Here is a 144,179-nt window from a genome sequence, read left to right on the forward strand (position 1 = left end):
ATTTAACCCTGCTGTGTCAGGCTTTTAAGGTATGATTTTTATAAATCGCAGAAACAACCTTGCTCTTATTGTATGTCCTATTCCGTATGAAGACACGCATTCTTTTGGGGAATTCTCTTCAAATGTAAATCTGGGGTGATAGAGGCTTAGGTAAGGAAGGGAAGGAGAAGTGAATAGGCATTTGTATAGCACTCAATATGTGCCAGACACTGTGCTAAATGCTTTACAAATATCTCACAGTGCTTGGCACATAGTAGACAATCGATAAGTGTTTTCCCTTTCATTCACTTATTCTTTCATTTATTTGTCTATCCACCTAGTGTAACTCTTTGGAAAGTCTCCATGTTTTACAGTTGAAAGGGCAAGAGTCACAGATGGTGTCAGTCACTTTCCTAGGGTCACATGACAAACCACAGTAGAGATTTCCTCAAGCCCTGAGGCTCTTCAGTGCCTGGCTGGTTGGCCGGAGCTCCAGCCATCAGCTGTCCCACAGTGGGAATATTTGGGGAAGCTCTGGTTCCTCTTGGAATAGTTTTAGATTACATTCTGGCAGCCATTAGATAAATTCTATCTGTCTTCTGAACCATGGGCCCTTTGAGATATTTAGTTTATAATTGAAGAAAGAACAGAAACCAAACTTGGGTAGTTTGGGTTTATGTGCATTGTCAATTTACCTGGGTGAGTCCTTAGAGAAATGAATGGATAGAGTTACCTAGGAATGAAAAACAAGGAGTTGAGGTATTTACAGCACAGGTCCCATTTTGCACTAGATAAAAGCAGCCATCTAACTTTTACACAAGTGTTTTTGTTCACAGGAGTCCAAGAAAGATGACTTCGGGACTGTGGATAAATTATTATGCAAGCATTTGCATTGTGAATGAGACCCTTATTATGATTGTAAAGCACAAGATCTATGGAAGATTAGAATATAGAATCTAGTATTATATAGGGACAGGGTTTTATATTTCTTTTGTACTTAGCAATGCTAGCCATGGTCTTATACACACACTAGGCACTAAAATAAATACTTGTTGACAGTACAGTGGTATAGTAGAGTGGAAGCAGTCTTGGATTTAGGGTCAGAAAACTTAGATTTAAATCTTGGGTCTTCTACTTGCCACATGTGTGACTTGGGCAAATCACTTCACACTCTGTGGGCCTCAGTTTCCTTACCTGTAAAATGAATGGGTTGGGCTAGGCCATTCATTCCTAAAGTGTAGTCTGGGGTCCTGTATACTCTGCATGTACTTACTACCCTCTCTGATGATGAATTCCCTCTTCAGTGCTGGGTATCCAGTTATCTTTTGCTCATATGCTACTCTCCTATACTGAACTTTCGGATTCAATATAATTTCCCCTTATCTCTTTGTTACTGACAAATGTATGGTATCAACTTAACTTTAACATGTATCAAGCTGGATTCATTCTGTACATTTCTCCCCCAAACTAGTTTTCCCTTCATACTCCCTACTTTCTGGTGATATTATCTTCCAATCATTTTCCCAGTTAGCCTCAAAATCTTCAATGACTTGATATTTTATATCGTCAATATTTCAATGAATCCACGTTATCACCTGTGAAAGTATTCCCACCAACAGTATAGGTTATAGCCACCCATGTTTTCACCATACTAGGTGATTCTTATCCATATCCTTCCATAAATCTACCCTAAATGATCTACCAAAAACAGGGGAGGCCTTTCTCTAGGTCTTCTAATGTTCTGCAACCAAGTGCAATCTGTGGGCTTTCTGTCTGTTAGCTTCTGCTAGATGTTCACTCCTCATTTCCACTTTTGATCATGTATTTCCTGGGCTTTTTTTTGGTAATAATCTAATCCATGATTTTTTCGAAATAATTTGGCATTTTGGATTTAATTTTTCTCTTTTTTGAGGTATCTTAAAAATGATCCCTTAGTGGTTCCTAAATTGTGTTGCCTTTAGCATGAATCTCTTCTATCCCTATTACTGGGCAACATGATCCTCCTAGTCCCTGAGGATCAAAATGAAGGTATCACCCTTGATTCCTTACTATCTCTCACTGCTTCTTCCTCCCATATCCAATCTGTTGCCAAGTGTTGTTGATTTTACCTTTGCAACATCTCTCAAATATGCCCCCTTCTCTTCTCTGACAGTATCATCACTCTGGTGCAGGCACTCATCATCTGACTCTCAGACTATCGCAATAGCACACTGGTGGGTCTGTCTGCCTCAAATCTCTCCACCCTTCAATCTCCTTCATTTAGTCATCAAAATGATTTTCCTAATCCGCAGGTCCAGCTGTATTCAATAAGCTCCAGTGGCTCCCTATTACTTCCAGGATCAAATAAAAAATGCTGTCTGGCATTCAAAGCCCCTCATATAACCTAGCTCCCTCCTACCTTCTCTTCATAACTTAGATCCTTCCTACCTTTCCAGTCTTCTTGCACCTTATTCCCTGTGACACACTCTTCAATCCAGTAACACTGTCCTCCTTGTAACATTCCACCTCTCAGTTCCAGGCATTTTCTCTGGATGTCCCCTATGATTGAAATATTCTCCCTCCTCATTTCTACCTTTTGGATTCCCTGGCTTCATTTGAGTCTTAGCTAAAACCTCATTTTCTGCAGGAAGCTTTTACTAAACTCTCTTAATTCTAGTGCCTTCCCTTTCTTAATTTTTTTCCTATCTTGTGTGTGCGTGTGTGTATGTATGTGTATATGTGTCTCCTTCTCTTTGTCTCTTTGTCTCTGTTTCTCAGTCTCTGTCTCCATATCTATATCTGTATCTGTATCTCTATATCTGTAGCTGTATCTATATTTATATCTGTATCTATAACTATATCTACAGCTATATCTATAGCTACATCTACATATCTACATATCTCTATCTCTATATCTATATCTAGTTTGTATGTATTTGTTTTCTTGTCTCCCCCATTACATTGTGAGCTTCTTGAGGTCAGGGACTGTCTTTTGCGTCTTTTTGTATTCCCAGCACTTAGCACCGTGCCTGGCACATAGTAAGCACTTACTAAATGTTTCTTGACTAAAAACTGGACTGGATTCTTGGTCTGGCCCAGATGCTCTTTCCCACTGCCAATTCCCTATATAGCATATCATTCACCAGATGTTAGAGTCCTAATCTGGTTGTTCCACTGTCAGCAACTTTTTAAAATAATCGATACAGAAAAGCTGACAAATCTGTTCTATTTTCTATCTGTTTACGGTGCTCCTTCCTGCTTCATCTGTAAATGTTATTGAGATGCTACAACTTAATTATCGCACCAAGTTTTCTGCAAACTAATTTTCCTTTGACTATTTTTATCACTTTGGGGAAACAATATGCTTATCATCTTCTGCCATTTCCCTATATAATAATTTCAACAGGAATCTGTATCCTAAACTAGTGTTGCTATAGGCTTTCCTTATCTCTGATTAACAAAGGCTGAGACAATTCCTCTACTCTTTTGACCTCCTTCATGCAGTGATTGCTTACGTTGGCTAAATTTCCATAGGAAGTGATGATAATTAATGTCAGTGTTTTGTTCTTTACTCGTGTTCTATTATCTGGCACCTGTAGCATGTTTGAATAGGTAAAGTGGGATCTTTTATAATTGCACATGGTGTCTTCTTGCCATCTCTGTCTTCTCTATTAATTCAGTGCTGATTTTGACCTTTGCTCTAAAGAATCAATGTTCTGACCAGTCACAGACAACTAATTTGGAAGTAACTCCTACATCAGTAACTAGGGTCAATCTCACTTTTTGTGAAATTGTGTGATGTTTTCCAAATCATTTCATAAAAAAATTATAACATATATGCGTAAGTCTTCTGTATTGTCTATGGGCATTGACCTCTTATTCATAAATTCTAAACCATACTTTCTAACACATCTATTTTTGAGCATTTATCTCTTTGACCACCTTCCTACTTACATCACCAAGATTTCTGGCTTGTCAAGTCTAATGCCTCTGCTTACTCTCCTCCTCCAACCTTCTTTCTCACTCTTTTGTTATAATACTCCAATCAGGCTGTCCTTGTTTATGACCCATTTCTTTGTTTATGTAATTTCTGATAGGCATATGATTGTGATGTGCTATAAGAAAAGATAAGCTTGTTGATCTTAGAAAAACATGGATAATGCCTGAAATAATGAAGAGCAAAATGAGCAGAACCAAGAGAACACTGTACACAGTTAACGGCAATATTGTTTTAAGAACAACTTTGAGCAAATAAGTCATTTTAACTATTATAAATACCCAAACTAACTGCAAAGGACCTATGAAGGAAGATACTATCTGTATCTAGAGGAAAAAAACTGATAAATAGAAGTACGTATAGAATGATTTTACATCTATATACATATTTGTGTCTAACGGTAGCCCTCTCTAGGGTGGGGAGGGGAGGGGAGGAAAAAAAGAAAAACAAAGAAATTTACATGATAACTTTATTATATATTTAAAAGAAATAGCAATTTGTACATAATAGATTTGCAGTTTCAAGTGTCATCATCTTTTTATTATACTATGGTATGGAAATGCTTGTTTTATTACATAAATTAAAAATAAAATAAATTTTAAATAATTTCTGGTAGGAGAGACAACATAAGAACAACTATGTACAAACCAAATGTAAACCAGATAAAGGAAAAGCTTTTTGTACAAGGTGAGATTTTAGCTGAGACTTAAAGGAAACTGGGGAAGCCAGGAGGTGAGAATGAGGAGGGAGAAAATTTAGGCATGGAGGACAACCAATGAAAATGCCTGGAGTCAGGAGAGATGGAGTCTTGTTTGAGGCACAAGGTGGCCAATGTCCCTGGATTTCAGAGTAAGGTATAAGACTAGAAAGGTAGGAGGGAGCCAGGGCAGTTAAGACTTTAAAAGCTAAAAGTTTTCATATTTGATCCTGTAGGCAATAGGGAGGCACTGGAGCTTATTGAGTAGAGGAGATGACATGGTCAGACCTGTGTTTCACGGAGATTGACAGCACTCTAAGGTTTTAAAAATACTTTATACATATTATCTTGTTTGATTATTATAACAACCCCACGAAATAGATAGGTGTTATTATTCCCATTTTATGGATGAAGAAACTGACGCTGGGTGATTAGGTGATTTGCTCAGCCTCACAGAACTAGTAAGGGACTGTGGCAAAATTTGAATTCAAGTCTTCCTCCACTCCAGCCCTGACTATCTGCATTAATCTTGGGCAAATGGTGAAGTCATTTTACTGGCCTCAGTTGGGAATAATAGTCTTGGTTGCTTTATTTATAAAATGAGGATAATAATTTCTTATTTAAGAGAAGGGCTTGCTTTGTTTATGCTCCTTATTTCACTTGGAATGCCTAACCTCCCTGGTCCCCAAACTATAAAACTCCCATTCATATTTCTAAGTCTCACTCAAATGTTACTTCCTCCATTTAATCTTCCCTGATCTTCCCAGGCACAAGCAATCACTCTCTGTGCTGAATTCCTGGAGTCCTTTTAACCACTCATATGACACTTAGTATATGCCTATACTGCTTTGTATTTCAGTACAAGTCTCCTTCCATTCTATAGGAAATTCTCAAAGGGTAAAACCTGTGTTTTGCAAGCAATCAATCAACAAACATTTGTTAGGTACTTACCATGTGCCAGGCATTGTGACTTGCCCAAAATCGGGCAGGTCGCTAGTGGCTGAGCTGGAAGCTGGAACCGGTCCAGTGTCCTTCCCAGTATATCATGCTTTCTTTCTGGTTTGGAGTATAATGGGTTGATTTACTTGGACATCTCTGAGTTCTGGGATCCTAGAAGAGAGATTGCTTTTGAAATTCTTCTTCTTCTTATATTTATTAGTTACCATTATGAATAGCAACCAATGTCTAATGATACCAGCTATATTACCAGTGACCTAATTGTAGTGAAATGGGTGAATTGGATGGCATTTTAGTTTTCAGGAGGCTTAGAAAAGCAAATCTAAAAATATTGCTGCTTTTTATCTTTACACCAGGGAAGGAAGAGTGGTATCCTCTTTTGGAAAATAAACTTTCAGGTAAAGTCTCTTGCTTGGGATAGGGGAAAAAATGCATCACCAAAGAAGGTTTTTTAAATTTGATGCATATCATTGAACTTTGAGAAGAAGCCTTGTGGGAAATAGGGTATTGTAAAAACTAATTTGGAAAATGTTGAAATCCCACTTGAGGCACCACTTCTTCGGGTAAGAGATTGATCCAGGTCTGGGAGAATTTTGAATTTAAGACCATAGAATGAATTTTGATTTCTTTCTTCCTATTTTTCTCTTTTCCATTTCCCTTTTCTTCTGCTCTCTCCTTTCTTTCTTTTTTATCTTTCCTTTCCTTCTTTCCCCTTTTCTTTCCCCTTTTTTTCTTTCCATCTCTTGCCCTGCCCCTCCCCCTTCCCCTTCTCCTTCCTACAATCCTTCCCTTTCCCCTTCCCTGTTTGGCTTCCAAAGCCCCTCATAACCTAGTCCCCCCCCTTTTCTGTCTTCTTACACTTTATTCCCTGACATATACTGTTCTGTGCAGTAACACTGGCATCCTGGCTGTTCCATGAACAAGTCACACATACTCTCTCTCTCTCAGCTCTGGGCATTTTTCTTTGGCTGTTTCCTATACCTGGAATTTTCGCTTTTCTCCTCTTTGCCTCCCGGCTTCTCTAGTTTCCTTCGAGTTTCAGCTAAAATCTTACCTTCTACAAGAAGCTTTTCCCAATCTCCTCCAATTCTAGTACATCCTCTCTTTTGATTATCTCCAATTCATCCTGTGAATACCTTGTTTGTAAATAGTTGTTCACATGTTGTCTCACCTATATGATGATAAACTACTTGAGATGAGGGTGGTCTTTTTGTCTTTCCCGATATCCCCAGCTATTAGCATAATGCCTGGTACATAGGTATCTTGGGCATGGATTAAAGATGGGCTTAGAATAGAGTAGGAGAAGATCTTTATTTCCTTCCCGATTGACTTTTGGGAAACTGAGTAGGGTTATCAATTACCCCAAAATACTTGTTACCACAAAAGATCATTTCTTTAGTATCATTATCTTAAAATTGATGCTATATGTTTGTGAACGCTGTCTTTTCAGTGATTCTATATGTTAATTGGATTGATTATTTATAAATAATGAACATCAGACACAATAATGAACACCACGATCTTACAAGAACTGTTATATATGCCTATTTATGTCTAATGGTAGTCATCTCTGGGGCTGGGGGGGAAGACAGAAAGAAAAAAAAGAAATCTACATGATAATTTTGTTGTATATTTGAAAGGAACAACAAATTGTGCGTAGTAGATTTGCAGTCTCATGTATAATCATCTTTTTTATTGTACTATGTTATGGAAATGCTTGTTTTATTCCATAAATTAAAAATAAAATAAAATTAAAAAAATTAAATAAGAACTATAATTACCAACAAACCCAAATCAATGGAAACACTCACGGTGGTCAAAAGTAAAACATGTAAGAAATGGTGTAAAAAATTATGAAGTAAAGATGTGACTAGAAAAGTACGTAGAATGGCTTTGTAGCAAAAAAAAGAGAGATAATAGAGCAATAAGAGAAAGTAGGCCTTAGCTGTGGCAGAGGGGATCATAGGCCCTTTGGGCAAAAGCATCTCAGAGTTGAGGACTCAGACTAGTGCCATCGGTTACACACACCTCCTCAAGAACCAAAGGAAGTTCCAAGAAAAATTTCTGTTCTTTCCCCAACTTCCCTTTACAGACATTCTGATATAGTCCAGTGCTTCTTTACCCAACCATTTCTAGTAACCTGAATTTTACTTCGACCACAAAAGGATTATCCAGAGATAAATGTAACTTTAAATTAAGGCAGAGAGCCAAACCTCTTCCTAAACATTAGAAATTTTCCTGAGGGCTTTTAGCAATCATCATTTTACACCTAACTTTTACTTTGATAGAAGGTAAGAACCATATGGACCTGAGGGGCTATTATATTATATGTCCCTAGACTTCAAAAAGCTAATTATTGTAACATGGTCTTATATAGCTAAATCCAACAAAGGAAGGACATGGAATTTCAAATCCAAGTAATAACTTGACAAGAAGGAAAAAATAATACCACCCTACAAAACAACTGAATTTAAATAAATGAAGTTGATTAAAAAACAATTACAGCTGAATTTAAAAATCCATGAACTAAGATGTTTGTAGGTTATAGGAAATGAGTGGATTGCCTGTGAATGTGGGGTTTGCTTCCTATCCCTACTCATTGTTTTAGTAACCAAATAGTCAGAATTTCCTAATGACCCAGAATGACAGAACTAGAGAAGGAAAGGAGGCAAGCATTGTAGAATTCAGTGAGTTGGCAAATTAAATTCAGTAATATTAGCTTATTCATCCCCCACTCTAGTCCTTCAGCTCCCTTGTTTTTCATACTACAGTTTCATTAAAAGTCCTAAAATCAAATGTGCTCTTTTTGTTACTATCATACTTTGATTCATATTGAGCTGGTAGCCTGCAAAAATTTTAGATCTTATTAGTATGGACAGATTGTTAGTGTAGATCTCAATTCAGTACTTGACTAGTGCATTTTCTGAAGCTAAATGCAGGAAGTTACAACTACCTTATTTGAATTTCATCTTTATTAACTTTTTATTCTACTATTCTAACTTGTCCCACGAAATATTTTAGATACTAAACCTATCTTCCAACATTTTAACCACCTCTCTCAGCTTCATGTCATTTGGTAAGCCTGGAATCTAGGCCTTCATCTAAGTCATTGATAAAAATATTTGTAGCATCAAGAAGTAACTCAGCTGAGTCCATAGGAGCTTCATTACTATATGTAACCATTCAAGTTTGTAGATTGGATTTACTTTTAGAGAAGCCTAATTCTTAATGAAAGGTGTTCCCTCCCTTTTTTTTCCATACTCATTGGCTCATTGGCAAAATCCAACCCTTTTATCTAGCAGATGATGTTACTTATGGCTCACAAAATCTAGGGATTCCCCAAAAGAAGGAAAGTAACAAAGGTACTCAAGTTACAATATATTTGAGCTGTAGGACAAATAATTTAACAGCAACAAAAAAGGAATGCTAAAGCGTAAAGAATCATAGCATCGATCAATCAATTAGCATTTATTAAGTGCCTACTAAGTGCCTAGCACAGTGCCAGATCCTGGGAATATAAATACTATGAATAAAATGTTTTCTACTCACATGGAATTTACATTTTCATATGGGAAATCGATTGCTATAGACATGTTGTCAGACATATTCAATTTTTCATCCTCTCTAAGCTCCACTTCTCACTTTTTGGGCTTTCTCTACCATGTTACAACATGGGTTCCTTCTTTCCCCTTTCCACAACCCTTTTCAGCTTCCTTTTATGTGCTACATCCCCCACCACACCACATTAGGATGCAAATTCCTGCTTCTGATTCAGTGGCTCCCAAAGCATGCTTCTCCCTGAGTTTTTATATGCTTTGCTTGCACTTAGGTGACCATCTCCACTCATTCTGGTCTATATCTTGCCACTGAATTAAGATGGCTCTGGAGGAGAGAGTGCAGCTGGTGACTTTGCACAGTTCTCCCTCACTTAAATCCAATTTACTTGCAAGTCATAGAATCACCTTCCTGATGTCATGGTCCTCCTTGAGAACAAAGGATAAACAACAAGAAGAAGGACATGGAGTGTATCTTTTTACTTGTATTTGTGTTCCCAGTGCTTGGCAAAGTGCCTGGCAAACAGTAAGTGCTTAATAAATGCTGTGGTTCTGACTAACAACAAAATTCATTTGTAGACTTGGTCAATAATCAAGGGGAATAATGAAAAAAAATAGCAAGCATTACTGGAGCTTAAAGTTTGCTGCAATGCAGTAATCACCAAAACTTTTTGGTACTGGTTAAAAAGTAATGAGGTTGATCAGTGGAACAGAAGAGGTTTACAAAATAGAAGAAAATTAGACTAGTAGCTTAGTTTTTGATAATTCCAAAGACCCCAGCTACTGGGCTAAGGACTCATTAATCAACAGAAACTTCTAGGAAAACTAGAAAGCAGTCTTGCAGAAATCAGGTGTAGATCAATATCTTTTACCATATATGAAACTTAGATTTAAAAGGCCACGTCATTTTCAGACTTGAAGAACAAGGACAAACTTGCATTTTGCAAACTTGGTTAAGGGAAGAGTACATGAACAAACAAAGGTAGGAAATGGACAATTTTGATTATATAATTTTTTTTTCAAAATCAATGTAGTTAACATTAGAAGGGAAACTGTTAAGTGGGGAGAAATGGTTGCAGCAAGCTTCATTAGTAAAGGCATCATTTTCAAGTTATATAAGGAACTGATTCAAATTTATGAGAACAAGAGCCATTTCCCAACCCATTGGGGATAAGCAGTCAAAGGATACAAATACTCAATTTTCGAGGAAGAAATCCAAGTTATCAGCAACCATTTGAAAAAAAATTTCCATATCAATAATAGAGAAATGCAGATTGAAGCAACTTAGACTCCTTAGTTTACCAAAGATGACAAAAAAGAATATGACAATTGTTTGAAGAGCTGCAGGGTATGCTAGTGCACTGTTGTAGTAGAAGCTTTGAATTGATTCAGGCATTCTGGAAAGTAATATTGAATTATGCCCTCAAAAATCAACAAACTAGAAATATTCTTTGATCCAGAAATACCATAATTAAGCCAATACCCAAAAGAGAAAAAAAAAGAGGAAAAGGAAACAGATGTACAAAAGATACTTAAGGCAGTTCCTTTTGTTATAGAAAACAACTGGAAATTAAGGAGGTAGCTATCGATTGAAGAGTGGAGGAACCAATTATAGTATATGAATATAATCATGTCATAAGAAATGGTAAGTGGGATGGGTCTTAGAGAAATCTGGGAAGACTTGTACTAACTGATATAGTGTGAAGTTAGCAGAACTTTATACAATAATCACAACACCATAAACACAAACAACTCTGAAAAACATTTAACTCTGATCAATGCATTGACCAACAAGGATTCCAGGGGACTGAGGCTGCAGCATGCTACCCACTTCTTGATAAAAAGATGATGTTCTCAAGATGTAGAATAGTATGTACAGTTGCAGACATGGCTAATGTGGAAATTTTTATGTCCTCTTGCTCTGGCTTCAAAGTTATATATTAAATTTATTATATATTTAAAAATAAAAGCAAATTGAATATAATAGAGATGTCGGTTGAGGAGAGAAGTTTTGAAGCAGATGCTGAGTAGAGTTGCATAGAGAGTACATAAGTACATAAGTAATAGGATTAGTTTACTGCAGTGAGACCCAGTTGAGATAATATAGCATAAATTTACAATGGGGCCATTTGGTAGGTTTATAGCAAAGAAAGATAGTGGGAGTGATCTACGATTAGAGTTTGAAATGTGATGAGTGGCAACAGGACAGGGGGACAAGGGACCAAAGGATGTAGCATTGCACTGGTTAACCACAGGATCAAGATTTTGAAGAAAGAAAAATGAAGCCAGAGCAAGAGTGATGATGGCCTGGGAAAGCAGGGAGGAATGGAGACTTTGGAGGTTGCAGGGAGGATGGAAACTAAGTTTAGGAGAGAGGAGGCATGGGGAAACATGGATGGATAAAAGGTTTTGGTCAGATGGAGGAATACCACAATTAATGGATAGTGGAGGTGAAATATTTCTATGTGATGATATGGCTATCCTTTTGAGTGGTTCATGGCAGCTGAAGAGGTTATTGAACTGGGAAGCAAGGGCATTGGAGAAAGCATTGTGTAAATCAAAGTCCCAAAGTATAAGGGCAGGGATTGGAGAGGAAAAGAATGCTGTGAATCAGGTATTGATCTCCTTAAGAAAGGAAGGAGAATGACCTGGGGTCTGCTGGGGAATATCCGGCAGGATCTTGATAGGGTGTGATATGTGGAAAGAGTGAACCATAAAGGAAGAGGTTGATAGTGGTAGGGGGAGAATTTCAATGTCACAGATGGGAGTAAGAAACATGTCTATTGCTCATGGCCTACTGTGTATATTGGGAGTGGGACGGGCAGTGTGATACATGGGTATATCCAATTCTGTAGAGGGTAGTCTGGAATGCAGTGTCTTCTGGAGTTTGGGGTAGGGGGCAAGTTTCTATGATTGCAAGCAAATGGAAGGAACCTGAGAGAAATATGTTAAACTTGTTGTTAAAAGACTAGAATAGAGGTTCCATAGGACACAATGAAATGATAGATAGGATCAAGTCAACAAACATTTACTAACAAGCTGCTATGGTCCAGAAACAGAGTAGAGCAGAAAAGGGACAACAAGGTAGAGTGGAATAGGGACAGCTGTTGAAACTAACATTAATAGGTATGAGAGGGTAGTTCGTGAAGGCCAAGGAAAGGAGCTTTGGCTCAGGCCACTCAAAGCTCAGTCAATCAGAAAAATTTTCAGTAGATCCACAGGGCAGTAGAATGTCAAACCTTCATAATAGCAATGGCACAGATAACCTGATTATGAACTCCTGAACAGGAGGTGGAGGGATAGGTTGATACAGTAGTCAGTGAGTACCTGGTCCTGCTGAATGGTCAAGGTGTCCTAGAGGCCAGATGATTATAGATGGGTGAGATATGTTTGCAGTATTCCCTGTCCAATCCTTAGGTCAGCTCTGCCTCAAGGTTCGTTTTGCAGAGGAGGAAAATAAAGCGCAGTTAAATGACTTATCCGGGGTCACATAGTTAGTAAGTGTCAGAGGCAGGATTTGAACCAAGGTCCTCCTGACTGTAGTCTGTACTCTATGACACCATGGTGCCACTTATGCTTATCTGCCTGAAAGAATGGAGTCAACCATGTTCCCATCTCTGTCCTTACAGCTACTAATCGCTCATATCTTAGAGCTCATCTATTCCTCCCTATATTATTTACCTCTCTGAATTATCTTTCTGGTGGAAAAGGAGAGGATTGAATAAATCCATTCAGAGAGATAAAGATGATGACAGAGGTAGACCAGCATCCTTTCCCTAGGACCCAGGCAAGAATCCCACAGTTAGGGATAAATGCTAATAGTCCATGTTTCTAACTAAAGGGGGCCCCCTATATATTCCCCAATTCCTCATAAATGTTGTTGGCTGCTCCCAAAGCAGCTAGGGATGGTTAATAGGAAGAGAAGGTCAGACAAAAGTTAATGTTTATATCCTGAACAATTGAGATGAAAAACCCTATTCCATCTCTTTCTCAAGATCAAATGGTTTTGGGAAGTGAGAGGGTTTTTTGCCTTTCTTATAAATGGGATATTTTATTTTATTTTACTTTATTATTATTTTATTTTATTTCACTTTATTATTATTATTTGTGGAGAGGGTTGCAAAGACCTGGGAGGTCTAGTGAGAAGACTTTGCCACATTGAAACTGTCACAATCTCTTCCTTTATGGCTGAGATGGAAAGCAAAGGCTGTATTTAAGGAGTTGGTGTTATATATGTGTTTAAAAATTACTTAAAACAAGGGAAATGTATATTTCATGCATGAAGCATTTTAAGACTCTAGCATATGCACTTCACAAACGTTCCTGTTCAGAAAAGAACACTGGTCAGCATTCATAACTTACTGTAAAAGTCAACTTTAGGATCTGGATTCCTGGGGAGTGTGCTTTTGCTTCAGTTCTCTCTGCCAGCTTTTATTTTTCATAGCTTCCATATATCACTATTTCAGACTCTGGGAAAAAGCAGAGAGGACCTGAGCCATTGCTTAAAAGACATAGCCCCGGAGTCTTACGCACAATCCTCAGTGAAATTTGCTGGGAAAGACCCTTAAGCTGAACCAATCAGCTTTATCCTTTCCCTTCTTTTGGAAGGGAGAAATTGCAGATTTTCCACATCAATCAATCAATTCATCATTATGTGTTCCTAGAGTATCTACCATGTGTCCCAGACTGTAAAAGGGAGTGTGGTGGAGGAGAAGAGGTCTGGCTCTGGAATCAGAGAACCTGGTTCTAAATCCTGGTACTATTACTATCTGCATGAACTTAGGCAAGTCGTTTTCATCTCATTGAGCCTACTTTTCCTCTGGAAAGGGAATGCCATAAGATGACTGGTTGACAAAATGGGAGGGTTTAGCCTGAAGAATAGGAGACGAGAAGATGATAGCTGTCTTCAAGAGTACAGTATAGGGGAAGGAATGCTGGATTTATAGAGGGCCTGTTTTCCAATCCCGGTCCTTTCATTGACTACCTGTAGGACATTAGACAAGTCACTTAACCTTTCTATCCTTTGATATATGGCCCTTTCTATTTTGGGGGAGGGGGTACTTTCCTTACCAATTTTTCTGTAGGGATGTGTGTGTGGTTATAAGCATACCAAGATTGGGAATACATCCCAGCTGGAGTAAGGTATAGGCATACAACTGTAACAACAATGTTACTTGCAGCTACTATGGCTGTGTAAGGCCAATAACACCAGCACACAGGAGGGCTGCTAGCACAGATTCTTTCTTCTGATTTTCTAAGGAAAGCAACCTTAAGGGGTTTACAATCTTACTTTAATTAAATATACATATATCATTCATTTAGTTAAGGAGAAAAAGTCAGCATCCTGAACTTCAGAGAAAACACAAGCAGAAATTATATAAATGGAGCAAATAACACAAATCAGCAGATAGGGCTTCTGTCTGTCCGTAGCAATACATACATAGTTACCAGAAAGAGAAGCACCAACATCTGGATTTTCAAAGCGGGAGGAGGGCAGGGTGTTCCTTAATAACTACCCAGAATCTCACCTGGCAAAATCACACTAACAACTCTCAATGAGTGAGCACCCAAAGCAAAATGCTCAAAAACCTCTGAGTATTTATACACTTCTTCAGGGTCAGAGGGTGTCACAACTATGTGACTCAAACTCATGTGACTTAGGCTTTCTTGTGATTTACACAGGTCATCAAAGAATTTTGATTCAATCAAAGACTCTTGATTGAAAGAAAGGCAAGCCTTAATCAAAGGCACTTGATTACCTTAATACTGAGAAGAACTAGAATTCCAAAAGGAAAAAGAGCAAAACAAAAAGTCCCACTTTGCTTGCCATTACAACAAGACAACTGATGATGCTGGCTCAGCATGGCCTTGTATTGGATTGATTGTTTAAGGAGTAGCTATAATGCAAAATGAAGGATTGTGAAGGATGATAATGATGATGATGAAGAAGGAAGAGGGGGAGGAGGAGGAGGATGAGAAATGGTGGCAGAGGCTACCAAAGAGCCATGGTTGTTCCCAGCTGCTTGCTGGTATTAAGCTTATTACAATAGGATTACACTCCATGGACAATTAGCCTATTGGATATTTAAGTAATCTCATTTCTATGCTGAGGCTTCAAGGATATGCAGGTGCCTCCACCAGACTGATGGACTACAGAAAATTTGTGACCCTGGAGTTGATGATCTCACTATCCTGTTTGTCTATATAGCTATGACCAGAGAATCAATAAACGTTCTTACAGTATTTCCTGAGCCTTATATAGCAATTGAATTAAACTGCCCATGTCCAACTTCTATTTAGTTGGGATAAGATGCTGAATTTGTGAGTTGGTCTCCTTTTACGCAGATGATTGGAGAAAGTGAAAAGGAAATTCAACCTAAATTTGCTTGGGGTGGGTAGGATTGAAGCTGAAAGTAATTGGAACTTTGCATTCTATGAAATATGAGTCTAATCTACCATAATTTTACTAAGCTAATTGAACTATATATGTGGCTATGAACTTGAAGTCTTAGTGAATAATATAATCCTGCTTCTAGCAGCAGTTGCTTTCAGTAAGTAAGGACAAGATTAGTCAATGTTTTATGGGTTACTTTAGATTTAGAGTATGATATATAAGTGACTTAATCAACAAACATTTTTTAAAGTGCCTATTATGTATAAAAGTGCTATGTTAAGTGATGAGGATGCAATGACACATACACAAAAAATGAAGCAGCTCCTGTTCACAAAGAGCTCACATTCAACTGAGAGAGGCAACATGTACTTAAATAAGTATAATCAAAATGTATACAAAATAATGGGGCAGCTATGAGGTACAGAAGATAGAGTACCACCCCTGGAGTCAGGAGGACTTGAGTTCAAATCTGGCCTCAGACACTTACTACCTGTGTTAACTCTGGGCAACTCACTTAACCTTGTTTGCCTCAGTTTCACCTCTGTAAAATGATCTGGAGAAGGAAATGGCAAACCACTATAGTATATTTGCCAAGAAAATCCCAAATGGGGTCATGAAGAGGCAGAAACAACAACAACAACATACAAAATAATATCTTATTTGAAAATAAGGAGGGTGGGGGGCAGAACCAAGATGGAAGCTGGAAAACAGGGACTCTCTTAAGCTCTCCCCCAAATCCCTCCAAATACCTATAAAAATGGCTCTGAACAAATTCTAGAGCTACAGAACCCACGAAATAACAGGGAAACAAGTCTCCATCCCAAGAAGGCCTGGATGGTTGCTGGGATGGGTCTATCGTACCATGCTGGGAGTGGAGTGCAGCCCATGATGGGCCGTGCCAGGATGTTCCAGACTGCTAGTCAGATGGAGCAGGACTTAGAGCCTTGAATCACTGAGCTATGGCAGTTACCAGACTCCTCAACCCACAAACATCAAAGACAATAGAGCAGGTTAGTGGGAAAACTGCTGGATCTAGGTGAGAGAAGTGGGCAGTCTGGCCCCAGCCCTGGGGGCAGTGGACATGGCACAGTAGCAGTAGCAGAAAGCTCCTGCAGCTGTTTCCAGAGTTCCAGTGACCGCTTCTGGCCCCAGGCTCACAAGGTGGGAGAAATCAAGCAGCCAATCAGAGTGGGAGTGCAGGGATTACTTTGCTGGTGAAGAGGCAGAGTTCTCTTGCTGTGCCCTGCTTGGATCTGTGTCACGGTCCTGGTTGGTGGTTCTTGGGGGAGGAGGAGCTCTGGTGTGGCAGAGCTGGTGGTGATTGGAGTAGAAGTAGCTCTGAAAACAGTAGTGCTTGGACCCTAAAGCTTGGGACAAAGTATTCTCCACGCTAAAGGCAGTCATACCCTAACAAAAAGCTCAAGGGTCAAGTAGTTGACTGGGAACATGAGCAGACAGCACAAAAGGACTCACACTCAGATATAGAATCTTTTTTTGGTGACAAAGAAGATCAAAACATACAGCCAGAAGAAGTCAACAAAGTCAAAGAGCCTACATCAAAAGCATCTAAAAAAATATGAATTGGTCTCAGGCCATGGAAGAGCTCAAAAAGGATTTGGAAAACCATGTAAGAGGAGTAGAGGAAACATTGGGAAGGGAAATGAGAGTGATGCAAGAAAATCATGAAAAACAAGTTAATGCCTTGCTAAAGGAGACCCAAAAACTACTGAAGAAAATAACACATTAAAAAACAGACTAACCCAAATGGCAAAAGAGCTCCAAAAAGCCAATGAGGAGAAAAATGCCTTAAAAGCAAGAATTAGCCAAATGGAAAAGGAGGTCCAAAAGACCACTGAAGAAAATACTACCTTAAAAAATAGAATGGATCAAGTAGAAGCTAGTGACTTTATGAGAAATCAAGAAATTTTAAAACACAACCAAAAGAATGAAAAAATGGAAGACAATGTGAAATATCTCATTGGAAAAACCATTGACTTGGAGAATAGATCCAGGAGAGATAATTTAAAAATTATTGAACTACCTGAAAGCCATGATAAAACAAAAGGGCCTAGAAATCATCTTTCAAAAAGTTATCAAGGAGAACTGCCCTGATATTCTAGAGCCAGAGGATAAAATAGAAATTGAAAGAATCCACTGATCACCTCTTGAAAAACATCCCCAAAAGAAAACTCCTTAGGAATATTGTAGCCAAATTCCAGAGGTCCCAGGTCAAGAAGAAAATATTGCAAGCAGCCAGAAAGAAACAATTTGAGTATTGTGGAAACACAATCAGGATAACACAAAGTCTAGCAGCTTCTACATTAAGGGACTGAAGGGTTTGGAATATGATATTCTGGAGGTCAAAGGAGCTAGGATTAAAACTAAGTATACCCAGCAAAACTGAGTATAATACTTCAGGGCAAAATATGGATTTTCAATGAAATAGAGAACTTTCAAGCATTCTTGAAAAAGAAAAGACCAGAGCTGAATAGAAAATTTGATTTTCAAATACAAGAATCAAGAGAAGCATGAAAAGGTAAACAGGAAAGAAAAATCATAAGGGACTTACTAAAGTTGAACCATTTTGTTTAGATTCCTACATGGAAAGATAATATCCCCTTTTCCACTCAGTAAGAAAGTAAAAAAATGTAAGCTATTATTCATATGTAGTCATACAAAACATATTTTTGCATTAACCATGTTCCAAAATAAAAATAAAGAGAAGAAACATGCTTTAATTTGAACTCTCATTCCATCAGTTCTCTATCTGAAGGTGGATAGAATTTTTTATTATGAGTCCTTTGGAATTACTGTGGATAATATTTGTAACTCATGAGACCTTTCTCAGTATTAGGGTAGTTGAAAAGAATTTACATACATACAGACAGAGGGCACAGGGTGAGTTGAATATAAAGAGATGATATCTAAAAAAAATAATAAAATTAAAGGGTGAGAGAGGAATATATTGGGAGGAGGAGAAGGGGAGAGATAGAACGGGGTAAATTATCTTACATGAAAGTGGCAAGAAAAAGCAGTTCTATTGGAAGGGAAGAGGGGGCAGGTGAAAGGGAATGAGTGAATCTTGCTCCCATTGGATTTGACTTAAGGAAGGAATGAAATATATACTCAGTTGGGTACCTTACCCTGCTGGAAAGTACAGGGCAAGTGGATAAAGGTGGGAGGGGATGATAGAAGGGAGGGCAGATTGGGGGAGGAGGTAACCAAAAGCAGGTTTTTTTTTTGTTTTTGGTGGTTGTCACTTCCAGGCACAAAGTTAGCATTGCTACCTTAGGTTTGTTATGTAGGAGTTAGGACTGATACTGCCTCCCCACCAATTTCTGTGTTCTTTTTCTTCCACCAAAGTACCATTTTCCCTGTCCTAGGAATCTAATGCCCTGCAACCTCTCACCTACCTTCCTCTTCATCCCAAACAAATTTCAAGAAAGGCTCTGCTATCTGTCATTCACCCTGTAGTGTTCATGTAAGTTATTGTAATCAGTCAGTCTCTCAAAGGATTTACATTTGAAGCCTCAGCTTTCATTGTTGGAATGAAAGTCTTTACATCCAAAGAAGAACTTTTAGTATCAGTAAGAACATGGAGATGGTTCACAGGATCGTAGGTATTTAAGATAGAATGAGACCTTAGAGATTGTGGCACTAACGCCTTCCTTTTATAGAAGAGGAAACTGAGGCATGGAAATAATAACCAATCAAATATTTACCTACTATGTCTCTGCTCTGGAGGAGCTCACCACCTAATGGAGGAGACAGCATGTAAATACCAATGGAGCTATTTGACTATGCCTTTGAAACCAAATCACTCTGGTTCTCACTGATCGGCCAACAACAGGTCCCAGCCCTAGCCTCATTTGCTTGTTGTTTGGGTTTTGATGGCTTAGGGTGAGTATAAACAGCAATTGTTTCTGTTCTGGCCAGAAACTCTGAAGATCTCCCCCTCCCAGTCTGATTCTTTTGTGAAGGCAAACTAGGCTCTCTTTTGCCCCAGTTCTTATCTAACCTTTAACTACTGAGTGGGTGTTGCCTCCAACAAATTGAGACCTGGAAAAGACCTTAGCTTAAAAAGGCCAAGGTCTCCCACAGCATCCAGGACCATTGCCATTCATCCTGACTTATGTCTTGCTACTAGATTCTGATGACTCTGGAGGAGAGAGCGAGGCTGATGACTTTGCACAACCCTGCCTCACTCAAATCCAATCAAATGCTGATATCATTGGTTCTCTTCAAGAACGAGGTACAAACACCTATGCTATGTAGATATAGGTGTAGGTATACAATGTATATAGATATACCTCTATAATCTATATTCTGGAAACAATCACGAGAGAAGGTGCTAGAATTAAGGGGGATCAAGAAGTAAAAAATAAATAGTACCTGTTCCAAAAGAGCTTCTATTCTATATGGGAAGCCAACATGTGCACAAAAACATTCATAGATTGTAAACAAAATAAGCGTAAAGTGATTTGGGGAGAAAGGATGCTCAGAGGTAGGGGGATCAGGAAGGGCTTCATGTAAAAGGTGGTACTTCCAGTTGCCATCTTGAAGGAAATAAAAGGATTTGAAGAGATGGTAGTGAGGAGGGAATACATTCTAGGCATGGAAGACAGCCAATGAAAAGATCCAGAAATGGAGATGGAGTAAGGAACAGCAAGAAGGTTAGGCTCTTTACATATTTAATTCCCAACTGCTCATTTCACTCCTATATAGCCCTAGTCCCATTGTACCTTTCACTCTTCCTTGCCTGGTTTATGACACAAAGAAATCCACTTTTCCCGTCCGTTTTCTCATTTGAGCCTCATGTCCTCTCCTCCCCTTCCTGTCCCCATGAGGTAGGTAGGGTCAGATATTTGCTTATTTTACAGAGAGGGAAGCTGAAGCCCAGATCAAACTAATCCATCAAGTGGTTTATTAGGTGCCTGTTATGTGCCAAAGACTGCTAGGTGCTACATGGAATACAAAAACAAAAATGAAAACATTGTTCTGAATAGAGGGAGGGGTACATAGACATGGTTAGATCAGTATGTAAGGGGTCCTGAAGGAAGCTTATAACAGCTTGACCTCCTTGGACACCCCACCAGAGACGAAAAAAGGGTGAGAGTTTCTCGCAGAAAGTCTCTTGTATATCCTCCCAGTTCCAGCTCTGCAGCCTACCAAAAGTCTCCTTGCCGCCTAGTTAGCTGACAAGAAAAATGATCATAGCTGTGCATTCTAAATCAGGCAAGCATTCTGTCCACACTCATGAGGGCTGGGTGTGGCCACTCCCCCATGACAAACACAAAATATAGGAGTCTATTGAGAATATATGAGTAATTGGGGTGGGCAGTAATAACTGGGGGAGTGTCAGGAAAGGCCTCCTGTAGGAAAGAGCATCTGTGCTGGCATCTGAGCTGTAAATCACTAGCATTGATATAGAGCTCTAAGGTTTGCAAAGTATTTTAGAAATATTGTCTCATTTGATTCTCACAACAACCCTTGGAGGGAGGTGCTATTATTATCCCCGTTTTACAGATGAGGAAACTGAGTCAGGCAGCAGTTAAATGTCTTGCTCAGGTTCATATAGCTAGTAAGTGTCTTGATACTGGATTTGAACTCAGGTCTTCCTGATCAAGTCTGGGCACTAACCACTGTGTCACCTGGATGCCACTATGGGTTCCTGGTGACAGAGATGAGGAGGGAGAGCATCCCATGTGGCATGAGGTCAGCTTGTACAAACCCACAAAGCAGCAAAGACTGAATGTCCTGTGTCAAGGGACAGAAAGGAAGCCAATTTGGCTGGAATGTTGGGAACACCAGGGTGCAGAATTTGAAATGTCGGGAAAACATAGATTGGGAAGTAAAATTGTGAAGTGACATATGACATGTCTATAGTCACAAAGCAAGCTAATGGCAGAATTAGCATTTGAACTTGAGGCTCCCAACTCTCAGACCAGTGCTTTTTCCACCAAATAGGTGCCCTGACTGCCTCAGAACCAGAAAGGAAGCTCAATCCTCCTGGCTCAGTTCCTCTTGACTCACAATGGCTTGGCTGTCATGGCAGCACCATTCCACATCCAAGGTTAGTCACAGAAGGTCATTTTGTCCCAAATGCACTCTTCCTAATCTCCTCTGGCAGTCCTGGGTGAAGTGAGTCCCTGTGCCTGAGAGGCAGCCAAGAGATGGTAATCTTCTATAACACCAAGCTGGGCCCCACGCAAATGCCTGCTCCAGGGAAGCTTTTCCCCTATTCCTGTTGGTTACTTAAAACAAAACAAAACAAAACGCCACACACTTTAGGGAAATAAGACTTGTATGTGGAATTTAAGCCCTTTGCCAACTAATTCCAAGTCCAAATTGACCTTTCTGTAGTCTCTATTTACTGTTTATTCAATTTTCTTTATCTGGGGTCTCCAGAGTGCCAGCATTACTGATACCTGCCAAGAGAGATAGGCTGTTGAGCTTATGGTGAGGTGGGGCTTGAGGGAGGAGTGGGAGGAGGGAAGGGGTGATGACTGACTTCTGTCTCTTAGGTCTCATTGGGGCACCTGTGGGTGTGAGGCTGTGAGACTGGTAGAGCTTTTCCACTTAGGACAAAGTCAATTATTCTCCTGCTGTTCAGAGGGGAGACTATCAGCTTCCCTGCCTGCCCAGGTGGTATCAGAAAATTTACTGCAATCTGTGGGAGAATGTAAACCTTTCAGAGATAGCAACAGATCATCCCATCATACTTCTACATCTTGAAGGGACCATAAGGGCCATGATCCCTTCATTCTATAGATAAGCAAACTGAATCAAGAGTGGGGAAGCCACCGGTCCCAGGTCACACTGATTTTGAATCCTCTGTTCTTTCCACTGCACCACACTGCCCCAGCAGTGATTCGAGGATAAAAAACGAACATTAATGAAGTCCGTGTTTTGTATGGAAAGGGATATAAAAAGGTAGAAAACGTGGTCTAGGCCCTTTCTACATTCCGTTGGTCACAGACTCAGTCCAGACCCAGAGCTGACAGCAAGATATTCCCTTCACAAAACTGTGAGGTCAGTATGATCGGTGCTTCCTCTCTCTCTAAATTACCAGCTCCCACACCTCATGCTCTTCCTAAATCCTCAAACTAATCAGTCTTTGTCTTAAAGGAGTCATCTAATAAGCCAATTCATATAAAACTTCATTCTTCCTAAGAATATTTTTATTTTAAAAGAGAAACGCAGGGATATGCTTGTGAATGTTTAACAAGGGAGGAAAGGTATGTACTCAAGAAATATTTTTAAGTTTAGTCTGCATTATTAATGCTTTCTTTAATTTCAACAATCAACAAAACAACAAATCAAGTCCTGATTTGTAGTGATTTCCAAGGTAGTGATAGTGTAACAACTGGCTCTCCAGGTTTGGTATAGCTGGCTCCAGCACGCTCCTGGAAATGGCAGTGCTTATTATGACAGAATTAATGACTAATGGTGGAATCTCAGGGATGAGTGGAGGAAGATTGGGGTGGGGTGGGGGGATGAAAAGTTTAGTGCAAAGAACTCTGGTCTAGGAACTAAATCCTTTCTCTGGAATTTAATAGCCATGGACAGATCACTTCATCCTTCCAATCCTCAGGTTCCTTATCTCTAAAATAAGGAAAAGAGAACTTCTTCTGTCTACTGGAGATCTTAGACTGAGAGCTGAAAGAAGCCATAGGAGTCATCTAGACTAACCCCCTCCTTCTATAGATGTGGAAACTGAGACCCAGAGAGGGAAGTTACTTGCTCATTGTCACACAGGGAGTAGGTGGCAGAGTTGGAATTTGAATTCAGAATCTGTGACTCCAAGTTCAGTGCTCTTTCTATGATACCTAACGGGGCTGTTTCCAGGATAGAAAGAGAGAATAGATGTCAATATGTTTCTCATGTCATACACCACTATATAACCCACCTCATACGTATATATCTAAGCCTGAGTATTATAAAAATCAAATGAGACATCACTTGTGAGAGCATTTTTAAAATTGAAAGTCTAAGTGTAGAGCATTATTATTAACAGCACACCTGTATATAGTACTTTAGACAATTTTCAAAGCTCGTCAACCTTATGAAGTAATTAGCATAGTTCTTGCAATCCCCATTTTACAGACGAGGAAACTGAAGCTCAGGCACAATAAATCCCCCCAGCCAACTAATGTTAGTGTCAGGGATCAAACCTGGGTCTTCTGACTCTGAGTCCTGTGCTCTGTCCACCCTGCCATACTGCTTTTTGTCTTTTATCTGTCTTCTTCCTTTATATTCTCCTTGTTGATAACAAATAATATTAATTGGGCTGATAAGAATGAATCAGATCTCATTATCTTCACCAAACTCACATGGATCATTATCATAATGATTATAATAATAATGATACCTTACGGGAGTGAATTCTTTTTAATGACTTGTCAAAATCCCCACAACAACGACCTGACATTTGTATTCATTTTGGGGGAATTGTTATGATTTTCTATCGTACAGTTAAACTTGAGGATTCCTGGACCTGTTAACTAGATTCAACTAATACGGCATCATAAAAAAAAACAACAAAACAACCAATAGGTATACACATATACAAAAACATGCAACCAAGACACAGCTTTATAATGTTGTCCTAAGGGCGGCAGCAGAGTACATGAAAGGGGAAAAATCTACCACCCTCACATAGAGTCGTGATTGATTAGATGTTGGCTTACCTGCAGCCTTATTAAACAGAACTCATTTGAACATAATCTTAGCATAACGAGACAAATGGGAATACCAGCACAGTTTGAAGAGAAGTAAAAAAACACACACCACCACAACTTAGGATAGGAGCCAGAATGCTGTTATACCTTGATTTTAAATACAGACACAGGAAGGGGAGGTAGACAAAGCTGGTGGCCTTCCGTGCAACAGATTTTAGGTAAACCTCAATCTAGTGAAGGCTTGCTAAACAGCCAGCCTAATCAGAAAACTTTTATTCCAACACCATGATGAGCGGTGACACGCTAATTGAAATGTACTTTCCCCAGTGAACCACTTAACAATTTATATAAATATCAAAGCTCTTGGCTTTACTGTCAGTCTTTGTTTCTGAATGAGAAATTTATAAAAAACATATGTTTCTGACTGTCATTGACAGAGCGTTTTGAAAATACGGCCACTGAATCACATCCTACTTGTCTCTGAGAAAGGACCAAACCAATCAGAGTACATTTTTCTGTTAATAATGTCTCTTTTCAGGAGATACTCACCCCAGAGTTCTATTGTGGAATTCTGGGTATTCGTTGAGAATGGGGTGGTAGAGGGGAGGAGGCAAGGCCAGGACTGGAAGGAGTGAATGAATCTGACTAGTCAAACTGAGGGGTGGGGTCTAGGAAGTGGAAGCATTCAAAATAGGACTCTATTGGTCTTTGGGTCTTGCTTCTGGTCCTACAATCAGGTTAGCTAAAATCATTCCAAGTTCACAACAACATTCTGTATTACTTTTGTGGGCAAAAGTTTTGTGGACTTAGATGGAAATTGTCCCAAAAATAGGGCCTGTTTTTATTTTAGTTGGACTGGGGACAAGTAGGTTGCTATCAGGAGTTTGGCCTGCAAAAAGACTTGGGAGTTTAGCCCCTGGAAGTGTGAAATCCTGTAATAACAGCCTCAATTGTCCCAGACAGTGCTGCTTTTGTCTTTTTAAAAATATCTGGTTTACCCTTAGGATTTCTAGGGGGGAAGGGTGGGGGACCCTGAATCAAGTGGTTTTGTGTAACTAAAAATGTTGGGTAGGAGTTTGTATGAAATAAGTGAAACTGACCACCAAAGAATATGAGTGGTGGTCATTCTAGTAATTTATGTCACTGGGACCTGGAGGGGGGAGCTGAGCAATCTTAGCCACATGCCAGGAAAAGAATAACAGAATGATTCCAAAAGGACTTCCTGACATTTAGGGGGGCAATGCTAACTGGCAATAATATGAAAGTTTATCCACTCTGGAAGCCTCCCCAGTCCACCTCAGTAATTCCAGGGCTCTCCAAACTCACTAAATTGTTTTGCTAATAGCACATGTATAAATCTTTTAATTGTAAGCCTTAAGCCCCGAGACACTTGTGCTGAACTGTTTTGCAAAACCTTCTGGTCACAGCCAAGTGATCTGCATTTCATTTCAATTTAGATAGTTTTGCTAAAAAAAAAAATTTCCCAAGGTTTCCTGGTTTTCAATAATATATCTTTCAGCACCGTATCACCAAAAGAAGTGGTTGAGTTGAATTGTCCCTAGGGATTTTGAGTGGATATCAAGGATTACTTTATAACTGGGAACTTATGAATTGTATTGGGTTTACAAATGACTTGTTTTTCTCAGTTTAATGGTCAAACCATGAAACCGATAACTTACTTTGGGAAGGGTATGTGGATGATATTTTAACAGAGTTTTGTGTAAGAGAATGGATTTTTTTTCCTCTCTGAAAGGGTCACAGGCAACTTGGTTTTAAATAAGACATTTACTGAGTAAATGAGCTTTGACTGACCACAAATCTTATGCATTAAAACCTCAGGTTTAATATATTTCTGCACAAATGCACCCTACCCCAACCTACCCACTCACCCTAGGCCCCTAACTCCACTAAGAGCTTTTGGATTGCAATCCTCATTGTCGGCAGTCGCCATCTGACACGACAACACAAGTAACATATTGTTCGTTCAAGTTCAGTCACGGCAGGGACAGGCAGGATCCCATGTTGAAAAATTCTGAGATCTGGTCCTTGCCTCTACTTGCATCTGTGGGAGTTGCTAGGCTGGCAATGGGTATTAGGGAAGTGGGCAATTGAGAAGTACTGCAATTTGGAGCACATCTGTTTTATTTCACATTATGGCTTATGGCTATAATGGCAGTAGCTGGGGCTATGTGTGAAGGTAAGGATTTCTGCAAAGGACATGTTTTTATTTCCATTTTTATAGGGATGAAAGAACTGAGTTTGCCAAACGGTAAGCCCATAGTAACATACTGGGCCCTGAACAGGGGATTAAACCTGGGTTCTATGGGTGCAGTTGGTTTATAGTTGGCAGAAGGAAATATCCTGGTACTCAGATAGGGAAAACAAGGTGGGGGAAGGGGCAGTGTTGGAGACAGGATAACAAAAAAAAACAAAAGGCTTGGAATTTTCCTCTGTCCCCCAACAGCTTCTTCCAGAATAGTGTTTTGATAAGTTAGGTGTAAATGAATCAGAAACATATGGATTAAATTTCCCTCAATATATACTGCACCCTCAAATTGTGGGAAACAATGGCTGTCAAACAGGGTTTGGGGTGTTGCCATCGTGAAACCAGTTGAAAAATAGTTCAGCTGACTGACAAGTGAAAAATTTGCCCACATTGGCCCCTCTGATTTTTTCTAGGGCTACATCTGAAAGCTGATAGTCAAAAATACTTTTATTATTCCTAAGTGGAGGTTCTTGGATTCATTTTTCTCTCTCTAGAAAACTGAGCAGCCTCCACCTTTTATCTCGAAATCTGTATGGTTTGGATCATGCTTGATTTGAACAATTTTGAGTAATTTTGTGTGTGTGTGTGTGTGTGTGTGTGAGCGTGTGAGAGAGAGACAGACAGACAGAGAGACAGACAGACAGAGACATAGGGACAGAGACATAGAGACAGAAAGGGAGAGATATAGGGGAAGTGCAGAGTCAGCTTTTTACAAAGTTGGGTGGGCAATTGTGGTTTAATAACAGTAACACTGACTCTTAAAAGTCGTGGAAACCTATTATTGTTGGTTTAGTTTTCTATCATCTCCTCCACATACACAGTAGTGGGGGCAGAAGGGAGGAAAGGGGAGGTTAACGAAAAGAAATTCAATCCCATTTTGAAATTTTTAACTTATTTTTATTTTAGTTTTTTTGGAATTTAACGCTGTTCATTGGACATTCTTGAGATGTAGTAAATCTAGGCCTAGGAAACTATTGTGGTCCATGTCAAGTCTGGAAAGTTTAATCTGAGGACATATTTCACTTTCTGTAATGATCATTCACATACCCCTTGTTATAGTGTCATGAAACTGTAATTTCAAAAAAGGCATCAACTCTGATTCATTGTTGGGAGGTCATGTGGTATAGTGCGTAGTCCATGGCACTCGGAGTCAAGAAGAGCTGATTCAAATCCCACCTTCAAAATTTACTAGCTGTTGGATTATGCGAAGTCACTTAACATCTCTCTGAGCCTCAGCTTCCCCATCTGTAAAATGGGAATGATACTTTTTAGTGTTGTTGAGTTGGAAATGAGGTCATGTAGGCAAAATGTTTTGCAGCCTTTAACAGTGATATATAAATATTACTGCACTGTGTAGGTGAAACTGATGGATTTTTCATTCATAGCCTCTCAGAGAAAGTCATCTAGTAAGACACAGTGAGTCATGGCCTATCATTTGTGGAGGACCCACACTGACAAAATCATAGCTCTTTGAATATTGAAGTATAAATGTTACTGGGGTAGGATGACAAGTAGAGGCCTCAGAGGCCTGTGGAAGGACGGAGTCAAAGAAATAAGATGTTACTGTTAAGTTCAGTTCAGTCCTGTCCCACTCTTCGTGACCCCATTTTGGGGTTTTCTTGACAAATATACTGGAGCGATTTGCATTTCCTTCTCCAGCTCATTTTATAGATGAGGAAACTGATGCAAACAGGGTTAAGTGACTTGCCCAGGGTCACATGGCTGGTAAGTGTCTGAGGCCAGATTTGAATTTAGGAAGATGAGTCCTCCTGGTTCCCAGCCCAATGTTCTATCTACTGTGCCACCTAGCACAAGAAATAAGAAAGGCAAGAAATAAGAGGGCATATCAGGTAGGCTCTAACTGGTAGAGGGAGGACAGAAGAGAAGATACCACAGTAAGAAAGGACCATCGTCAAGACATAAGATGTACTTGCTATTTAGTACTTGTTTCATTCAATAAACATTTGTTAACTGCTTTCTTGGCCTGAAAGCATCCAAAGATAAGTAAGACACAGCCATTGGCCTCAGAGAACTTATAGCAACAACAACTATTAGAAAAAGAAAACAGATGTGAAAGAGATGCAAACATAGCTGCTATGAGAATTCTGGAGGTAGTGAGAGAATTTACCACTTACAGAATCAAAGGAAAGCTTCATTGTTTACATTAAAAATATGTAAGATGCCCTCTAGGAGGTGATGTACGAAACTGGATAGACATAACAGATGAGGTTATATGTAAAACTGTCACACAGACATGGCACCATTTTTATGGGGAATTAATGCATTCATTCAACAAATATTTATTGAGCATTCATTCTATGCAAGTTACTGCACTAGGTATCCTGAGGGTATATGAAGTTGTACAAGTGCTGGGGTCTGCTCTCAGGAGAACATAAAACCTAGTAAGAGATTAACCATGGTGTCGTGGAAGGAATATTGACTCTAAAGTCAGAGAGAGGGCCTGTGTTTAAATCCCATCCCTGATACTTAACAAGCTCTGTGAATTTGGGCAAGTGCTTTTATTTCTCTGGCCCCCAGTTTTCCTGTGTATAAAATGAAAGTGTTGATCTAGATGAACTCTGAGATCCCTTCCTGTTCTGTGATCCTTTCTGTACAGTTATCCTCAATAGAAAGAGTGTTGGGTGGGCCGACTAAATGTTAGAAGAGTTCACAGAAACAAAAGATACATCAGTTTGGGGGACTCAGGGAAAGTTTGACGAAGAAGGTGGCATTTTAAACAGACCTTCCAGGATTGGCAAGGCTGATGGGCAAAATATGGGGAGGGCATATCAGATAGACTCTAACAGATGTAGGACAGAATCAAAGATACCACAACAGGAAAGGACCTTTGTCAACTCAAATAGGCCACAGGTTGATTTATCTATGCTGTACTGTATTTTTATGTATTTTATGAAACATTTCCCAATTATATTTCAATATGGTTTGGGCCTTTGCAACCACTGGCCTTGAGTTTGACACCCCTGTGGGGTTAACCCTGCATGGGGTTAATGCAGGAGAACAGCAAAAAATAAGTCTGGAAAGGAAGATGTGGGGCAGATTGGTATGGGCATTGAATAGGAACTGATACTTAAATAGGAACTGATACTCTTGGAAACAGGGAGCTATGAAAAGTTTTTGAGCAGGGGAGTAACATGATTAAAGTGATATTTTCAGGTTTCAGTGAAGGAGGCAAAATGATAGGGAGTGAGGAGAATCTGGGATAAGAGAAACATTGCACCCTTCTCCCTTCTCCCCATCCCTCAATTAAGATTCCATCATTTGGTGGCATTTGGTATGAGGAAAATGGTTCAGTATAGAGTACAATTCAGAGTAAATTATTTAATAAGTTTTTTCATTCAAAAACATTTATTGAGTGTCTATTTATGTCACTATTCAATGTTCTGTGGGGGAGAGAAAGATGAATTGGACACTGTCTTTGCTTTTAAAGGGTATCTCCCTGGATGTGAACTCTTATTTCCTTAGACTTTTCCTATCTTTCTGCTCCTCCATGCCTTCCCTGATGGTCCTAGAATTGACCACTTGCCTAACCAGAGTTGTGGTATCTGTCAGACATCCATTTATCTGGACTATAAGTTAAGGACCTTGGTCTGGATTCAATCTTTAAAGCTAGGTAAGGTAGCTGATCTAAGCAACAGACTGATCAGCCAATCTAATAGTTACATGCATTTATTAAGTGCAAACTACATGCCAGACTCTGTGCTAGACACTGAAGAAACAAATACAAAAGTAATAAAGTCTCTACCCTCAAGGAGCTTATTATATTATACTAGGGGAGATGATGTGGGCATATATAATTATATGTAGAATAGGTACAAAATTCATATAGAATGATTGAGGGAGGGCACTAGCAATTTGGGGCATCAGGAAAGACCTCATGGAAAAGGAGTTGAGTTGATTTTTTTAAGGACACTAGAGAGTATAAGAGTGGGAAGTGAGAAGGAAATACATCAACGATTATGGGGGACAGCGAATGCAAAGGGAACAAAATGGGATGAAGGCTTGTAGAGTGTGTAGAGGGGAGTTATGTATGATAAGACTAGAAAGGTAAGTTGGAGAAAAGTGGTGAAGAGATTTAAATGCAAAATATAGGAATTTATCTTTTATTTTAGAGGAGAGAGAAAGTCATTGGAGTTTAATGAACATCAGAAGGACACAGTCAGACATGTGCTTTAGGAAAATCTCTTTTTTTTTCTTCTGAGGTTGAAGGATAAACTGGAGGGGAGAGAGACTTAAGGAAGAGAGGCCAATTGGAAGGTATTGTGAAAGTCTAGGCCAGGTGTGATGAAGGCTTGGACTAAGCTGATGGCTGCATGGTTGGAGAAAGAGATGCTGTGAATGTAGAATTGACAAGATTTGGCAACTGAATGAATATGTGGATGAAACAATAGTGAAGAGCTGAGAACAACACCGAGATTGTGAATTTGGCTAAACAAAAAGATTGATCTTGGAAAAGTTCTTTACTTGATTCTTTGAGGAGAGAAGAAGTAAGAAGTTTGAAAGATGGTAGGGTTTGGAGGAAAAGGGAATTCTTTTTCAGACATAATGAGTTTGAGTTGCCTGTGGAAAATCTGATTTGAAATGTCCACTAGACAGTTCAAGCTTCCAGACTGAAGCTCAGAAGAGAGACTAGGGCTGGTTATAAAGACCCTGGAGTTGTCTGCATAGGACAGAAGCTCACAGAAGCTGATGAGGTCACTGAGAGAGAATGCAGAAGGGAAAGAGAAGGGGGCTCAAGACAGAGCCTACAGTCAAGGGGCACACTATGGATGATGATCTAACAATGGAGTCTAAGATGAAGTAGTTAGATAGGTAGGAGAAGAACCAGGAAAAAGCAATGTCACAAAAGACCAGAGAGGGAGAGGTTTCTAGAAAGACAGGTTGGTCAGTGGTATCAAGTGCTGAAGAGGGGACAAGAAGTATGAGCATTAAGAAAAGGCCAGCAGATGTTGTCAGAGCAAAAATAATAACTATGATAATAACTCACCTTACATAGCACTTTAAGGTTTGCTAAGTGCTTTCCCTATAACGTAGGTTGTAGGTTATCTCTATTTTATAGTGAGGAAACTTAGGTTGAGAGAAATTCCGTGACTTGCCCTTCTTGATTCTTGGGGACAAAGAGGTTAGCTTCTTCCTGACTGCCTCACATGAAGAAAGTCATCATTCCAACCTTCTCTCACTGCCTGTATCCTGGACTGGCCTGTTCCTGCCTCTCTGTATGGAAAGAAAGTCCATTCCTTACTGTTATCTCTGCTGGTCTTCTAGCCCACCCTAGCCTGCCAGGAAAGGAGAGAAATATCCCATCAGCTTCCTCCAACTGGTCTCCTTGATTAAATTAACAACCCGTGAGAACTCCACTCTGTAGGAATGTTGATAACCTATGAGAACTCATCCCTCAGTGATTAACAAACCTCCACCTGGTCACATCCTCCTCATCCCAGGGATTCTGAACCCCCAGCTCTCATTGTTCAAAACCCCTTCTCCATCTCCCACTATTCTCTCCCTTATTTCTATTCCCCTCAACTCAGCCCTTCTAAATGTCTTGCTCTAAAGACACCCACCTCTGGTATGCTTGCTCCGTAAGTAATAAACTTGCTTTCATCTTAAATCTTGTCCTTCCAGCCTTATCTTTGGATTACTTCCACCATCAGCTGCCCTTGTTCCTACACAGGTATTGCTGGAAGAAGCTGGAGAGAACCATGAAACCACACTGGATCTACTACAGATTTATGCCACATGAGCTTAAAGTGGCTCTCGCTGCATCTAGGCAATCCATTTGGTCCTTCCTAATTGACTCACTCTCCCACTCACCACAGTAGCTTTTAAATCCTTTTCATCTATTTTTAAGTCTACCATAACTACCCTCCCCTCATCTTCTCAGCTGAGAACTTTGTCTCATATTTCACTGAAAAAAGAGGCTGTTTGCTGAGAGCTTTCTCTTCCTCATCTCCTATCACTCAGATGCCTTTTGCCACTATTTCTTCTGTCATCCTTGCCTCACATTCTTCTTTTTTCTAAGGCAAACCTGCCTACTCACACAAGTGGTCCTACTCCCCCTCATCTTCTCCAGCAGATTGTCCCCTCTAACATCCCACCTCTTATGTTTATTTTCTCTGTGTCTACTGCCCATACAGACATTCATCTCTCCCCATTCTCAAAAATCCCCCACTTGATCCATCCATCTCCGCTATCTTCTCATATTTCTCCTCCCTTTTGTTGCTAAACAACTTGAAAAGGTCATCTGCGTTTGATGCCTTCACTTCCTTCCCTCTCACTGTCTTCTTAACTCTCTACACTCTGGTTTCTGACATCGTTAACTTCCCAATCTTCATCTTTCTTGATCTCTCTGCAGCCTTTGATACTGTCAATCACCTTCTTCTCCTTGATCTTCTCTTCTCTCTAGGTTTTTTCATAACACTACTGTATCTTGGTTGATTTTCTGTCTATCTGACCACTCCTCAGTTTCCTCTGCTGGATCTTCATCCATGTTATGCCTGGTAATGGTGAGTATCCTCCAGGGCTCTTTCCTGTGATCTCTTTTCTTCTCCCTATGTGCTGTTTTACTTGGTGATCTCATCAGCTCCCATGGGTTCAATGATAATTTCCATGCTGATGATTCTCAGATATACTTATCCAATCCCAACATGTCTTCTGAACTCCAGTCGTCCATTTTCAACTGTCTATTGGACATCTCAAATAGGAAGTTCCACAGGCATCTTAAGTTCAACATGTGAATAACTGAACAAATTATCTTTTCCCCAAAACTCTCCCCTCTTCCAAACCACCATCCTCTATCATCCTGGCCCCCCAACTTGGGTGTCATTCTTGACTCTCTCTCGTCTCCCATATCTAAACTGTAACCCAATCTTATTGATTTTACCTTCTTAACATATCTTGTCCATACCTCCTTCTCTTCTCTGACAATTGCCACTACCCTCGTGCAGTCCCTCATCACCTCCTGCTTGGACTGTTTCAATAGCCTGCAGGTCAATCTCTCTCCCTCAAATCTCTCCCCACTCTATAACTGATCCTCCACTTTGCTTTTAAATTGATCTTCTTAGAGGACAACCCCCATTCCATAAACTCCAGTGGCTCCTCATCATCTCCAAGATCAAACATAAAATGCTGTATTTGGTGTTCAAAGCACTTCCCAACCTGGCTCCCTTTTCCTTTTCCAGTCTTTTTAACTCTTATTCACCCTTATGTATTCTTTGATCCAACGGCACTGGCATCCTTGATGTTCCTTGCATACACTTCATTGACCTACTGAGTGTTTTCACTGACTGTTTCTCATGCTCAAAATTTTCTCCCTACTTGTTTCTGCCTCCTGACTTTCTTCAGGTTCTGACTAATACCCTATCTCCTATGAAGAGCTTTTCCCATTCCCTTTTAATGCTAGTGCCTTCCCTCTAAGGTTGCCAACTTGTCCTGCATATATCTTCTTTGCTTAGTTAAATGTTTTTTCCTCCATTAGATTGTAACTCCTTGAAATCAAGGACTGTGTTTTGCTTTTCTTTGTTTCCCCAGAGATCAACACAATGCCTGGCACATACTAGGCATCTAATAAATACTTATTTTTTGACTGTCTGAATGCCGGTGGTCCTATAGATAGTAAGTCATGGAGCTAAATTCTGAACCCCTGATCTCTTAATTGGAAGTGTAATGCTTTTTCTTCTACAAGACAATTTAGGGAGCATTGTTGGTGATAGGTGGGGTTGAAAGTATTGGAGGTAAGGAATCTAGTGTAGAGAAGTGTGCCCAGATGAGAGATGATCATTAGGACTGAAAGCGTGATTATAACTATAGTAAAGAACAGACAAATTAGACAAATGGAAGGAAAGATTTGGCAATAGACTGGATGAACCAAGAAGACAACAGTAATTCCAGAAGGGCCACAGAACATCTTTTTTATTAAGTCAGTAGAAAGTTGCCATGGCCTTTGAGATGGGAAGATTGAGCATGGATAATCATTGTGAAGCAGCTCTGTCTTTGCCATGCGTTTTTAGTGGTAATAACATGGAATCCAGTCAGATACATCTTACAACTAGACACAGCAAATTGACTGAGGGAAAGTTCCTATAAGTATTTCGATTCAATATGTATTTTAAAAATACATCTTTTGTCTCTTTCTGTTAGGTATTCTAAGCAGATGACATGGTCTAGATCCTCAGGGAACTTACTATTTAATTTGGAAAATAAGGTTTTAAAGGCACCTTGGTGTAATGGAAAGATCACAGAAGTGAGAGTTTAGGTTCTTGTCCTAGATCTCTCCCTCTACAAAATCATAGCATTTAATCTGAGATGAGCAGCCTTGAAATGACATCTTTGACAAAGTAGAAAAAGCACTGGACTTAGAGGCAAGAAGACCTGGGTTTAAATCCTAGCTGTGCCACTAGTCAGCTGTGAGACTTTGGGGGAAGCTATTTCACCTTTCTGAGAATCACTTTCCTCATCTGTAAGATGAGGAGATTGGACTAGATGCTGTCTAAGGTCCTTTTCAGCTTTTAAGGCCATGATCTTGCCTTTCCATTCTTCTACTTTAATAATCTCCATGCACACTATGATCCAGCTGCAATGGTCCATTCACTCTTTTTTACCTACCTATAATGCTTCACTTCCCATCTCCATGACTTTTCTCTGGCTATTCCCAGGCCTGAATTGCTTTCTCTCTCTTCACTTTTTAACTTCCCTGGCTTTTTCTTTTTTAAAATTAACTAATTTATTTTTAGTTTTCAACATTTACTTTTATAAGATTTTGAGTTCTAAATTTCCCTTCCTCTCTCCCCTCCCCACTTCCCAAGACAGCATTCAATCTGAAATAGGCTATACATGTACAATCATATTAAACATATTTCCATGTTAGTCATGTTGTGTAAGAAGAATCAGAACAAAAGGAAAAAAAACCACGAGAAAGAAAAAATAAAACAAATAAAGAAACAAAAAGAAAATAGTATGCTTTGATCTGCATTCAGACTCTGTAGTTCTTTCTCTGCACGTGGATAGCATTTTCCATCACGAGACTTGCAATTGTTTCAGATCATTATATTGCTGAGAAGAGCTAAGTCTATCAAAGTTGGTCATTGCACAATGTTACTGTTACTGCGTACAATGTTCTCCCAGTTCTGCTCACAGCAGAACAGCATCAGTTCATTTAAGTCTTTCGAGGTTTTTCTAAAATCTGCTTGCTCATTATTTCTTATGGAACAATAGTATTCCTTTACATTCATATACTACAACTTGTCTAGCTATTTCCCAATTGATGGGCGTTCCCTCAATTTCTAATTCTTTCCCTGGCTTTTTTCTAAGACTAAGTCTCAGCTTCAAATCCTACCTCCCCTGTCGGCCTTTCCCAGGCTCCTCTGCTGCTAGTGCCTTCCTCTTTCAGATGACTTTGCATCTACTCGGTGCGTATCTTATACCTAACTAGCTATTTACATGTCTTCTCTCTTTAGAAGGTATCTTCCTTGAGGGTAGGAAACGTTTTTGCCTTTCTGCACGTGTCCAGGACTCAGCCCAGTGCCTGACATCGAGTAAGTGCTTTACAAAATGCTTGTTGACTTATTGGCTGAACTGTCACGTTGTCTAAGTCATCTCCTCAACTAATCTTTAATATCCTCATACTTCCTGGTGATCACTTTAGTTCTTAGAATAGAGGTGGGCACAGAATTTTCACTTAATAAATATTTATTGAATGAATGTTATTTAAAGAGAGATTTCAGGAGTATCTGAGGTTCGTTCAGGGGAGGAAAGGGAAGAGAAGACAACAACACTTATTAGCCCCTTTCTCAAATGCCTTCCTTAGTCACAGAATCCGTGGTGCTTTCCCTCCCTCACTGGTGGTCTTGTGTTTTACTCAGTTAAAAAAAAAAAGAGTTCTGGTTCTCTGGGCTTGATAACAGCTGTACTCAAGTCCCTCTGAAAACTCTATACCGTGACAAACATCGAAACCTTGGGGGCGGGTGCCAGGGAACTCAGTTCACATCTCATTGACTGAGTGAATACGATGTGAAAATAGCTTCCTGAGTCTCAGAGATGTCAGTGCACTGATCAAATGGCAGGTAATGAAAGAAGGTTGTCCCCACGCATTGTTTTTACAGACTCATCGGCTCAGGTTGTGGAATAATGGAAGTAAATCCTGTTTAAAAATATGCTCTCACCCTTTCAGGGTGACAGCACCATGACAGCAGTTAGTATAAGCTGGAGATTGGCCAAGGGTGAGCACTAGGTAAGAGCTATTATTTTTCATTGGCTTTCTGGGTGGCTGAGGACCTCAGAGGTCATTTAGTACATTCTCCTGCCTCCAACCAGGTCCATTCTTCTTTCTTTTTTTTTTTTTTTGGAGGGGGGAAGGCAGGGCAATTGGGGTTAAGTGACTTGCCCAAGGTCACACAGCTAGTAAATGTGTCAAGTGTCTGAGGCTGGGTTTGAACTCAGGTCCCCCTGACTCCAGGGCTGGTACTCTACTCACTGTGCCACCTAGCTGCCCCTAACTGGATCCATTCTTAAGCTCTTTTCTTTAGGTATCAGTGGGGCCTAAGAGTAGGGTTAGCTGTTTAACGATAGACTAATCTTATCTACCCACCTTGGGGTTGAAGGCACCTTGCAAGGACACTTTATCCATTCCTTTGACTCTAAGTAGTGCCATGCTTAACCTTCTGTTCTTCTTAGATATAAGTGAATTTGACTCCTAAAACTTTGACTGACATCGGGTTTGTGGCCTACAGTTCCCACCCAAGTCCCATAAGCATAATGAAGGCCACTGCTGCTGTGGATTGGAGGAAACTGATCCTTAGCTTATTCCACATGTCCATTGCTGATGGAGGTTCCAACGACAGGGGTGTGTAATGGCAGGCAGCATTGCTGTCCACCTTAGAAGGTTAAGAATGTGTCTCGGATATTCCTAAGTTCTCTTAATAACCAATAATAGAGGTATGGTACATAAACTTATCTCAACCCATCCTAGAGATAGCAACATGGTACAATAGACAGAGCGCTGGGTATTATTTTTTGTGTGATTTTGGGCGAGCAATTTGCCTATTTGAGCCTCAGTTTACCCATCTTCAATTGAAGGGAGGAGGTTGGATTTGATGGTTTCTAAAAGCCCCTCTAACTCCAACTATGACCCTATGATCATCTATATGTCTTTAGTCTATATCTATGCCTTCAGGTCAGAGGCCATACTGATTGCTTCAATCTCTCCCTGTCTCCCACCCTTCCAATTACTTTTATATACCACATGTGTATTTATCTGTGTATATCTCCTCCCAAAATAAAAGCTCCTTGAAGACAAAGATTATTTGTTTATTTTTTTTGTCTTTGCTTCCCCAGCCTCTAGCTCAACAACTGGCATATGATAAGTTCTTAATAAATGCTTATTGAATTGAACTGAGTTGTATTAAATTGTACCACCTATTAGTATGACAAGTTCTATAAATTCACTCATTGTTCTATAAAACAAGACTTCCTTTTACTTGGGTTAAAATACCCTTATTAAAATTTAGAAGGACTACTCTAGTTTTAGAATTCTGCGATTGAGCGAATGTATTCATGGATCCTGATACTATGAATATGAATTAATCCCTTCCTCCCCACCTAGGCCTGCATCTTCTTTGCCATTTGAGTTGCCTTTCTCCAGTTCTTTATATTTCCCCTTCAGGTTCCAAGAATGCATTTGTGCAGGTGCAGACCGCTACACACGCCGGTTTGGCCTGAAGAGAAAACAGTTTTGCAGTAGTTTCCAGTAGTTTTTGTGATGGTGGCTAACACTTTGGGCACAAGCTTTGAAAAGAATGTGTAAGTAATTTTACTCTCTACTATCTTCAGAATTCCTCTGTTTGGCATTTAAAGTCCTTTGCAACCTATCTGCAACCCCAATTTCCAGGCTTCTTGCATCTTTCTACCTCTACCTACCTTTCTACCTCTGTACTGTCATACAGCCAAGCTAACTTTCTTGCTAATCCCTGTATATGGTACTCTATTTCATTTCTCTAAGCTTTTGCATTGGCAGTTCCCCATTCCTGGACTGTACTCCATGCTTACCTCTGCCTCTCAGAATCCCTGGTTTCCTTCAAGGCTCAGCTCAAGTACCACTTTCCATACAAGGGTTTCCTGATATCCCCCCATCAGTGTTTCCACATTCTCCCCCAATCGCCTTGTTCACATTTTATATGTACCTGTATGTGTACATATTGTGTCCTCAACCAAATTGTAAGATGATTTCATTTTTGTCACTGTAACCCCAGCAGAACACTTACCACAGAGTAGGCATTTAGTGGTTTATTATCCATAGGAGTGGAATTAACGTGGCTATTTTACTAGATTTCTTGTCTACTGGACTATATTGCAATAATGACTTCAGGGAATAGCCCGTTCTGAGTCATCTTTTATGAGCTGTAACCAATGATATGGAGACCATCATCCTCACAGTTTGATAAACTTATGGGAGGACATGGACAAGAGTTGCATGGGATGGTTGCAACCAGCAGCATTGGAGGGGATATGTACATTGATGCAATGACAGGTCTATTTCATCACACCACTTTATGTTGATGTGAATTGGTTATTTTGGGGCTCATCCGCACAGCCATGTGACACTGGTTTCACAAACACTTTATATTAGATTGGGCGTTAACTCAGTGGCTTCGTGGATGGTGCCAACAAGGATATGGTCATCAAATTCCATGCCATGCCTGAGCCCTTGCACAGAGAAAGACTTCCTCTCAGATTAGGCTTGACAAGAGAATGTGTCAGTGAGAACTCATCCTCTTCAGAACTGTGGGCCAATCAGAAGTATTGAGGCAGCTAGGTGGCACAGTGAATAGAGTGCTGGGCCTGGAGTTGGAAAGGCCTGAGTTCAAATCCAGCTTCAGATATTTACAAATTCTGTGAATCTGGGCAAGTCATTTAACCTCTGTTTACCTCAGTTTCTTCAACTATAAAATGGGGATAATAAAAGCACCTAGATACCAGCGTTGTTATGAAGATCAAATGAGGTAACACTTGTAAAAGCACTTAGCTCAGTGCATCACTTATAGAGGTTGCTATAAATGCTAGCTACTCCTTTTACTATCATTCTTGTACATGAAGTATGGAGAAGAGTGTGGTACAGTGAGAAGGGCATGAGGCTTTGAGTCAAAGGACATGGGTTTGAATCCTAGATTTGCCATTGTGTTGTCTCTGTGACTTGAGACAAGTCTTCTAACTTTTCTGGGCCTCAATTTATGTGGATAAAAAAATAAAGGGTTGGATTTGATACCCTTTGAGTTCTCTTCCTACTCTAAAGCTATGAGCCTATGAACCTGTAAGGAAAGGTAGACATGGACCAACCTAAATATTTCTCACCAAGTCAGAACACTGCCTTCTTGGCAGAGGGAAAAAATATTGCATTTTTATTTAAAGGGATCTAGCTTTAAATTTTGCTTCTGCTGTTAACTCAGTCTATGAGTTTGGGAAAGCCATTTCCCATCTCTGGCTACGGTTATTTCATCTGCAAAAGGACGGGGTTGGATGAGGTGATATCTGAGGGCCCTTCTCATTCTACATCCTATGATCTTCACCAAATGCACTGACAGCCCAGCCACCATTTGAAAGATGAAATTAAGTAAAGTCAAGAAATTATTAGCTGCTCTGTTTTTGGCAGAGATGTCGATTTCTAGCAGATGTCTGGATAATTGGAGTCTCCTCTGACTATTATGTCATGTCTATGACAGGTTGTGATCTGTTTCTCTACCTCTCTCTAGGTGGTCTGTAGGGTATTATGATGAAAGTATCATTTCGATTTTTGCCACTGTTGATCTCCCAAAGCTCTCCTCCAAGCTTTCCCATCCTAGTTCTTGGATTTCTTCACATGAGAATATTTTCTCAATATCTAGTGCTATTCTCCTTTTGCCTTCTTTTAGACTATCCCATTTGTTTTGAATAAATTAACTTTCAAAGCCATACTTCCATTTTGTATCCTATTACTGATGGCTATGAAGTGAAATTTGTCTCTTTGAATCTCTAATTCACCTTGCTTTATTGCCTATACTTTGTATATTTGTGCATAGACTCATTAAAACATGGATTTAGAGCCGGAAGGGACTTTAAGACTGTCTAGTCCAATCTCTTGCCTTACAGATAAGGCAATCAAGGTCCAGAATGGTTAAGGGATTTGCAGAAAGATACACAAGTAGTTAACTTGGTATATTCAGCTCTGAACCCAGGTCCTTCGACTCCAAATCCAGTACTCTTTCTACGGTATCATGCTGCCTTCTATATTCCTCAGATATACAGACATCCAAGACCATTGATTTTATTGCTGATTCCTACTTCGGACTTTATTTCCTGTGAAATTCTGCTTGTCTTTTCCCTGCACTATATCAAGCTTTCTGTTTAAGCCCCTTTATTTAGATTTTCAGGACTCCAAACAAAGACTTTTTTTTTACCAGCTTTTGTAAGGTGCACCCCATCCCTGGCCAAGATCCCATCATATTCCTATATTTTTAAGCCATGGTTCAGAAATCCAAAATCTATTCTTAGACATCATGTTAACCTGCTATACCCTTCTCAAATCTGTCTTTCTCTTCTAACACCTTTTCCTTTAATCAGCAGCAATAATTACAATTCTACCTGTATCTCTAAAGATGTCAGTTTACTCCCCAAAACTTCATAATCTATTGCAATACTTTCTAGATTTTTCCTGGCGGTATCATTTATACTCATTTGAAGCACCAGAAGTGGGTAATAATCATAAGGTTTGAAAAGTCTTGAAAGACTTTCCATAACAACTGGGATACATCCCCTGGAAAGATAGCACACTTTTATGTTGCGAATGTCGAGTCAACAAATAGCTGCCTCAGTATTCCTCTGCAGGCAGATACCAAACTTATTTCCTCTTCCTCTGACCTTTATTGGATGATCTCTGTGGCTCATTGGATGGCTGTGGATGCATATTATCAATCCTCAGAGGATAAGCAGTTGTTTTTGCTCCAGTATATCTACCTTCATTCTATTTGGGAAGAGCTTAATTTTTATTGTTTAACTCTTAGTGTTCAGTGGCCCTTCCCTTTCTCCCTTGAAACATTTTTCTATCCTTTGCCCTCTAACCACAGGTCAGAATCTCTTTCTTCCTTTTTAGATCTTTCTTTTCCTATTTGTTTATACATTGAAGTCCTTTGTGCATTTTTAAAAGCAACAATTTGTTGCTTTTATATCCATATCCACATATATACATTCAATATAATATACATACAATATAATATATATACATACAATTACACACACACACACACACACACACACACACACGCACAAGGATATGATAACCTGCAGAAGGAGGAAATGTTCCATAAACCCCCTTCTCTTTTCTAAGAGACACCTACCTGCATTGTAAGTACAGGCAGCAATTATTTTAGAGAAATTTGGCACAAAAACAAATGTTATATACTCTATGAAGGACACTGAATTTTTCCCCCTCTTTTCAAACTTGCTGGAAGTAAGATCCTCAGTCCTTGGTCATTCTTTGTAGTAGCTCTGTTACCAACTCTTCAGGAGAATCCCAGTGTAAGAAAGAGCCCGGATAAAAGACAAATTTTGAACAGTTGAGGGAAAGTACTTTTAAAAATAATTTATTATTTTTTTCTCTAGAGACAGCAAATGGGAAATAAAAATTTAATACATGGAATTTAGTTACAAAAATACTTTCACATACATTTTTGTCATTTGATCTTTGCAATAATCCTTAGGGGCATGTAGAGCTAGGATGGTTATCCATCTTTTGAAAACTGGGAAAGTGATGTTCCTAGAGATTAAAGGACTTCATAGAAGAAGTGATTTTAGCTTTGAGAAATTTACTACCATTCATTCATAAGGTTAAATACAAATGAAGAATAATTTATGGTGGGTGAGTCTTAAGTTGCAGAATTCAAAAGCAGAGAAGGGAAGTATGGGGAATGAGTATTAAAGAAATAAAATTCCCAAGCACCTGCCAGGAGTCAACACATTTTTCAAACATGAATATCCTTTTTTAATTCTCCCACAGAAAGTGAAGGTGCATGGTTAGGCTGGCTGAATAAACTGGGAAGGGGGTGCTAATCATAACTCCCCTCCCACCAAAGAATAACACAAATGACCTAAACCAGAGACTCCAGAGAAGGTCTTAGACATGTTATCATTGACTTCTAAATACCTGAAAATGTCAAAGAAATGGGATAAACAAGCACAAATTAAAGAGGTGAACATTTAAGCAGTCAGGTTCCTCAAGACATTTTTACGCTTGAACTTGATAGTCTTCATAGTAGTATTCATTTAGGCATTTAATTTTTTAGTTTGGTCTTCTAGGAACTCCATCTACAATATACTCACCAAAAGAATGATGAAGAGGTGGCTATTGAGAAAGTACCTCAGGCGCTTGGTAGGAGTTAAGGCATAGGCTGTGTCCATACATCATGCAAAAAATATTTTTTTAAATGCTCAAACACCTAGGAAAATGAAAAGTTTTAATACTAGGATGTCTTAGTTTATGTAAGGCCAAAAATCCAGATGTTTCCAAATGTGTGAGCATTTGGAATCCTGTGGATGAAGCATCAAAATATTTAACTGCATTTTAAACTGTATATTTAGATGCTAGTGATCTGAGTGAATTAATTATTAATATGTACATTACCTTGATCCTTATGTATTTCCCATTTATGACTCATAACTTTTCAGCTAGACTGTGGGCTGTCAGTTCCTTAAGAACAAAGGTTTTCTGGAAAGACTTACATGAACTGATGCTGAATGAAGTGAGCAGAACCAGGAGAACATTGTACACAACAACGGCAACATTGTGAGATGATTAACTATGATAGAATTAGCTCTTCTCAGCAATACAATGGTCCAAGACAATTCCAAAAGACTTGTGATGGAAAATGCTAACCATATCCAGAGGAGGAACTATGGAGTCTGAAATCAGATAGAAGCATACTATTTTCACTTTTTTTGTTTTTTTTCTTTCTTATGGTTTTTCCCTTTTGTTTTGAATCTTCTTTCACAACATGACTAATATGGAAATATGTTTAACATGATTGTACATGTGTAACCTATATCAGATTGCTTGCTGTCTTGGGGAGGAGGGAGAAAAATTTGGAACTCAAAATTGTACAAAAATGATTGTTGAAAACCATCTTTATGTGTAATTGAAAAAAAAATACTATTAAGGAAAAAAACACACAAAGGTTTTATCTTCCATGTCTTTTATATAATCTCACAATGTCTCGTACAGGGAGAGATACCTCATTGATGATCTACAAGTGTTTGTTATTAAATGTTGAAAGAAATGCTCACCATACCAATCAGAGGACATGCAGTCTAAGTTCCTTTTCATTTTCTATAGAACTCCCCTTTTGGTTTGAATGGGGAGTACCCAGCTTGCCACCCCTTCCACTTCAAAGAAGATGGCAGCTGAGCCTGATAAAATAATTTACTGTTGCTTCCCAACTTCTCTAGCAAACATGAAAGCTTTGGCTCAGTTTGGGGGTTTCCTGCCCTCACCAGTTATGCTGCCTGGGAATTTCCCCTCCTTGGGATAGGTCTTCACCCATCCACCAGCTGAAGCAGGACAAGAGCACCCATCATTGGTCTGTATTAACCCACTTTAGCTTGGATGCATGGCAGCTGCCAACCTCTGGCCTGTCACCAAGATGTCTGGGCAAATGATTTTCTTTAGCTCTAATTAAGGATGACTTTATGTCTACTGGGGTACACTTAAGTCTTTGTTGGCCTGCTGTTGTTTCTACAAAGCGTGACAAAGCCTAGCAGCTTTATTATGGCTGTATCATCCAAGTGCTAAAGGGGAAAGAAATTCAGGGGAAAAAATCACTACTTTCCTTTACTGAACATGCCCATTTACTTGTTTCTCTATTTTATGGCATTAGTCATAGCTATAAAGTCAGTGTGGTTGGTTTTTTTTCCTTCCTATTTTTAATGATAGTAGTTCTTCTTAGCCAGGTAAGCACTAGTGTTGGGTATTACTAAACCCATGAGACAGGAATGTAACATGCTTCTCAACATTTCTGGCAAATTCCTAATAGTAGAGTAGTCATACTCCAAGTTGCTCTCAGGTCTAGGCAAACCTTAATCACCTCACCTTCACAGCACCCCTCATACCTATACATGTTGGCTGATATGACCATCTTTGCAGTTCATAGTTTTCACCACATCCCTAACTTCTTGAAAACCACAGCATTTGGAAATCTATTTCATGGAAATCAAAGAGAGAAGGAAAAGCCCCACCCAGACTGAATAGCAAAACATTCACAGAGCCACTTTCTGTGGCAGCAAAGAGCTAAAAGCAAAGTGGGTGCCTATTGACTGGGGGCTGGATTGGAAAACTGTGGTGTGTGACTATTATTGTGCTGTAAGAAATGAGAAATATGAGGAATTCAGAGAAACATGGGAAGAATTGAATGAACTGATGCAGAGAGAAGCAGAGCCAGGATAAGAAGATACACAATGACTACAGTGATGTAGATAAAAAGAATGATGAAAGGAAAGTAAATGTTCTGCAATCATTATATTCATCAATCTTGGCTCAGAAAGGAGATTAAAAATGTACCTTTCTCTCCTCATTGAATAGGTAGGGGACAACGGATTTGGAATGGTGTACATACTATCAGAAATAGCTATTGGCAGTTGGTTGTGCTTGGCTAGTTTTTTGTTTCTTTGTTATGAGGGAAGGATCCTTAGGGGGTTGAGAGAGTGGAGGAGAGGTACATATAAAAAAACTATTGTGATGCAAAATAAAAGCATAAATAAAGCTTAAAAAAGGAAAATTGCAGCATTCTCTAATTTATGACCTTTTTGTCCATATTCCTTTTCTACCCCCTTCTCACCCTTTTTGAAATGGATGGTCAGACAGCCCTGATATTAGACACAGAGCCTTCCCTCAGGTGAAGTCTTTTTTCTTTATGTTGGGCCAGGCTTCCATACCCACTTGCTTTGAGGCATCTATTTCCTCTAGGGGATCTACCCTATTTGGGGACACCTAAATTGCCAAACCCTTCTCAGACCTTTCACCATTAAATGAAGCAGTTTATTAGAGAAGACCTGAATTTGAGTCTTGCCTAAGCCACTTACTAGCTATGTGACTGAGCAAGTGACTTAACCTCTGTTTGCCTCAGTCTCCTCAACTCTAAGATGAGAATAATTACAGCAGCTACCTCCCAGGATTGTTGTGAGATCAAATAAAGTAATACATGAAGCATTAGAAAAATACAAGTGCTGTATAAAAGCTAGTTATGATTACTTTTAGTCTGGCCCCCAAAAGATACTCTGTAAATGTAGTTCCTTTATTGTAGAGTTGTTGATCAAGCACTTAACAGGGAGCCTGGACCTGCATATCAGGAATTTTGATGTTTGGTTATATGTATATTTCAGAAGTATTGGTACAATAGCATGTCATGTGATGATTCCTATTGTCCCTACCACAATGAAGAGTTGCCCAACCTCAGGGAGCTTCTGCGTTCTTCATGTATATTGGACTCCTCAAGAGCTTCCCTGGGCTGAGCCCCATTCTTGCCAATATTATTTATCCATCTCTATGATTTATTAGACACACACACCTATGACCTGGAGGTCTCTGGGTGTGGGGATGCTAACAGAAACTAAGTAATTAAAAGTTCAATCAAAGCTGGCAGGTAGGTAGAACTTCAGACACAGGCTCTGCTGGGGAACCAGGAATCCAAGGACTCTATTAATAAACAGTAAGAATCCCAACCTTTTTAAGGGACAACCTAATGTCTATTGTTAGCTGGGATTTTCCTCCCTTCCCTTTCCAAGTGCCCTGGGGGAATGTTAATTATTTTACATTAAAGGGGATTAAAATTTTATTTTAGTTTGTGAATTGAATAATGCTCTCATGAAATAATTGGAGATACCTCAAATCTTCAAAATTGGGCCTGGGAGTCACCAACACAGGGGATGCCCCCTCTTTAGAAGACATGATTTTTCAATCTTCAGTTACCGTTTCTTGGCCAGGATACCAATAATGTCAATGCCTCAGGTAGCCTTTCACTTCCATGATGCAAACAAACCCAGTTCCAGGTATGTTGCTTCCTGGTCTTTCTTTGCTTTAACCTATTGCTCAGTGTACCTACCTTCTCCCAAAGACCTGACTCACAGCTTTTGTTATATCTCCCTGCAAGGCCTGTGACACTCACATTTTCACCTAGATTCCCATCAATAAGACTGACTATACTGCTTCAGCTTACCTTCTCTGTCTTACATTGAGCTGAGGATGAGAACAACTGAAAGAAAGGGTTTCCCTTCATTTCTCTAATGTAGTAACTTCTTTCCGACTTCTCTGTAGCAAGCTGCTTGGGTAGCAGAACCAAATCACCAAGGGGATTGATAATCACCAAGAGGATTGATGATCATCTGAGTACCTTCAAGCCCTTAATTCTGAGTACTAGGTGGTATGAAGAATATAAAATGAATATAAAATGTGTATCTATCTATCTATGTATCTGGCTATCTAATAAATACTACATTGATGAGTAAGAACAAACTCAAGTGGCCCAACTAGGTAATCCTAGAATATCAGACCAGGTCATACTTCATATCTCATTCAGACATCTTCCACCACCATCTTGCCATCTACCCTGACACTGCTCTTTCTTTCCACTTATATCCTTTTTAAACCAAATCTAGGAGCCAATGAAATCATTCAAGCTTATTATTCTCTTTATGACTCTTCACTCTAGGAACAGGAATAATGTGACTGAAGGAAAAGAATTAAGGGAGACAAGGGTTATAGGATCATAGTTTTCAATCTGAAAGTACCATTAGGGATGATTAAGTTCTTCCCCTTCATTTTGTAGATGAGGAAACTGAGGCAGTTAGAAGTTAAGTGAATTTCCCAATGGCAAACAAGTAGTAAATGTGTGAAGTGGGATTCAAATCCAGGTTTTCCTGACTCTAAAGTCTAGTACCTGAAGAATCCACAAACCTGCCATGCATGTAGATGTTCTCAGTAAATCTGCATTAAGAAAAAACTACCAAATAAACAAATTTATGAACTGGATTAGTCTCTGAATAATCAAGAAAATACTGAAGTACTTCTCTGATGGGTATTTTCTCTACTTGATCAAATTACAAATCATTTAAATCTCCTAATCCTGTATGATTTTTGTCTGTTTCTTTCCGTCAGTCCTCATTAGAGGATCTAGTTAAAACATTGGAAGATTTCCTGTAGAGTCTTTAATATTTTATACGTATCAGTGCAGCACTGCTCATTTGTTAATCATTAAAATTGCTACATGAATGCCCCATATCATTTCCTGATCCTATGTTGTCTTAATAATGTTACATCATGTTCTATATGTAAACAATAATTGATAATACATAAGTCTGTCACATATCTTTCCATTGCCCTTTGAGTCACCCACAATTTGGAATTTTCAGAATTTCCTATGATATAAAGAACAATGTAAACATTTGCTATGTAACCAGGTACAAAACATGGAAAGAAGGCACCTTGTTAAATTCTTTCTTCAAAACAAATGTGGCCTGAATTACCAAAACAAGGGGAGATAAAGCTGAGAAAATTATAAATCAACATTATTAATTAATATTGATACAAAGTCTTAAATATTAGAAAAGAGCCTGTAGCAATCTATTTGAAACATTACTCACCCTAATCAGGTTGGATTTATGCTAGTATTGTAAAAATTGGTTCAACGTTAGAAAAAGTATAAATACAATTACGTTAATAAAACAAAATAATAAAAGTACTGGTCATACCAAGAGATATAATCTTCAAAAAATAGAGCACTCAATTATTTTAAAAATGCCAAAATTATGGGGTTAAAAAGAGACTTTCTTTAATATAATAAGAAATCTGTTTAAAAACAAAAGCTAAGATTTTTCGTGACAGAGAAACACTGTAAATTTTTCAGGTAATAGAGAGCTAAAGCTAGGATGTCTACTGTTTCCACTAATATTTAATATAGTATGCTAAATGCATCAGACAAAAATAATTTTAATTAATAATCATAGGCAAAGGGGGCAAATTATTTCTGTATGTGGATGGTATGATGGTGTCCTTACAGAAAGCAAAAGAATAAGCAAAAATAGCTTCAGTGCAATAGTGAAATAGCAGAGTGTAAAATAAATCAGGAAAATCATCAAGCTTTCTATGGATTGCTAACAAAACCCAAGGTAAAGAATTCTATTTATGACAACAAAATGCATTAATTATCTGAGAATTAACCTACTAAAATATATACAGGACTTAAAGAACTACAGCTGTAAACATTTTTTTATAGAAATAAAGGAAGACCTGCATATTTAGAAAGATCTTCATTATTTGTGGCTGAGGTAGTTCAAAATAGAAAAAATTAATCTATGGATTTAGTGTTATAACAATCAAATTAAAAGTGATATTTTATAGAATTTGACAAAATAGTAACAAAATAAATAAAATAATTAGACAAAGTAGTAAGAATATAGTAACTAAGGACGAGGATACCAAGAAATAGAAAACAAAAAAAAAATGGAGAAAGGAGTTTTAATGTAAACAGATTTCAAATTAGACAACAAAGTAGTAATTATCAAAACTACCAGGAACTGATAGAAAATATGAAAGCAAATAGTGGAAGATACCATATAAATAAGACCTTGAGACAAGCGTACACAGTACCTTAGATTTCAATGAACACAAGACCACAAATATCTGGAGAAGACTCTTCATTCAAAAAGAGCTGGGAAGAACAATCTAAAACTAGAAAATAATCTAATAAAAATATACTTACTTCAGGGTTTTACAACTTATAGGAAAATCCAGTCCATTTTATATCTGTCTGTTGCCCCTTTCCATTTTAATCTGTTATTGCTCTTGAGGGTATGATTTTACTAGAGTTATGTGGCACAGTGGCAAGAGTGCTCACTCTGGAGGAAAAGGATCTGAGTTTGAATCCTTATTTTACCACTTACTACCCATATGACCTTGGGTGAATCTCTTAATCATTTGGAATCAGTTTCCTCCTTTGTAAAATGTGAAGGTTGGGTTACATACCATCGAATTCCCCTTCCAGCTCTAAATCTATGAAAACATATCTAGCTTCTTTAGGCTATAAAAATTAGCTGAAATTCAGAGAGATAAAAAAAAAAAACCTGTCCATTTTATAATCACAATTTATACCCTCATCAAAACTGTCAAATTAAGGAAGATGGTATTTGGTACGACCCTCCCTTTCTATATTTGTCTCCCACCATCTGGTGTTGCAACTAGCCCAGGCACTCACTGTTCTCATGTCCCGAGTATCTCATGCAACCCTACTCTCTTCTCCACCATGCCTCAGGCTGTGAAAATTGGCTCACTCTTCCTCCTATTTCTCCCCATTTTAGAAGTCCTTAAAATAAAAGCTTTTGTTCCAGCAGGGAGATTGATTTTTAGCAAGGTGTTTGGGGGAAAACATTAGATTATACGAATTCACATTAATTTATGAATGAATACTAGCCCCTTGTCACAATCATTATAACAGAATATAACAACTGCAAACTGAAAAGCTTTGAAATGACCACTTCAAGTCAATCACCTCATGTTTAACTGTGTACTGGGAATGTGCTCTACAAAAGTGGGTTTAATTTCTTTATTGGTCATGACAACTTTGCTTTTGGTTTATGCTTTCATAAAAGAATCATCTAGGAGGTGTGCAGAGAAAGCATGCACTCCTAGAATTAATGTTAATCAGCGACCCGCAGACAGATGTTTCTTCTAAACACCTACATTTTCTGACCTAGAAAATGCAATCTTTTCCCTAGTATTGATGTTTCAATACGTACATGTATGTGATAAAAAAGACATTTCATATGTAATGCATACATATAATTTAATCACAAAAATGCATATCTGTGTGATATATATGTATGTGTGTAAACATATGTGTGTGTGGGAGGTGATTATTGTGAATGGACAGATGGCTGGACTGGTGGATGAGTGGATGGGGTGGATACCCCCCAGTGTACCCTGGCAAGTTCAAAGGTGTGTCACAGACTAAGAAAGGTCAGGAAATTCTGCACAAGAACAGATTTTTTTGGAAATAATTTGTGAGAGAAAAATACCTTGAAATACCTATCAGGGCATCCATTTCGGCTGTGCCCTTTTTTACCTTAGAAGTGTGTATGTGTGCATGTGTGTGAGTGCGTGTGTTTGTGTGTTTGTGAATATAGATCTATGAGTGATGCATGAGCTGTCCAGCCTTAGGGGCTGTTCCTGCAGTCTCCTGCACAAAAACAGTCACTGGGCAATTTGCCTGCATTGAGAAGAGCAAAACTGAATTTGGGGAGAATAGTTTTTGAAAAGTGTCTGAAAATCAAAGCTGGTCAAAATAACATTTTAAAAAGTAGAATCTTCTATTTTTAGATTCATGTAGGTGGGTTCATGTGTTGCAAATAGACATTTATGTTTAATGTAATTCATTTAATGTGCAAGGAAGTTACTAATTTCATGAAGAAATAAAGATCCTCAGAACACATAATTTCTCCAGACTCCACCCTGGTCTTAGCCTGGGGTGATTACTAACTCCTTTGGTGAGAAGATAATTTTATTTTAATTCTCATGCAATAACTGAATAGCTTCTATACAAATGCCAGCTATCAATCTTTATGAGTGAATTATTGTCCTCACTATTAGGGTGTGGCAAAGCAAAGGATGTCATACTTTAGAAGCTATAAAGTGTCTTGGATATAATTTTCTTCCAAAGCCATAATAAACATAAAAATCCTATTTTTATGATTCAAGTGAACAATATGTTTAAAGAACAGTGATAAAAGACTGTAACAAACCATACAGATTATTCTTTTTTTAAAAAAGAGAAATTTTTTTTTAAAAAAATACTTTTTTCCAGAAAAGAACCAGTGAACATATCTCTTTTGGTGCTTTGCTCTTTTTTTTCTTTTCCAACAAGTCCTTTTTCCCCCTTCTTTTAAGCAAAGATCCTGGAAATCTGTCACTTTTACCAAAGTGATCTTCCGTATGATGATTTTGAAATTCTACTTAAGGATAACAAATTATTATGCACCAGTAAACTGAAATTTTCTCTTAGAGTCATTTAAAGATACCTCAGTTGTCTTGTCTTTATTTCAGAAATGTGCTGATTTTACTCATTTAAACACACAATGTGGTCCTGAATACTCAGATCTAAAACATCAATGTCGGGAAACAGATTGTGCCCAGAGTTAAAGAGCAGTGTCTTTCTTTATGAGGTTGATTGACATTAATCCCTAGAGTTAATGTTTATCTCTGTGGGCATCCTAGGAGATATTTTCAGCAGTTGTAAACTGAGAGATAAGTTTCACTGATCAATAAGGAAGCTAAGCTGGCCTTGAAAGCAATAATTCCCAACCTATTGGAACTGGGACAGCCTCTGGCTGGATTCAGTGACACCTTCTCTCCCCTTCCTCTTCTAGCAGTGTGATGTGGTGTGTATTTGTTTGTAAAATATTAATGAATTGATTTTACTTGGGAGACTCTCGTGATGTCCTTTGAGGTAAATGGAAAGACGGTGCTTGCTTGTGGCTAAAACAGGGTCAGACAGCATAGCTTCCAAAACTCCATTATTCTCTGTTCTTTTTATTTATAAATGATTTTTGGAGAAAGATATTCTGACTCTTTTGAATGGATGACACCTTCCCAAGATGTCCCCTGCTAAAATCAAAATCATTTGAGCATTACCTGGATTGGAGGACTAGCTCCTGAACTTAGTTTCCCTAGAGGAGTTTTGAGCTTTTCTTTTAGATCCTGCTTAAACAATTTAATGTTAAATACTCCTCTGATAGAGAGAAAAAAAATCAGAGTATCTTCTAGAAATTAACTCTCCCCTGGAAAATGACATAGTACCACTATGCAAGCCTATCTGCTTCAATTTTCATATAATTTTTCTTTCAATTCCCACTTCAATTCAATAAACATCTATTAAATTCGTGCTATTTGAAAGGTGAAGAAAGCACTTTGTAAAAAATAAGGCACGATAGGCCATTTGTTGTTATTGTCATCATCATCATATTTTTAATCTAGTGCTAGGCTACTAGGAAGTTTACAGTTTGTGAATTGACTAGAAATCAAAGGGCAACTTTTCTCAGTACTCACTGATACTGTGCTTGTTGGTCTCTGCAATCTGAATGATTTGTAACAGGAATTAGAATGTTTGATACCATATTGGACCAAAACAAACAAACGAACAAACACGGATCACCAAAACGGGAAGCTAGTACACCTGTGGCACTTTGGATGTTTTTAAGAATCTAGAAGTTCATTTTGTAAAATATACCCAAATGCTTGAATATTTCTGAAAAGGAAAGCAGGATACAGAGGAATAGCAAACATGCTTTCAAATGTGGTCAATTAGTTTAGCAATCACTTTAGTTAAAGACAAAACAGTATGCTAACTTTCAGTTGAAAGGTTTTTTGCCCCCTTTTGGAGAAATTGGATGCCCTTTGATAAAAGGCTGTTAATAGGAAAACTAAATGTGTTTGTCCATTATGTTAAAGAAGGACAATTGGCTGGATGTTGCCTCTACACATTTTCCTATTAATTTTATGCTATTTTCAGTAAGTTTTGGATGATTTTCTATTAATCGTCTTTATAAGGAAGAAGTCTTCTGCTTGTCTTTTGGAAAATGAGGGTTCAGTCTATTTTCCTTCCCTAAAATATGTCAGTTGTTTTATAGACAGTGTAGTTGCTTTGTTTTCCTCATGTTTTAATATTTAATTAATATTCACCCAGGTAGACTAAGAAAGCATGAGTTTTTAGTTAAAAAAAAGGGCAACTTGCTAGAGAAAGTAACCATTCCAAGAAATGTTTTCATCAGGTTGTGGAGACCTGTAGGTCTTATGGTTGGGGTAGCCAAAGATTAGCATAGTTATGGTCAGTGAAATCAGTGGGACATTTATGGGTGATGCTAAAAGGAGAATTTGGTCTGGCAGTTGTATATGAGTAAAGAATACTGCTCTCCACCAAATGGAGGCACCCTTTGTCTCTTGAAATCTTTAGGTAGGTCTATGTAATTTTTAAACAACCAGCCAATTAAGTCAATTCCTTAAAAGAAAACAGTCAGACTTGGGCACCAGGGTGCTGCTTCTGCCTCTAGTATTTGTTAGTTGTGTGGTACAGGGCAAGTGACTTAACCTCTCTGAGTTTCATTTTCTCGTCTGTAAAATGAGAGTTGGATCAGTGCACTCCGAGGTATCTTTAAGCTCTAGCAGTTACAACATTATCTAAAACTTTCTATCTTATGTAAGATAATCTGTCATAGACATGCAGTGTGAGAAGGGGAAGAGACCTCTGAAGCCGTCTTGTCCAACTGCCTACATTTTTCGAGTGAGGAAAGTGAGGCCCACAAAGGTTAATAGACTCGTCCAAGGTCACACAGTTAATGTGTGGCATAGCCAGGATTTGAATTGATCCACTACCCTTTCTACTTATTATAATTCTACTTATCACTACTAGTTCCCACACAACTTTATTTTCTTCATCTGTAAAATGGGGATCCATAATAACAGCTGGCATTTATCTGACACTCATTTGGTTCTTAAAACAGCTCTGGGAAGTAGATGTTATTATGTTGTCCATTTCAAAGAGAAGGAAGGTTATACAGCTAGTTTCATTGAAAAAGACCCTGATGTTGGGGAAGGTTGAAGGCAAAAGGAGAAGGGGACGGCAGAGGATGAGACAGAGAGAGATGGAATCATCCATCAAGGGAAGCAAAGAATATGAGCTTGGACAGACTTCGGGAGATAGTGGAGGATGGAAAAGCCTGGTGTGCTATGGTCCTTGGGGTCACGAAGAGTCAGATATGACTGAGCAACAGCAGCAACAGCAAAAGTAACAACACTACCATGCAGCTAATAAGTGTATGAGCCAGGATTTGAACTTAGGTATTCCTGACTCCAAGTCCAATACTCTATTCACTGCACCACATAGCTGAATTGAATAGGATTTATGTAAAGAAAGTATTTTTTTGGTAGCTAAAAGTGCTCTAGCATCATAAGTTATAGTTAATAGTAATAATGTTTTTTGGGGGGGCTTTAATTTTTAATCAAGTTGGGCATCTGGTAGGAGGGTATATCATTTTATTTTTAACTCTATTTGATTGAGTTTGCAAATGCTGCAAATATGTAAATTCTCTTTCTCCAATCTTATCCTTCTAGCATCTGAGTCTCATTCTAGTATGGAAGGAAAGGATTTTTTTTTCAAGAGACCTTATTGTTAATTAGGAACAAATAATCCATCTTTCATGATGTATGTACTCTGTTCCTCTGTTCTCATCCTTATCAATAGGTTATCATTGACATCCTGTTTGGGATTTGTTAGCTTGCTCCCTGAAACCTTCTAAAACTTCTGTCTCATAAATACAACCTGTACAAGCTTCCTTTTTTCAAGATCTCATTTTCTTTAGTGCTTTATGGCAAAAGGCTAGTTTTAGGGCCATAACTTAGAAATCGTTTCTTCTTAATAAATCATTGTGTCTTGACATTTGACCCTCCAACCATTCATCATAACTGGTTCCTTCTCTCCTCCTTCTCCAATTGAGTTTCCCCCCAAACATGTTCCTCTGTACTCAGAGCTTCCGGATTAAGAGTAGCTTAGTTGGTGAATATGAGTTTTTAAGGAACCTCTTAATAATACTCATATTGGGTGACAAGACAAGTCCCATGGACTTAGAGAGCCAGGTTAAAATTTGACTGTTATAATAAGGAATTATTATGTTTTGGGGAGTATAATCTAACAACATTATAGCCAAATCCATGAAATAATGAGGCATGTTATTTCAGGCTTCTATTGCAATTTTGTTTGTAATGAGTTTGTGAGCTAAAGTTTCTTACCTAAAGCGTAGTCCAAATCATGCCCTCTTTTCTCCTAGGGTACACCTGAATTCAGTGTGTGATCTAATTTTTGAACAGTCTTCCTATGGGAAGGAAAATAACCTTATCATTTCCCTTCATTTTCAAAATCCAACCAGGGTTATTAGTTTTGACTTAATGAAGAAAATAGTTGGTGGGAATGAGCCAGGCTTAGAGACACCAAAGAAAGAATTTGGGACCATGAAAAAAACTAGTGGCAGGGATCAAATACATGCAACTAAGCACTTTTCATATTTTGCATAAAATAGTTTGATGCCATTTTTTATAAAAGGGGGAAAAAGTAATATTTCAGACATCCTAAGCATAATGCTTAAACCACAGATTCTGTAAAAAATGAACTGCATAAGCTATTAGCAGCTGTACGCGTCATAAACACCTTAGGCAAGAAAATCAGATAGGAATACCAAACGCAGCTCAGGCCCATCAGTCTGCACGGAACTCTCCTTCTGCAATTTCATAAGATAAATGCCTGTGCTGTTTTAGGATGATGAAACTACAGCTGGGACGAATCTTCGTATTTTTCACCAGTGATTTAATAAAGGCTAGCTCAGTATAAATATTGAAAGGCCACTCTGAAAGCTTTTGGAGTTGAGAGCTGAAATGCATTGGAACCTTTTCTTGTAAATTGATTGTACCTAAAGTTCCGATTTGTCCATGCATGGAAGAAAGACATTTACTAAGTCATGGACTCTAAACATTCCATATAACACAGTGAGCTTTTTTTTTTAAACGTGGTGTTGGGAGAAGGAACATCCTCTGAATCAGCCCTGAGATCAGGAAGCACAAAGCTGGCTTTAATCTTCCTCAGATCGGCCACTAAGTGCAGATCTGCCTGGCTTGGAAGAGGAGAGCTAGGAAATTAGTGTTTTGAACTATACTGTCTCCTGCTCTTTATTCTTCATCAAAATGCCTACAGTTATATAGTAGTGAAATCTGCCTTTAGGTTTATTTTTTTTTCCTCTAAAAGCACAACACACACACACACAGACATACATTATCTCTATCTCTGGCTGTATCTCTCTGTGTGTATATCTATATCCATATCATATCTATATCAATATCTGTATATATGTATCTCTGTGTGTATATCTATATCCATATCATATCTATATCAATATCTGTACCTATATGTATACATATATATGTGTTTCTGTGTGTATATCTATATCCATATCATATCTATATAAATGTCTGTACATACATATGCATACATATATATGTTTCTATGTGTGCATATCTATATTTGTTATGTCTAGATTTAGAAATATTTGCATATCTCTGGCCCTTTCCTCTCAATCTTCGCATAATAATGAGAGATGAGAATGCCTGTCTTTTTGGAGCACATCCATCAAGGGACATCATCTGAGACTCTCAATGAAGACCCTTCCCCCCTTCCCCACCCTGCTTTAGGAAGAAAACATTGTTGTGGTTATATATCTTTTGGGTTCAGGCTAGTGACCCTGGGTCAGTGCCCTGACTCCCTTTGGTAAACAAACTAAAGAAATCCTTCCAAGATTACTAGACTTGTGTGTGCGCACACGCATGTGTACCTATGTGTGTAGGGGTGTGTGGGTTGTGTGTTTTTGTCAGTTGTCATAAATGGGTGATAGGGAACAATTAACAAAGGGTAAGGGGGACATTTATAAGTTTTTATGGGAGGAGAGGCGCAAAATAGAAAAGAAGCCTGCTGGTCACCGTCACTCTGGCTGGCCCTCTTTTCTGACTCTACTGTGGGGCTGCTATAGCTCAGATTCCAGTCCGTTAGCTTTGCCACCCCCCTCCACCAGGCCCTCCTTATTGAACAATTTCCTTCTGGGCCACATTCACAGGTCGCCCTCCTTTCAGTAGGCGGGTTCCCTCCCTAGAGCGAGGCTGCTCATTTCCTCAGTGGATTAACTGGGCCTGGGCTGAAACAGAAGCTTGTGCCCCCTCCATTCTTTACACAACCTGGTGTTAAAGGCTGACCTTTCACCCCCAGAGATTCTGGGGATTAAGGCTGCTTTTAAGTCCCGCTCCAGTTACTAATCCACCACTTTCACTTGATGTTAAATAAGCACTTCCTGACTTACCCTTTAAATCCTGTAAACATAATAAACCAGAGTTTAACCTTTACCTTTGGATTTCCCCACTATCTCTTGCACTATCAAATAAACTGTGTAAGGGACTGGGAAGAGAAAGCTAATAAGTGATATCCTGGGTTTTTTCCCCCTCACCCTGCCATGGGACGTGTAACAAAACATTACAATATTTAATATATTCAGGTTAAATAGTTGTGACTGGGCTCCAAGAGCCTTCAGACTGGTCAAATAAGAGACGTTTTAAAAGTACATATGGTTTTCTTGAGACAATGAAACAGATGGGCTTGGGGTCCCCCTCCCTGTTTTTTTTAATAATTGGAAACATCAAAAACAGGAATATATTTATGCAGTTTGAAGGAATCAAAATCTTTCATTCTTACATCTCAAGCTGGAGCCCCTGGTGATACCAATCCATATGCCCCTTTAAGATTTTGCTTTTGTAATTAGAAGAACCAGTAGGGCTACTGTGAACATGCTTCTAGACAGAAGAAGATGATTTAGATAAGCTTTTCCACGTGCTATAAAAGTAGGAATGAAGGTGTAACAACTGCTCTCTGCTATCTCCCACTGCTTCACGGGGGTACGGGGTTCTTCTTTGGACTTCCCTTCTTAGGGTTGGACTAACAAAGGTTTCTGTAAACTATGTCTTAACTGTTGACCCCACTGTTATGACAGCTTGTCACAATGCCTTAACTAAAATGATGCTGTCTTTTGCATGGTAGGGGATAAGGAGCTGTCATCAGCTTTGTTATGTTTGGCATTCTGGAATGAGCCTGAGATAAAAATTTAATTCGGTCTCCAGGTGGCAGAGTATGAACCTTTATAACTAAGAAAAACAGTTACCAGGTAGGTTAGCCAGGAAGGTGGGGGCCTATGGTGGATAGAGTGCTGGATTTGCAGTCTCTGACATGTACTAGTTGTCTGGCCTTGAGCAAATCACTTAACCTCTCAGACTCAGTTTCTTCATCTGTAAAATGGGGAGGATAATAGGAACTATCTCACAGGGTTGTTGTGAGGACCAAATGAGACAAAAATACATAAAGCATAAAATAAATGTTAACTGTTATTACCTGAGGGAGTCTTATCGTGTTAACTGTCCCTTCCATCCTTACTTTTTTTTCCTGAGGAAAAACCGAAGATGGCCTTTGACAAGAGGTCATTGTCACAAGGGAGCCAGTATAGCATAGAGCAACGTGGGTAGTCTTGCTAGTTTTTTCCATTTATTGCTGTGTGACCTCAGGGAGGTCATTTAAATCTCTGAGACTCAATTTCTTCATCTTCAAAATTAATTTAACAAAGTCCTGTTAGCCACCTTCTGTGAGAATATTAAAATGCTGGGTTCTAGGGGAAGATGCCAAGATCGAATAAGAATCAGGTATTTCTTTCATTATTTCAAAGGGTCAGTCAAAAAATGTTTATCTAGTGCTAGGTACCATGTAAGGTGCTGGGTCAAAAAAAGAAAGGGAGTCCCTGCCCTCAAAGTGCTCACAGTTTAAATGGTGAGGAGGGTATTCACCCTATCTGGCCCCATATGTTGATTGAATCAAAATCTATAAGAAACTATATGTTTGTGGATATTTCGTTTTGTTTTGTTTTTGATAAGAACCTGTGATTTTATTGGGGTAAGGAGCTCCTGATAATGGAAGATGCTCTAGAGATGTGTAACTATTCTGAATTTCTATTCTTAGAGAGTCACCTGTAGCACTGAGACATTAAGTGAATTGTTCAGTGTCACACAGCCAGTGTCAGGTGGGATCAGAACCCAGCTCTTCCTGTCTTCAAGGCTTACTGTCTATTCACCACACATACTGCCTCACATGTGATTGACAGAGCAGAACTTAGGAAAAAAAGTGATTTTTTAAAATGATAATCCTTTTGGTTTAAGTGGTGATTATAATAGGCCCAAATCATGAAGGCTGTCAGGGGTGGGGAACCTGCAGCCTCGAGGCCACATGTGGCCTTCTAGGTCCTCAAGTGCATCCCTTTGATGAAATCTAAACAGTTAAAGGGCCACCCTTGAGGACCAAGAGGGCTACATGTGGCCTCCAGGCTGTGGGTTCACCACCCCTGCTGTAGGCCTTCAGATAGATTAAAAAATCTCACATGTGGCAAGCTATCTTTTCTCTGCAAACTTGACCTATCCCCTTCTGCATAACCCCTTCACTGTGCCATTTTTCTGCAACTTTCTATACCTTGTGCTTCTATTCTCTATTTAGTTCAACTGGGCTTCCTTCCAGCTAACACCTAGCATCTTGCTTCCTGTGACATTAGATATGTGAAAGAATGATATCCTATCCTTTCCCTTGAAAACGCATGACCTTCTACTGCCTCATGGAGCTAAGCCAATTACAGCCAAGCGTCTGTGAGCCATGAGGAGGGATGATTGAGGGTTTGGCACAGCTGAGCATGCCATTTGAGGCTTGCCTCTGCAGGACCATTCCTGACCCCCTTCCTTCTCTTCTGTGGCCCACAGAACATTCTATCCGAAACTCGAATGACTCACCCTTCTGGGGACAGAGGACAGTTTTAACCTGCACTCTTAACTCTTCTTGTTACCTCTTCTTCTTGTGCTTCTGCCTTTAGGTATTATTTTAGACTTCAAACCTCCCTTTGTATATCAACAAATGTTGTAATGAAATATTTTACTGCTTTATCCACCATTTGGTCTGTTATATTTTTATAAGGACTTACCTTCCCCAACCCTTCTACCCTCCTCACCCCTCACCAAATCTTACTAGATTGTTTTTAAGGACTTGGGACAATGAATATGAATGACTAGACATTTGTCCTGTTCTCACATTGTCCTTCTCTCCACAATTAAGGGCCACATAACCCCTACCAGCTCTGAGACCAATTCAGACACTAGATAGGAAGTGATAGAAACAAGGAATTCTGGGTCAACAGCTTGAGGGTCTCAGCTCCTTGTCCTACTCTGACCTTGTACTCTGGTTAGTTGCCTTGTTCACTGTGGCCAAACCTCTTTCTTATGCCCCAATGCCAGGACTTGGGCACCTGCATTAAATTAATCCTTCATGCCCAAATGCCTATATCAGTTCTCTAACCAGTGCCCAACTTCCTCTGGGACTAGGCTACTTCTGTTTCTTTCATAGAATCGTGGCTCTAGAGCTGGAAGGGATCTCAAAAGCCACTTGTCCCAAACACTTACTTTACAGATGGGGAAACTGGGGTCTAGAGGAGTCCAGTGATTTGCCCGTGATCGCAAAGGTTGTGAGCATCAGAGGGAGAATCAGAGCCTAGGTCTTCTGACTCCAGAATCAATGTTTCTACTGTACCATACTGACTCCAAGGAAATATCTCATGTCTGTTTCTGAGTCTTCCTGATGAAAACCATCTGCCTACTGAAACAGCTACTTGCTGTCACTGCCAGGCCCACCTGATGGATACCTGACCCAGTCACTTGTACTGTCCTGAGTAGCTTTGTCAAATATTAGCCATCCTTAGTGTGGTTGACTTTGCTCTGATTCGATTTTAGCTTTGGCAAGTTAGGGGAAAAGAATTACAAATCTGTAAAACCTATGAAGACCTTTAATAGGGCTAATGAAATGATTAATGTGAATAAAAATGAAAAAGCATAAAGTCCAATTGAAGTATGAAGTATTTAGAATTAACTCTAAACCAATTACTTTACAAATTTAATGCAGACAGCCCTACAAGTGAGTTAGCATTAAATCATAGATGTTAAAATTAGAAAAGACCTCATAACTATTATATCGCCAATGCGATACCCACAGCAGCTGCTAGGAATATACAGACGTATTTCCAGGGTTGAATCACAAAATATAACAAACTTGCTTCCTCAAAGATGAAACCAAGATATTTATTCAGATACCAGATTGCCAAATGCACTATGGTAACTAAGAAGTTTATACACATCACCAATGCAGGGAGTACCGACATCCCCAAGCCTTTCCTCTGTTAGGCCTCCCCACAAACAAGCTACCCTAGGCAAAATTCTACCCTCTCTCACTCACCCTGGCTGTTCTGCCTCCTCTCTCCCAGCTCTGCCTCACTCTCACTTCCTGTTCCTCCCTTCCTGTTCCACCCATTTGGCAAGCTCCTTCCACCGTGGGCTCCATGTGACACAGGATCTGTGTGACTCAGGCTCAGTTATGAGCTGGGTCCGAGCTCAAAGCAGGTTACATAGGCCTATTAATGGGCAGGAAAGATCTTCCCATTCCATTAACATTACAATCATACATCATACAAGGGGGGCAGAGGCAAGATGGCGGCTGGTAAGCAGGGACTAGAGTGAGCTCCGTACCCGAGTCCCTCCAAAAACCTATAAAAAATGGCTCTGAACCAATTCTAGAATGGCAGAACCCACAGAACAGCAGAGGGAAGCAGGGCTCCAGCCCAGGACAGCCTGCATGGTCTCTGGGTGAGGTCTATTCCACACGGAGCTGGGAGCTGGGAATGGAGTGGAGCAGAGCCCAGCCTGAGCGGCGAGGACCATCCAGACCAGAAGCTGGGTGGAGGGGGCCCTAGCGCCCTGAATATGTGAGCTGTGGCAGTTACCAGACCCCTCGACCCACAAACACCAAAGACTGCGGAGAAGGTTAGTGGGAAAAGCTGCGGGAGTGGAAGGAGTTCGCGGTTCGGCTTCCAGCCCTGGGGGCAGCGGAGGTGGGGCAGCTACAGCTGTTGTTACTTCTGGCTCCAGGCTCACCTGGTGGGAGGAATTAAGTGGCGGATCAGAGCAGGAGTGCAACAGCCTGCTGAAGATCTAAGCCCAGTCTGGACTGGGGGTTCTTGGGGAAGGAGTAGTGTGGGTCTGACAGAGCTGGCACCTCCCCCCCAAACGTGGAACATAGAACTCGTTAGTCTACAAGCAGTCATACCCCACTGAAAAACTCAAGGGTCAAGTTGGTTGGGAATATGGCCAGGCAGCGAAAACGTGCCCAGATTCAGTCTCAGACTTTGGATTCTTTCTTTGGTGACAAAGAAGACCAAAACATACAGCCTAAAGAAGACAACAAAGTCATAGAGCCTACAACAAAAGCCCCCAAGAAAAACATGAACTGGCCCCAGGCCATAGAAGAACTCAAAAAGGATTTGGAAAAGCAAGTTAGAGAAGTAGAGGAAAAATTGGGAAGAGAAATGAGAAGGATGTGAGAAAACCATGAAAAACAAGTCAATGACTTGCTAAAGGAGACCCAAAAAAATACTGAAAAATACACTGAAGAAAACAACACCTTAAAAAACAGACTAACTCAAATGGCAAAAGAGCTCCAAAAAGCCAATGAGGAGAAGAATGCCTTGAAAGGCAGAATTAGCCAAATGGAAAAGGAGGTCCAAAAGACCACTGAAGAAAATACTACTTTAAAAATTAGATTGGAGCAAGTGGAAGCTAGTGACTTTATGAGAAATCAGGATATTATAAAACAGAACCAAAGGAATGAAAAAATGGAAGACAATGTGAAATATCTCCTTGGAAAAACCACTGACCTGGAAAATAGATTCAGGAGAGATAATTTAAAAATTATTGGACTACCTGAAAGCCATGATCAAAAAAAGAGTCTAGATACCATCTTTCAAGAAATTATCAAGGAGAACTGCCCTGATATTCTAGAGCCACAGGGCAAAATAGAAATTGAAAGAATCCATCGATCGCCTCCTCAAATAGATCCCAAAAAGAAATCTCCTAGGAATATTGTCGCCAAATTCCAGAGCTCCCAGATCAAGGAGAAAATACTGCAAGCAGCCAGAAAGAAACAACTTGAGTATTGTGGAAACCCAATCAGAATAACCCAGGATCTGGCAGCTTCTACATTAAGAGATCGAAGGGCTTGGAATGCGATATTCCGGAGGTCAATGGAGCTAGAATTAAAACCTAGAATCACCTACCCAGCAAAACTGAGTATCATGTTCCAAGGCAAAATATGGATTTTCAATAAAATAGAGGACTTTCAAGCTTTCTCAGTGAAAAGACCAGAACTGAATAGAAAATTTGACTTTCAAACACAAGAATCAAGAGAAGCATGAAAAGGTAATCAAGAAACGGAAATTGCAAGGGACTTACTAAAGTTGAACTGTTTTGTTTACATTCCTACATGGAAAGATGATGTGTATGATTCATGAGACCTCAGTATTAGGGTAGTTGAAGGGAATATGCATACATATATGTTTATGTATATATATAAGTGAATGTGTATGTATGTATATATCTATGTGTATATGTATGTATGTGTATGTATGTGTATATATATGTGTTATATATATATATGTTACATATATATATGTAAAAGAGAGGGAGCAGACACAGGGTGAGTTGAACATGAAGGGAAGATATCTAAAAGAAATAAAATGAAATTAAGGGATGACAGAGCAACATACTGAGAGAGGGAGATATAGAATGGGGTGGATTATCTCTCATAAAGGTGGCAAGAGGAAGCAGTTCTATGGGAGGAGGGGAGAGGGCAGGTGAGGGGGCAATGAGTGAACCTTGCTCTCATCAGATTTGGCCTGAGGGGGAATACCATACATACTCAGTTGGGTATCTTACCCCACAGGAAAGAAGAGGGAAGAAGATAAAAAAAATAAAAGGGGGGAGGATGATGGAGGGGAGGGCAAATGGGGGTGGAGGTAATCAAAACAAACACTTTGGAAAGGGGACAGGGTCAAGGGAGAAAATTCAATAAAGCGGGATGGGTTGGGAAGGAGCAAAATGTAGTTAGCCTTTCGCAACATGAGTATTGTGGAAGGGTTATACATAATGATACATGTGTGGCCTAGGTTGAATTGCTTGGCTTCTTAGGGAGGGTGGGTGGGAAGGGAAGAGGGGAGAGAATTTGGAACTCAAAGTTTTAAAATCAGATGTTCAAAAACAAAAAAAAAATTAAAAAAAATTAAAAAAAAATTAAATTATACATCATACAATCTGAGAATCCCAGGGCCAAGAAGGCCTAAGGATTCCTCAGCGGCTTACATCCCCCCAAAGGTTCTACTGTGGAAAGCACAACTCCAATGAATGAGTTGGCTACACTGTTCAAATGCAAAACGTACACTTACAGAAAGAATATTTTACAGAGAACTCACACAGGGCAAGTGCTCACATGGCGGTCAGAATAAATGACACAAGGACACTCTCAAGTTCTCTCTTAAGGACTTTGGATTTGATTGTGTGACATAGGAGACACTGACACAGGACTGCTCAGCATGGCATACCCTCATGAGAGAAGGTGCTGTGCTCTATGAGCAAAGCAGAATTGAAGTAGCTCAAAAGAAACACAAGTTGCGCAAATTTAGTTAATCTACCCCAAATGTTCACATGGATTATTTGTGCCCAACTTGTGGCAAAACATTCCTAGCTTGTGTTAGTCTTATCAGCCATAGTTGGACACACTGCAACTTGACTCCAGCATAGTGATGTCATTTTGGTCCTCTTTGGGAATGAAGAACAATAATCACATCCTCCCAAGGTATATCATGCTGCTATTTTCCCCTTTATTTTTTTTTGTTGTTGTTGAGACAAACATGCAACTTAATGTCTTCATAACTAGAAACAAAGATGTAAATAGTAGCATAAATAGATAAGTGCAATACACTTAAAATGCATTTTGAAACTGAGACCATCTAATCCACTATGTTGATTTTATATATTAGGAAGCTGAGGCTTGGAGATGTAAAATGAGCACCTCAGGATTACTAGATTCTACCAGAACTAAATCAGATTCATTAGGCTGGAAGCTCCTTGAGGGCAGGGAATATCTTTTGCCTTTCTTTGTATCTCCAGCACTTAGCAGTGCTTGGTACATAATAGGTGCTTAATAAATGTTTATCGACTGATAAGAAGACATTTATTACACACCAGGTCATGTTCAAGACATTGTGCTAGGTACTGGGGATGCAAGCCCTTTCCCTCAAAGACACATGCACAAATAAATATGCAAGGTAAATAAGGTAAATGAGAGAGTCAGACAAATTGATCTAAAAATATTTAAGGAAGGAGATACCACTTTCAACTGAGAGGATTCAGGGAAGGCTTTGGAGGTAGGTAGGACCTGAGTTGAGCTTTGAAAGAAGAGAATTTTATTAAGTAAAGAGGGAGAAGTGTGCATACAGACTTTACAGATAGAATTCTTGGAGATGGGAGAATACAGGATGAAACAAGAAAATAGCTAGTTGTCTAGTTTGAATGGCACTCGAGTGTGGGATGAGGAATAGAATGAAGTAACATTGGAAGGCTAGGCTGGTTAGGCATACAGTAGAGGCAGAATGTCTCCCGATTCTTAGTTCATAGCTTATTTTGTTACATCATGCCATCACTTTCTACACCACTCTGAATATACCCAATGACTTTCTCACTGAATTAAATAGTATTTTCAGAGTCATCAGGTCATAGATTTAGCCTTGGAAAGGATCTTAGAGGCCATTATGTCATTTATAAGTAATTTAACAAATGACCAAACTGAGGCTGAGAGATTAAGTGACTTAGGGTCACACAGCTTGCAAGTGTCCAGGGGGAGGATGTGAACCCAGATCTTAACTCCAAGCCCAGTGACCTATCCACTAACACATGTTGCCTCTCTTGGTCATTGGATAATAATGATCTCCTCTAAGTTCAAAGGTGGTTGGACATAATAGCAGCCAGAAAAATTTGATCAAGTTTATTCATTCATTTAATTAACAGGTTTTTATGGAACATCTGAGAATGGGAACATTTTATGAGAGCATCTGGAAGTGACCTGAGATCGTCTAGTTTAACCTTCTAAATTTATAGCTAAGAAAACTCAGGCTGAGAAAAGATAAAATGGTTAATGTTAGAGATACTGTGGGAAGACAGCCACACTAATAAAGTCTTGGTAGAAATTGCACATTATTTTAACTATACTGGAAGACAATCTGGAATTATTCAATAAAAGTCACTGAATTGTTTATGACCCTTTGTTGATACCTCTACTAGGCACAAATCCTGGGGAAGTCAGACACAGAGGGAAAGGTTCTAGATGTGTGTGTGTGTGTGTGTGTGTGTGTGTGCGTGCGCGTACATACATATATATATATACATATGTATATGTGTAGATATGTGCATATATATGTATATATATGTATGCATATATATGTATATAACATAGAACCAGGAAGATAATTATACAATAACATAAAGGAAAACATTGAAAAATACTGTAACCTATCAATTCATTGACCAATCATCATTTCAGAGGACTAATATTGCCTGCCTCTTGCTTCTCAGTAAAGAGATAGTGGACTATAGGTACAGAATAGGCATATGTAGTCAGAGATTAATAGGATATAAATGCATAAGATAATAAATAAATAGGATAATATATTTATTTGGTTGAACTGTCACATAGTACATCACACTCTATATAATTTTATAAAGGATTAAAAAGTGCTTTGCATGTGTAAACTCATTTGACTTTCATAATAACATGGTGAAGTAGGCACTTGGCATCACTATTAATCCTTGCTCTGCAGATGAGATAACTGAGACTCAGAGAAATTCAGTGACTTAGCTATGGTCACACAGCTTGACCATTTTGGTAGATATAAGACATATTTGTATACACATATATACGTGTATATATATCCATTAAATACAAATTTAAATCTGCATGTGTGTTGGGCCCACATTATTTAAGGCTAGACATAAGCCAAGAGGGCAGAGTAGAAAGAGATAGCATACTCAGCTCTCTCCCACAAAGATCTGCTCTAATGAAGATCTAGGAAGATAACCAGATGAAGTCCCGACTAGGAAATAAAAAAAAATCATGTCATTTTTCTAACCTTTGTTGGCATAGGGAGACAGACAGAGAGCTCTGGAGACACTAGGAAAAGGATCTAGCCAGGAAGGCACCTTGCAGAGCCTTCAAGAGGTGGGGATGAATTGGGATCTGCGGCTGCACCCTAAGGTGAGAAGTGGCAACCTCTCAGGGATGAGATTGATGCTGTGTAGGGAACAGGAAAAGGAGCCAATTGGTAGCCCTCTTACTCCTACTGTAGAAGTGGGTTATAAATCCAGTGTGGATGGGTGGATGGATGGAAGCAAGTGTTTAAGTGTCTTACCCTATGCCAATTTAATGCTCATAATAACCCTGAGAGATAGGTGCTGTTATTATCCCTGTTTTACAGTTGAGGAAACAGAATTAAAGTGACTTGCCCTGGGTCACACAGCTAGTAAGTGTCTTACACAGGATTTGAACTTAGGTCTTCCTGACTCCAGGCCGGGCTCTCAATCTACTGTGCTACCCTACCTAGCTACCTCTGAGGAGGTGAGCTGTGCTTAGGGATGGTGGAATAGGAAAGGAGTGGCCAAGGGCCTAAGGATGTGTACTGAGCAAGGAGAAAGGACAGAAATGAATAGCTGCTGGGCTCTGATTCCAGAAAGGGCTCTTGAGTTCAATCCCCGATGAGATCTGAGGCCTATAATTAAATAACCAGGACAGGTAGCTCAGTCCAAGGGGGAGAGTTTAATTGTGTCATTCCGAGCCTTCAGAGTCTGCCAGCTAGCTGGAGTGGGCTGGAGTCAGAAGCAATCTGATGGAGCTTCAATCAGGGCCAAGTCCACAATTCTGTCACCTAGACTCAAGCCAGAGTGAGGAACTTTCAAAGCTCAGTCAAAGAGGGAAGAAATTGGACTGTCCTGGATCGTTTATCCTGAAAGCTTTCAGGTCCTTGACCTAAACCACCCTGGAATACTTTAAAGATTCAGTGATCAATATTTAGAGAAATAGCAGCAGGACCTAAGAGAATTCAAAACAGGACCACTCAGGGTCCAGACATCCCCTACTAAATGCACAGAACCTGCCCCTAACACAAATTCCCAATTTGAGAAGTAAGACTGGAAGAATGAGTTACCCTCCAAAAATGTCCTACCATAAACATAGTGTCATTGTTGTTTGTCCTTAGTTCTTGAATGACATCTTGAGAGTGATGTCTTGACCTGCAAGTAAATTGAATTTGAGTGAGGCAGCATTCTACCCCAGAGTCATTGGAGTCTGGTGGCAAGACAAAAGAGAAGGTGCATGGCAAACAGCTACTACTAGAGCGGGGCAGTAGGAGCTTCATTTTAAACTCTGAGACGGGCCTTTAGTGTTCGCTTCCCATGGCATTCCACTGTTACATGGATGCCCAAGCCCCAAACCCAGAAAAGAATGACTCCAACACATCTAAAAGCAAAACCTCAAAGAAAAATACAAATTAAACTAGTCAAAATTGAGACCCAATTCAGGTCCAAGAAAATATATTGCAAGTAGCCAGAAAGAAAGAATTCAAATAATGGGGAAGCATAGTTAGGTTCATACAAGATTTAGGAGCTATAAATAGATGGAGAGCTTGTAATACAATATGTATTACAAGAAGCAAAAGATGCAGGCTTACAACCAAGAATGACTTACCCAGAAAAACTGGATATTGATCCTATAGAGACAAAGTAGGCCTTTGATAAAAAAGCCACTTCCAAGAATTCTGGATGAAAAGAATAGAACAGCGAGGGGAAAAAGGGTAAATACTAGTGAACCATTGGAAGGTATTGATAAGAACAAAGTGTTTACATTATAATAGGAAGAGATGATATAAGTATCCTCTTAGAACCTTTACGTCACCAAGTATCATAGAGGAAGTCATAACTCATAGGGGTCACAAAACAGAGGTCCTGGGGGTGGTTTTTTATGCTTAATAATCTAAGAAGAAGAAAGGAGCCTTTCTAGATTTTCCTTAATGCTAGGGTCTTTCCTATGAGATTATCTCTGTTTATCCCGTATAAGAGTTGTTTGTATATGATTGTTTACATGTTCTCTCTCCTATTAAATTCTAAGTTCCTTGAAGGCAAGAACTGCTTTTTGCCTTTCTTTCATGGGCTTTTTTTGTACTTAATATGCTTTTTGTGTTTTTATGTGCTCCTTTTATGTGCTTAATGCAGTTCCTGACACATAACAAGTATTTTAAAAATGCTTTTTGACCTGATTTAAGGAATACACTCGAGAAATAAGAAGGAAAAGAAGATTAAGGAAAATTATCTCACATAATTGGAGCATGCTAGTAAAACATTATATAAACTAGGAAGGGGAATGAGTAACACTTAAATGTCACTTTCATCTGAATTTGTCAAAGGATGATAGACTATATATACATAGAGTTAGATGTGAAAATATATTTTACTCAATAAGTAGGAAGGAACTGGGGGGAAGTTAGAAGGGGAAATAGGAAGGAGGTAATATTTATGGATGGATTAATCATAAAAAAAACAAACTCTAACTTTGGAGGGTGAATTGAAAACAGAAATTTTAAATGAAAGAAAGTAGAAGGGGTAAAGGCCTATAATTAGGCTCTTGTAGAAGAGAGCAAAGTAGCAGAACCAAATTATATCAAACAGAATATTAGTACGGAGTATATTACTGACCACCTTCTTCTCTGTAAAGAAATAGGAAGCAAAGGGCCAAAAAAGTACGAGAAAAGAAGATAGAAGGAAACACAATTAACAATCTTCACTGTGAATGTGAATTGGATGAATTCACCCACGAGATAGAAGAGGGTAGCAGACTGGATTAGGAAGCAGAATTCAGAATATCTTGTTTATAAGAAACACATTTGAAATATAAAGATTCACACATAAGGAGCTGGAGCAAAATCTATTATAATTCAACTGACATATTTAAAAAGCAGGGGTAGCAATCATAGTATCAGACAAGGCAAGAACAAAAGTAGAATTCGTTAAAAGAGATAAACAGGGAAACTGCATTATGCCCAAAGGTACTAATAGAAAATGAATTAATATTCTTAATTAAATGTATCTTAATTCTTAATTTAAATGTATCAATTTATGAATGTATAAATATCAATTTATAAATGTATCAGTCTTAACTTAAATGTATCAAATGGTATAGCATCTAAACATTTAAAGGGAAAGCCAAATGACAACTTGCAGGGAGAGAAAGATAGTAAAACTATATTACTGAGGAACCTCAATGTACCTCTTTTACGTCTAGAAAAAATTTATCATTTTTTAAAAAAAATATTTTATTTTTTCCAATTAAATGTAAAAATGTAAAAATATTTTAACATTCATTTAAAAACAAGTTCTCCTTCTTGCTCCTCTCTTCCTTCATTGAGAAGGCAGGCAATTTGACATAAATTATACATGTTCAGTCATGCAAAACATATTTCTGTATTAGTCATATTGTGAAAGAAAGCACAGACCAAAAAAAAAAAAACTCAAGAAAAATAAAGAAGTAAAAAAAAAAGTATGCTTCAGTCTGCATTTAGAATCCATCAGTTTTCTCTCTGGACCTGGATGGCATTTTTCTTTTTTTCTTTTTTTATCACAGATCCTTTGGAATTGTCTTGTATCATATTGCTGAAAGTAGCTGTTGTTCACAGTTGATCATCACACAGTATCGCTGTTACTGTGTACAGTTTTCTCCTGGTTCTGTTCACTTCACTTCTAATCAGTTCATGTAAGTCTTTCCAGGTTTTTCTGAAAGAATCCTGTTTTTCATTTCTTATAGCCACTATAGTGTTCCACCACAACCATATGCTACAACTTATCCAGCCATTTCCTAATTGATGAGCATTCTTTCAGTGTTTTTGCTACTAAATAAGAGCTGTTACTGTGTACAGTTTTCTCCTGGTTCTGTTCACTTCACTTCTCATCAGTTCATGTAAGTCTTTCCAGGTTTTTCTGAAAGAATCCTGTTTTTCATTTCTTATAGCCACTATAGTGTTCCACCACAACCATATGCTACAACTTATCCAGCCATTTCCTAATTGATGAGCATTCTTTCAGTGTTTTTGCTACCAAATAAATATTTTTGTTCATGTAGAATCTTTTCCTTTTTCTTTGATCTCTTTGGGATACAGAGCTACTAGTGGCATTGCTAGGCTATGAATGATTTTATAGCCCTTTGGGCATAATTCCACATTGCACTCCAGAATAGCTGGATCAATTCACAACTCCACCAATGGTACTTTAGTGTTTCAATTTTCCCACATCCCCTCCAACATTTGTTATTTTCTTTTCTGTCACATTAGCCAATCTGATAGGTATGATGTGGTACCTCAAAATTGTTTTAATTTGCATTTCTCTAATCAATAGTGATTTAGAGCAGTTTTTCATATGACTATAGATAGCTTTGATTTCTTTGCTAGAAAAAAAATTTAAATAAATAATAAACAACAAAAAAGTTAGCGACCTGAATTAGAATTTTAGAAAAGTTTAATATGATAAATCTCTGGTAACTATTGAAAAGGAATAAAGAGAGTATATACATACCCATGTATGTATACATACATACTTATGCATGCATGTGTATGTGTTCATACATATGTATGCATTATGTATACATATATGTATATTTTACAAAAATCGCCCATGTATTAGAGGGCATAGAAACCTCACAAGCAAATAAATGAAAGTAGAAATACTAAACATATATTTCATGGGTCACAAAAAAGCAATAAAAATTATGTTCATTAAAGGGCTGTTGAAGAAAGAATTAAGAAATAATTTGAGACTAAATAACAGTCCTAAAAAATTGGTGGGTCAAAGAACAAATCATAGAAACAATAGATAATTGTATTAAATGTAATGACCACAATGAAATAACATAGCAATATTTTGGGGAATTAGCCAAAGCAGTCCTTGGAGGAAAATTCTAAAGACTTTCATCAACAAAAGAGAGAAAAAACAGATCAATGAATTGAGCTTGCAATTAAGACAACCTAAAAAACCAAAAATATGTTTAAAACCTCAATTAAATACCAAAATAGAAAATTTGAAAGGCAAAGCATATTAACAAAAATGAAAATGAAAACCCCATTGAATTAATGAATAAAATTAGAAGCTTAAAAAACCATATAAATCTAATTTGATCTAAAAAAAGAAAGAGGAAAACCAAAAACCAGTATAAATAAAATTGAATTCACATCAAAGAAGAAATAAAATAAATTATTAGAAACTATCTTGCCCAATTATATGCTAACAACCAAGAACCTAAATGACATGTTTGATATTTACAAAAATATAATATTTTGGGGTAAGTCATTATTTGACAAAAACTGAGAAAACTAGAAAGTAGTTTGCCTGAAATTAAGTAAAAGCCAAAACCTCATACCATGTACCAAAATATGCTCCAAATGGATATATAATGTAGACATAAAGTGTGACATCTAAAAAATTAGAGGAGCAAGGAAAAATTACCCATCAGATCAATGGAGAGGGGAAACATTGTGATTAAATAAGGGGTAGAGAGGATGAGAGAAGATAAAGTATACAGTTCTGATTATATAAATTTTAAAAGATTCAAATATATAAGAATAAAAACTATTCATTGCACAGTTGATAAATGGTCAAAGGATGTAAATAAGCTATCAATAGCCACATTTAAAAGGCCTCAAATCACTAACAACTAGAGGAATGAAAATTTAATGGCCATGAATACTTCACTTCACATCTCTCATCTTCTCAAAGTTGGCCAAGGAAAATCACAAACATTTTAGGGACTGTGGTAAAATGGGCAAATTAACGCACTGCTGTTGCCATGGTGCATTAATCAGTCCACCTTTTCTAGAAAGCAGTTTAGAACTCCTCCCTTCTTCCAAATCCCTGGACATCATATACACATTAACTATGTGATAACACTACTAGGTCTTTACTCCAAAGAGATCAAAGAATGAAGAAAAAGACCCACATGTACAAAAATATTTATAGCAGCTATTTTAGTGGTGGCAAAAAACTGGAACTAAAAGAGTACCAATCAATTGGGGAATGGCTGAATGAATTATTATTATGCTATAAGAAATAATGAAAGGGATAGTTTCAGAGAAACCTGGGAAGACTTGTATGAACTGATGTAGGGTAATGTGAACAAAAGCAGGAGAACATTATAATTTATAGTACCTTAAATTATAATAAAATAATATACATTATTTATATATTTGTGTTTATATAATACATACAATTTAAATAAATGATAAAAATAAAATTTTAAAATTATAATTTTATTTATATAAGACTAAATTATAATTATATAAGACCAAATATAATTAAGTGAAGTCCGAGTCACTTTTCCTGGAAACTTTTTTCAATGTCTTTTCTTGATGCTGTTGTATTTTGTAATGATAGCTATTGATTTAAGATTCAAAAAGCACCTTGCATATGCTATCTCATTTAATCCTTGCTATAACTCTGATTTGTACTAATTATGTAACATTAACTATAGTGATTATCACAACCATCATTATCATTACCATTGTCATTTTATAGGTGAAGGAACTGAGATATAAGAGAGTTTAGATGACTTGTCTAGCTTATACAGTTAGCAAGGATCAAAATCAGATTTTTCTGATTCCAAAACCAGTACTCCACCATGCTATCTGCCCTTTCAAGATATGTGGCCAAGATTCAAAATTTGTACAATTTTGGAATGAAAAAAGTTCAGAGTGATTAACATAATCCGCTGAAAAAAATTGGGGTGAAAATCAGCAGCTCAACTTTATTCTTCAGACAATCCAGGAACGTTCACGTTTCAAAGGAAAATCTCCTATTGTTTGTTGTACTTGGGCAAGGAAACCATTGCTTTGAAGCAAAGATAGTCCCTACATAGTTCAGAGGACACAAAGTGCTGAGGAGGTAATTTATATTGTCATTGGAAAAAAAAACTCCCTCCACATAATGAAAACCTATTGGTATGAATTTAGTATGATCTCAATGAATCATCAATAATTCTTAAACTTTTGGGACATCATACAATGCAATGCAACCATGTTAACATCATAATGTTGGTCAGTTGTCTTTCAGCCATATTTGACTCTTTGTGATGCCATTTAGAGTTTTCTTGGCAAAGATACTGAAGTGATTTATCATTTCTTTCTCCAGCTCATTTTACAGATGAGGAAACTGAGGCAAACAATTTTAAGTGACTTTCCCAGGGTCACACAACTAATAAGTGTCTGAGGCTGGATTTGAACTCACAAAGATGAGTCTACCTGATTCCAGGTCTGGTGCTTTATCCACTGTGCCACTTAGCTCTCCCATGGCCTTTCACATATTCTGCAACTGTTCCCCCCAACACACATACATTCTATTCCTTTCCTCTACAGATGTGAGACAGCAGGATTTCCCAAATTTGGGGGGATAAAAAAACAACTCTTCCCCCAAAGCCTTGAGATTACCAAGGGGATTGAATGAAGTCTCAAAGCACAGAATTCTAGAATATGAAAGCTGAAAGAGGTATCCCAGGCCATCTTATCCAACCTATGCCTGAAAAAAGAATTCCTTCTACAACATTCTAGACAAGTGGTACCCTGTCCTTTAAAAACTTTCATTAAGAGAAGTGCACTGTCTTCCAGCCAGATTGGCCATTCCACTTACTGAGAGCTCTAATTATTAGAAAGTTTTTTTTCTCAAGTCAAGTGAGCCTAAATTTGACCTTTTTTGGCAAATTCCATACATTTCTCCCATTTCTACACTTTGGTACCAGAGAAAATGAGTCTAACACCTCTTCAATATGACAATTTTTCAGATATTTTGACATGGCTATCACTATGTGACTTCTTTAGGTGACATGTGATATTAGGTGATATGTGATATAACCTAAACACTGCCAATTTCTTCAACTGGTTCTCATATAACGTGAGCTGGAAGTCTTTTACCATCCTGGTTGCCTTAAGCTTATCAAAGTCCTTTCTTTGGTGTCCCAAATTGAACAAAATATTCCAGATGTGGTCTGACCAGGATAGAGCAAAACAAAACTATCACCTCCTTATGACCTCTTAATGCAACCTAAGATTCCATTAGATTTTTTTTGGCTGTCATATTAAGATCTTGACTCATATTGAGTTTGCAGTCTACTAACCTCCTCAGATCTTTTTCTGGTGAACTTCTGTCTAGCCATCATAGCTAGGTGACACAGTAGATAGAGCCCTGGGCTTGGAGTCAGGAAGACCTGAGTTCAAATTGGGTCTCCAAACATATTAGCTGTGTGCCCTTGGGCAAATCATTTAACCTCTGCTTGCCTCAGCTTCCTCACCTGTAAAATAAAGACAAAAATAGCACTTCCATCCCAGGGTTATTGTGAAGATCAAATGAAATGATATTTGTAAAGCCCTCAGCACAGTATTTAGCACAAAGTGGATGCTTAATAAGTGGTCCTTCCCTTCCCCTTTCCTTCTCTCTTTCCCTTCCCTTTCCTTCCCATTCCCTTGTCTTCCTTTTGCTTTCCTTATTTTCCCTTCCCTGTGTGATGTGAAGACTTCAAATCATTTCAATTCAACCTACTATGTACCTACTATGTACAAGCAACTGACCCGTCATATAGGAAGATTTTTAGTTATCAAATTATAATCTTCATCCCTTTTTAGTACTTCATACTTTTCAAAGAACTTCTATCACCATTATTTCAATTTATCCTTACACTGACCTCATGAGACAGGTAGAAAAGGTATTATTGAAGGAACAATTGAAGTACTTTTAATTTAGTTCTGAGAATATTTTGGAGCATCCCCTGGAGATGCCTCAGAAAGCAGAGGAGGGGAGTCACAGAACCAAGGTGAAGGGTCACTGGTCCACTCTGATCAAATTGACTAGAAAATTGCTTGGTTCTCCTTGTTTTGTCTTTGGAGACTGTGTGATGATGCCAACTGGGAAGTGTGTTTTGCCTTTCTTACAAATAGGTAACAAGAGCCAGGATGCTGAGAGCCAAGAGCAAGCAGAAGCAATGTCTTTTTTCATAATGATAAGAAGTCAGCTGCTCAGGTAACCTGCTGCTGCACAAAAGCTCTTTTTATCTGGTCCTCCTTTTTTATGATGTACATTTCAATTGCAGGTGAATTAACGGGCTTTTCAATACCTAAGAAATGTTTCTGACAGCTAACATGTGTAATGTGCGTCTTGAATATTTTTTCAGTGAGCCTACGTGATATGTAATGTCATTTTTATATTGTTGTTGAGTTGTTTCAGTTCTGTCTGACTCTTTGTGACCCCATTTGGAGTTTTATTGGCAAAGATACTGGAGTGGTTTGTCATTCCCTTTTGTAGCTCATTTAGCAGATGAGGAAACTAAGGTAAACAGGGTTAAGTGACTTACTCAGGGTCACACAATAAGTGCCTGAGGCCAGATTTGAACTCAGGAAGTCTTCCTGACTCTAGGTCCAGCACTCTTTCCACTGTGGCCTCTAGCTGTCCAGGCTCCATTTATTTGTGCTGGACATTTAATTTCTAGTACATGGATATATCATACCTTCATGGGTTACATAAAGCCCACTCTCACGGATTCTGCACTACGTAATGAGTAAATTTCTGGGATTCTCATGGGGTTGCTCATAAGGTAAGGAATCTCTCCTTTAAAAAAAAAACATATTAATATGGCATGTCCAACCAGACTTAGCCTTCTTCCTTCCTTCCTTCCTTCCTTCCTTCCTTCCTTCCTTCCTTCCTTCCTTCCTTCCTTCCTTCCTCCCTCCCTCTCTCCCTCCCTAGAAAGCCATTCCTTAAAACAAGGAATAAATAAAAGGGGTGAAAATCATTCAGCAAAACCAAGCAAGAGACCAAAAAAAGTCTGACATTAAATGGAGTGTTCCCACCTTTCTTCAAAGAGGAGGAGAAACTTTTTTCTATTTCTTTGGGGGCCAAGCTTGGTCATTATACTTATATAGCATTCAGTCTTGATTGTTTTATTGGTCTTTCCATTTATATTGTTGTATTCATTTTATATATTGTTTTCCTAGTTCCACTTAAAGCTTAGCAATATTACATTACATTCACATGCTACACGTTGTTTAACTATTTCACAAGCATCTATTTTGTAATTGAAATTGTCTTTTTTTGTGTGTGACTTCCCTCATTTTTTTGCTGAAGAATTTACCCCTTATCTATAGCTGTGGAAGATCTGATCTGATTTTCTTTAAATATATTTATGGCATGACCTTCAATATTCAGGTCACGTATCCTTTTTATTTTATTTTTTTGGTCTGTTGTGGCACGTGGTATAAGGCATTGCACACTTGGCCACACTTATATTTTCTTCAAACATTACAAAATTCACACACAGCTCTCTCTTTTGTATCCAAAGCCTTCCAGGCACAAATGGGGAAGATCCCATCTCTACTCAACTTAAAAGTTCTGGGGCTAAAGGTGTTCCTGGTCACCTTGTGCTTCTAGACACCATTCTGGCCACTTGTCTGGAATAAGACTAATGATGCCCAATATGGGCACTGGGAAAGTTGGTTCAGTGACTATCTAGTTTTTTTTTAATCAGTGAGATTTGTCCCCTTAAAGAATCAGATGTGTTCTAGTAGAAAGAACACAGGGCTAAAAGTTAAAAGGCCTCGGCTTTAGTCCCAACTTAGTCACTAATAAGTTGTGTGACCTAAGGCAAATTAGTTGCCTCATCTGTTAAAATAGGCCTAATAAAATGGACCAACCAAGCTCATAAGCTCTGCGTGAGTATCAAATGAGATAATAAACGTGAAAATGCTTTGCAAAGCTTTTAAAAAGTAATTTATTGCATATTTAATTTAAAACATCAATACAGCCAATTAAACTTGCTTTGCAGCCACTTATATTTAAATACATGAATTGCAATACAAAAAATGTCAACTTTGTAGATGCTCTCTTTATGTCTCCATTTGGATTTTTTTTTGATCCATTTATTCCAATTCACTTCTCCCTTTCACATGGTCATACAGAAAATATACTCTATTCTCCTGTTTATTTTTTTTTTTTGCTTTGCATTTTTTTCAATAAAGTTCTTCTTAGATTTCTTTATATATCATATTTATTGATCTTACTTGCTTTAGAATATTCCATGAAATTTTCATAGTTTACTGAACCAGTATCCTATTAATGGGCATTTAGCTTATAGGGTTTTTTTTTGAATATTGAAATAGTGCCATCCAGAATGCATATACAGATCAAAAAATCAAGCAAAAAAGGCTTGACCTTTTTTGACCTTCTAGAAGGTCAAAATAAATGTTGCCAAGTTAATGCACTTTATTCACAGTAGAGCCTCTCGGGCTCTCATTCAGAGCGTATTTACTTTTACTTCAGATATAGTTCTAACCTCATGCATTGAAACATGGTCATATCCATATGGAAAAAAAAAAAAAACCAAACTTTTGTTAGAAGAAAGAATACTAGCCCAGAAGTCTGAGGACCTGGGTTTGATTCCCAACTCTTTTACTAACTAGCTATGGGAAAGTCAGTTTCTGGGCCTTCAATTTCTTCACATGTAAAAGACTGGATTGAATGGCTTCTAAAATCCCTTCCATAGCAGCTTCTACATTAAGGGATCAAAGGGCTTGGAATATGATATTCTGGAGGTCAAAGGAGCTAGGATTAAAACCAAGAATCACCTACCCAGCAAAACTGAGTATAATACTTCAGGGCAAAATATGGATTTTCAATGAAATAGAGAACTTTCAAGCATTCTCAATGCAAAGACCAGAGCTGAATAGAAAATTTGACTTTCAAATACAAGAATCAAGTGAAGCATGAAAAGGTCAACAGGAAAGAGAAATCATAAGGGACTTACTAAAGTTGAACTGTTTACATTCCTACATGGAAAGATATTTGTAACTCATGAGACCTTTCTTAGTATTAGGGTAGTTGGAGAGAATATACATATATATAGACAGGGCACAGAATGAGTTGAATATGAAGGGATAATACCTAAAAAAATAAAGTTAAGGGGTGAGAGAGGAATATATTGGGAGGAGAAAGGGAAAGATAGAATGAGGTAAATTATCTCATAAAAGTGGCAAGAAAAAGATGTTATAATGGAAGGGAAGAGGGAGTAGGTGAAAGGGAATGAGTGAACCTTGCTCTCATCAGATTTGGATTAAGGAAGGAATAACATACACACTCAATTGGGTGTCGTACCCTACAGGAAAGTAGGGGGGAAGGGGATAAGAGGGGAGTATGATATAAGGGAGAGCAGATCCAGGGAGGAGGTAATAAAAAACAAACACTTTTGAAAAGGGACAGGGTCAAGGGAAAAAATTGAATAAAAGGGGACAGGATAGCATGGAGGGAACTATAGCTAGTCTTTTACAACATGACTATTATGGAAGTGTTTTACATAATGATACATGTATAAACTATATTGAATTGCTTGCTTTTTCAAGGAGGGTGGGTGGGGAGGGAAGAAGGGAGAGAATTTGGAACTCAAAGTTCTTAAAATAAATGTTAAAAAATTGTTTTTACGTGCAACTGATATACAGGCAATGGGGTGTAGAAATATGTCTTTCCCTACAAGAAAGTAAGGGGAAAGGGGATAAGAGGTGGGGGGAGTGGGGTGATAGAAGGGAGGGGAGACTGGGGAAAGGGGCAATCAGAATACATGACATCTTGGGGTGGGGGGATGGTAGAGATGGGGAGAAAATTTAGAACTCAAAATCTTGTGGAAATGAATGTTGAAAACTAAAAATAAATTAAGAAACCAGAAAAAAAGAAAAATGACAATTAAACAGTCTAGTAAAATACACTCTGATAATAAAATGAAATAAAATCCCTTCCAGCTCTATAAGATGACCAGGTATTGGATATTATAGTGATACAGCTTTCTTTCTAGCTCTTAGTAGTAGACTAAATTTTAACCTCTTGGTACTAACATAAATTGACAATAGAGGAAAGGATAAAGCTGGTGTTTATGTTCGTGTTTTACAGCACAAGACTTTAAAAAGCAAAGTACGAATAGAATCCATTTAGCCAGGTCTCCTACTGACCCAATACCAGGCCAGGCATCATACTTGTTAGAGCGAGTAATAAAGATGTTACCAAAAGCCTGCTCCCAAGGTAACTGTGGAAAAGCAGCTAAGCAGCTTATAAACCTTCCATTACTATGGCTTCCCCAACAGACGATTGCCTTTTGAGTCATGGGGCTCAAAATAGTCAAAACACTGTCTTTGAAAGAACATTTTCAAGTAGGAATTATGACAACAGTTGGGGTTTTGAAAACACTTCTTTGGAAAACAGCCATGTCTTGTTCCCATGAGCATGTCATCAAACCTCCCTAGGCCTCAGTGTCCTCAACTGTAAAATGAATGGAACAGATTGGAGGATCTCAGAGGTCCTTCCTAGCTCTAACATTTTAGGACTCTAAGGTTCTCTGATCAGGACGCTGCTGAGACCTCTGACTGAACATGAATGGTCCGGTGTCAGATTCCAGTGGCGAGGCAGGACTCTGAACAGCGGCAGAAGGGGAGTTTGCACTACAAAGATAATGGGAGCTCAAATGTTGTATGGAATGAGAACAAGATTGACAGGAGTCAAGAATGCAAGCTACTTGAGGGCACAGGTTGAATCTGGTTTCCCCAAAAGTGCCAGGCCTTGTGATTTGCATGTACTAAACCCTTAAGAGATGTTTGTTGGAAGAGTGAATAAAAACAACAGCAGTGTGGACGATGCTGAGGATAGACATGGGAATCAGGCAGTAGTCATGAATTTTAAGTCAGTGGCAGAAAAGGGACCTCTTGATTACTCCTTCTTATTTCTTACTGGGCAGGTAGGTGGTACAGTGGAAAGAGTGCCTGGCCTGGAGTCAGGAGGACCTGAACTCAAATTCAACCTCAGACACTTAACTAGCAGTGTGATCCCGGGCAAGTCAATCTTGTTTGCTTTAGTTCCTCATCTGTTAAATGAGCTGAAGGAGGAAATGGCAAACCTCTCTAGGCTCTTTGCCAAGAAAGACCCAAATGGGGTCAAAAAGAGTCGGACATGACTGAAATGAAGAAGCAACTTATCTCCTAAGTCCTAGCCTATTACTCATTATAGGTAAAGGGTTTTCTGGGTGATAGGTCACCATATTTAGGTTTTTCATCCTCTTCTTTTGGGATACAAGTCAAGTTAACAATCATTTATTAAGGACTTACTATGTGCCAGGCACTGTGCTAAGCACTGTGAAGCCAATACAAACAGAAAGAAGGACAGTTCCTGCCTTCAAGGAGTTTATATTCTAATGGGGGAAGACAAAAGATAAAAGAAAGCTGAAAAGTGGAGAGAAGGTGGAGGAATAGGTAAGAGATAAAGGTACCTAGTTTGGAGCCATCTTAGAAAAAGGCTAGGAGAGTTGGAAGTGTATCCTAGAGAGGAGTGAAGACATAGCTGGCTTGGGAGTCCTCAAAATAGAAATTTGGGGAAGAACCAGCTAATCAGAGGGAGAGGCCTCAGGTGCAGCAGATGTTTTCAGTGAGGTTGAGTCAGCTTCCAGTGTGAACAAGTTAAGGAGGTCTATTGAATGGACAGGGAAAATCTTTGATCACATTCGGACGACAGCAGGTTATCATAGATCAAGAGCTGGAAGGCAGCTTAAAGCCATCTAATCCAACCCCTTCATTTTACAGGTCAGTAAATTGAGGCCCACAGAAGCTGATGGTCTTACCCAGGGTCACATTAAGAATAAGTGACAGATATAAAAAAAAGTGACAGATGTTTGAACTCAGATCAATTGACTACAACAGTAGCACTCTTTCAATATCGCTTCATTTTGCTACCTACACCACCTTGACCTAGTGATCAGTCATTTCAACACTGATCTCTTTTTCTTAAGCATCTCGCCGCCTTGCCTTTCTGGCATTCTTTTGCACTAATCCCCAATCTGGGATAACTCCCTTCTGACATTTATCTTCCCCTAAGTCACTGAATCCTGCTGGAAAAAAGTAACACATCTAGTTTGAATGAGTGAGGCATCTAGAAATTCGTGCTATAGTAATAGTAAGTATATGATAATGTGTAGTAGTAATAGTAAGTAATACTAATATTAAAAATAATAATCATAGCAAGCATTTACATAATGCCTTAAGGTTTGCAAAATGCTTTTGCAAATATTATCTCATTTTATTACAGATGTTGTCTTATTTTATCCTTACAACAACTACGGTAGGTAGGTGCCATCATTATCCCCATTTTACAGATGAGGAAACTGAGGTACACAGAAGTTAAGTGACTTGCCCAGGGTCACACAGCTAATAAGGGTTTGAGGTCAGTTTTGAATACTTCTTGACTCTAGGTCCAGCACTCTATGCACTACATCACCCATCTGTCTCAACTGTCTAATCTCAATTGGTCCCTTCTTGCTGCATGACAATTCTTTTATTCCCCTATTCTTAGCTCCCTATCACACTCTACTGAGCATTTGTTTCAGACTGTTTCTTTCTCAGCTCCGCATCTACCCTTCCCAAACTCATCAGGTGACCTTACTTCTTACTTGATGAAAAAACTGACTTGTCCATGAGTTCCTTTCTCTGTTCAATGACTCAGAAATCTCTCTTCAATTCTTTCCTCCTTTCCTTCTGTCACAAATAATGACAAGGTCCTACCAAAGGTTGTCTAATCATTTTCACTTGTATCTAACTCTTCGTGACTCCATTTGAAGTTTTCTTGGCAAAAATATTGGTGTGGTTTGCCATTTCCTTCTCCAGCTCGTTTTATAGATGAAAAAACAGAGGCAAACAGGGTTAAGAGACTTGCCCAGGTTCACACAGCTATTAAGTATCTGAGGCCAGATTTGGATTTAGGAAGACAAGTCTTCCTAACTCCAGGCCTGGTGCGCTATCCACTGCACCACCTAACTTCCCTACCACAGCTAATTCCTTAAAATAGATTCCTTTTACCATCATTTATCTCTTCTAGGACCTTGCTCTTTCCATAATTCCTTTCCTCTTTCATATTCATTCTCTCCCTTTCTCTTGAGTCCTTTCCCTCACTCTATAAACATATATAAGTCTCTCATACCCTAAGGAAATATTCACTTGATCTTACTATGTTCAAAGAATCTCATAAACTATCATCTGACACCTGGCCAAGAAGGCAGCTAGGTGGCTCTTTGGATAGAGTGCTGGGCTTAAAGTCAGGAAGATCTGAGTTCAAATCTGGCCTTAGACACTCACCAGCTGTGTGACCCTGCGCAAGTCACTTGACCCTATTTGTTGATACTGATGTTTCCTCGTCTGTAAAATGAGCTGGAGAAGGAAATGGCAAACCACTTCAGTATCTTTGGAAGAAAACCCCATGGACAGTATTGGGATGCTATGGTCCTTGGAGTCATGAAGAGTCAGACATGACTGAATGACTGAGAACAACAAACACCTGTGCAACCAAGAATCCCCCTGACAACATCCCCAATGTATAGTTGCCCAGCCTTTGCTAGAAAAACCCTAGTGAGGGGGAACCTACTACTTCTCAAGGAAGCCCATCCATTTTAGGACAGCTCTAATTTTTAGGAAACTTTTTTCCTTATGTTAAACCAAAACCATACCACTTTGCCACTTCTGATTGTTCTTAGTTCTTGGCCTCCAAGATCAACAGAGAAATTTAATCCCTCTTCTTCATGACAGCCCTTCACTTACTTGGGCATAGACCTCATGGCCTCCTCCCTAAGTCCTATCATACTCAGGCTAAACATATATAGTTCCTTCAAATATTCTTTATATGACATGAGCTTGAGGCAGCCCCTTATCCTGGTAACCTCTCCTCTGGATGCTCTTTAGTTTGCAAATGTCCTTCCTTAAGCTATTGCTCTAAGTCTTACCTCCTTTTTATTGCTAAACTTCTAGGAGGGTTAGTCCACATAGACTGTTTCCATTTCCTCACTACTGGATTATTCTTCACTCCTGTGCAATCCAGCTTCTGTTGAAGTCTACTGAATATAAATATTTACTGTATTGGTTTGGATTGAATTTGTCTTTTCCAAAATTAATAATAACCAACCCCTGAATCTAGTGGCCTTTTTTCAATTCTCAATCTCCTTGATCTATCTGAAGAGCAAAGAAGCTCAAATGCAAAGCAAGGTGACACAGCCTACAAACCTAAGCCTAATGACCAATGAAAAAAGATGAATGTTCAATGAAAGAGAAGAAGAATTAGAAACTCTACCTCTCTAGTACTCAGGATAGGGGCTCTGCCTTTCTCAGCAGCTTCTCTCCATCCCCACCCCCCCACCTCCCACCCTTGCCCCAGCATTGAAGCAAAGAGATATGTCTGGGATGCTGAACGTAGCACAAATAGGTTTGATAACGATTTGCCTCATTTATGTATTTGAATTTTGAAAAGGTAGCCTTTCATTTTTCTGATAGTAGCAGGGATAGATGATTAAAAAATAGCCTCCTGATAAGTTGGACCTGCCCAGAATTGGGAGTCAATCTCCTGCTCTTGGGAAAAGTAGCTGTGAGTTTCCTATACAATCCTCTTTTCTGTTCTTTGTGTATTGAAAAATCCGTGTTTGCAAAGTTCACAACAAAAAAGAAAATTTAAAAGGGAAAAGAAAAAAATAGCTATGGGAGTGCTAGTTCCTTCAGGGTTTCTTAACCTGGGCGCCTGTTTTTAAAATTTTAATAATGATATTTCAACATAATTTGGTTTCCTTTGTAATCCTATGTATTTTATTTTATACATTTAAAGACATGATGCTGAAGAATCCACAGGCTTTACCACACCACAAAGCGATCTGTGATACCAATAAAAAATAGTTGAGAACCGACCTCTACCAATATGATGGTGGTGCTCCATGTTGTCCAGGTCCAACTTATCAGAAGGCTATTTTTTATCACCTATCCCTGCTACCTTCAGAAATACAAAGATGCCTTCTCAAAGAAAGGACCAAAAGAATATCTTCTTGGCATTAGAGACAACCCACGTCTTCCTCCATGCAAATAACAGTCTCAGCTCCTTAATTTCTCTAAGACCAACTCTTAGTTGCTCTACTCAGAATTTAAAATGCTTCACATCCTGATCCCTTTCTATACAGGGAGTCTCAAAAATTTTAGTGCAGTTTTCAACTGTTAAAACCGCATTAAGACTTTTGGGATGCATGCTACTTCCCCTCATAGAGATGCCTGAAGACTTGAGAAGTCAGGTGTCCAGGATCACTCAGCCAGTGGACTAAGATGGGCCTTGCATCTAGGTCTTCCTAGCTCTGAAGCCAGCTGTCTATCTGGCAAGTCAGGCTACCGCTCATGTGCCTGGTACACAGGAAGTACTTCGTAGATGCTTGTTTGCCGATTGATCAGTTTGCTTGTTTCTTTCATTTTCTCTATTATTAAACTGTGAACTTTTTAACGGCAGGGGCCACGTCTAATCGATCTTCTTTGTCCCAAGCAGGGCTGTTGCTATGTGACCTAAAGAGCAGTGAAAGGCCCTATGACTCCCACATTTCCTCTCTATTGACTCTAGTACATGGCTGGAAATCCCCCAGTTCTTTTACTTGGGGCATGGAAGCTTATGGAAAAAATCAAGTATGTTAACGGTTTCTTTATCTATAAAATGAAAGGTAACACCAGACCATCTCTACAGCCCCCTTCCAGCTCTAGATCTCATGATGCTACCATCTTCAAAGAGTAATTGATTAAGCCTGGATTACCATTTTTGGGTGTGATTTAGTTGAAATCTATTTATTTCTGTTACTTGGTAAGGTTCAGAGGGAAGGGGACTCATGACAAGGAATGGGACTCAAGACACGGAAATGACAGGAAAGGAAGAGATGTGGTAACATTTTGGTGATGTTGGGGTGTGGGCAGGGTTTTGGGGGCTCTTTCTAATCCTCAGAAAGGACAAGTGGGTTGCACGACTCCATGAGTCTTACAACAGGGGAACACCAAGAGGATCCTGGCTGCCCGGTGTGGATGGCCAAGTGCTAGAAGGGAGAAGGGAACAACTATTGACTTCTACTACACGGTACATACAAACTATTTGCACTTGCCTAGCATGTTCCTATATACGTGTGTGTTGTCTCCTCCATTAGGGTATAAGTTCCTTGAAGGCAGAGAATGTTTTAATTTTGTCTTTGCATCCCCAGAGCTTAGCATGATGCCTCACATGGTAGATTTCTTAATAAATACTTGGTGTTTGATTGATTGACTGAAGAGTAAAAGGGAGCTGGAAGAATCCTGAAAATAAGCTTTTCTGACTTTACCATTAAACATGTTGTCTATGGGGTTTATGTCTATGGGGTATGTAATAAATATTTCACTTCTTGACGGGAAACATTGTAGACTTCTAGAACGGAATCAGTATGTCCTTTCTATTGCATTTGCAGAATCCTGGTCCTTTAAAAAGAAGCAGCCCCACCATTTTCCGGGAACACTCAGGGAAGGAGGACATCCATGTTTGTGGTACAATTTCTCTTTTAGTTCACTTACTCAACTTCTATAACATTTTCCCTCAAAGCGGTGCCATGCCATATGATGTTGTCTCTTCAATATCTCCCTTCTCCTTCCCCTCTCTTACTGCCCCACCCCTCCCCAACAGACACAGAAGCAAAGGAGGGCCAGTTGTGTAGGATATAGAAGAGGAAAGTGAGAGTACAAAGGGAAACAAGAAGTAAAGAAGCAAAGCGGGTGATAGCTGTCTGTTCTTAGCAGACCCTGGATGGTCTTTCATGTAGATAGCTACATTCATTCTCTGATTTCAAGAGTACTGTGACCTTCCCTTGCTAACGAGGATAACCATTCTTTGGTTATATTTTCAGAAGGCCCTTATTAAAATGCAAATAACTTGGAAGATGATTCAAAAGAAAATTACGCATGGCATAGTGGAAATGCAGAGAACTTGGAGTTGGATGACCTGGGACCTAGTCCTGACTTCTTCATTCAACTATACACTCCAGACCATCTTGCCATCTTGTGTCCTGTTTTCCCCCACATAGAATAGCACTTCATATGCTCTACTCCCTGGGGGAGTTAATGCACCTAGCTTTGGAACTCCTGGGACCAAGCTTTCTTGATTAGTGAGCAAGTCCGTGAAAACTCAACTAGTTGACTAGACCCCAGACTACCAGAATAAACCATGCTTCAAGTCCCTAAATCTATCCAGTCACCATGGTCCCATTGTGCCATTTGTCTTTCTACCACATGCCTAACCTCATCCACCTTCTCCCATTCCTCCTTGATTTGGGCCCAGTGATCAAATCAATACTACTGTGCTTCCATTGATCCTGGAGAGAATATGTCAATTGACAGCATCATAGATCAACTAAGCAACCTTTTGACTCCCCAGACCATCTCTTTCCTGGCTACCACTACCATATATGTGTTGCCTGCCCCTATTTTAATGTAAATTCCTGGAAGAGAGGGACTTTCACTTTGCATTTGTCTCCCTGGCTTTTACCTGTGCAGTAGAATAGTATCTGGTAATAAGTAGAAGAATCAGGCATGTTAATTGACTCATGTTTTAAAAAATCATTTTATTGTAAATTTACTACAACTTCTCCAATCTGTCCAAATATACTTTAAATACAAATAATTATAAGCAGAGTACAGTACAGGGTGTCCCTAACGTCTGGACATGTAGGCAAAAATGCATATTTTGAAATATTTGGAATATTAACAGACTTTAGCCCCCTTGACTTCTTTTTCTGGGGTGTGCTAAAGGAGAAGGTGTACTTAATGAAAATCACAGATGTAACACACTTGATTGAATGCATAAAGAGTGAGTGTGCTAAAATTGATGGCAATGTGGTTATTGCATTGAGTTCATGTGAATCTTGCAAAGTGCATCAACCTTTGCATCACAAATGATGGAAATCATATTGAAGATATTATTTGTTAATATTCCAATTAAATAAAATGTTGTTGAAAATTTCATTCATTTCAATTTCTTGAAAATATGCATTTTGCCTATATGTCCAGACTTTAGGAACACCCTGTATTTTGAAATAAAAATTTTCATCCTACAACCTCTATTTTCTTTGCAATATGGATGAAAAAAAATGTGCTATCTCAATAGATACAGCTTGGTCCTTCAAGGGTACTCTTAAATTCTGGAACTTCTTTAAGAAAGTTTTTTTTAAATCAACCTATATTCTAACTATGTGACTATGGACATGTCTTTGAATTCCTCTGGGCCTCAGTTTACTCATTTATAAAATTGGGATAATAATATTTATCTTCAGGGCTCTTGTAAGGATGGAATTTTGTAAACTTTCAAGAGACGTGAAACATTGTTCTTAAAATCCTTGCGTCACAGGCTCCTGCCTGACACAAAGGGCCTGGGCACATTTTTGAGACCTTAAAAACTCTTTAATTCATTTGTTCTCACTCAAGTGGAACCTGTGAAGGTTATTGTATGGAATTCCTCGAAGGGTGACTATTAGCTCAATAATCTAGTTTATTTGCCACTTTCCAGGTAGAACCTGGAGATTTCCATGTATGGCCCTCCCTCCTCCCCCCTGGAATAATTTAGTCTTATAGACACTCAGGCTCCCAAGGAATCAAACACAAAGCAGGTTTTCTTTTGTTGTTGTTGTTGGACAGGGGAAGGCAAGGCAATTGGGGTGCCCAAGGTCACATAGCTAGTATGTGTCAAGTGTTTGAATTCAGATTTGAACTCAGGTCTTCCTGACTCCAGGGCTGATGCTCTATTCACTGCACCACCAAGCTGCCCTTCAGGCTTTATTTATATTGTAAAAGATATAGGCCTTGTACTCAGTGCCATAGAGAATGAGAAACTCCTACTTTTTGGTGTTCTTCCTGTAGAGGTCTGTTTTCTCCTTGCATTGGGTGGGACCAAAAGTCAGGAAAAATTATTTGGGGTTTCCCAGAGTCATATAAGCCTCTCCTCCAGTAGGCCAATTATTATCCAGACATGTATGCAGTCCAAATAAATTTTAATATTACCTTGGCTAGAGGTAGATGGTATCAACTATGAAAAATCAGACCTGGACCCTAGGTAGAATGAGAGATTGAACTAATTTGGTCTACTGTCCAGCTTATCTTAATGGACCCCATTTAGCTCATTCATGCTAACCTTCCATGCTACTTCAGGAAATTAAAACATGACAGGGACTACAAAGCAGGAGGGTTTCCCTTGACCCTGGCTCTATATGGATGAGAGCATCTTAGCATTAATGAGTTTATCTAATCAAGGCAAATATATCAAGTGCCTGCTATGGGGAAGATACTGTTGTAGGTGCTATAGAGGATACAAAGATGAACAAGCTATTTTCCCTTGCCTCAAGAAGTCTACCAGAAGGACCACGGGTGACTAGAATGGTGGTGGTGCCTGCAACTGAAACATGAAGACAAGTGGGTTTTGGAGAGAAGATAATGAGTTCTGTTTTGGACATGCGAGTTTGAGATGCCTACTGGACATTCAGTGGGAAATGACCAATAGCCAGTTAGTGATATGGGACTGGAGATCAGTAGAGACTAAGTTTATACATATACATCTGTGAGTCAACCACATAGAAAATGATAATTAAACCCCTAGAAATTGATGTGATCTCCAAATCAGAGATTGTGGAAAAAGAAGAGAAGTAGCTCTAAATTGCACAGAACCATGTACCATGCCTGGTTTCTAGCAGTCACTTTCCAAATGCTTATTGATTCATTGGCTGAACCAAGGATTTGTTATAAGAAACATAGATTGCTAAGCAGAGGCCCTAGAAACTAAAGATAAAATCTAGATGAGCAGTAAGAGTCAGTACCAGAGGACAACATTTGAGAGAAGGGCAATGATGCATGGTCTGGGTAAAGCAGAAGGCTCAGCCATCAGGAGGTTGAAAGGGGCAAAACAATTTGTATAAATGTGTGTTATAGGCACTTGGATATTTTTTTACATCAGGACACAAGAGCTTGGCTTTACCTTCCAGTTTCTCCTAATAGCCCTAGAAAAAGGTGGCCATTGCTATGCTGTTGGTCTTATCCAGAGTGACAAGTCTAATTTTCTTATGATTATTTTCAACAGAAAGTTTGTAGATTTCAGTGTCTGGGCTTATACTTTCTTTCTGTATTTTAGTGCCTAAACCCACAGTTTCCTCTTTTTCTTTCCTTTGGTCACTATAGCTATTGAAGAATTGCTTGGAGAGATGCAACCATGGACCCAAAGCCAACAACCACCATCTTGACCAATACATCTGCCAAAGAGGGCTGAGGGATGGAATAGGGAAAGCCCTCTCTAATGGGAATTTATAACAGGAAAGCAAAAGATGACAGATTGGAAGGTCCAGGCCAAGAATATGTCATTGTTTTTCCCCCTCCCGTTCTCTTTTTTCATGCAAACATTATTAGCATTGTCAGTGTTATTAATGATTTGAAAACAGTGCATTCATTTAGCTTCTTAGCATTTACTGCTTTGGCTTGTCAAGGATTTTGTCATTGGCTGTAGAATCTTTCTGAATGAGGATGAATCAGAGGGCCAAATGTTTCTCTGAGGGCTAGAAACGCTTTATGGGAACTTTGGATTGGTTAAACAATTGAGAAATGGCTGCCAGAAATTCAGGCAAGAATGACAGCACCCCTGATAATTTGCTTGGGTTATAATTTTGGCCCAGGAAACCCATGAATTTTTTGGAGGGGAGAAGCCCTAAACCCTTTGCTCTTAACGGATTATACCTTGTTACCTTCTGTTTATTCTAACCAAACTCATTCTTCAAAAACCAATTCAGACTCCATTTCCAGGAAGCCTTCCTCAGTTATTCTAGCTTACATCAGTCTTTATCTTCTCTCTGTTTCTCTTGCCTTAGAATCAGCAACCACATGGCTTAATATTTCTGTTGGGCCTTGTGGATTCATTTTGTCTCCTTAGCTATATTGTAAACTTCTGTCATTCACAGGTTCAACATAGGCTTCAGTGATTAATTGACTCCATTAAATTCATAGTATCATAGATCTAGAACTTGAAGAAACAATTTTACAGATGAGGAAACTGGAACCCAGGGAACAAAAGTGACTAGCCCCCAAATCACACAGATACTGAACATTACAGGTAGCATTTGAAACCACACCCTCTGAGTCCAGAGCAAGAAATCCTTTCACTGTACTATGCTGCCTCCCTGAAATGTTTCTTAATTGCCTACTATGCAAAAAGTAGTATCCTGAAGCTTGGTTACTTTAGGGTTAATAAGAAAGGTTTCTTCATTGGTGGTCAAAGGAAACAAATCCACTTCTTCCCATCTCAGTGTCTTTCTCCAGTGATAAAAGCATTGTCTTTGGAGTCAGAAGACTTGAGATTGGTTCCTATGTTTCTATTTACCTTAGTGACTTGGGTAAGCTCTCTGTGCCTCTGTTTCCTCATCCATAAAATAAAAGGTTTGAAATAGATGGTCTGTGAAGGCTTCTTATAGCTTTAAATCTATTATCTTATGACTCTGGAGATTTTTCTAACTTTCATAGTTAATTCCCAATAGGCCTTGAGGTGAAGAATCAAAGGAACCATGTACGATTCTCTTCCAACTCCCTTAAAGCACAGCTGAACCCCTTTCCTACTTTTCTCTCCAATGAAGGCATCGTGTACCAATGTCAAGTCCCAGGGGAAAGAAAAGGAGATTCCTCAAGGTCCCTAGTTCAGTGTTTTCAAGTTAAACAATACATAAATATTTATTAAGTACACTATCCTAAGGGCAATAGATATAAAGAGAAAAAAACTCTCCTCTCAAGATGCTTATGTTTTATAGAAAGAGACAAAATATAAATATGTATATATAAAACTTATCATACAAAATAAATACAAGGTAATTTGGGGGAAGGCCAACACTAGCATCTGAGGGAATCTGGGAAAATTATGTTGCAGGTTATGCTGTGCTAAACTTTGAAGGAAACTAGAGTTTCTAAGAAGCAGAGTTAAGAAGGGAAAGCATTCCAGGCCTTCCCAGGCCTGGAGAACAGCCAGTGCAAAAGTACAGAGAGAGGAGATGAAGAGCCATGTCAAGGAACAGCAAAAAGGCTAGTTTGGCTAGATCTTAGGGTATGTAATTTCCAGAAAGATAGGCTGTAAGTAGGTTGAAAAAAGCTTTAAATGGCAAACAGAGGAGTCTGTATTTCATTTTGGAGGTGATGAGGAGTCAATGGAGTTTACTGAATGAAGGAGTGCTAAAGTCAGACTTGTACTTTAGGAAAAATCACTTTGGCTGCTCTGTGAAGGGTGAATTGGAGTGAAGTGAGATGTGAAGCGAGGAGACCTGTTAGGAGTCTGTAGTCCAGTAACAGGTCTATGCAATAGTCCAGGTAAGAGGTTTGACCTAGGGTGGTGACTATATGAGTGGAGAGAAGTAGATGAAAGTGAGAGATGTTGTGGAGGTGAAATGGGCAAGGTTTGGCAACTGATTGGACATGCAGGGTGAGAGAGAGTGAGGAACCAAGAATGACTCCTAATTGTAAAAAACCTAGGTGATATAGTAGATGGTCGGTAAATATTTGCTGCATAGAATTAAATGGAATTCAATTGAATGAGACCAGGAGTTATTTTCTACAGTAGTCTCCAACTCACTCAGAGACTCAGTGAAATGAAACTGGAAGTCATGGTAAAAATAACTTGAGAGACAGCCTGGGATAGTGAATCAAGAGATAGGAAGACGTGGGTTCAAGTCCTGCCTCAGACAGTACCTATTTGACCCTGAGCAAGTCACTTGATCTCTACTATCCTCAGTTTCCTCGTCTGTAAAATGGGAGGATTGGATTTAATGCCTTCTTAAGTTCCTTCCAACTCTACGTCTATGATCCTATGAAATGCAGTGATGTCCTCCAGTTCACTCAGTTGCTTCTGGCTCAGTCTGCTGACCCAGGGGGAAAAAACCCCACAGACTTAGAGGGAATGAGAGGGTTCAATTTATCTGGCTCACATGTCTCATATGGAAACCTTTCACCTGGCCAAAATAACAAGGGAGAGAAGAAAAAAAAAACATCCAGATGTTCTTTTGGGCTAATCTTCATTCACAAAATCCTCAAGCAGAGGCTTCTTTGGGGAAACCAAAGTAGTGTTGTAGTAAGCTGATGTTCAAGTCATAGAGGTTAAGACATCCATAGTCCAATTTGTAATGTCCAATTAAGTTTCGGAATTTAGCAGTCATTTTTTTCAACCCTCAAAATGTAGGCGCCTATATCCTTAGCCACGAAGCAACTGTTACAAGCTTTTCCTGACGCAAGATTTTATGGCCCACACACTGAAAATACCAATCAAGATTTAAAATCTGTGTCAGGTAAAGGCCTGTAAATGTTCAGAGCTGTTGGGGGGAGAAGAAAAAAAGGAAGAGACAGAGAGAGAAAGTCTAGAACTGAATACCTCATAATTCTACTGGGATGAGTTGCTCTTAGCATGTAGGCTGCATTATAAGGTACACAACCTGATGCAAAACCGAGAAGATAATCCACATAAGAGAAGATTTTGGAGGTAGAGCAGGCCTAATGTTTAGGGTTTGTGATTATCTACTTGGTATGAGGTGAGTGGTCTCTACACCCAAATATCTCCCTACCCACCCACCAGACTATTAAATTTTTATTCAGCAGAAAATAAAATTCATTAGAAAAAATAAAAATGAGAAAAAATGGTATTTATTATTAGAAAGACATTCTTTAGATCTCAAGTCTCCTATTTAAAATGCAAGTTTCACCAAAATAAAGAAACGAGAAAGCACCCTTCTTCTTTGAAGAGATTGCCTTAGGGGTGAAGCTATGGATGTTGAATAAGGCATATAATGTCAGACTTTTTCAATGTGCTGATAAAGTTTGCCAAACTATTTTTGTCTCTTTTCCTTCATTATATGTGATGGAGCTTTGGAAAAGGCTCCAGAGGAAGACATTAGGCTATGTAGGTGGTGTGAAAACAAAAAGTGTCAATATAATTATTTTTTTAAATGCAGGAGCCAAGAAGAGGAAGGGGGACATTGAAAGGAGCAGACCCTAAAGAAATCTTTGACTTCATAGTTTTTCTGAAGGTCAGCCAGATAGAGCATTTATTAAATGCTTACTATGTGTTAAGCACTGGGCACAAATAAAAGAAAAAAATATTCTGGGCTTCAAAAGACGTATTTATATATGTATATATGTGCATATATACACACATATGTATATATACACACATACATACCCACATATGCATACATGTATGTATGCATTTGTGTGTATATATACATATGTATATACATGTATATGTGTATATGTATATATATATATATATATATATATATGTGGTTTTCTTCAGTAAAAAAATAAATTGCCTTTTCTCTTTCCCATCTAGGGCTGCTAGGCAGTATAACGGATAGAGCACTGGGCCTGGATTCAGGAAGATCTGAGGTCAAATTCAGCCCCAGATGCCTACTAGCTGTGTGACCTTGGGCAAGTCACTTAGACTCTATTTGCCTCAGTTTCTTCAACTGTACAATGAGGATAATAACAGCGTTGCTGTGATTATCGAATGACATAATATTTGTAAAGCGCTTAACACAGTGCCTGGAACATTAGAAGCTTCATATGTATGTGCATTCTCTCCCATCCCCTCTCTCCTCCCCACAAGCTCATTAGAAAGAAAAAAATCCCTGTTATAAACATGTACAGTCAAGCAAAACACATTTAAATTCTAGCGGAGGAAGACAGCACAAAAGGGAGATGGAAAACATGGCTTAGAGCTTGGGGAGAGGTGGTTGGTGAGGAGGAAGAAAAATCCAATGAGTAAGCAAGGCATGAGTGAGATGAAACATGGTTGGGTATCTTCCAGAAGTATTGGTCCCTAGGAAGGAGTGACCAATCAGGAAAGCAGAACCTCAGGGCAGTCAGCATTCATAAGAAGTCTGCGAAGGGGATCAATGGTCAGATTGATTTTCCCTTCTTTATAGGCAAAAAAGCTGAAGTCTAGAGAGCTTAGGCAATTTACATAAGGCTACTCAGGCAGGCTGGGAGGGTTCTCAGAGGGTGGCGCCCAGGACTGGGGTCTAGATTCCAGGGTTGGGGGAAGCTGAGCAGTTTGCCTCGTCCCCACAGGAGGGAGCTATTGAACCTGGACAGTCTGTCTGGCAGCTGCCTCCTGGGTATAGAACCAAGCAGCCTTGAGATATTCATTATCTATCAATTTATAGATTGGAACTGGTGGGCTTAATGTGCATGAGACTTTTTATTGGCTCTAAAACACCATGTCTCCAGTTCAGACAAACTGTCAGTCAGGTGGACAATGATGCCTTATCTCAGACTTTATGGTTCAACTAGCCAGATTTTCTTCCAAACATATGATTACCTGAGTCAGAACTTAACATGCTTTTCCACATGATTATGCTTTTTTTTTCTACAAACAGAACTTGCCATTTAAATAGTGTAGCATCGCCAGTTAATTATCACTAATCACTCTTTTTTAAAATTAGTGTGCATTTATTAAATGGTTATTATGTGCAGGCCCTCTCCTAAGCACATACAAGGAAAAATAAAGAGAGTTCCTGCCTTCAAGAAGTTTACATTCTAATGGGAGAAGACAACAGAAGAAAAAGGAGCTGAAATGTGGAAGAAAGAAGAGAGAATGAGGAGGAAGGAGAGAGAATCCACATGTGCGATATGGTGTTAAAATCTAGTAAATCAGAGCTAGGAGAGGAATAAAGATTGGCCAAACTGAGCACTTTCCCAAAATAGAGGGTCTGGGAGGAATTCACCAATAATAGGAGAAGGCAGGCCAGCATGATGGAGGGAATTTCCAAGGTGATAAGAATGAAGAGATGGATAGATTTTCCAGGGTGAAGAGGCCCCAGTGAGGGAAGGCCCAGGTAAGACGGCAGCTGAGGCACGGTGGCAAAATTCAGAACGTCAGAAGCAGATTTAGGAAGCAAATTTAAAGCAAAACTTATTGCCTTGTCTGTGTCTAAAGACTCCCATTGTGTTATCGGGGCCTAGTCTTCCTAGGGATCAATTCATAATCAGGATGCCCTCCTCCAAAATGTCATCAGCCCAAGGCCTGTTCCGATAGCCTAGCTCTGCCAGAGTAGTTTATATGTACTAGTTTAGAGTGAGGTCAAAATGGTTAATATGGGTAAAACCAGACCAAATAGCATTAGTAAATACTATAACAATAGCCTCTCTTTGTCTCTTTATAATAATAATAGCTAACATCTATATAGAGCTTACTATGTGTTAGGGACCATGCTCAGCACTTTACAATTATTATCTCATTTGAGCCTCACAGTAATCGTGAAAGACAGATACAATCATGATTTCCATTTTATAAATGAGGAAATTAGGCAAACAGAGGTTAAAAGACTTGCCCACAGTCACACAGATAGTAAGTGTCTAAGGTAAGGTTTGAACTCAAGCCTTCCTGGTTTATGCCTAGTGCTTTATCTACTGCATCACATATCTACTCCATTTCCTATATGCACTGTATTACTCTGTGTACTATAATACATATATTGCATACATGTATTTATATGTACACTCACTAATTTTTTTCAAAGTTTTCAAGTACTTTAATACTCATTTAATATTCACAACTAAATGAGCAAAGTAAGGCAGGTCTTAGTCCCATTTTAAAGAGGAGGAAATGGAGGCCTAGACAGGTGAACAGACTTGTAAAGGTTTACACAGTTACTAAGCAGAAGAAGAATTCAAATCCAGATCTTTTGTCCCCAAGTCCAGTGCTCTTTCCTCTAAATGCAGTATCCTTAACCTTTCGTGTGTGTGTGTGTGTGTGTGTGTGTGTGTGTGTGTGTGATGAACCCCTTTGGCATCATAGTAAAGCCTATATAGTAAAGAGGCATATATAATGGCCAGGTGGCCTATGTCCCCAGGTCATGGAGAAAAGCATGGAGAAGACTATACAGGCAGGAAGGGGCCAGGTTATGAAGGACTTTGAACACAAAATAAGGGATTTTATATTTGTTTCTGGAGGTAACAGGGGCCACTGGAGTTTATTGAGTAGCTGGGGTTGATATAGGCAAAACCATCTTTAAGAGGATCACTTTGATAGCTTAGTGGATGATGGACTGGAGTGAGGAGAGACCCTCAGCAGGGAGACTGACCAGCAATCTATTGTAGTAGTCCAGGCATTAGATGATAAGGGAGAGATCAAGGTAGTAGCAGTGTTAGAAGAGAGAAGGAAATATAGAGGGGAGATGTGACAAAGGTAAAATTGGCAGACCTTGGCAACAGATTGGATCTGGGGGACCAAGAGAGAGTGAAGAGTCAAGGGTGACAACTAGGTTGTGAGCCTTAGGGCCTGGGAGGATGGTGGTACCCTCTCACTAATATCCTCAAGATAACATATTTGTATTTTAAGAGAGGCCTTCGATGCCCTAATCTTTAAGAGTGGCTAAAGGTGGGAATCTGGAGGCCAGTAGCAGGAAAGCCGGTGGGGGAAGATATGTTTGCTCTGAAGAGACTTTTGCTGCCTCTAAATATACTGCAGAGGTAGTAGCCGCCTCATTTCCTCAGTAATGGCCTAACTGATAGTGAAGCTGTGGCTCCACAGTCAAGTGACATGATGAATTGAGCCACTTCATCATCTAACTTAAAAGAAGTCAGGTAATTTAGCGCAGTGAACAAAGTAGAAGATTAGGAATCAGGAATTGCTGCTCTTCCACCAGTTGTGTGACTTTTGGTAAGTCATTTAACCCCATTTGTGCCTCAGTTTCCTCATCTGCATATTGGGGATAAAAATTCTTGATCTGCTTATTTCAGAAAGTTATTGTGAAAATATGAAATTATACACAAAAAGTCCTTTGAAAGACATAAGGTACCATGGAATTGTAAGGCATTTTTGGGTTAGCCTCCTTATGATCCATTCCCCTACTCACTTGCACATTTTTCCCTTTGCTGCTTCTGAGTTTTTCTTATGTTATTTCCTCTGATCATGTGGTTTCCCCTGCCTTGAATACCACTCCTCTCCTACAACACACTCCCTGACTTCTTTGCACCAGTGCAAATCCTACCAGACTTCAAAATCCAGCTCATCAAACCTCCTCTGAGAAGTCATTCCTAACTACTGTATTCATTTGGTATAGTTGGGGTTTTTTTGGACTGGTTCTTCCCATTTCACACAAACTGGAAGTGCAATAGCCACTCATAGATTTGAGTACCATCAGTCAGTGAGGAAGACTCGCCCTGTTCTGTTTCTGACATGGGCCAGTTCGCTTTCCTTAATCATCCTAGTGGACTTCTAGTTTTGGGGCTCACCATACTGATGGCAGTTAGTGTAGATACACAGTCAGCTCTTAGCTCTTCTGTAGTACAGAACTCCTGAGCTCAGGTGATCCATCAGCCTCAGATTCCCTGAGTAGTAGGCACTAGAGGCATGTGCCACCACACCCAGAACTGTGGTGTGGTAGTAAAGGTAGTGAGATGGCCCAATGGATGGAACGTTGGATTTGGAGTCAGGAAGACCAGAGTTCAGGAAAACCTGATTCACACACTTCCCAGCTGGGTGACCCTGAGCAAGTCACTCAGACTTTCTTAACCTCAGTTTCTCCATCTGTAAAAGGGAGATAATAACACCTAGCTCAAAAGGTTGTTTGTGAGGATCTGATGAGATATCATATTTGTAACCTAAGGCCCAAACCTCATTAGTATGGAATTCTTTCCTCATTGGTGGAGATCAATGCCCTGTGTCTGCATATGGGGAAGGGAGTAGAATTTAAAAGAGTAAGGGATGGGGGAATTCCAGTTGATTTGAGAATCTCTTCAAGTCTTTCCAGGTCTGTTCAGGTTTGGGGTGCTTCTGGCTTCTAGCTTTGAGAGAGAAAATGGAAGAAGCCAACCCTAATTTGGGTTGATAAAAGACAAGACTATGGGAAGAGGCCAACATGAGAGGAGTGGGCAGTCTTCATCATGTCCTTATCCCCAGCTTGCTGTACTAGAGACTTCAGAGAATTTCTCCTTGGGTGAGGTCTAGGACTCTTGGCTGAACTGGGTTACCTCAGCCCCTCTCAGGGAGAACTCTTTTCGTCTGTATTATTTGGTATACATTGTACTATGTATACTTGCTCTGATTTCTGCTTCACTGTAAACTTGGATAAATGCATTTCTTTGCTATTTCCTGTGTGTGCTCATTGTGGAACTGGTATTCTAGCCCTGTCTCTGCTTCACCCATAGGGTCCTGGGCAAGTCATTTAGCCTTTCAAGGGCTTCAGTTTCCTTTGCCAGACTAGATGACTTCTGAAGTTTCTTTTAGCTCTAAACTTCTAAGTCCAATTCCTTTTCCTACCTAGAAACCACATAGTTTAGCATTAATTACCTTGCTCATTGTTTTATGTGAATATATTTCATTTCCAAACAAGACATAAACTCCTGAAAAGCAAGGAATGCATCTTCTTTCTATTTGCACTTGGCTAGGCACTCAGTAGCTACTCAGCAAATACTTTCTAATTTATCTACCACTTAAATTAAATTTGCTCTCTAGAGTCTAAAGAAATAATTTATTTACCTTGAATCTAGCCTTCTTTTATATGGATTAAATTTGGGTCACCTAGATGCTTTCCACTTCTTATGCTTCAGTAGTACTGGGCCTTAGGTTGAATATCTGTAATTTCTGCCTCCCCTCCACCAACCCCACTGTTATTACCTTTTGTTGAGTCCCTCATTTAGTCCCAGAGTACTAGGGAGTGCAACTATTCAGAATAGCAGTTGTACCCCTAAATTCCAAATGGTGTTTTACCTAAAGGAAAGAGGCAACCCCACCAACAAGATGGGCTTTGAAAATCCTGGACTAAGCCCTCCTGAAACGGTTTGGCCATTTCCCTAAGTTCCCTAAGCATCAGGAGCACACGTTTCCTTTACAAAATGGAATGAAATCACCCATTGAAACTAGAATTATTTGTGAAGGAGTCATTGTTTTCGCTGACAATAAAGTAAAAAGATTGGAAGAAGCAGAGACACCCTGCAAAGTAACATATCACTGCCTCACAAAATGAGGCATGGGTAAGGAACTCACAGTCAAAGATGTGAAATTCCAAGACTCCTAATTTGTAACAGTCCCTTAGCCAAATGTGTCGCTCCGACTGTTTGCAAATGGAGTCCCTGCCATATCATGTGGTTAGACAACTATAACATGTTGCCAAGATGGGAAAGAACAGCTTGAATGAACACAAGAGCTGGCCAGAGCCAAGCAAAGCTGTATTTGCTGCTTCCGGGTCCTGCGCTTGGGTTAGTTGTTCCATGAATTAGGCGCACACAAATATTTTATGACTGCATTTATTCTTCATAACAATATGAATGAGCAACTGAATAAAAGCCAAATCCCCTGTGAAGCCAGAGGAAGAGTGATTAAATTATAATCACCCTGGATTAATTAATCTATAATATTTGCTCTTTATATGAAAGAAAAAAATCAGGCATCAACATAAAGGTTATGTACTCCTGAGGTCTGTGTCTTAATAAAGAAAAGGCTTTGGGAAAAAACTTGACAAGCCCCCAAGATACGATATGTTGTAAATGTAGACAGAAGGTTATTACTGATATAAAATACATTCAATGTAATTATCAGCCACAACAAATAATCAGAGTGATGATAATGAATAATTAACATTTTTATATTTCTATAGTAATGTGTCTAATAGATAAGTGCACAACATTGAATTAATTTATTATGCTATAGCATTTTTTAGTAATGAAAAACCACATAATCAAAACATCTCTTCCGTGGTATTGCAGGATATTGGCATAAATCACTGATAAGGGCTTATTTCTTTGTTTTCTGATCTAATTGTAGTGGAGATGCTGGGGAATACATGGGAAAATCACAGCATGGAAACCACAGGAAGAACAGGTTGGAGCCAAGCGGTTGATTTAAGTTCAAAGGAAGGTAAATTTAAGATCCTTCTCTTAATCTTAGAAAATAGGGATTAATAAGCAGGAGGTTTGTTGCTACCCTGAGAATCAAAGTCTGGGTATCAAAGCATCGATCCCAGGAGTCAATTTCTGGTTGGGCTATTGGGAACAAGTCAGTTTGGCACAGGGGAGAACAGTATTGGGTTTGGAGCCCTAAGACTTGGGTTCAAGTCTAAACTCTAATGCATACTACCTTGGAGAATGGCCTGAACAAAAGTTTAGGGGCAGGAATGATGTATTAAGGGGTGTGTTAGTGGGCTCATTTTGGTTGGAGGGGAGGATTCATATGGAGAAGTAGTGGGAGATAAGAATTGTTATGAAAAGGTTGTGAAAGGGGGATAAGGAGTTTGGAGAATTTCAGATCTCTGAGCCTCAGTTTCCACATCTGTAAAATCAGGATAAAAATATCTGTAGTCCTAGTTTCATCAGGTTGTTATGAAGGTCAAATGAGATGATGTATGTCAACATCTTTATAAACCAGGGAGTTCTCTATTAACACCAGTTATCATCATCACTATTGTACACATGCCAGTTTATCCCCTGGACAAATCTATTCCTCATTATATTCCTACCTAGTGCTTTAGCTTTCATAAGAACTTTTAAATGCATATAAATTCTTATTGTGCTGTCTTAAAGGTTATCCAGCCTTTCTAGAGGTGACTCACTCTTGCTTTCTTTAATTGGATCACACCATTTGGGGGGCAGGGTAAGGCAGGGGACTAAACTGATTTTAGTAGAACATATACTTAGAGTATATTCATTTAGGGTACAGAACTGTACCCTTAGGGTTCATGAGGCAGTGTGGTGTAGTGAGAATCAGAAAACCTGGGATTCAAACTTAGATATTGAACTATAAGTGGCAAAGACATTTAACTAACTATGTGGTATTGGACAAGTCCCTTTTCCTGGGCATCAGTTTCCTCATTTGTAAAATGAGAGAGTTAGAAATGGGGGAAAGATCTGTGTATCAAGAAAGGCCTGGGTTCAGATTCTGCCTCTGACATCTACTATCTAGGTGACCATAGATAAATTATTTAGCTATGCTGAGCCTCTGTTTCATCATTCACAAAATCCTGTGTTACCTACCTCATAGTAAATGACAGAGATTACAGATTTAGAGCCATAAGAAAACTTAGAGGACATCTAGGCCAAGCCCATCATTTTACAAATGAGGAACTGAGGCCCAGAGAAATTAGATGACTTGTCAAAGGTCACACAAGTAGTAAGAGTCGAAGTTAGGCTCTGTATCTACATCCTTCGGTACCAACTACAGCATTCATTCCATTGCGCTATTGTGATTTAAGATGACTTATAGGCGGAACATCAAGAACCTTAGGTATCATTGTTAGCTATTATTAATAAACACCAAAAATTCAGAGCTGAATTTTGGTTCCTTCCTGCCTCCCTCCCCATATCTCCATTTGGAGCCTGAGGATTTGTGTGAAAACAAAGCTTATTATGAAGTCTCTGTGACTGGTATATTCAGGGCAGTCTCATGGAAGCCAGAGAAAATTCCAAAAGGGGAGCTCTACATGCTTATCCAATATTGATTTCTTTCAGATCCAGTTGGCAGGTATTTGTATAAAAATAGATAGATAGATAGATAGATAGAGAGAGAGAGAGAGAGAGAGAGAGAGAGAGAGAGAGAGAGAGAGAGACAGATAGATAAATTATCCCTCCACAGCTGATTCTCTCTGTTCACATTTTCAATCTGGTCCATGATGAAGTTAGGATCAGTCTAATTTCCATCTGAAATGCCAAGGACATGATAATGCTGCCTGCACAGAAACAGAGTCAAAGAAAGCTGAAAAACAATTATGTTCATTTTAGGCAAAAACATCCCGCTAGGGAGGAGATAACATTTTTTGGCTATTTCCCTCCCCTAAAGATATAGCTGGGAGGCAGGCAATGATAATGGAAGAAGCCCTGGAATCAGAATGAAAAGATCTGGGTTCAAGATCAGTCTAGTTTTTCCATCTGTAGTATGGGGCTATGGTAGAAATAGGAGGCTTAGAGTTATTGTGAGAATCAAAGGAGGCAAGGGATAGGAAAGTGTTTTTAGTGATGACGTACATTTAGTATTATTTCTACTCTAGCAATCAGATTCACTATAAAACTGTTCCTCCCTCCCCTTTCTTTGGCCTTTGCCTGCAAGAGTAATTCAAATAAATGGGTGGCATTGTATCCAGTCTGAAATCTCAACCTAGAGCCAACCTACTGCACAAGTGGAATGGATGACCGATGTCCTGTAATCTGTAATTTGGGTGCTGAAAAGTATCTCTCTCATAGATTCACCTCCCCTTCTCTGTGGTTTGAAACTCTTCCCTCTCTCCATTAGAGTCACTGATGAGTGGTACATCAAAATGGAGGGCACTGTCTCCAGGAGGCCTCCCCTGCTTAAAACCCACATATGTTATTTGACAGCAGGGCTATTTTCCCCAATAGTAGTAAGCTGGCTTATCAAGTTAACTTATTGATGCCATGGCCCTGAATGGATGCATTGTAGGAAGGGGAAATTTCAAGGAAAAGAAGATGGGAAAAGAGAAGACATTAGAGAGAGACCTCGTTGTAGCAAACTCTGAGTAGTAAGGATAGTCATGAGAGCGTAGCATTATAACAGGCCTGAGATGATGGAATGCCTATTATAGTTTTCTGGGGGGTGGGATCTGTGTGGAGAGAAACAGGGCAGGAGAAAAAGCGAAAAGAAGAACATAAACCTGAACTACTTTCTGGTTTTGCTATACTCCTAGGAGCTGCTTGGCTGTTTATTATGTATCTATTCCAGGGAACTGCACAGAACGGCACCTGTGGAGTAAGCAGGATTTAGAGGATGTAAGAACCAGCCTTAGGCCCTGCTAGCCTGTAGTCAGCTTCCCAGGGTACCAAAGATTTCTATCAAAGCTTAACTTGGTATAGGATGTGTTTCTCTTTATTCCAGAACCCTGCCTTTAGCCCCAGAGACTTTCACCTTGTAGTCTTTACTAAACTGCCTTAATCCCTGAACCTCAACTGAGGCAGGCACTGAGCCTCTTGGACCTGCCTGGCTCCTGGGCTAATCCTGGCTCCCTGAGTTCAGAGGTCTGCACTGAGACCGCTTGTGTCACTCTCTCCAGGTACCCTTTTTCCCATTAACCGCTCTCCTCTCCCTTTTTTCTTCCTATCTCTACATAGTCCATATCATAACCATGGTGTGGTGGTATTGTATGCTGGATTACTAACACTGAAAAATCTGAGTTCAAATCCCATTATGGCACTTACTACCTCTATGGTCACGGGCAAGTGATTAACTGCTTTGGGCTTATTTCTTCATCTGTAATAGGAGGGAGTTGAACTTGGTAGGGGTGGGGAGAAGTACTAAGCACTTATATAGTGCCTACTATATGCCTGGTATTGTGCTAAGCGCTTTACAAATATTATCTCATTTAGTCTTTACAACAACCTTGTGAGGTAGATGATGTTATTATCCCCGTTTTACAGTTGAGGAAACTGAGGCAAGCAGAAGCTAAGGGACTTACTCGGGGTCACACAGCGAGTAAGTAACTAAGATCACATATGAATTCAGGTTTTCTTGATGACAGGCCCAGCCCTCTATCCACTGTATCATCTATAGATGAACTCTAAAATCCCCCCAAGCTCCAAATCTGTGATCCCGTGGTTGGAATGCGTATCTTAGGGTTTAATTACAAGGAAAATGAGAATATATAAATTCCGAAGCAATAGAACAAGATGAGGAGTTACAAGTACATATACAAATATTGACAGGGCCAGAATAGAGGGCTTCTCAACCTATCCTATACCACAAACAGTTGTATATGGGGCACCTAACTCTCCTTCCAGGTCCCCAGCCCCTCACGCCCCCTCCCACTCTATAACTTTGTGTTCTTGCTGTCTTTGTGTAATCAGTGCTGTTGATACTTTTTAAGTGGTGTTGGTAACTACCCTATATTTTGTTCTTTTTATGCTCTTCCTCCAAGATAAAACTATTAAACCCTTTTTTGGACTGACCTGTGATTTCATCTATATAGGGATCTCCTAGGAAAGAGCTTTCTTTTTCAATGCAAATTGGCTCCAGCTCTGTAATGTATAGTCTCAGAGAATTGTGTGGATAAGGTATGGAGAAATTAGGTGATTTATCTAAGGTCACACAGCTAATGTTCAAAGCAGAACTTGAACCCAGCTCTTCCTGATTCTGAGACCAGCCCTCTATCTACCACCCTAGGCTTCCACTAGCTTATTATGCACCAGCAATATTGGTGAAATGTAAATTAAACTAGTACATCCAGAGGACCTGCCTTAGAATCCCAGCTCTAGTATATGTGTGATCTTGAGAAAGTCACTTAACTGCTTGGAGCCCTCAGATGCCTTCTGCTTTGAAAGCTATGATCCTCTGACCCTCTGTGGCTTTCAGTTTGGTTATCTGGAAAATGAAAAGATTAGACTACAGATGTGTAAACTCCCAGCTCTAAAGCTATGTCTGTGAATAGAGACTGGACCAGTAATTTCATTGGTATATAGGGAACTTCCAGGTAAGGAAATTCCTTCTACTGAATCAATTTCTAGTCTTAGAGAGTCCCTTAAGGCACTAAGAGGTTGGTGACTTACCTAGGGTCACACTGCCAATATATATCACAGGGAAAGATTGAACCTGGGTCTTCCTGACTTACAGGACCATTCTCTATCCATTCTAACATGCTGCCTCATGCTGCCATGTCTATGAACAGGGAAATTTACTGTTTTAATATAATATGCATAATAGTATAGAAAGTAGATGATATAGTTTTCTCTAATTTTTTTAGAAACTATATAGAAAAAGAAGAAATGGGAGAAAAAATAAGAAAAGAAGATAAAGAAAGAAACTTAGAGCTTAATTAAATATGGATAGACTTCAATTGGGGGATGTGTACTCATCTGCAATTAGAGAGTTCCCTGAAGCACTAAGGAATCATTTAACCAGCTAGTGGTCACACAGCTGTAAATCAATGGTTCAACTACATCTGCCTGACTTCAACATGTATATTTTTTTCATAAAACCAATTGGAGTCATTTCTTCATTGCATTTTGCCATTTAAAAAAATGTACAATCTCCTAACATATCTATCATTTTTTTTGCTTGCTACACTAACAACAGCCTTACACCTCATGACTAAATTTTTCCAACTACTAAGCTCAGGAGGCTAATGACATATATTTCGGTTTACAAATTATTATACTCTTCCTTTTTGACATTAATTAAAAAATCTTTAATATGCACACCATGACATATACTTAAGTTTACAAATTACACTGTTCCTTTTTTGGCATTAATAAAAAAATCTTTAAAGTATATACTTGAGAGAAAAGTGGCTACTTAAACCAGCACCAATCTAAAAGGAGCCTTTCTATAATGGCACAAGAAATTACCTGCACACAGACTTCTGGGGAAGAAACCATAAGAGAAATGGCAAATTCAGCCCAACAAAGTGGTCACTCTAAAGTGAGAATGATCTGAATGGCAAGAGGAGCAAAGCACTGGCAAACCTGCTCCTTTTGAGATTGTATACACCCCCCAATAAACTTAAGACAACTCAACTTAACATCTTATTTTACAGATGAGAAAACTCAGGCCCAGAGAGGAAAAGTGATTTACTCAAGGTAATACAACCACTTGGTCACAGAAGCAGGACCAAACCTAGTCTCTTAGGTGGGGAGTTAGGAACAATACAATGCTGATGGCCATCTGTCACTAAGCAAAAAGGCACCATAAACAGCTTCCCTGAGTTCCAATATGGGTATCTGTTTATATATCTAAAAGGCAAAGATTTTCCCCCAAGTCTCTAAATCAAATATGAGGCTAAAGAAAACGAAAGTGTTTATAACTCTGCCTGCAGCAATTAAGTATTCCCTACTACCCAAGTTCATCTTCTGTTTATTTTATTGAGTAGGTAGAGTCTGGGGTTAGCAAAATCTTCAGCCTTCTTATTAAGCCACCTCATCAGCAAATGCCTGAGGTGATCTGAGGAAAACTGATTTTGTGTCTTTTTTCTTGGTTGTCTCCCCTGTTGTTTGCATATATCTAGGAGACAGCCTTCTAAAGCTATATACCAAAGGCCCTTAAAAGCAGGAAGAGAGACAGACACTGAAGATTCATAAAAATATCTACTCAAAACCTGTCATTTCTCCCAAAGTAACTGAGAAAAATAAAAAGTTTTTTTGGCCAAATCTAGATTGTTCAAAAAGCCCACAGGAAATTAAAAATTATCTCCCTAGTATAGGTCATAGTCCCCAGTGATTTGTCACAAGGTTTGAATGTGGACTTCCAATATTCTTCTTGCTCTTTGTATTCAATATTGATTGCTAACATAATGTATTAGATTACATAGATGAGAGATTTAGGGTTTCTCCATTGTCGGACTCAATAGCTTTTGCAAGTAGTGACCTCTCAATCATACCCATTTGTTCAATAGGCAGATATTGTTGATCACTGATAATGTAGACTGCCCTTTGCTTCTCTGGTGACAGTTCCAAGAGAAGAATTCTCACAGCCATTGTGTTGTCAGATCCTAATCCATAGGCCCTCTGACAGGTTCTGGTTTCAGTGATGGCTGAGCACTAATTCATGTCCATAATGACTGACAGACACATAGATTTTCTAAACTACCTCACTGGAATATCAAATGTGCCAGCCCTCTGAAGAAAGCAGGGTGGGCACTAGAAAGCCATTCAGTCCAAAGACAAACACATGCACCCTATAGATCGGGAAGGGAGGTGGAGTCAGTGTTTCACCAAGCCATAAACTTCTTTTTAAACTGATCCTCCCACAAGATTATAGCCATCTCCAGTCATCTTGATCTATATCTTGCCATTGAACCCAGTGGCTCCAGAGGATCACCCTGATTGGGTGATTCACTATGGACATAACCTATTTCTCTTAAGCCTTCTCCCCACGGAATCTATATTCATCAAGGCAAAAACAAGGAGAGAAATACTCAATGTCTGTGATTTGATTGGTGTAGGGAAGACTTGAGGGAAAATCCACCCACTGGGGTAGATCTGCAACTCATCTGCAATTAGACAATTGCCTGAAGCACTGAGGAATCATTTAACTAGCTAGTGCTCACATAGCTATAAGTCAGAGGTTCAACCATGTCTGCCTGATTTCAAAGCTGGCCCTCTATTCACAATGTAAGGTTGCCTCTCTTATGACCCTGATTCAAATAGGCTAGAGCAGGACAAAGTTTTGGCTGGTAGTCAATTAAACTAGGTTCTATTCTTGGTCTTGCCACTATACAGTTAGATCACCTTGGTCAAGTCAACCCCCACTGAGACCTCAATTTGCTCATCTGTGAAATGATGCTCTTAGACCAGATGCTCTGTAAGGTTCTTCCTTGGTCCAACATTCTATGGTTCTGAGCCAACAGTCTATTGTTTCCACATGCTTTTAAAAATGATCTAAAAAGAACACTAGAATGAATAATGACCCAAAAATCCAAAGGAAAACTTTATACAAAAAAAAGAAAAAGTTTATATAAGCTCCTCATTTAGCTCAGGGCTAAACAAAAAGATTACCAGAAGCTGCAGAAACTGAGAGGGTAATCTTGCTAAAGAAGCTATCACAAACATAGGTAAATAGGCAGTAACCCCCAGCTGTGCTCTGATTTCAAAATCCCAGGAAGGCAGTAAACTGAGGTAGTGACCTGACCAGGGTGTAGAAAATACATTAAACCCAGTAGAACAGTAGATAGGGATAGGGAAAGGGGAGAAAGGGTTTTAGGATGGAGGATAGCTTCAGTGTGGGATAAGTGATAAGCAAAATAAACTTCATTATTGCGTGATAAATTATGAAAGTGAGATTAAAAACAAAATAAAAGAAAGTAAGAAAATTTAGTCAGGGACTGGTTGAGAGGAAGAGATGAGGGCAGTGCAGTGGAAAGAGACCACTTCAATTATAGACCACTACTGTTAAGCAAACTCCTCTCTCACCACTTTGTGTATAAAGAGGAGAGCTAGGGCAAAGAGAGGGAAATGCATGAGGATAGGATGGAGGGAAACACATAGTTTTAGCCATAACCATGAGCCTGAATGGGATGACCTCACCATAAAATAAAGGAGGATAGCAGATCAGATTAGAAAACAGAATCCAACAATGTGTTACTTAGAAGAAACACATTCAGAACATAAAGATTCACACAGAGTAAAAACGAGTGGCCAGCAAAAAAAAAATGTATTAGGCTTTATGAACTTTACAAAAGCAGGGATAGCAATCATGATCTCAGACAAGACAACAGTAAAAAATAAAGAGAGAGAGAGACATGATTAAAAGAAATAGGGAAACTACATTATACTTAAAGGCTACATGAATAATTAATACCTTGTTGTTGTTGTTGTTGTTTTGTCCTGCATTCTTGAAGAGGGCCAATGACATCAGAAAAGTGATATCTTGACTTGCAAGTGAATTGGATTTAAGTGAGGCACTACCATGCAAAGTCACTGGCCTCACTCTCTCCTCTGGAGCCACTGGGCAAGATATAGATCAAGATAACTGGAGATGGCTATAATACCTATACTTAAAGTAAAAGTACTCAAAGGCATAGCATCTAAATAAGTAAAAGTGATGTTAATTGAATTACAAGGAGAAGTAGATAGCAAAGGTATGATAGAATAGGACTTCAATATTCCTCTTTCAGACATAGACAAACCTAAACCTTACGTATGCCTAAAAGCACAAGAATTAAATGTATCCTTTACTGAATATAACAATAAAAGTTATATTCAATAAAGAATCTTTGAAAAAATGATTAAAGTTAATTGGTGACTAAATAATTCGATCTAAATAATCAGTGGATCAAAGATCAGATCATAGAAACATTAGAAAATTTCATCAAAAAAGTAACAACCATATGACAATATACTGAACCTTATAAGATGCAACCAAAACACACTTTTTCATCAGCAATGAAAAGAACATAATAATAAAATGGTCAAAAATAAACAAAAACTAAAAAAGCAACAAATAAAAAACCCTCAGTTTAAAACCAAATTAGCAACTCTAAAACTTGAAAAAGAGAGTAACAAAATTAAAAGGAAAAAATGAACTGATACATAAAATTAGGGATTTGACAGGTCTTAACTTTAAGAATGTAGTAATTTTCTATGAATGATGCTCTGGATGTAATTATGAAAGATGAAAAAATGAATATGCTTTAAAAATTTACCAATGTGAGTTGATTTGAAAGTTGCATTTATTTGGTGACAGACTTGATTCTAATTGATGGTTCAGCTAATCAGGGTCAGCAGATAGAGGAATGATAAAGGTCCATCTTTATCTTCCACACCTAAACTGACCCCAAACAAGACTTCCTCAAGGAACAATGTAGAGATGCTCTGAAACTAAAGCAAGCCCACACTACTGTTGAGCTTCCTTTTTTACCATTGTATAAATAAATTATTTGAAGTTAGAAGGGTAGAACTTGCAGTTGGGGCTTCAATGTTGTTAGGGCCCCACTAGTAATAATGACAACCACAATAACTAGTATTTGTATAGCATTTTAAGGTTAACAAAGCACTTTACAAATATTTATCCTCATAGCAACCCTGGGATGTAGGTGATATTATTATCCCCCTTTACAGAGGAGAAACTAATGCAGACAAACATTTAAATGACTTGCCTGAGGTCACACACACAGTAAGTATCTGAGATTGGATTTGAACTAAGGTCTTCCTGACTCTAACTCCAGTGCTTTATCCACTGTATGACATGAAGCATAAATTAAACTTAAGCCATGCAATGCCCACTCTTAAATTTATGAGTCTTAAACCATAAAAATGGAGAGGCAAGGGCTACATCGAATTTTTGATAGGTAGCTCAAGAAAAGAGAATGTAGCCTCATTTCTTAGCATCCCTCCTAGAGGGAGTTATTTACTAGAAATGACAGGTTGGGATGATGACAAGAGACATAGAGGATGAGGGCAAGAACTTAATAAATAGCATTCTGCTTAAGCCACTCTTCCTACATCACCTCCCCCCCCATAGCCTGATTGTACAACTCATTTCTGTGTGCCCTATTGAACCAGCTGAAGGCTCAATTGAACTTTGTTTTATTAGTTGAAATTTATTGAAAAATCAATCAAATGTAACCTACTATCCAGCACCCCACATTCTAGACTTATATGAAGTAGATTTATTTATTGGGTGCTTCCCCCCAAAATATTCTATCCCAAGTAGCCTGCTCTGTCTTATCCAGAATTAACTCTAGGAAATCTTAGACCATAGACCTACATGTTTATCTCTCCACAGATAGGCATAAAAAGATTGCCATATTCTACACAAAGACTCAAGGTATCACTTCATATTAGGCCTTTATTTCCTCTCCCAGATAAAGTACAAAAACCTAGTAGTGTATAAAATATTAGTACGATTCTTCTTCACTCTCTAATGAGTTCTACTTTTGCCCTTGGCCACGGGTGGGGAACATGTGGCTTGGAGGTCACATGTGGCTCTTCAAGTTTGGATTCAGTCAAAGGACAGTACTTGAGGACCTAGAGGGCCACTTGTGGCCTCGAGGCCAGGTTTCCCGAGCTCTGCCCTGGGGCCTGTGTAGTCTTCCACATTCACCCTAAGGTTTGGACTTCCTTTGGAGAAACCTAGGGAAGCAACTCTTAGCTTTCCAATTAATCCTGCTTTGCTCCAGAGACCCACGCAATCACCTCACCCTGTCTTTTGCTAACACCTTGATGACTTAGACTCCCTCAGAAGGAAAATGAACTTGAGATGGTTAGAGAAGAAGTCCTATTTCTGGTCAGAACTACACTGTACAAATAACAGTGAGTTCTCTTATAGGGAGAGAAAACACCAGGTCTTTTGCTCCCTGACATCATGGCCTTGGTCCCTTGCTGTTCTTCAAACTTTGGGGGCCAAATGCAAAATATTCTTCTCCCCAAAAGGCTTGTGCTATCCAGAAACTCCTTGACTTTTACTAAAAGTCTGGATTTCATTATCATTTCTTTAGCCAAGAGGCTGGTGATGTTTTAGCAACTCCCTTTCTTTCTTACTAGAAGTTTGAATTCCTATAAATCTGGGACTTGGGATAACTAGAGAGGCAGCTCTGAGCTGGTCACTAGAGAGGCAACCCTTCTCTTGCTAGGAGGTTGAGCCATAAAATTTGGGGTTCAGGGACCTTCCTCTCAGACTGTATGGGTCAGAGAACATGAAATCCCCATATACATCTGCCACATGATAACTATCAGCAGTTTTTGTGGGAGAGAGAATCACATGGGGCTTAGGTCTGCTCTTAGCTCTACTGGCCTTTGTTCTGTATTATGGAAAGGACAAGGACAAACTAAGATACTCTTTTATAGTCCCAACACCAAGGTTTAGCTCCATCCTGCCAACCAGTTCATCCTAATTTTGCATAGTGAATCTACAATGGACCATGCCCACACCTTTCATAGTGGGAGACAATGAATGGATAAGGTATTTATTAAGTTCCCATTCTGTACTGGGCCTGAAACAAAGTCTTACCTCCCTGTGAGCTCAAGTTGATCAAAAACCTTCCCTAAATAACACCCAATACAAAATCAATTAAAAAAAATCTTACTCATGGTAGAAAGGCAAGGTAGTAGGACTGTGATAAGTTATTAGATGTCAACTTGTATATTTATAATCAATTTTTAAACAAGTTAATCCAACAGTCTAAGGAGCTGGGAAAACAATATTTCTGCCTAATGAAATGTTTTTTAGTTGTTGTGGGTTTGGGAATTTGAGGAAGAGCGAGGAAAAGGAAAAGGGTAGATCTGAACATTTCTATCCCTACATAAAGTTAGGCTAGGGACATATTCACTTTATTATCTTCCAGATGCAACAACACATAGAAACCAAGATCTGACCTAGCAGACCTAGCCTTACTTAAGGTTAAAGCCCCACTCACCTATCTGAATTAATTTCAATTAAAAACATTTATTAAGCCTCTATTATGTAGAGAACTGTAGCAAATCCCGTTTTATATTTCCATCAAGGAGACTAAATAAATATGTAGAGCATTCTTATAAAGATGAGAAAGTTGGCCAAATCCAATGGCTTTTCTCAATCCTAATCCTTCTTGATCTCTCTGTAGCCCTTGACAATGTCAATAATGCTCTTCTTTCTGATACACTCTTCTTTTTTAGCTTTTCATGACTTTATTTCCTCCTGATTCTCTTTCTACCTAACTGAACACTTTCTCTCAGTCTCCTTTGATGGATCTTCATCCAGGTTGTGCCCAATTTTGTACAGAAAATTTACAAAACTTTATCATGTACTAGGACAGAAAGAACTCAAACAAATCCAGTAAAAAGGTTTTTAAATGTGTGCAGAATAAAGATTGACAAGCTGACAACACATGAAATACAACATGACATAGAGGAAAAGCTGTAAAATATTGGGCACGTGCTCTGTGAAGGACCTATTGTAGACTGTGAACAACAACTGAACAGGATGAGAAGGTATGAATCAGTTTCTATTTAAATGATCAGAAGAAGTACCCAGATCAACCACAAGTCCATAGGAGTAGATGTAGAGCTGTGAGCTAAGGGACAGGAAGGATATAGTGTTTAGAAAATGCATGGCCCCTTCTCTCAAGAAGCTTACAATTACTAGAGGAGTTCAGCTGAGCACACAAATAACTAGTTATCACTTCTACATTGCAACATTCCTCATTGCAGTTTCTGTATATTGCAGGTTGGCATAAGAAATCAAATGGGAATTTTTGACGAGTTTTGTGAAAGCTGCAGATGATGCACGGAGACCAGCAGATGACAAATACTTAACCCATATTTTACAATAAGGTACTTTGTAAATACCCCATAAAGAAGAAAAGAAAAAAATTCAGACTTCTCTAGTACAAAGGGAAGGCCAAAAAATTTTACATGGATTTTCAAGATTGCGAGGACACCATACCCCTAACCCCTATAAATTAAAAGGGAAAATTATATATTGCACAATAAGAACTAGCATAAAAGGGAGGGCACTAGAGTTCTGCAAAAGCTCAAATATGGCTCTATTGTTTCCTTGCTGTACACTCCTCAACTTCTGCCATGCCTAATCTGGAATCTCTTCCAAAAATATCCTCACTCAAATGTTCACTTCCAATCCCAGTTTTATATATATGTGTGTATGTGTGTAGGTGTGTGTATATATATATATGCATATGTATGTATATATATACACATACATATATATGTATATATACATATATATAATATATATACACAAACATATATATGCATATATACATATATGTGTGTGTGCTTGATTCTCAATTAACCCTGTTAGTAGAGGGGAGTAGAGAGAGAGAGAATCCAAAACTAGATAATTAAAGGAAAAGATAAACATTTCTATGGTATTTAGGTTGTTTTGTTAGACCTGTCTTTCTATCAATGTTTTATGCCTTTACACATATATGCCCTTACACATATATGTACACTTACATACCATTTACATACATACACAAGTATGTAATCTGATATACTTAGGTGTTGATATTAAAGTATGCTTCCATTTCCTGAGCTCTACATATTTGTTCATAAGTGTCTTTGATGAAAACATAAGAAAGGAGTAGAAGGCTTCCACAAATTATTTTCCATAGCTCTATAGATAGTAGATGTTTAATAAATGTATTTTCATTGAAATGAAATGAATTTGGGTAGGTAGGGTTTTACCCTAATGGACAGTGGCCCAGAAGCATGATGGGTGACAGAAGAAAACTAGTCTGGAATTAGAGAATTTTCCTCAGATAATCAAAACATTTTATTAGATAATCTGCAGAGTCATGGATCATTCTGTGTCAATTGTATCATCACGTCAGCCTAAAAGAGTTACCAACAGTAGCCACTTCACTAAAGTCTAGGTGGCACAGTGTCTAGAGCTCCAGACCTCTAGTCAAGAAGACTCAATGACTTTCTGAGGTCAAATCTGGTCTCAGACACTCATTAGCTATGTGTCCCTGGACAAATAACTTAGCTTTTTTGTCTCAGTTTCCTCATGTGTAAAATGAGCTGCGGAAGGAAATGGCAAACCACTCTAATTTTTTTGATAAGAAAACCCCAAATGGGGTCACAAAGAGCTGTATACAAGGACTGAATGACAGTAACAGCAACAGCGACAGGCAAATGCTTGTTTCTATTGCATGGCTCAGCTTTTATAGGATTTAAGGATCACAGCTGTAGATCTGGAAGGGAACTTAGAGATCATCAGGCCAACCCCCTTATTTTATACGTGAAGAAACTATGACTTGCCCAATGTCACGGGGCTAGTTAATTAGCAGACTTGAATTTCTGACCCTGCTCCTCTGATGACACATCTAGCATCCTTTCCAGGGTACTGCATAATTTCCATTTCAACCCCTTGCGGTTTTGGATCATTAAATATATATTATATGTATAATATATATATATATATATGTATACATACATATTTATAGATAGATATAGATATAAATATGTATACACACATACGAATATATACATATGTACATGCATATGTGTACGTATGTGTTTCTCTGTGTGTGTGAGTGTGTGTGTGTTAGTTTTGCCCCTTCGACTTGATTGTAAAATTCTAAGAAGGTGGTGCCCACTTCTTATACTTCTTTGTATCCTTCAAAGGGCTCACCACAGTGCAGAGCCGACAACAGGTAGTCAATAGAAGTTTGTGAATTTGCAAAATGACTGATTCCTGGGCAACCTTGAGCAAGACACTCAGTCACTCCGGGTAACATATCTTTTCCACTTTAAATTTCTAAAAAGGGAGGGGCTCTTCTTAGATTCCCAAGTAGCTTGCAAGAATTTCACGAAGAGGAAAGAGATCAATATATTCTGAACTTCATAAAAGAAAGGCGTGCATCGTCCCCTCCCTCTTGCCTCTGTAATGCTTACTTACATAGGAGTTTGGAATTGTAGTCCCCTGGCCATGTGAGTTAATAATGAAGGCAACAGACTGCTAAACATGAGGGCCTGATCTGTTTACTAAGGACATGCCCCTCCAGGGGTTCGATAAATCCCCATTAATGATGATGACGACCACAGAGAATGATCTCACTATGGACTGAAGCCCGGAGTTCCAGAGCCCCCTTGGCCTTTGTGCATACATGATTTCCTGAATTTCTTTCTCTTGTCTCAATAACCTTCTCCCCCCTCTCCAGGAAACCTCAGGTTTTCTTTCTGGCAGGTTATTATTTATCACAGTTGGCCAAGATGGTAATTGTATTGATCTCCTTCTGTTTCCAAATGAGGAACTGTGTGAAAAACTACATCTGGTAGATCCCCGCGTGAAGTTCTGCACTGGGTCAGCCCCTCTGCCTCCCCTGTAGTGACAGCCCCCAGCCTCTGGGCTGTGCGCTGGTAGGAAATTAGAAGGAAAGGAGGAAGAACACACAGGTAGGTCACTGTCTGCAGGCAATAGACAGGGCAGAGCCATTCCCTACAGCTTCTCCTACCCCCAATGCCCATCCCAGATTGATGTGAATCATTGAGGCAAGCATAGGCTCAGGTACAGTCACTGAATGTCACATCTCGAAGGGCAGACAGCTTAGAGATTATGCAATCCAACCTGCTTTGTCAAGGAAGTTCTGAAAGGGGGTTATTTCTCCCCATTTTTTCCTCCTAAACCACCACAGACAAAAGGGCATGACATTGATTTTTGCCCTCTAGCCAGCAGCTCTACTTCCCCTCCTAAGCCTCTGGTGCCTCCCTGCTTCAAACTAAGTGGGTAAGCAGTTCAGAGAAGCTCAGAGGGATGACAAGGCAAGGCTACCCAAAAGGTTGCTTCTCTTCTCTGCCATGGTCAAGGGGGTGGGAGTGCCAATAAAGAAAATTACCTGGATTTTACCTGACAGCCTCTTTTACACACCACCGAACATCTCCAGAAATAATCATGATGAGAGCAAGCAGGGGAGCATAAGATTTAAAATGAAAGGGGCCCAAGAGATATCTTACAAGAGATAAGGTGCTTTGAAATCTTCAGAGCACTTTCACATCTTTAGGGAAAGAAATAAGCATTTACATGGTAGCTACTATGTGACAGGTACCATTACAAGGTAGGTGCTGTTATGATCCCCATTTTAGGAAACAGAGACAGACAGAGGTTAAATCACTTACCCAGGGTCACAAGCAAGGCTATATTAGAACTCAGGTCTTCCTGACTCTAGGCCCAATACTCTATCCGTTGCACTACCTAGCTGCCTCATAATGTTTGGGTAAGGAAGTTTGGTAGCTGGGGCAGGAATGATCATCACTATTTTACAGATGAAAAAACTGAAAAGCACTGTATTTAAATACTGAATTTATTTAGTACCTGCTGTGTGCTAGGCATTTTACAAATGATATCCCATTTGATCCTCCCAGCAACCCTGAGAGGTAAGTGCTATTATGATCCCCATTTCAATGGTGAAGAAACTGAAGTAGACGTAGATTAAGTAATTTGCTCAGAGTCACACAGCTATTAAGTGTCTGAGTCTAGATCTGAACTCAGGTCTTTCTGACTCTAGGCCTGGAACTCTAGCCACTGGGCCATCTAGAAGCACCTTTAACAAGGTCAAGGCTTCAGTTATCACTTGGACAACGTCTACCGTGCTGAAGTTGTTGAGTGAATTTCTGACTTTAGTCATCCCAAAGACAGGTAGAATACTTAGATTAGTTTGATGCTTTACACTTTTCACAGCAAATCTGCCCTTTAATGCAATCCTCACAACATGTCTATGTGGATTTACAGGATAACACGAACAAGAGGCACACAGGACGAGGTATGGAAGGCTTGTGATATGCACCACCAAGGGAAATGCCTACATAGACTCCTTGAAGATTGAAGTCAATACTATACCCCAAGTCGGGGAACAGAGTTTTATTAAGGACCATATAGAAAGAGCACAAATCGATTCATAGTTTATGCTAATGAAATTGTAGTATAAAGAGTGCTGGGTATACTGGAGAGAGGAGCTGGGTTGAAATTTTGGCTTTCTGCTTACTGATTATGATTTTGGGCAAATCACTTGGGCTCTTTGTCCTCAGTTTCCTTATGCGTAGAAAAAGAGAGTTGGACAAGATGATCCTTAAGGTTCCTTTTAGCCTCAAATTCACTAACTGTGTGATTGTGGACAAATATTTAACTTCCTTGAACCTCAGTTTCCTCGTCTGTAAAATGAGGCCATTAGATGAGGCGATGGTGAAGGTCTCTTCTAGTTCTGTCATTCATAGAAAGAGTTCTAGATTTGGAATTAAAAGGACTTGGGCTCAGACCTTCTTATTACTTATATGGGTTTGAGCCAGGCATTTGACCTCTGTGAGCTTCTGTTTCCTCATTTTTAAAATAAGGGGATTCAACTTGATGATTTCTAAGTTTCCCTCCAGATCTAAATCTACGATCCTATTTTCCCAAGTTTATATTGAATAAAAACTAGGCCAAAGAAGTCCATCTCTGAGGCTGTCATTCTTTTTTCCCCCACTATTCATGTGCTCTACTGTCAACCCAATGTTCATTCAGGCAAGCAAGATTTTCAGTGCCCATGATTAGTCTAACCTTGAATAATTAGAATGCCTAGAAAACAGGCCGTGATGATGAATTAAATTTCTTGGGTCATCAAGGACTAAACAAACCTCTCTTTTTTCAACTTTTTTAAAAAATTGAAACTCTTTCTTGAATGACCACCTTGTTTTCTCTGACTTAGCAGGTTGAGTTCAATGTAGTCCAGTGAGTATAATTTAATTGTTCTTAGTTGATTGGAGATTCTAAAGATCAGTGATCATAATTCAACCTTGAGGGTGGAGATGGAAGTAGAGAAGGTATAGAAAATGTGGCTGAATCTTTAATGAGTACCAGAAAACACATGCAGTTCCTGTTTGTGACAAAGTCCTTGATAACAGACTATTTTCTTGTGTTTCATCATTTTCTACAAAAAAGTAAAGGATACACAAACAATGTAGGTGAATTGACCATCTCAGTCAGTTAGGTTAATAGAATTTTTTTCAGCTGGAGAGGACTTTGAGAAATCATCTAGTCTAACCTTTTCATTTTGACAGAAGAGAAAAAAGAAACCCAAGGTCACATCGCTAGTTAGTGCCAGAGCTATGACTAGGATCCCAGTTTCCCGATTTGCCCAGCACAGTGGAAGTCTGGCTTAGCAGCATTCATAAGAGACAGGATTGTCCTTTTAGCTTGTCCTGAAGGCTCAGAGCCCCTGGGGCTTTAGTAATGACAAGCTTCCTTCACAGAGAAAGCCCTTTCTAGAGACCTGGCTGGCTTTGGAGGACTGTGATGGGGGAGGGAGGGAACTAGCACGCTGTGGAGAGCAGGTTGCCAGACAGTCTCCTAAGGAGTTTGGATCTCATCCCATGCTGGACCTCATATGGGAAGGCCAGAGTCTTGGATGCGAGCCAGGATTTCCATGGTTAAGGCTGGGCTAGGGGAGCCCGGGATTGGTGGGATGCATTCTTTCCAAGGATATCCCAAGACAACACCATCTGCAGCCACCTTCTGCATCCGGCACAAGGAAGATACAGCCAGTCACTTCAGTGACTGCTGAAGCCTCTGAAAAGGGGGCTCTGGAAAATTCAGATATGAAACTCAGCTGCTGCCCAGGAAGTTAAAAGTACAGTTTCATCCCAGAAAAGTATCCAGAAATGAATCTGATGCAAATATATATTAAAAATACAAATCAAAGGAACATAGATCTCCTTGGAAACTAGCCAAAAACAGAAAGACTCCACATATGACAAACTACTCAGAGCAATACTTTTTATGTTCCTCCTCCCTCCAAAAAAATTGGAATCAATATGAGAGCCCATCAATCAGAGAATGCTTCAACAAATTGTAGTATGTGAACATCGTGGGGTATTGCAATGGAAGAAGCAATGCAATGAAGAATTTAGAGAAGGGAAAACTTACATGAACTGATGAGAAGTGTGGTAAACAGAAGCAGAAGAAATACATATACGTACATATGTGCATACACACATACACACACATACACACACACAGACACATATATATATATATATATATATATATATATATATATATATATATACATTGATACTAACAAAAGGATGACTGAAATGAAGCTAAACATCCCCCAAGTCTTTAAAAAAGACAATCATTCTTTCTATTTGGGAGCGTGGAGTCAGAAGACCTGGTTTCTGTCCTTGACATGCTTCCAATTAGTTCTATGATCTCAGACATTTCACTTTGCTTATTGGGCCTCTATTTCCTTAGCTGTAAAATGGATGTAATTATTCACAAAAAACATACCTCACAAAGGTATTATGAAGTTCAAATAAGGTCATAGTCATAAAAACATTCTGAAAAATTAAATTTGCTAAACAAACATGAATTCCTAATATTATTTTCTACCATCATCTCTTGCCCTTCTATAATTCATTCGGTCATTGCTTCCTTCAATTGCTTTTGATCTGATGATTTCAAAATCACATCCATAGTGAAAAGAGCATTGGCTCTAAAATCAGAGGACCTGGCTTCAAATTCCACCTCTGACACAAACTACCTGTGTGGTCTTGGGCAGGTCATTCAACCTCCCTCACCTCAGTTTCCTCATCTGTAAAATGAGAAGTTGAACTAGATGTCCTATTGGTTCTTTCCTCATGGTGCAAATATGTAGTTGGGGTGGGGGGGGGAAGCATCATGGGCTTTATGGACAGTACTTCATCATATTTTCCTAGGACGTGAATACCTGAGGAGTGATGTGATTGCTGAGCTGCTGTCAATGATATTTGAAAGACAAAATGGGGAAGGTATTGTAGGACTAGAGAAGGCAAATGTCCTGATTTCCACAAAGGAAAGAAGAAATGAATGGAAAGAAGGAAAGTAGGAAGGAAGGAAGAAGAAAGGGAAAAAAGGAAGGAAGGAAAGATGGAAGGGAAGAAGGAGGAAGGGAAGAAGGAAGAAGTGAAGAAGGAAGGAAGGAAAAAAGAAGGAAATGAAGAAGGACAAAAAAGAAGCAAAGAGGGGAAAGGAAGGAAGCAAGAAAGGAAAAGAATGAAAATGAGGGGAGAAAGAAGGAAAGAAAGAAATGAAGGGAAGAAGGGCCTATAAACTACAAGTCAGTAAGTTTGACTTCAAATTTGGGGGGGAAATCTGGAATGTATTATTAAAGGTCAAATATCAAAGATTGAGAGTTGGAAGAGATCTTCAAGGTCATCCTTCTGATTTTACAGATGAAGAAAATGAGAGGCAGAGTGGGGAAGTGACACAATAACAACATAGGAAGTAAGGGGCAAAGTCAGAACATGAGCCCGTCTTCTTGTTCATGTTGCTCTGATTCATGCTGCTCCCTCTCTTATGCTCCCAAACACTGACACAGAGGAGGAGCTGGGCTATTCCTAATCTACCCTGCCACTTCAGGATAATGATATTAGCAGCCAGCATGTATATGATCTTTTAAGGCTTACAAAATACTTTTCACATTACTTCCATGTGATCCTCACAACCCTGTGTAGTAGGTGCTTCATTATCATCATCCCCATTTTAGAGATGAAGAAACAAAGGAGAATGAGAAATATCAAATGACTCCTCCAGGGTCACGCAGCTAGTAAGTGTCTAAGGCAAGATTTGAACTCAGGTCTTACTGCTTCCTAGTCTGTACTCTATCCATTATAGTGCTAAATTGTCTAAACCATCTTCATTCTGCTACCATCTGTTTGTAATCTCTCTTCCTCTGAAATTTACTATTACATCCTGCCCATATGTTTATTGATCTGATCTATGGGTGTACAGAGCACTTTTCTTCCCTTCTCAAAGATTTCAGTACCTGATATGTAATCCTGTTCACCCCAACCACGATCTCCTATTGGGGGACTTTGGTGTGCTTTGATGTTATTGCAAGTACTCTGGCTGACAGTTCATTGATTTCCTTAATTCTCACAACCTATTTCTTCTCTCCACCTTAGCTGCACAGAAGAAGTTAGATCTCACTATTACTCAAAATTGTGAAGTCTCTAAAATCTCTAATATTGAAATTTCTGTTTCTGATCATAATTTCTTGTCCTTCTATCTTCCTGCCTCACTCCTTTCACTCATATAACTAGTATAAACAGTCAATATATTATTATAGCCCTCTAATTTTCTTTCTGATTCTAGTCTTTCCTCTACCAATCATCTTTCACAGCTATCAAAACAATCTTTCTTACGCACGAGTCTCACTATGACACTCCCCTAGTCAAAAAATCAGCAGAACTGTCACTAAGACAGGGGTTAGTGACCTTTTTGTATCAGAGATCCTTGTGGTAGTCTGGTGAAGCCTACAAACTACTTCTCAGGTTTGCTGTTTTCATTCATAATTGTAGAAAATCCTATATTTTAGTGAGAAGCTAGTGAAAATTAAGATTATTTTTCCCCTAATTTGGGTTCATAGATCCTGCAGGTCAATTCATAGGCCTCCAGGTTGAAAATCCCTGCTTAAGGAAAAATTACAAAATGCTCTACCTTTCCAACCTTATCATATATTACTTCCTTCATGAGCTCTATCCTCCAGCCAAACTTAACTAATAGCTATTCCAAGAACTCAATGTTTCATAGTCTAAATCCATTTATTCACGTAAGCCATCTCTCATGCCTGGAGGGCGAACTTTCCTCATCGGAAAAATGTTTATTTGCACTTGCAGCTCTTCTCAAATACCTGAAGATTTCTCTATGAAGTTTGCCCTGATCATTCCAGTTTTTCATGTTCTCTCACTCTTCAGATTACCTTGAATTTAATCACCTATGTCCATGTTGCCTCCTCCTTCCTCCCCAGGTGAATGCATGCTTCTTGAGTATAAGAAGTATTTCATTTGTGCCTCTGTATCCTGAGTAGCCATGGTGCCTTGCACATGGCAGACATTTAACTTTTGAATTGGATTGAGTTAAGTTGGTAAATGCCTGGAAAAGGAAGCTGTGGTTATAAAGAGCTAGCATGTATCCTGTCCAGATAGAGAGGTGATCCACTCAGACTGCAGATTGTTTTTAGAAATGGCTGTCGCAGGAATTTGTTTTACTTGACTATGCATGTTTTTGACAGATGAGTGCAGTTTAGTGCAGGCTATGTCAGTGCCAGCTGTGCCCAGCAAACCAGCAGCAAGCCTTGGGGGCAAGTGAATTGGTGGCAGTGGCTTCTGAAGCTCTTAGGCCACACATAGTAAGGGGATCAGACAATGGGTCAGAAGGAGATCACAGGGGACTTTTGGAGGCACTGAGAACAGGACTCTGTCGCATTATCCATATACAGTTGCAGGCTACAGTCCAGGGTGAGGAGAAGCACTAGCAGAAGCAACATCACTAGTTAGAGTACGAGGGCAAAAAGGAGTGCTTGTGATCACTCACAGACCAGAGCACAAGTCAGGGAAGAAGTGGCTACCCCTCTCTTTAGATCGTACAACCTTGGAAGAGCTAAAAATGTATGGACCCTGAGAACTAGCTCTGAAACTAGCAGCATGGAAAACATGGAGCTTGAAGCAGTGCTTTCTCCACCCTTGGACTGAGCCCAACTTTAACATAAAGTTAAAAGTAAAGAAATAAGCTAGAAAATTAACAAACAACAACTAAAAAGAACCTAACTATAGAAAGTTACTATGATGACAAGGAGGACCAAGACATAAACTCAAAAGAAAGCAACAATGTCAAAACAGCTACTTGTAAAAGAAAAAATGTGAATTGTTCCTAGGCCTAAAAAAATTCCTGAAGGAGCTGAAAAAGGATTTTAAAAATCAAATTAGAGAGGTAGAAGAAGAATTGGGAAAAGAAATGATAGTGATACAAGAAAATTATTAAAAGAAAGTCAACAGTTTGGTGAAGGAGGCACAAAAAATACTGAAGAAAATAACATTTTAAAAAACAGAATTGGCCAAATGGTAAAAAAGGCACAAAAATCCACTGAAGAAAAGAGCTCCTTAAAAAGCTGAATTGGCCAAATGGAAAAGGAGGTACAAAATTTCACTGAAGAAAATAATTTCTTAAAAATTAGAATGGGGTGGGGGGAGCTAATTGCTCCATGAGACATGAAGAAAAAAAAATAAAAGCAAAATAATGAAAAAAATGGAAGAAAATGTGAAATATCTCATTGGAAAAACAACTGACCTGGAAAATAGATTAAGGAGAGATAATTTAAGAACTAATTGACTATCTGAAAGCCCTGATCAGAAAAAGAGCCTATATATCATATTTCAAGAAATTATCAAGGAAAATTGTCCCAATATCCTAGAACCAGAGGGTAAAATAGAAATTGAAAGAATCCACCAATCACATCCCAAAATGATAACTACCAGGAATATTATAGCCAAATTCCAGAGCTCCCAGGTAAAGGAGAAAATATTGCAAGCATCCAGAAAAAAACAGACAAATATTGTGGAGCCACAATCAGAATAATACAAGATTTAGCATTGTCCATGTTAAAGGAGCAGAAGGCTCGGAATATGTTACTTCAGGTGGCATAGGAGCTAAGATTACAACCAAGAATCACCTACCCAGCTGAATAGAAAATTTGGTTTTCAAAAGCAAGAATCAAGAAAAGCATAAAAAAGTAAATGGGAAAGAGAATGAATAAGGGATTCAATAAGGTTAAACTGTTTACACTCCTGCAAGGGAAAATGATACTTGTAACTCCTAAGAACTTTATCATTATTAGGACAATTAGAAGGAGTATACATAGACAGAGGCCCCAGGTGTAAGTTGACTATGATGGGATGATATCCAAAAATAAAATTAAGGGGTGAGAAAGAGGGATGCACTGGGAGAAGAGGGAAGGGAAAAGTAGAATGGGGTAAATTATCTCACCTAAAAGTGGTGAGAAAGAGCTTTAGTGGAGGTGAAGATATGGCATTGTGGGCTAGAACCTTACTCAGAATTGGCTCAAAAAGGGAATACCATACACACTCAGCGGGGTATAGAAATCTATCTTACCTCACAGGGAAGTAGGAGGGTGGAGGATAAGAGAAGGCAGGGACTGATAAAAAGGAGGGTGGATTGGAGAAGGCAATAGTTAGAAGAAAAACACTTGAAGGGAGGGAGGGAGGGAGAGAGAGAGAGAGAGAGAGAGAGAGAGAATAGTAAGCAGGGGAAAAAAGTAGGATGGAGAGAAATACATAGTAATCATAACTGTGAATATGAAGTGGATGGACTCATCCATAAAATGAAAGCAGGTAACACAGTGGATTAAAAACTAGAATCCTATAATATGTTGTTTACAAGAAACACACTTGAAGCAGAGAGAGACACACACAGAATAAAGGTAAGGGGCTAAAGCAGGATCTATTATGCTTCAGCTGGCATAACAAAAGCAGGGGTAATAATCATTACCTCAGACAAAGCAAATGCAAAAATAGATCTAATTAAAAGAGATAAACAAGAAAACCACATTTTGCTAAAAGGTACCATAGATAATGAAGTAATATTAAAAATTTTGTAGCAAGTTTTTCTGATAATGCCTCATTTTTCAAATATATACTGAATATAGAACTGAGTCAAATTTATAAGAATAAGAGTCATTCCCCAAGTGATAAATGGTCAGGCAATTTTCAGAAGAAACCGAAACTATCTATAGTCATATAAAAATTGCTCAAAACAAGTATGAGTTAGAGAAATCCAAATTAAAACAACTTTGATGAACCATCTCACATCTATCAGAAATGATAAATGCTAGAAGAAAGAATAAGGGAAAAAATAGGTGTACTAATGAGTGGGGAGAGTGGTGAACTGATCCAGCCATTCTGGAGAACAATTTGGAACTATGTCCAAAGGGCTATAAAATTGCATGAACGCTTTGATGCAGCATTACGACTTCTAGGTCTGTATCTCAGAGATCATAAAAATGGGGAAAGGACCCACATGTATAAAAATATTTATAGCAGCTCTTTTTGTTGTGGCAAAGAATTGGAAATTGAGAGGATGCCCATCAATTGGAAAATGACTGAGCAAGTTGTGGTATATGATTGTGATGTGGTACTATTGTGCTATAAGAAATGATGAGAGTAGGAGTTTCAGAAAAACATGGTAAGACATACAAACTGATGCAAAGTAAAGTGAGAAGAACTAGGAGATCACAATGTACAGTAATAGCAATGTTGTAATGACCATGTGAAAGACTTGGATACTTTGATCAATACAACCATCCAAGAAAGTTCCAAAGTTCTCATGATGAAAAAATGTTATCTACCTCCAGAGAGAAAACTGATGAACTCTGATTACAAATTGAAATATAATTCTCTCACTTTATTTGCTTTGTTTTAAAATATGGCTAATATGGAAATGAGTTTTGCACAATTTAACATTTATAATTGATATCATATTGCTTATCTCAGTGTTAGGACAGTTTGGGAGGAAGGGAGAAAATTATGAACTCAAAATTTAAAAATAAAAGAATATTGAAAATAAGTAAATAATTTTTAAAAAGATAGAGGAAGAGACAGCTTCTGGCTGACAACCCTCTTAGAAAAAAAAAAGAACTAGCATGGCTTCATCAAGAACAGCTCATGCCAGTCTAAACTAATTTCTGTTTTTGACAGGGTTCCTAGACCGGTCGGGTAAGGGCAGGCTGTAGATTTAATTCATCTAGATTTCAGCAAAGCATTTGACAAGACTCTCATAATATCTTTCTTGGACAAGATAGAGGAATAAGAGCTAAACATTATTAAGGTTAGGCAAATTCAGGACTGATTAAATGGCCAAACTGAAAGAAAAATGTTTTGCAGTTTGATGCCAATTTAAAAGGTTTCTAGAGTAATGGTGTTCAAAACTGTGGCTGTATACCCTCAGAGGTCCATGACATAGCTCCAAGGATGGGATTAAACCAACTGGAGGGTAGGAAGATTGGTCACAATGCCTTTGGTATGGTACTAATTTATTGGTTTGCTTCCAGCACAAAGTTTGGTTCAAGCACTTTTACCCATTACTAATAACTGATTTTCCACTCTTCCACCACTGATCTATGACTGCAATGGGCACTACCTCCTTAAAGTGATTATAATCTGAGTGTAATCCAGGCTCCCCAAAAGTCAAAATCTCACAATTTCTCTTTCTCCCTTTCCTCCCTCCCTCTCTGTTTCTGTCTCTGTGTCTCCCTGTCTCTCTCTGTCTCTTTCTCTCCCCATCCTTAACAGTGGTCTCCCTGACCCTGCCTAGTGGTGGGACGTAGTGAGTCACAGAGGATGATCTTGTATCAGTTGCCTTCTGCATTGTAGACAGGCGTGTGCAGATAAATGTTTAACAACTAATTCTCTGAAGGAAAAAATATACATAGCACACCTTTCAGTTTAATCTACATTATTGATATTTTCTCCATCACTCATTTAACTAAACAATTATCACTAGACAATTAACAGAAAAACAGACCAAGCCCTGATATGCTGTTTTCGCCATTTCTGAGGCATAAATGCTCAGACTAAAATTACTAAAATTTTAGCAAGTAGCTTTTGGAAGTGGTTTGGGGGTTGCTCAAGCACACCCCTGATTGCTGATTTAATGAAATTATCTCACCCCCCCCCCACCAACTCACCCCTCTTCTAAACGTCTCTTTTTCTGTCAAGGACCCCACCTTCTGTCTGGTCTCCCAGGTCTATGATTGCAGATCATCCCTGACTCTTCAATCTCCCAGATCCATCATATCCAAATAGTTACCAAATCTTCTTTTTACCTCCCAAAATTTCTCTCACAGTCATCCCCTTCTTTATTCTCACACAACCACCACTCTAGTTTAGGTTCTAATGCTTCAGCTTCGCTACACATACCTCATTAGTGCCTTCAGTTGCTCGTTTCTCTGATTGGAGAGCTGGAGGATAGGGCAGAAAACTCCTTCTGTAGCCTCCCTTTATAGAGGGCTCCAAATCATAGCCATTTCTTCATTTGCCATCAGCTACTCTGCTTGGTTTCCACTCCACCATCATCTTCATCATGCCTCTTTAAACAGGTACCTTCTGTCACTCTTACCCTCCCCCACTGTTTGAGGTTCCTTTTGTACACTGTCTTCCCCCATTAGATTGTAAGTTCCTTGAGGGCAGGGATGGTCTTTCTTTCTCTTATTTGCGTCTCCAGCACTTAGCACTGTGCCTGGCACACAGCAGACACTTAATGAATGTTCATCATTGCCATATGACATCCTGAACTAATGTAATAATTACTTTTTGTTTGTTTTAAAAATAATTTTATTGATATATTTTTACATCAACATAGTTTTTCCCACATCTTATTTCATCTTCAGAGAGCCGTCCCATATAATAAATACTATTTTCAAAAGACAAAAGTTAATAATAATAAGGAAAAATCAGCAAAATTGATCAGTACATTGAAAAAGTCTAAAAATATTTGCTATATACAATACTTATAGACCTCCCACCTCTGCATATGGATGGGTTGGGAGTATCTTCTCTATTTCTTCTTTAGATCCATGTTTGTTCTTTATGACTTTTATAGTAGTTTCTTATTTGGTTTCCCTACCTCAAGTATCTATTCAAATTCAACTTCCACAAGCTATGAAACAGATATTCTTAAAGCATAGGTCTGAATATTTCACTCTCCTATTCAGCACATTCCAGTGGTTCCCTATCACTTTCAGGATAAAATATTACTTAATTTCTATCTTATCCTTTCTAATTTTTATGCAAATTTTATAACATAATTATTAATTAGTATACTGGTATTAGCATATCATTTATGAGTGAGAAAATGTACATGTAATGGGCATGCATGCTCAAAGATTTCTTACTGATAGGAGTAAATGATTGAAAAAAGTTTGGAAAATTCTGCTCTAGAAATGTGCCACAGGGATTTGTCCTTGCTCTGTGCTATTTATCATTTTTATCAGTGATATGGATACAGGAATAGATGACATGCTTATCAAATTGGTAGGTGACAAAAAACTGGGAGGGGTGATTATTTAAAGTTGTCTTGATGGTCTACAACATTGAACCAAGTTGAAAAAGATTAAATTTAGTAGCGATAAATCACAGAATCATAGGTTCAAGGATGGAAAGGACCAAAGAGGTCTTCCAGTCTAACTCATTTATTTTACAGATTAGAGAATTAAGGCTCAGCATTGTAAAACCTTACACGTAAGTTAGGGGCAGCTGTATAACACAGTAGATAGTGCTGGTACTGGATTCAGAATATTCAAATCTGGTCTCCAATTCTTTCTCAGTATCTATGGGCTTCTTGGGGGCAGCTAGGTGACACAATGGATAGAGCAGTGGCCATAGAGTCAGTTCAAATCCAGTCTAAGACATTAGCTGTGTGACCCTGGGCAAGTCACAACCCTGTTTGCCTTAGTTCTTCATCTGTAAAATGAGCTGGAAAAGGAAATAGCAACCCATTCTAATATCTTTGCCAAGAAAGCCCCAAATGGGTTCATGAAGAGGCAGACATGACCGAAATGACTAAACAACAACACAGGTTCAAAAATTCAACCTCATAAGCACAGGATCGTGAAGATGTGAAGATGGCAGTTTGTATAAAAAAGATCTGCAAGGTCTTTATTATGAATTCACTAATGAATTATTATTCAATATTACTACTAATAATAATATATTATTCAATTATTATTCAATATTATGACATAACCAAAAAAATCTAATGTGATCTTTGGTTCCATTTAGAGAATCATAATGTCCAGAATAAGGGATGTAGCACCCACCTTGGACATTCTGCCCTAGACAGAACACATATGGTATGTTATGTTCAGTTTTAGGAACCACATTTTAATAGTAACATTAATAAGCTGGAACAAGTCCAGGGGATGATGAAGGACCTTGTGAGTATGCCATATGATTGTCAGTTAAAGAGACTAAGGATATTTTGACAGAAGGCAGCAAGACTCGGAGATACGATGGGGGTAGAGTGAAACATGGTACTGGTCTTCTAGTATCTGTATAATGGCCATATGGAAGAGGGATTAGATTTATTCTGCTTGGCCCCAAGCAGGCACCCACTGCTCTAGAGGTGGTACCCAGAGGGCAGATCTGGGAGAAATGCATGAAAGTTGCAAAAAGGGGTGTTTCTGAGCCCCATAAAGAGATTTCTGACCATTAGAATTATCCCCAAGTGGAATCAGCTATCTCAGGAGTTAGTTAGTTCCTTCTCTTTTGAGATCTTTAAGTGAAATATGGATGGATAATCATTTGTTGGGGTTTGTTGTTGAAGGAATCCCTGTTCAGTTACATGTTGGGTTGGGTAGCTCTAAGGTTTCTTCCAAATCAGTCTGATTCTGTAACTTTAAAATAGTTGCATTTTTTTGCTAGACAGCAATATTCTACAGTAGTGGTCTTCAAAATGGGATACATGAGGGAAGAAAATATCAAAATGACATTTAGATTTCTTTTTTTAGGAGAGGCATTGTGATTCAGTAGATAGATGATTGGCTGAGGAACTAGGAATATCTGGATTTAAATACCACCTGTGAGATATACTGACTGTGTGACCCTGGGTAAATCAGTTAACCTCTCAGAGCCCCTAGGCAACTCTCTAAGACTCTAAGTTGCAGAGAAGGAGCCAGTCTGCTTTAATAAAGTCCATTTTCTCTTAGGGAGTTCTCTATACTAATTAAATCATAGTTCCAGTATCTATCTTTTTTTTGTAAAAAAAAAAAAGGAATTAACTTTACTAATACTTAATATACAAAATCACCTTGGCACCCTCATTAGGTCCATAGGTCAGAGGATCACATATCACATACTATCACAAGATATGTGAAATATCCTGAGGGAAAAGTGGGAATTCCACAACACAGAGGAGTTGACAGCAACTCCCTGACTGATTCATTCATTTTCAGTATGTTGCATCCTATTTCAGTATATGTGCACCCAACTGAGTAGATTGACAGATTACATTATCTATTTTTAACTAAACTAACCTTCACAAAATAGACAAATGGCTTAAAAAAATTCCTGCAAAGGGCCATGGATTGAAGATAATACTAATAACATGAGCGCAAGCAAACAACATGAAAATGTCAGAGCTGACATTTTTGCTCCTAGTACAAGCTCTTTGTCAATCACATTACAATGTAAAATAAATGATGATCTAATCACATCTGACAAGAATTTAGCCAAAAGTTGAAAGTATGAAGATTATTTAAAATAAGGACTTATATACACTTAGACTAAGGATGAAACTTAGTCTAAGTGTATATTATGCCTTGAGTTATTAACCAGTAATTAGTATGAAGCTGTCATGATTAGCAAGACCTTTAAAAACTAAGCTTTTTGCTGCCAAAAATGGTGTGTGTCACTTGTAAATATTCTTATGTCTGTACACTTTAAAATTTTGGAAAAAATATTTCTACACAGTTTGAAATAAAGGGGTTCAATGGGTTTTGAACTCATTTCTTAAAAACAAAAAAGGAAATATATTGCAATTAGTTTTCAAGAAAAACCGTATCAGGAAAAATAGAAATATATTAACCAAATTTCAACAAAAACCTTTGTAGAACTTTTGGATTAGATTAAAAAGTAATTATCATAATTTAGTAATTGAAGCTAACAATGTATTTTTTTTCATTTGGTTCTTTAAGTCTTTGTAAAATATTTCTCTGAGCCATGACACACACCAGGAGGCCCACTGGAGTTCATGCTTTGCTTGACATCAGGGAAGAGAGAATCTTGTCAATTTTCATCTCTATGCATATGATTCTCAGATCTGTTTGTCCAATCCTAACCTCTCTCCTGTCTCATATCTCCAACTGTCTGTTGAATATCTTGAACTGGATGTTTCATAGACATCTTAAACTTAACTTATCCAAAACTGAACTCATTATCTTCACTGCCCACCCCCCAAAATTATTTACACCATCCTCACAGTTACTCAGACTCACAACCTAGGTGTTATTCTCAACTCCTGACTCACTTCACCTGCCATATTCAATCTATTACCAAGTCTCTCTCTCTCTTTCACACACACACACACACACACACACGCACACACACACACACACACACACACACCTTACACACACAGACACAGACACACACAAGTACACATACTCTGCTTCTCTCCTCTAACACTGTCACCAACCTAGCACAAGCCCTCGTCATCTCATACCAGGGCTATTGAAACAATTAGCCTGCTGGTCAGTCTCCATGCCACAAGCCTCTTCCTACTCTAGTCCATCCTCCACTCAACTGTCAGCTACTTTGGCCATTATCAAGCAAGTTTTCTCCATGATAGCCTTATGCTGAAACTATGTATATTAAGAGAATGACTGGCATCCTAAAGTCAAAGCCTTACAGGAAGATTACACTTAGAGCAATTAATAACTAAATAATACCCATCTTATTTTATAGTTTGGGCACAGTAAAATGGATCACCTTAAATCTAGGTGATGATATAAATACATACAATGTCAGTGAAACACAGGTCTCATTAGCCCCACACACTGATAGAAAGATTAACGCTTTCTCACTTTTTTTTTTAAAAAGGAAGAAGACTGACAGATGTTTTCAGAGCCCATGATAAATAGGTTGAGACGTGGTATTTACTGAGCACTTACTTTGTTCTCAGTTGCACCTAATCTTTTGGGAAGAGACAACACAAACACCCATGAAATAATAACAGAGAAATGAACGGTATATGATGAAATGCTGAACTATGTACTTAACACATGGTAAGAGTTGTAAGATTTTGCCCTACCTGCTTCATAAGGGATGTGGGAGATCTAAATGAAATAACAAACAGCTTCCATGTTAATACAGTCTACAATGATGGGAAGAATACTGGATTCAGAGTCAGGATTTGGGTTTAGAACCTTGGCTTTGCCACCGACTTCCTGTGTGACTTTGGATGATTCACTTTCCTCCATAAACTCAGTTTCCTCATGTGTAAAATGGAAGGATTGAAATAGATGATTTCTGAAAAACCCCTGTAACTGGTGTGCTGGAGCAAGTTGCTTGAGAAAGCAAATTGCTAAATATTCAATGTGAGCATTGTACCCCAGAAATCAGCAAACACTGCAAATGAGAATTTGACTTATCATTTTGTTCATTGTCTAGACCTGAGAACGTGATGAAGAAAATGCCAATAATGCAGATTAAACTCAACAATGTACCACGTATATATATTTTTTCCTCTGAAGAGTGGGTTTCTAAACCTTTACCAGAACACCCCTCCTTCTGACTATAAATTCTATGATTTTAAGAGCTTATTAAAAAATCTTTATGAATAGAAAGCATTGCCTGACACCGACAGGAGGGAAGATTAGCATCAGTCCCTTATTAGTTTAAAATCTATCTGTGGAAATTATCAGCCATCAAACGTTTATTGATCTCCTGTGGAGTTCAAGGCCCTATCCTGGGTATGGTGGGAAAGACAAAGAACACAGTTTTCATTGAGGCAAGTTTAGGCTTGAGATCAGGAAAAGGTTCCTAACGGTTGGAGCTATCTCAATAAGGAATGGGTTGCCTCAGATGGTAGTGGGTTTCTCCTCATTGCAGGTCTTCAAGCATACACTAGAAGACTTCTTAACAGGAATATTGTAGAGAGACTCTCATTCTCATTTAGCCTTGGTGTTCTTTTCTGCTGTGATTCCTCTTCCTCTGGAAGCTAACAATTGAGTGTAAGGATAATCTTTTTAGGCTTTGCTATTTCTTATCCATACAAAAGGTTAGGCATTTTGTTTTGATAGACAAAGAGGCCATGACCTTGCCCCCTAGGCTTAACTTTGTCTCTTGAGTTCTTCCATTTGTTCATTAATTTACATGGGAGTATAGAAGGGATCTGGAAGTTGAGAAACTGGGGAATCCTGGAACCTCAAGGTCATTGGCAATGTGTTGCACAAATGGCCCCATTATGGATGATGAATATTTGAAGTCTAGTCTTCGGAGATTAGAATGAAGGAGGCATAGGGGAACGTTCAACATAAGCTAGTGTGAAACACCCCTCAGAAATTCAAGCCCAGAGACTGGGAAGTTAAATTCAGCTAAACTTGAATCTGAGGGAACTAGTTAGTGTTTCCACTCTTTGTTTTAAAGAGTTTGGGGCAGGGGGCAAAGATTCTTTTACAGGAGAAGAGAGGTCTGCCTTGGAACCAAGACTTTTTAAGGGAACAACATTCCTTAGTGGAAAAATGCTGAGGGTTTTTTTTCCTCTCCCTTGGGAAGGTAGGGGTGGACATAACTCAGTGCTGGTACTATAGCTTAGGCATTTCCCCAGCCTGCTGGTTTTCTAAAAGAACTATTAAAAAACTTCAGAGTTTTTAATTAAAAGAGCATGACAAAGGCCACTCTTCTCATGGGGAAGATGTAGCAGTATATCCAAAGACTTCAACTCAAGTCAGAGATGAAAGCTCCTCAAACACTTATCTATTGGGGCCATGACTGGAGATCATGCAACCAGAGGAGAACCATCTAACAAAGACTACCAGAGGGAAGAGTATAAGAATATCACCAGAAAACATCAATGGCCTTTGTGCATCAGAAGCATGAGTTGCCCCTTCACACATATTCCATGTGTATCAGTCTCAACATGTTCCCTATACATGTCTACTTTTCCCAATCATGGTGAACCTATTTATGGGATTGTGTGCCCCTAGGTCTGTAGAGGTACTAATTACCTGTGTGATCTTGGGCAAATTTCTGTGTGCCTCGGTTTCTGCAAAGGAAAAACGAGATGACTGGAATAAATAATTTCTAATCCTATGGAATTATTCATACTTTATTTAATTCAGATAAATTAATTTCTACTATGATGGGAATAAAATGTTACCTCTTTTCATGCTTGGAAATTAACTATTCTGCCGTAACATTTATTTTGAAGTTCATGAAATACCTATCCTTTTTTTTTAAAGTTTTCTGATGGTCTTTAGCCAAAAATGATAAAGATTTGATCCAAAGATTCATGTTAGCATGGCCAATTAGTTGTGTGTAGAACCTTGTGCTTGGCACCGTCCAAGGATAAGTAGGGAACAAAGATATAATTTTTACCCTCACAGAGTATAGATGAAGAGACAGAACATATTCCGGGGCAGGATTAAACCTCTGTAAATCAACAAAATTGGCAAAGCTCTCTTCAGTACCCTTCCATCATGCCCTTTCTGTTACCCATCCCTGTTCTCCCCACCACTTCTGATTCTCAGATGTCTGTCAGGTAACTTCCGCTACAGTGTTAGCTGATGATGGCTTAAGGTCTTGTCCTCTCTCTCAGTGAGGTTTTACATTTTAATACAAGATAAGGGGGTACCCCCCCAACAACACCCAAATGAATGATTGCCCAAATGAAAAAATTAGGGAAGAAAATTTCACTGTGTTTTCTCCATTGGGAACAGTCAGTCAATAAATATTTATAAGTGCCTAATATGTTTCGGACACTGTGCTAAGCATTAAGCATACAAAGAAAAGCAAAGGCAGTCCTTGCCTTTAAGAAGTTTACAATCTTATGGCGGATATAAGCAACTATGTACAAACAAATGATATACAGGGTAAATGAGTAATGATCAGAAGAGAAAAGACACTAGAATTAAGACAGATTAGAAAAGTCTTCCTACAAAATGTGAGATTTTATCTGGAAATTGAAGGAATCCAGATAAACCAGAAGGTAGAGGTGAAGAGAGAAAGAATTCCAGGTATGGGGGAGAGCAAGTGAAAACATCTAGAGTAAATGTTTTATGCAAGGAACAGCAAGGAGGCTGGGGTCACTGGATTGGAGAGTTCATGGTGGAAGTATAAAGTACAAGAAGACTGGAAAGGTAGATTGGGGGCTTTGAATCCCAAACAGAGAACTTTGTATTTGATCCTAGAGGAGATGGGGCCTAGATTTAATCCTAGACCCACTAGAATTTAATATTTTGGTTGCTGAGTGGAGGATAGATTGGAGAGGGCTTTCACCACAGTGGTGGCAGTCAGAGGAGGGAGAGGGGACTACATGAGATATGCTACAAAGGGGGAATTGACAGACCTTGGCAACAGATTGGATATGGGGAATGAGACATAGTAAGGAGTCAAGAATAACACCTGGGTTGTGAGCCTGGGGAACTGGAAGGATGTTAGTGTACTCAACAGTAATAGGAAAGTTTGTAAGCAGGAAGGGCTGAGGTAAAAGATAATGAGTTCAGGTTTAGGCATGTGGAGTTTAAGATGTACATAGGACATCCAATTTGAGATGCCTAATAGGCAACTGGAGATAAAGGATAGAGCTAGACAAGTAGATTTGAGAATCATCAGTGTAGAGATGAGAATTGAATCCACAGGAGCTGATAGTTCATTAAGAGAGAAAAGAGGTCCCAAGATGAGGGCCCTCTAAACATGGATACCCATGTCTATCAGGTATGACATAGATGAAGATCCAGCCAAACAGACTGAGGAGGAACAGTCAGATAGATAAGAAGAGACCCAGGAGAGGGTAGTGTCCCAAAAACCTAGAGAGAAGAGAATATCAAGAAGAGGGTGATAAACAGTGTCAAAGGCTACAGAAACATTAAAAAGGATGAGGAAAAGGTCATCAGATTTGGCAATTAAGAGATCACTGGGAACTTTGGAGAGAGAGATTTTTCAGTTGATTGATGAGGTTGGAAGCCAGACTGTAGGCAGTTAAGAAGAGAGTGAGAGAAGAAGCTATTGTTGATATCCTCAAGAAATTTAGCTTAAAAAGGCAGGAGAGATATAGGATGATAGCTGGAATAGAAAGATCAAGAGAGATTTTTTTGAGGATGGAGAGACATGTACATATTTCTAGGTGGTAGGAAAGCAAATTAGAGAATAGGGATCATAGAGGGAGCAATCTGCTGGTGAAGATGGGACCACCTTCTCTACTTCCTCCCCATGGCTCTAATAAGTGAAAAATTGTCTTATCTTGTTAGTGCCCCGGCTATTGTGTCACTTCCTGGCATTCCCACCTCATTGTCTAAGTATTGCCTCCCTCCATGAGAACATAAAGTCCTTTTGGGCAGACACTATCTTGCTGATGTTTGCCTCTCAGTCTTAACATAGTGTCTGACACCTATTAAGTACTTAATGAATGTTCAATACATCTGTCATTTTGCTACATAGCTAAAATCAGAGATGCGTATGGTCACCAATTCTACCCATACTTATGACTAAAAGGTCAGAAGCACCCGTATCAGATTAGTAAGCACAAACTAAACAGTCTAAACTCTCAATATCGATCCAGTGATGTCTTTACTTTTGAACTTTGAAATTTCTAATGGAGTTGGGGCAAGTTCTTTCATTTCCCACAAAATTAAAGGATCGTTTTCCCAATTAAAGGAACCAGATCTATGTGGATAGTATCATAATTGTCCTCCATGGGTAAATGACTACAGATAACATAACTTTTTAAAAGGTATCCAAGGGCATTTGGCAGCAGAGTTCCCAAAATATTAGTGAAAGTGTGAAATGTACTCTGTTGTCATCATCATCAGTGTTGTTTCTAAATAAAGGATGCTGTCCCTTTAATGTGTATGGACTTTCACTTTCAAGACCACAGCTCACACTGTCCCCTCCCCCCTTGGCTTTTTTTTTTTTTGCATTTCATTTGCAAGAAGTCTCCATCTACCTTATTTACATGTGAAAAAACTTGGAGCATCATGTGGTGAAGGTCCAGGGCAGACACTGAATTCCATTCAATTCTCATTTCCTCTCTGACAGTCACCATTGAATCAATCATGTTCTCCATGCCCTCTCCCTGACCACCTAGGAGATCCCAAATCACTTTTCATCTCGTGTGTCAATCACACTCAGACCATGTCCACTTTTCATTACTGAACACGCCATCATGTGACCTACTAATCTGTCACTTTCTGACAGCAGTTAGTGTGCCAATTGATTTAATTAGCAATCAATTAGCTTGTTACTATTGGAAGTAATTACCTTTTATAGAGAAAAGAGTGCAGCTGGCTATGGTAATAAAACGGCACTAATAAAACAGCCTTTACCTCCCCCTCTCTACGGGCAAAGGCGTAGGCACTTAGGGCTGGCCGAATCATTGGTGACACACACATGCTTTGAAGAGTCCTTGGGGACCCATTTCCCTCTTTATTATACTGAAAGTCCCTCTTTCATTAATATTCTCCAGTATTGGGACTTTCAGGAAAAGACTGGTTGGCTTAATGGCCAATGCTGACAATCGGTTGGGCCCTCAGATAATGTGTAATTGCCAGGAGATCTGGACATCAAAGACTCATAGAAATTTAGGATTGTAAACAATCTTGGAAGTTCAACTCTGTTATGGTACAAATTTTTCCAGTTGTTATCTGTTAGTACTCTATCCTTTCCTTCCCCAAACCCCACCATCACACACTTATTTAGCATATACTCTTATCTTTACTAAGGTTGAACATCCTGTATCCCTCCAGCAGAATGTAAGCTCCCTGAGGGCAAATTTGTCTCAGTATTCTCAGTGCTTAGCAGAAGGCCTGGCACATAGCATGGAAGCTTCATGGTGCCATGAAAAGAGCAATGAGTTTGTTAGAATCCCAGCTCCATCACCTGTTATCTGTGGGACCCTGGGCGAGTCACCTGACCTCTCAGAGACTCAATTTCCTCAGTTGTATGATGATGAGGTTAGTTTAGATGGCTTCTAAGGGTTCTTCCAGCTCACAGTCTGTGTTCCTATGAAATGCTTGTGGATTGATAAATAAACTGAAGCCCAGGGAGTTTAAGAGATTTACCAAAGGCCGCCTAGCAAATGACAGGAAGGACAAGAACCCAGGTCTCCTACTCTTCAAACTACCTCAAACTCAAGATTTAATGGTTATCTAGTTTTGCATCAGGAAGCAGGAGAAATTTCATATACATATACATATGTGTATATATATATATATATATATATATATATATATATATATGGAAATACATGTGCACATACACATGTATGTGTGTATGTGTGTGAAGAAAGCATTAGGTATCTCCAGGACAGGAATACTGAGATTTATCTAGAGTCAAAAGCCTTCCCTTTTGGCAAGGGTGTAGGTTTTAGGAAGTTGAATTTTGAAAATGTGGTGAAAACCCCAGTCACCTAAGGGAGCAGGAGGAGAAGAAGGAGAAGAAGAAAGAGGAGGCGGAAGAGGAGAAGAAATGACATATGATTTAAAGTTTGAAAAGAACAACTTATACTGTTATGTTTTCATGGTGTTGTAGGGGGGCATCATCTCAAAGAATTCAGTCAGACCACCTCTAAACCAAGTGTAGGCATTTATTGGGAACGATGCCTCCAAAAGTCTGAGTTCCAAGAAGAACGAGCAGCTTAGTAAGACAAACAGGCAATTTTATAGTGTAATGATTCTGATTACACAACAGAAATGATGAATATTAAAAAGGTAGGAGGGGTTTGTTAAGGAATTAGGTTAATGGAGAGGGTCCCAGACTCAGTGGAACTGCACATGTGATTACCCACAATGCCTACAGAAAAACCCATAGTGGGGGCAGGTATGTATGATAATTTTATAATAAGCCTCTCTATGTCACAAGTTCACCCAAAGGACAGCTTTTGCTATTACTGTGCAGGTGCCTACTTAGGGAAAATCCCCTCTATTGTTCTGGGGTCCACATCCTGTTTGGGCTTCCTGGTGGTACTGTTTTCTGATTGGCTGACTATTGTGGTCCTGTCTGAGACTAGATGGATGTGGTTGTGGTCGAGTGAATGGACACACCTGCTGTTTCTGTGGGAAATATGAGGAATGGGTCTGAGGGCAGGGGCTAGCTAGAGGGAGCGGCTGGGATCCCATCACATGGACGTGCCTGCTGTTTCTTTGGGAAATATGAGTTCATGGACACACCTGTTGTTCTAGTGAGCAGTGAGGCGTATGTGAGGAAGGTAGGATATTGAGTCTGGGGGCCTGTGGTGCATTTAAATCAGGACATGGCTGCTGTTCAGTGGGGCCCATAAGGAAGTTAAAATATTGGGATTGGGGGCAGCTTTATTAGTATTCCATCATATACATTGTCTCATTTGATCCTTATAACTATCTGGTTTAGGAAGCAACAGGAAAAGTAGCCCTGGAGTATCTGGGTTCAAAAACCATCTTACAACTGTGTGACCTCAAGCAGGTCACTTAACTACTTTGTCATGTGACCTTAGGCAAGTCACTCACCCTCCACAGGGGTGCCTCAGTTTTTACTTCTACAAAATGAGAGGGCTGGACTAAAGGACCTCTGAGGTCCCTTTCAGGCATCGATCCTATGGCAACCTTCTGAGGTCGAACTACAGGTATCCTTCATTATCCCCAATTTACAAACAAGGAAATTGAAGTAGGAGAAGTTAAGCCTCCTCTATAATGACCCAAGTCCATTGCTTGATCCACTATGCTGGCTTCAGGGCACAGTGGTAGACGCAGGAACCAAGAGATTTGGGGAGATGCCTCTCCACACACGCTGCCTTCCAATCCAGCCTCCGGCTGCTCTTGACCCGGGGGTTGTATTGTCCATATTCTGCAGTTGCTCTATTAAATTCAGGCTCCCAAATACTCCCTAGGCACAAGATGACTCGCTACATTAGCTCCATGGTGAACAGCAGAGCCAGTAATGAGATGACTAAGTAGACGAGGATTCCATTCATCATCCTGTTTGCTCCAATATAAGTGTTCTTTTATCAGCACTATTGGTACTGATGTCATCACAGGGGACATAAATCACCTCACGAGTGACAGTGTCCTATTAAGGGTCATGGCCTAAAATCATTATTGACAAATTAAGGATCACAGTTGGCCATTTTGCTGGCGTGCCCTCAATTGGGGGTATGGCCCAGATCCTTGTATCAGAAGAGCGATTGAATAGTCATTTGGAGTCCCAAAGAGCTGTGCAGATGATTGCAAAAGAGCTTCCTCCCCTCCCCAACCTCAGATCTGAGAAATGCAGAGGCTAGTTCAGCAGATACATGGGAAATCCTCAGTGAAAGCCAGTGTCCCTGGCATAAATCGACCTCATTCAAGTGACTGTCGGGGGGGGGGGGACATATTATGTGGCATTGTATAGTGCATAATGGCACTCAGCGATCTCAGATCTGAAGCAAATGAGAGACAGGAAAGAAAGTTGGGAAAAATAGAAATGGAAACATAAAAGGTTGATATTAATAAGATCCTCTGGTCTAACAGTCAGTTTAGAATACAGAATATCTTAATTTCTTTTTTCAAAATGAAACATAATCATGCCTACAAAAAAAGACAAGGTCTCAATTGGGTTTTTTGTTTTTAGGGAAGACACTAAATATATAGCCATATATTTATTCCCCAATCATCCTGAAAATATGAGGAATATCTATAGTTGTATGTCATTTACGTAAGGAACCAGTCCCATCTTAAACAAATTTGTTTGTTTAATTATCCTCAGGTTATTTAAAATTATCTCTTGTAGGGTTATGATTCAAAGCTTCTAATCAAAATTTTGGGTTTCTTCCTCTAAAGTTATTGTTGAAAGAAAGAAAGGTGATGTGTGTAAAACCATAACTAAGATGGGCAGCTGGAGTTTAGCCCAGAGTACCAGCACTAGGAAGGGCTTCCTTCCCATAAATGTCCTCTGGCTTGCCTGTGCTTTGCAGTCCTTCACTGAACTGTGCTGCATAGGGCAAATATATCATTCCTGTATCCTCAGGACAGACTTTAGGCTGACACCCCAAAAACCCTATGCCGTGTTTCCCCTCTCTTGAGGCTCATCATCCTGGCATCACCAGTCCCTATCTACTTCATCCCTTCTGGTCTTATGCTGGGGGTTAGGAGGTAAGAGACTACTGCTCATGTGAAAGAGTATGGACCAGACTCTTTGAGAAACTGGCTGTGTGGTACAGTTCTCATACCTAACCCCTAACGTACAACAGAATCTGCTCTGTGAATAAGACTTCCTAGTTACAGATCTGGTTATGTGGGTAATTAAGGTAAGAAAAAGAAATGTTAGTAATAGAAAACGAAAGAGAATATTCTTTGGGCAATAGTGGAGCTTAAGTTTAAACCCTTAAATCTGAATTTCTCTGTGCCCTCATTATATATACGCATTAAATTCTCAATTTATTGCATTGACTTAGCCTACCTGTCTTGACCCTTCTGGGAACTACCAGCCTTCTCTGAATATATAATATAACCCTAAAGACTAGGTGATCTCCAGAGTCCTTTGAAGCTCTAATTCTATGGTCCTATGTTTTAATCTTTTGATTCTGATTAAATTTGGTTAGCTTGTGTTCATTAATTTCTTTATTCAACAAATATGTTGTTTGATGGTCAAGCATTCAACAGGAAAACAACCTAGGCATAAGGCCACATATTGGCTGACTGGCAAGGATGCAAGACTTGGAGTCTGGAGTTGGAATAGTGTTTCTGAGGATCACTAGCTGCTCATATGTGACCATGGGCAGGCCATTCCATCTCTTTGAGTCTCACTTTCCTGCACACTAAAAACAGAGATAATAATGCTAATTCACTAGGTTATTGTCAGGTTCAAATCAAATAATGTATATAAAACAACTTTGGAAACTCAAAGTCTTCTATAAACATCAACCATTGTTAGTGGTGTTGGTTTCTGTTGATTTTGTAAAATTCAGGCAGCATAGCATAATATGAAAGTCCCTCGATTTCTTCAGAAGACATTAATTCAGGTCTGACTGTGGCTTTGGGTAAGGCACTTCAATTGCTTTTAGCCTCAGTTTCTTCATCTGTAAAATGGGCGTAATAGTACTTCTCTGTCTACTTCATATTTTTGAAGACCAAAAGAGATAATGTGAAGTACTTTGTAAACTATGAAGTTAAATGTAAGCTATCATCATTTATAATCAGATGAATTATGCATTTTTAAATATAACTCACAGCATCTAAATTAGGAAGCACTGAAGGAAACTGTCATAAGCACTGTGTGATCAAATAATACACATTCAGAACCTAAATGAAAAACTTGTCTTCTTCCTGTTCCCTAATTTTATCACTTACTCAGTGATTCTGGTAAGTCACTTAACCTTACTGGGTTTCAAATACATCATCTGTACAAAGTGGGATAATAAAACCTTACTGGACTGAAGATGGGAGTGTGAATTAGGGTAATACCCAGACAAGTTGGTGAAGTGGAAAGAATGTTGGAACATCCACTCAGGGCAAGAGCCCAGCTCAGAACTTCCTTTCATTTGTCACCTGACTGCACTACTCTAGGATATCTCTGACTTCTCTGCCATGCCCAGGAAGCTCATTATTGGGAAAACCTCGTCCTTCTGCAAGATCTTATCAACCTTATCAATAACCTCTACCCCTATGATTGAAGGAGGTAGCTATGGACTCCAAAACCTTCATTAAAGGAGGGAATTCAGCTCAGAACTCATTTCTCACCTGCCTCTGCATACACCCACCTTTGAGTTTCCTTTGGTTTATTTTCTTCTCCCATTTGACTGTGAGCTTCTTGAGGACAGGGTTCTTCTTCCTTCTTGTTTTTTTCTTTTTCTTCTTCCTTCTTCCTTTTTCCTTCTCCTTCTTCGTTCTCCTTCCTTCTTCTTCTTCCTCCTTCCTCCTTCATTCTTCTTCCCCCTTCCTTCCTCTTTCCTTTCTCCTTCCTTCTTCTTCTTCTTCACCCAGAACTTTCTTTTCTCCCTCTGTACTACTTCACTTCACGATCTCATCATATCCCCTGGATTTAATTACCATTTCTGTTACATAATTTTCAAATCTGCCTCCCAATCCATCTTCTTTGCTGTAACAGTAAGCACCCTGGCACACCCAGGATGGCCTGCTAGCACAGGATCTTTGATCTGCTTTTCTAAAGGAAAGGCAACTTTTAAACGGATCAACAATCTTACTTTAATCACAGATAAGTAGAAAATAGAAGCAGAGAAATTAGCACAGAGATTTGACAGACAGGGCTCCAACTGTCTGAACAAAGTAATATAACCACCCACATATATCACCAGATTAGGGAAGCCCCAACATCTGAGTAGTTGGGGAGCTCTTAACAAATGGCTACTCAGAGTCCCATCTGGGCAATCTCATGGTTCTTCTCATGAGCAAACCCCCAAGGCAAAATCTCACCTCAGAATACACACACACACACACACACACACACACACACACACACACACCACACTTTTGGCTAATATGCTCAGAGCCAGAAGGCATCACAACCCTCTGAGACTCAGTGCCTAATTAGCTTAGTACCAAATGGTGTGAAAGCCTTCCTACAAGCAAGCCTCCCTGTAAGCAAGCCTTCCCCTAAGCAAATTTCTCCTTAGGCAAGTTTCTTTCCCAATGGGACTCAGGATCTATCACAGTTGGGCTGGAGTTCAAAGCAGCAAGACATCCGTGATTGAACACATGTGGTCACATAGGCCTATTAATGGATGGGGAAAATCTTTCTATTCTATTA

This window comes from Trichosurus vulpecula, chromosome 2, assembly GCF_011100635.1.
Source record: "Trichosurus vulpecula isolate mTriVul1 chromosome 2, mTriVul1.pri, whole genome shotgun sequence".
Taxonomy (NCBI): Eukaryota; Metazoa; Chordata; class Mammalia; order Diprotodontia; family Phalangeridae; genus Trichosurus; species Trichosurus vulpecula.